Source organism: Mercenaria mercenaria, chromosome 1 (genome assembly GCF_021730395.1).
Source record: "Mercenaria mercenaria strain notata chromosome 1, MADL_Memer_1, whole genome shotgun sequence".
NCBI lineage: Eukaryota > Metazoa > Mollusca > Bivalvia > Venerida > Veneridae > Mercenaria > Mercenaria mercenaria.
This window is the reverse complement of record NC_069361.1, coordinates 4,370,928-4,515,106: the sequence shown is the minus strand read 5'-3', so window position 1 is coordinate 4,515,106 and position 144,179 is coordinate 4,370,928. Positions and strand designations below refer to the sequence as shown.

General features: G+C 35.4%; 3 protein-coding genes across 4 annotated transcripts; 1 reads left to right on the top strand and 2 right to left on the bottom strand.

Moving 5' to 3' along the window:
• The first annotated feature begins 23,224 nt into the window (after nt 1–23,224).
• LOC128555602 (alpha-tectorin-like) lies at nt 23,225–43,407 on the top strand. Its single transcript, XM_053538397.1, has 7 exons — nt 23,225–23,521; nt 29,856–30,071; nt 31,431–31,697; nt 36,467–36,565; nt 37,166–37,316; nt 39,357–39,410; nt 43,272–43,407. The coding sequence occupies exons 2-7, from the start codon at nt 29,886–29,888 to the stop codon at nt 43,319–43,321; spliced, it is 807 nt and encodes a 268-aa protein (XP_053394372.1). The 5' UTR covers nt 23,225–23,521; nt 29,856–29,885; the 3' UTR covers nt 43,322–43,407.
• A 238-nt stretch (nt 43,408–43,645) lies between these two features.
• Nucleotides 43,646–56,388, bottom strand: LOC128548029 (solute carrier organic anion transporter family member 4A1-like). The gene is made up of 14 exons (XM_053522299.1): nt 56,335–56,388; nt 55,660–55,712; nt 54,559–54,731; nt 53,883–54,035; nt 53,263–53,460; nt 52,660–52,756; nt 52,285–52,406; nt 51,350–51,462; nt 50,968–51,106; nt 50,526–50,721; nt 50,048–50,213; nt 49,487–49,674; nt 45,356–45,420; nt 43,646–43,962 (listed from the first exon to the last, which is right to left on the bottom strand). The coding sequence occupies exons 1-14, from the start codon at nt 56,386–56,388 to the stop codon at nt 43,646–43,648; spliced, it is 2,034 nt and encodes a 677-aa protein (XP_053378274.1).
• A 15,048-nt stretch (nt 56,389–71,436) lies between these two features.
• On the bottom strand, nt 71,437–128,095 carry LOC128555596 (solute carrier organic anion transporter family member 4A1-like). Of its 2 annotated transcripts, XM_053538374.1 has the most exons (14): nt 127,948–128,095; nt 96,929–97,033; nt 95,659–95,729; nt 94,492–94,664; nt 93,091–93,234; nt 78,490–78,696; nt 77,967–78,072; nt 77,647–77,768; nt 76,223–76,335; nt 75,534–75,672; nt 75,024–75,219; nt 74,344–74,485; nt 73,916–74,100; nt 71,437–73,698 (listed from the first exon to the last, which is right to left on the bottom strand). In XM_053538374.1, the coding sequence occupies exons 1-14, from the start codon at nt 127,948–127,950 to the stop codon at nt 73,371–73,373; spliced, it is 2,034 nt and encodes a 677-aa protein (XP_053394349.1). In that variant the 5' UTR covers nt 127,951–128,095; the 3' UTR covers nt 71,437–73,370. The 2 variants fall into 2 exon arrangements, with proteins under 2 accessions (XP_053394349.1, XP_053394357.1); XM_053538382.1 differs by lacking the exon at nt 93,091–93,234.
• Between the last annotated feature and the right edge of the window lie 16,084 nt (nt 128,096–144,179).

Here is a 144,179-nt window from a genome sequence, read left to right as displayed (position 1 = left end):
TGGTTTGGATTTCAAATAGTCAGACCAGAGTTATGGTTCTTGACTAAGTTAAAAATACATGTAAAGTGCTTAAAACTTTATATTACATATATCTTAAGATATTTCACCTAGTCATGAAAACCTTTAGGAATATTATTCAGCATGTAAATATATGCAACTGAGATGTTTTTATTTCACTCTGCAAGACAGGAGTTATATGGCCTTTGAATGAGTAAAAAAAAAAGTTACTGTCCCAAGTATCCCAAAATGTAATTAACCTAGAGTTATAAAAATATGAAGATTGTTATATAGGGTGTGAAGTAGCGCATCTGGTGTTCTCTTGGGGATTTCACTCAACAAAACAAGAGATATGGCCCTTAACTTAGTGAAAAATGCACTTAAAGTGCTTTTAAAAGGTTGTGTTGCAAGTATCTTAAGAAATATTTCACCTAGAGTAATATAACAATTTACAGTGACAGGAGTGCTGGCACCTTTGTCCAATTTACAAATTTTAGTTAAGATCTAAAGTTTGTGTCCAAACATATGCAGGACCTCTATTTCCGTGAACAGAAGCATTAGATTAGCGCATGACACATCCTCAGTAGTGGACGCAGACAACTATATTTGAGGCAGTAAGAAAATGCAAATGAAGATGCTAGATGTCTTATCTAGTTTACGATTTATACTACTTTAATTATAAATTGCTTCTGTTTTCCATCTGATGCGCAATTCTTCCGATACTTTTGTCAGCGTTGTTCTATTTATGTTTCAACGAGCATTATGAGTCCTGTCAATAATTGCTGGCCATTTCTTGGACGTGGTTTCAAAATATAATAACGCGCTAGATATCATTCGTCCTCTACCTCTGATTCAAGTGAGGAAGTTGGCAAATACCTGCTGAGAACAGGTTTGTACTGGTACAGAATCCAGGAACACTGGTTAGGTTAGCCCGCCCGCTTAGCTCAGTAGGGATAGCACTGGTCTAGGGATCGCGGGGTCGTGAGTTCGATCCTCGGGTGGGGCATATGTTCTTCGTGACAATTTGATAAAAGACATTGTGTCTGAAATCATTTGTCCTCCACCTCTAATTCGTGTGGGGAAGTTGGCAGTTACTTGCGGAGAAGAGGTTTGTACTGGTATATAATCCAGGAACACTGGTTAGATCAACACCGGTTGCCCGCTGTTAAATGACTGAAATACTGTTGAAAAACGGCGTTTAACTCAAAACAAACAAAAACAAACTTGTGAAATACTGTTAAAAACGGCGTTAAACCCAAAACAAACGAATGTGTAGTACAATTTGGGCATGTATATTAACATTGAGTAAGAAGCATCGAAACTAAAACTAATTTTGGGGTTAGTGAACTTTTGCTGTGGCATGTGCGCACTCGCTTGTACTGCTAAGCGCTTTGCCGTTATTGGTCTGGTATATTGTGGTGATGAATTAGTGCGTATAAATTCTCTCTTTCATATAATTAATTATAATTCGAACTTGTATCCATCCTATGGGAAGGTCAGCTAGTACTGTTCTGAATTTAATTATATTCCTTAATGCAAACTGTCTCATATATTCAGTGTATCTTCTAGCTCCAATAACTTTGAGAGAAAATATAGCTTCTCTGGTCCAAATCAGTTAAAAAGACTAAAATGTCACTATTGATTGTCAGATGAGGCGTCAAGCGTTTCACCCGTTCACGGAGTACCGGGCACACGAATCGTTCACGATGCTTAGCCATATCCAGTTTAAATCGAATGAATTGAAAAGCTATGTTTTACAAATTACAAAATGAAAATACGTCCGCACACAAAATTTGAAGCCAGCACTTTCTGACATGCCAAGAATATGAAATTTGGAATGGTTTTAGTACCTTTTAAGAACAGATTATGTTCCAGATTTGAAGCACTTAGACTTCCGGTTCATGATTTATGGGCAAACAAAGTTTTGGCCAGCCACACTTATTTTAAACAATGTTATTGCTTTGTATCTTAGAAACCTTTTGTATGATTATTTGCAATTTGGCTCCGTTGTACCAAATGTGAACTAATTTGGGCTTCTATTTGAGAGCTGCAGACCTAGACATCTCAGAAATATTATAAAAAATGAATTTCGGGTAATAAATATTGATTCTATGGAAGCGTGAAAGTGCCACCAGACTCTAATATGTTTTACTACGTTACGGTAGCGGAAAAGTTATACAGCATTTCAGCTATTGTCTTGTTTCTTACCAAGTCTGCATATTCTACAATGATCGCATTTTTGTACGAGCATCTCATCTCTGTGATCTTTACATCTGTAATGTTCCTTGTCATGCAGTGTAAGTTCAGTATGTAAAAAGACTTTGTTGTATCATGATTTTAATTTTACACATTATAATGATGATCATGAGACTGAAGTTTCTTTGTGCCATCTTTACTGTAGCTTGCTGAAATAAAAATTCTTCAACAGTAATGTATTCGGTATGGAATACACATTTACATCGAATAAATAAAATTGAAATATGAAGTAAAAGTTCAACATTATCAGATACCATAAATATTGTAACAAAATCTGCCTTTTCTCTCAGATGTCTTCGTTGTGACTTGAACGGTGTTTCTCTTATTCTGTATAAGGTATCGTTTAACTATTTATTTGCTTTTGGTAATTTCTTAGAGTCGTTTAAGCACATCACGAATTTGTTTATGGATATTCATTATTTATTTACGGATAACATAAATTAATTTATTGATATCACTATTTTTGACATCATTAAATGTCTTTATAGATATCTCAAAATGATCTTTGGATATCTTCAATTCGATTATTGGATATCAATGTTATGATACCCGTGAATGATTTATGGATATCATAAAATGAATTTATGATGTCATTAAATAAAATGAAGGATGTCATAAAATCAATCGATTTTGTGATACCACTAAACCGTTTTTAGGATATCATAAAATAATTACAGATATACTGTATTCGATTTAAGGATATGATTAAATGAATTATTGATATCCAGAATATAAATATAAAAACAATTTTGGACATTTTAGATATCTCAAAATCAATTTAATGATATTACCAAATAAGTGAAAATCGTACAATAGTACTATTGTAAATCATAGATAAACGTAATTCAAATTGATGATACTAGTATCATGAAATCAAACACGTTTTGAGATATCCTTAAATAATTTAATGATCATTAAATGTACTTTATGATACCCAAAACATGCGGTTACGGTTCCACGGAGTTTTGCTTTATTTACCTTTACAGGGATCTTGTGGTTACTGTAATGTATGTGTAGGGTATTAGTCTGGCATGGAGTTATTATTCAACATTGTTTGTATTATAGGGACATGATGGAGAATTGGCGCCAGTAAACTAAACTTCCGTGCGGTTATCTTGCAATTGATTGTTCCAGTGCGGACGAAACAACGGCTGATTTTAAATATAACCGAGTACCAAGTTCCAAGAGTCTGACAGATAATACTGCACTATTTACTGAAAGGGTGGCTTGTCTATCTTCGAACTAAGTTCAATAGAAAGGGCAAAACGCATTTCGTCTTTAGGACAGAGAAGGTACATTTCTTTAAAGATATGTTAAACCAAAGTTCATATCTTAAATTCATAGTGTCAATGTAAACTTATAAGTACATGTAACATGTTTGTTTATATAAATACATGTAGTGTGTTTAAAAATAGTATGCAAAGCTAAGAACAGTAAAAATTAGTATTATCCCCGCCCCCCCCCCCCCCCCTCCACGAAAAAGAAACACGCATGTTTTCTTTAAAAATGATAGGTGTTATATATATCATTTAATTTTTAAAAACTGTTCATTTATATATTGATATTTTTTAGTGATATTCGTTCAGTGAGGAATCTTAAATAAACTACTTTTGTGAAAGATGCGCATTGGATATATTGTACAAACATATTAAGAAGAAACAAGTTTAATTCTTTTTTTCTGTGATGATCGCACATGTTTCTTTAATTTTGACAGAGTTTATGCACCCTTCCGCGAATCATCATGTTTCATCTTTCCCAAAATTAATTACAACACAATAAATGTCGATGGAAGTAATATTTTTGAAGTTTGAATCATCCATTTTAGTTAAGAAGAAAACATTAAATGTCACATTAAGTTTTTATCATTTATGGTAGTTACAAGTGAAACCAATTAAAGTAAGAAAAATAAATATAATGAACAATTATGTTGTTTTACAGTATGAAACACTTTAGTTGCAATGTCAAAAATAGCTGCTTTGTTTCATAATAATCACACACCTGTAATAATGAGGCAGTACATAAAAACGATGAGTACATTTAAACAAAAACCTAAGGCGTAGGACGACTGGCTTTCGTACTTATATCAGATTATTTCAAGTCACGTGGGAAAGCTGGTAAGCTTGTTGATTATTATGTTTTAAATTTTAAAGGGTATTTGAACGGTAAAATAAATTATATTTCACTTTGGTAGAGAATGCATTGAAAGAAAAACAAATATTTGTTTCTTAATATGATTCTTAAGGAGTGTATCGTACTCATAAACATAGATTGAGGACAGCCATTTATATGAATATATACTATAATTGCATATAATGCTATTTTCAGATTCAGCGATGGCATACAACATCATAATATATATCTTTATTGCGGTTCTATGTTGCTACGGACATGTAACAGCCGGTGCCAAACCAATTATTGAATCGGCCTTGTTCACGTGCGGATATGCTTTGTTCAAGCCAGAGGAAATCGCCATGTTGTTTCCACCGTCTGATATCAGTATGGTTAATATTCATAACGTCACTTCCGCCGAACGTATTCACCGTAGCAGTTTAAAATCATTTTGTGCGCAAGTGGAAACTTACAGCGCATGCGTTAGGAACAATATTTTCTATTTCCCTTTAGACGAATTAGTAAAACGTTATATGGATCTGGATAATTTGGAAAGATATTTCAAATTCTTTTGTAAAAATAGAAAATTGATAGCTGATCAATTTTACTGTACAAGAATATCAGTGTGGGGAAGAAAATGCCCGTTCGGTGGTGTTTATGGAATTATAGCACAGGTGTCTCGTATGATACGATTCCCAAAGAGCCAAGAGGAATTTTGTACAAACATGAGATATTCAGTTGACTGCAGGGTAAATCACCAGCTGGCACCTTGTCATAGAAAGTTTGCTGATGTTATGGAATGGGTATACAGAGGACTTGTGAGCAACTTCTGTGCGTAGAATTATTAGTTATTTTTTAATTGTTTGTGTATTAAGAGATATGTGGAAAATTTGAATTATGTCGCCTGGATGACAGATTCACATTAACATTAACCAGATTGGTATAGTCTAGAAAACTTGATTCAATATTGTTGCAGGATTTTTCTCATATCACTCTAAAACGATGGAGTCTGCTACACTACACGGCTGGTTGTGTTATAAATTTCAAGTGGAATTTAGATTTGTTAAACTATCACAAAAGCACCTTTATACGGTGGTCACAAAAAATCGTTCCTTGTAGCAGTGGTGTTTTTATTTCTGTATTGTTTCGATGACATGCAAATTATTAACACCTTTCTATTTTTATGTAAATGATATCGCTTCACTTAAACTCTTATTGTTTGCTGATGAATTCAAAAATATAAAGTAGAACTGAAATGAAATAGTCGAGAATGAATATTCAATCAGCAGTCATGTTCGCGTCAATCTAATGCAATGATCAGCGCAGTTCAGTGTCTGAATGAAAGTAAGGTAAGCCTGCCGACAATATTAAAAATACTTCTAGAAGAAATGATATCGTATGTAACTGATCAGTTCAATTAACGTTACATTGCGCGGGTACAAAACATTTGCTAAATGCATATAATTAATGGATAATATGTTCGCGATACAAATGTACCGCCAAAATGACAGAACAGAGCGACCAGAGCCGCTGTGTGGAGAAATTAGCGACTATAACTTGACTGCTTTAATTGTAAAATTGATACAGATCCAGTTAAATACGTCGAAACTCTGTGGAATGTGGCGAGGCTTGTGAGCCGTAGGTTGAATTAGCCGCATCAATGTACAAAAATATAATTTAATTTTATCGAAGAGGTTTTCCGTTGCACCATTCGACCCAGTACATGTAGTTATTGTGCTATTGTGGTATGTTTTAGTACAAATATATAAGGAAAATGATTTCCTGTTTTTATTTAAACAGGGTGTTTTTGTATTTATGAAAACAGTCTCTAATTTAGTGTTCTATATGCAGTAACTTCCATGTATTCTTTTCATATATTTGATCATTTATATTCTGATGTGGGGGGTTCGTTTTGAGGAGGCTGCGCTTTTGGTGCGTGGCACTCCCTGTTTGATATTTTTCTTTGTTTTAATCACACATCAAAGTACGTAACAACATTTTGGGTCATGGTAATTTTCCAACTGTATTTTGTAAAATTATAAAACGTATTAAATGAGGTTACGACCCAAAATTTGAGACACCAAATGTCCAGTGCTCAAAACGTTTACAGTTGGACACTATGCTTCCCTCTTTGATTGTGTCTGACTAAAGAGGGGTGGGGGAGGGACTCATGATAAGTAGTTTTTAAATCCCACCTGGACTGAACTGTTTTGATTTCTGTCTTCTGGCCTGTTTCGTCGGGCCCGTAAGGGTGTTTCTCTCTTGATGCTCTGTTGCTCTGTCTTCTGAAAAGGCATTGAATACATACGTGTTTGGTTCTTAAGGTTTGCTCTTTATATAATTATACAGGAGCATTTTTGTGTTTTACATGCCATGCCTTTTTGTTTCCATTGCGTGTGTTAGAGATTCACCTAACGGGACATCCCCAGCTTTTATTATATTTGACTGGCTTATCATAGTAGGTTGTCCCCCTTGAAAGTTATCCGATAATCAATATTGGTTTCCCTATTGATATTACTTTGAGCAATAGATTATATAGGAAATTTATTTTTAATGATTAATTTCAAATATGTCTTTTCGTTTGTGAATATTTTACCAGATATGACAGAAAACTTCAATTTCTTCTCTTTAATTCAATTTGAAAATATTTATTCTAACTGGACATCTTCTTGCTTCCAATTTTGTTCTAAAAGTATCACCGTCGCTTATATTGAACATATAGTGAAAAACAGTAAACTATTCAATTTCTTTTACTTTAGAGGCAAATAAATCATATTTTCCAAAGCATGACAATTTATTATCACATATGTAGGTATTCATGACTTTATAAACAATACAATAATATAATTTTAAGTGTAATAGGGTAAAGGCTTCTTGCTTCCATTTTACTTCAAAGTGTATCCAGAAATAAAAAACTTGTGGATTTCTTAAAGCTCTGACGTAACTTAAACTGTGTTAGTTTACGGAACTGCATATACCAACAACTGACGTACGATTCAATATAGTCTTTTGAAATAATAACGTTCATAATTGTCTAATTAGTCAAAAAAAACAAAAACAAAAAAAAACTATAAAAAAAAAACGAAAAGAACAGAATAGAACAGAGCTTTGATTTTCCACCAAACTGTTGATGAGAACAATACGAATCAACATAAATTACATAATTTCCGACTGAAAGCTAAATTATCTTTGGAATATTGAAACATTCGACGACAGGAGAAAAACTACTTCAGAGAATAATTTTCTAATGAAATAGTGTAATTTGCAAGTTAGGAGCTCATTGAAAGTTGGTGAGAGGAGGTTGTTGGTGGGGGGGAGTGGGGAGGCGCAGAATGTGTACATTTATTTAAACAAAAGACACAGCATGGTTTCCACGATGTGCAAAGAAAGGGTGAAATTAACAGACGCGCAATATCATGTCTATTTTAGAAAAAAAATTTGGCATGCTTTCCATGAGTTTGCACGGTAAGTTTATCTCTTTAGTACGACCTACATTTTTTGTCACGGTTTTGTTCGTGGAAAGCAAGAAAAACTGCCACCTTTTCAGCTAAAGGCTTTAGTTTACACGATAAATTTGATTTCATGATTGAATTGTATAGTATGTACAAACACATATCTGAATGGCATATTTGATTTATGTATAATCAAGTAACTTAGACACTATTGGCCAGTTTTTCGACTCTAGCACTAAGAAAGGCTCAAACCAGTATTAGTTAAGCCATCGCTCAACCTTGTTTTCTAACGGATTTTTACTAATACTCGGCGGGTATATTTGCGATGTATTAGCTAAAGCTTGGTCACACACTATGAACATGTAGATACAGTCACCGGACCGTTTCGCTGTATTTTTTTTATATATAAAACGTGTTACTTTGGTGACTTACTACTTTCGAAAAATAAATTCTCATAGAAATCATAGAAAAATACAAAGACACATTAAAAGACAAAAGCACTAGCGCCCGTCCATAGAATGAAAAAAAAAATTGCTGGGAAAAATGGTGAATTTATTTCAAGATAAGACTACAAGCATTCCTATATTTGCTCATTGTCTTATTGTTTTCATTATTCCTAAATGTTCCACCTTTCATGTACAAAACACGTGCAATATGCACTTGTAATTAGGAATGCATATATATATATAAATATATGTTCATCTACTTATTTGTGCGTTACATGTACTAATAATTAATTACATGCACTTATATATTTATGCTTGCACGTATATTTTGAAACGTGTACAAACGTAGATAAAATTGAAGAGTTGGATTTGTTACATTTTAAGCTCGACTTTTCGAATAAAAAAAGAGCTTTTGCACTCGCTCCAGCGTCGGCGTCGGCGTCGCTGTTGGTTTAAGTTTCATTTTTATAAAGTAAAACATCTGTAATACGAGCTTTACTGAGATGAAATCTATCCAAAAGTCCAAATCGTCGTACATAACGAAAGGGTTTGATCAGTCCCGTATTATTCCCTCCCTGGAGATTTAAATCCATGTCTAAATATTCCGCCTCCATCTTTTCTTAAACCATCTATGCTCCAGGTTTAAAATAACAATAGAAAGATAAGCTATTGCTGACACCGCTCAAGTAGAAAAATCCAATTGAAGGTTTAACTTTTGTCGAGCCCCGTTATTCACGTGCTGACTAAATCGTTGTAAATATATCCGACACGGCTAAAGTCAGAGCTTAAGTCATTACTTAATAGTTGAAAAAACTGGCCATATAAATAAGTAGACAGGATGAATCAGAGCTAATTGTTTAAAAAATGAGGTAAGGATCTCTATGATACACATTCACCAATGCTGATCAGAAAAAAAAAATCCGAAACTTGATTCATAATTCAGTAGATTCTTTCTTTCTTTGATTTCTATGGAAAACCTTGGATCAGGACCAGTTAATAAAACATGTGTGTGCGTGTTTTAGTAACATGTATGTTTTTTTAAGTTTGTTAATTTAAAATTGCTCGGGTTTTTCTTTGCCATTGCCTGTCAAATATAGTATTGCTTAGTTTATTACTTTATTTTATCATGTTTTAAAGAGTAAACTTCTAGGCATAAAAGTTAAACAAAAGTACCGTTATGTGGACAGGAACAATCAGTCAAAATTGGAATACCTGTATCTTCACACAATTTTTGTTTTTCTCGAGGAAAACTATTATGTATACATGTGTTTGTGGGAAAGCTCGTTTATGAATTTCAGTGTTTGGCGGGATTCAAAGTTTCAAAAGAAAGGAAACTAGAGATGCTTTTGAGAAAAGCGCATGTCTCCCACAACTGCCCCTCTGAAAAATGTTAGTTTCTCTAGATGTTTTAGACGAGTGGATCCAATTAGATGGTCTGGATGAGTGGATCCAATCAGTAATTCAAGGGCCATAAATCAAAAGTGCCTGGGCGGATTTGGCTAGTTATCGAACCTGGGTAAGGTTTTATGGCCAAACACATTTTGTTCAAGTTTGCTGAAGATCGGATGAGAAATGTTCGGCTTAGAGTGGTGTTTTTGCCACTGACCATTCCAGGGCGGTGCCCCTCTGTATTCCTTTGTTTGTTCGTTTTGTCCTCTTGTGTAGGCTTTGTGTGTGTGCGCGTGTATGTGTGTGTGTTCCTTTGTTTGTTCGTTTTGTCCTCGTGTGTTGGCTTTGTGTGTGTGCACGTGTATGTGTATGTGTGTGTGTTTGTGGTGTGCACGTCTGCGTGCTGTAGATTTCGTTTTGAGGAGGCTGCGATTTTGGTACGTGGCATTCCCTGTTTGATATTTGTCTTTGTTTTTAGAGAGTGGACAAGAGTAAACAGACTGATTTTTCCGGTAATTCAAGGGCCGTAACTCTAAAATGCCTGGACCGATTTGGCTAGTTATCGAACTTGGCCGAGGTCTCATGGTCAAACACATTTTATTCAAGTTTGGTGTAGATCGTATGAGAAATGTTCGACTTAGAGTGCGGACAAGAGTAAAAAGGCCGATTTTTCGATATTTCAAGGGCCGTAACTCCAAAATGCCTGGACCGATTTGGCTACTTATCGAACTTGGCCGAGGTCTCATGGTCAAACACATTTTGTTTAAGTTTGGTGAAGATCGGATGAGAAATGTTTGATTAAGAGTGCGGACATGAGTAAAAAGGTCAATTTTTCGATAATTCAAGGGCCATAACTCCAAAATGCCTGGACCGATTTGGCTAGTTATCGAACTTGGCCGAGGTCTCATGGTCAAACACATTTTATTTAAGTTTGGTGAAGATTGGATGAGAAATATTCGAATTAGAGTGCGGACAAGAGTGAAAAGACCGATTTTTGGTAATTCAAGGGCTATAACTCCAAAATGCCTCGACCGATTTGGCTAGTTATCGAACTTGGCCGAGGTCTCATAGTCAAACACATTTTCTGTAAGTTTGGTGAAGATTGGATGAGAAATATTCGAATTAGAGTGCGGACATGAGTAAAAAGACCGATTTTTGGTAATTCAAGGGCCATAACTCCAAAATGCCTGGACCGATTTGGCTAGTTATCGAGCTTGGCCGAGGTCTTATGGTCAAACACATTTTGTTCAAGTTTGGTGAAAATCGGATGAGAAATGTTTGACTTAGAGTGCGGACAAGCTTTGTGACAGACACACACACACAGACCACAGACTGGAGTAAATCAATATGTCTCCAACACCACTGTGTGGTGGGAGACATAATTTATTTAAATGTTTTCATTTTCTGTTACATGACAACACGAATTTCGCAATGTAAGCTAACATAATGTTTTTTTACAGAAATGTTTTATATCTTTACATGAATAATACTTCTATATGAATCTATAAAACAACATGATTTATATCAAAAACTGGCTACATGTTTTGTTGCTTTCTATGGAGTAACATCCGAGCTTAATTTCCGTGTATTACCTAAAGCAAAATATTAGATCAATGCAAAATTCATGACAAAGAATTATCGACTTATGTCATGAATGACACGACTTTAGCTAATGTAAGGGAGGCAATCCAGTTTGAAGGGAATTGCTTTAACTCGGTCAATAATTAAGGGGGAGAATTCTTGCAAATTCTCGTTAAAAGCTGACCATGATTACTTTTATTTACAGTCCCGTGACTTTGGAATATGGTGGGGGTAAGAGTGAGGTTGGGTGCACAGCATAAACCGGTTTAAGATCCCGTGGTGTATTTGCTACTGACCGTTCCAAGGCGGTGCCCCACTGTGTTCCTTTATTTGTTTGTTTTGTCCTCGTGTGTTTGCTTTGTATGTGAGTGTGTGTTAGAAGTGTGCGCATCTGCGTGCTGTGGGTTTCGTTTAGGGGAGGCTGCGTTTTTGGAACGTGACATTCCCTGTTTGATATTCATCCTTCTTTTTGTTGCTTCCAAATGTTCCTGTTACAGATATGGTGATTACAAATCCGCTTTCTGAAGATTCTCCTCGACCTGTGATTTTGGGAGATAATATATTATGTAGTAGAACCAAATTCGCTCTTAAAAGTTTCCACTAGGCCTGTGATTTGTGGAATTAATAACAACTATATCCGCTGTCTGGAAATTCTCAGTGACTGTGGAGAGGAAGGTGTTATATTTTAGCACCTTATCCACTCTCTGCAGAGTGTGCCCGGCCTATGATTGTGGAACAGGATTTATACATCAGCACCAGCAACTATTATTATTTTTACCATTATTACTATCATTATTGTTCTTCTTATTATTATTATCAATATTATTATTATTCATTTACCCTTTGGATAATACTGATAATGCCCGCCCGCTTAGCTCAATAGGGAGAGCGCAGATCCACGGATATGGGGTCGTGAGTTCGAGCCCTGGGCGAGGCGTATATTCTCCGTGACGATTTGATAAAAACATTGGGTCTGAAATCATTCGTCCTCCACCTCAGATTCATGTGGAGAAGTTGGCAGTTACTTAAGGAGAACAAGTTTGTACTGGTACTGAATCCATGAACACTGGTTAGGTTAACTGCCTGCCGTTACATAACAGAAATACTGTTGAAAAACGGCGTTAAACCCAAAACAAAATACTGATAACCTTCTTTTAAAAGCTAATTTCAGAAATATTCGAATTTGCGTTTGCGCAGTTCGGATGGATTATTTCATTCCAGCAGCTCAGTGAAGCTCAGTGAATTTAAACATAATTTGATGATTACGAATGTATCGTTTAATATATAGTTTTCTAAGATCTTCATTACATTTGCAAATGCATGCAAACTGATATTCATCTTCAATATTCTACGAGTGCCACAGCAAGCAGTAACGTTCATTATGAGGTATTCTTTCTCTACCGTACCTTCCGAATTAAATTCTTAAGTCATGTGCAGAAAGTCTTTCCATACCTTATGTTTTTATTTCGATGTAAATGAGATGTGAAACCAAAATTTGTAGTCCTGTTTGGCACCATATAAACTATAGTGTTTGTGCGCCGTAGAACCCAAATAAATAAATAAATTAGTTTAGTGAGATACTTTCTCAGTAAGATAAAATTCATAATTAAATCATGTTTTAAAGTGTTTGGGCGAATACAACACCGAATTATTGTCAATCCCATTATGCCACTCTTGTGAATATGAATCTAATAGATCTACACGCTGTTTAAATACTTGTACGAACAATTCATTTTCCCCGGCGAACGACTGCAAAGAATCCATAATTATTTAGCAAGTCCCTTGCGAATTGTTGTCAATCCCATCATGCCACTCTTGTGAATATGAATCTAATAGATCTACACGCTGTTTAAATACTTGTACGAACAATTCATTTTCCCCGGCGAACGACTGCAAAGAATCCATAATTATTTAGCAAGTCCCTTGTAACCGAGATCCAAAAAAACAAGGATGAATATTCAACAGGAAAAACCGCGTTCTAAAATCGCAGCCTCCCCAAACGTAAACCCAACACGCGCACACGACCAACACACACAAACACAAGGGCAAAAACAGACAAATAAAGGAACACAGTGGGGCACCGCCTTGGAACGGTCAGTGGCAAAACCAACACTGGGGAGCTTAACCGGTTTATGGTGCATCGTACCGCACTCTTACCCCTACCATGTTCCAAAGTCACAGGACAGTGTAAATAAAAGTTATCCCCGTATATTTAGCAAGGATATTGATATATCTCAAAATGATAAGTAAGTTTAATAAATATGATAAAAACCTGTTCAAATACCAACATATATCAAATTAAAGAAAGAGCTGAATACGGTCTGCGTATCACATGAATAAGGGTGTGATTTTTTTCTGTAGAGAAGTGCTTTTTAAAAGCACCTTGTTACAATAGTCGTCTGTATATGAAAAGGTTTCTTGCTTTTGTGACTTATTCAGATTGTATATTAAAATGAGTATTTGTTTGTTTTGATATATTTGTCATAAATTATTTAACTGATTTATTATATATGAATATTTTTCTTTAGTATGGTATGCAAATATTGAACTCAGCTGAAATCTGTTTTATTATATATATGCTATATAATGACTGAATCTCATTACTAAAAAATATAAACGCGTTTAATGACCTCTTCTCATGAACCGCTTCATGAATCTTCATCAAACTACTGCTGTAATTATTCGTCTAAGGATAAACGAAACAAAATTGCAACCCTACGAAACCTTTGCGAAAAATTAAAAGAGAACCATTTAAATTGTTAAAGTGCGGTATTTAGTTTTGCAATTTAAAAAATGTTAGATGAAAGATGAATGTTAGATGAAAAATTCATAAACTTCTTTCCTTATTACAATTTGCCCAATCTGACTAAAGTACTTGATCTTCTAAACGAAGATCTGAGAACGACCCATTCACATTCGTCTTCTGTATATTTTGGATTTCCAATATTGCTATTTTTATTTTCGCAAATCTATTTTTGTTTGAACCAATCAGACAATTTGTTCGAATGTCAAGAGTAAGAAAAATTTCAAGTTTATCCAGGGCTCGAACTCGGGAACTCTCGCTTACAAAGCAAGTGCACTACCGACTGAGCTAACCGGATATCTGACATTTTTCGACATAAAAATTGTTGATATCAAAAACAAAGGCTTTTAAAAGCTTGCAGAATGTTGTAAGTTAGCTTTTGATTGGCTAGCGGAAGGGTTGTCAGAACGAGGCCATCAATAGCTCGTTGTCAGATCCTATGCGTAGCGTAATAGGAGATGTACTTTAGTCAGATTGACAATTTGCCGACCGTCATTTTTAATGATATTTCTTGTTAGCTAACCTGAGCACGAAGTGCTCAAGGTGAGCTTTTGTGATCACCCTGTGTCCGTCGTCCGTCCGTTGAGAACTCATGAGAATTAATCAGAATATTTGTCTTGATGACCTCTAGGTCAGATTCGAATCTGGGTCGGGTGAGGTCAAAAACTAAGTCACCAGGTCAAATCAAAGGAAAAGCTTGTTATTACTTAAAGAGATCAAATTTATGACTGTATCTTCATGAAACTTTGTCAGATTGTTAATCTTGATAATCTTTGAGTCATTTAGGAATATGGGTCATGTGGGATCAAAAACTAGATCACCAGGTCAAATCAAAGGTAAATCTAATTAACACTCTAGATGCCACATTTATGACCATATCCTAATGAAACTTGGTCAGAATGTTAATCTTGATGATCTTTAGGTAAAGATCAAATCTGGGTCAGGTGGGGTCAAAACTAGGTCACCAGGTCAAGTCAAAGGTAAAGCTTGTTAACAGTCTAGAGGCCACATTTATGACTGTATCTTCATGAATGTTAATTTTTATGATCTTTATGTCAAGGTCAAATCTGTGTCATGTGGGGTCAAAAACTAGGTCACTAGGTCAAAGGAAAAGCTAGTTATCAGGGGTTAGAATTAGGTCAGGTGAGCGATTCAGGGCCTTCAGGGCCCTCTTGTCATGGAATTACACGCTGGTTCCATGTGCATCGCCGTATGAATACATCTGCGGATGTTTCTAAATTGATTTTTGTACTTGTAGCATGTCTAAATGTTGAGTTCTGCTGAACCCGGGACTAGAGGTAGCATGCATTTCCACTATCTCCGTGAACAGGCTCAATTAAACGAGCCTGCAACATTTTCGTTTTTGTCGTGTTGAGCGGCCTGTGGAGTTTCCACTTGTTCTATTTCATGGTTATCTTCTGAACAATGAAGATCAACTTGAATGTGTACCATGTCAAACACCGCTTACTATTAAACATATTTTAATCGACTGAGTGGACTTCGCTGCACAGCGCAATACATACTATGATGTTCAATCGTTAAAAAAGTTGTTTCGACAAAATTTTACATTTTTTGAAGCAGACAGGCTTTTATTTTTATTCACATCTTTTGCAATGTTATTATGTTTGCAACTGTTTTTTTTAACACTATATATGTATATACGTTTTTACTTTAACGGCTTTAGATATGCTTTACAATTAACGTTATGAATTCAGCTTTTTCTCGGCGATATATGACCTTTTTGTGTCGGTTCGCCGTAAAACCCAACTCACTCATTCATTATATATTAGACGTAACATTTTTCCTTTATTCCAGCTTTATACAACTTATACCATAAAGTATTTCCTTTTATTGTATTATATACTTTACTAAGGTCAACCATTGCCGCATATAAGCGTTATTATTCAAGTAATGTTGTACCAACGACATTAAAGTAAACAGCGTGTCTACAGTGGAACGTTCTTTACAAAATTCGAACTGCGCATCGGACATGATAGTATATTCGTCACATTATTCTTTTTATGAAGTATAAATGAAAAGTTTTGACCGTAATTCCTCTATAATTGCTGGCTACTCTATTATCATCCTTTTTATATGTAGGGACGATTTCCCCTGTTGTCCAGTTTTCTGGAACAGTATAACATTAAATATGGTCACATATATAATTATGAGGACAAAATATCAAATACTCTCTCAGAATGAAGTCATTTCCACTAGATTCGTTACGCTTGAGTGATTTTATGGCGTCCAGATCTTCTTCGATAGTTATAGGCTTATCCAGTTCCTCCAGAATTTTCTGAAAATACGCGTCGCCGTTTGGCTTGCTCAGTGTTTTGGTATTTATTGATGGGTTCTTATAGGGATCGTCGGTGTAGTGACGTAAAGCTGAGTAGAATTTAATTTTAAATAATAAATATGAAAGTATAATTCATAAATTTACACTTCTCAAAGGTAATGGCGATTGTCTGTTATTATATTATATTATATTATATTATATTATATTATATTATATTATATTATATTAAATGTAATGTACATGCAAAATATAAACAAACAAACATGGGTGTCAACACCCAGTGGTCATCTTAAACAATGGTACAAAGAAAACTTACACATACATGAAAACGCAACAATGTATCAAATATTTATTTGCATATTGGTCTTGAGAAATGATCACACAATGTTTTACAATGCATTACCTGTAATTTGATTTTCAATAATAAATATGAACGTATAATTCATAAGATTACACTTCTCAGATGTAATGGCGATTGTCTTTTATCAGTATCCAATTGACGTACACCAAAGACCTGTAACTAATTTACATGATAATAGAGGACAGGTAAATGTGTAAACAGGTGATGTATTAGTAAATGTGCTACGGCCTACGTCTGACCACTACAGAATAACTACTGACTACTGGTATTTAAATCTTGCTCTTTTGCAAAAAATTATTATAGGAAATGTTTTATATATAAGACTTCTTTCTGTATTTATATGGGGATTTTATAAAGCAGCAACAATATTGGAACCTTCTGTTTTATCAAATTTAACACCTGTGACATACACTCTGAGAAAATGTTGTTCTCAACATTGTCTATTATCTATAACAGTAATGCCTGTAAAATAGATAATTTGCATGAAAATAAAAACAACAGAAACATATATCAGATCGATATGCGCGACTTAAAGTAGGCGATCACGAAGTGAATATATCAGACCGGATAATCTCAAAATACCAACACGAAACAAGTACTGCTAAGCAGTTTGTTGAATAATTGATCTATTGGACTCTACAACTAAATTTACATAAGTTACTACACACATATATATAAGTAACTTACAATGTACGAACTAATGAAGATTTTATAAAGCTACACCACTATCAATGCCGTCACAAATGAATCATTGTTGCACTTGTTATCGCGTGAGTCAACTCAGTATATAATACTGTATAACACATTTCATCTGTTTGAAAAGCTATGTACACTTAGTCCACCGTTTCTTTTATGTAGAAAGAAACGCACCACTAGAACGGGTTGCATTCTAGCCTCTTAACTCGATGTTACTGTGTCCGATAGTCCAAGATTCATACAGAAATATAATGTCATTGTGTTTCAAAATCTCAACAAAATTGTCGCTGTTTCGTGAAAGCATTTACATTTCATGAAGTACTTACCCACAGAGCAGTTTTGCAGTCTACCAGCTGTCACGTGTGGCATGTAAACAAACAGGAAAAGTTGTATACACTGAATATGTGCGTTCTTTTACGCAAGTTCATAAACTGTTGATTCCTTTCAAACTAGTTTCCTATTTACAAATCACTGATTTTAAATAACTAATGTGGTATCTGGATCGTCCTCGCTACTGACAGAGAACATGCCGTGTAATACACGCGAATTCAGTGGACCAGAAGACAAGGATGACTCGCCGTATGTGGTGTCTTTACTTTTGATGGCAATTGGCGGTAATGCCGGTGAATGGTCGTCCACACTTGACAGTTGATACGGGTTAGACATGCTGCCTATATGGTTCCCTTCTCCACTTTCGCCGGATCTCGCGTCTGATTCAGGATCTGTTGAACTGGCGTCTGTGCAGGCAGGATTCCCTTGCAAGCCAGTCTTCAAATAGAAAGCCAGATGCATCTTTCACTCCTGCCCAACTATCGAACAGAGGTGTACTGTATTGGTAATGTGGTTTGTCATCTAGAGGGTATACGCTCTTTACCAAGTCGAAAGAGGCCTGGTACAGATTGCCTTTCACTGCAGAACGCCACATGACTTCAGCCATGTGGACCTCCAATTGCAAAGCTGCCTGCCATTCTTCTGAAGTTGTCTTTGGGGAGGCTGCGTTTTTGGAACATGGCATTCCCTGTTTGATATTTTTGCCTTGTTTTTCTATGCCTCTTCAATACGGTTAGTGTGCACTGACACTATTTCCTCTGTTAAAGCATTCTAATTAACCTTCTTAAACAGTTGACAATATGCACTTCATCCATCAGAATAAATTCTGCTCCCTGGTTCAACATGCCTTTCTATCAATCGAACAAGTGTTTCTTGTCGTCTGTCATAAACTGGATAAAGAATTATGGTGTTGCTACTTCGTTCTAATATGCCAAACACCCACACACGTAGACCCTTGTTTGGATTTCCTCGGTTATATTTAACCTTCCATCCTAAAAGGGATTCGTCTATTTCTACTTCTAGTATAATCTTTGATTTGGTGTTGTGATGGAAATGTCCCTTAAAACAGTTCTCTATTAAAACTTCCCCAGTCAGCAGGGTGCACTTGTAATGTATCCCGGAGAACTTAGAACACTAAAAAAGAGAGAATTGTTCCAAATATTACTTATAAGACCATTATATCTTGAACGGCGAATTTGGTCCTCTCAAAGAAGGAATTCGTTCATATCGCTACCTCGTGGGCCCTGTTACTTGTGCACCTCGATGTAACTCCTGAATGCTTGTCATTCCTCTTAGCAATTAGCAGTTCGTTTTAACTTTGTCACTTTGCGAAAACAGATAATAGAAGTTCCATGGATTTTCAAAATCTTTAAATCCAATAGCATTCACATCATCCATTAGATTCCTAAAATGTCCAGGTATTGGAAAAGATTTGGTAGAAAATGGACAGTGGGCGATTCAATCACAATATATATAGTGACATATAATTTCATGAAATTTGTGTTCGTTATCAATAGACTATACTCTCGTGCTTTATACGCTTGGAACGTAACAAACAGAAGGTACGAGTACCTTGGCGGATTTGTCAGAAGAAATGCAGAATGCACATGACAGGTATGTAATACATATGTTTTCATGTACAATCTAAACTCTGCCTTACACTTCTTGCGCATTCGCAAAACATATATAGCAGGCAAGCGTCTATATGATTCCGATGAGAGAATACAGAGTGACAATACTCGTATAAAAAAAAGTCAGGGAAGATAGTAATTATACAGTACCTTGTTCGGAGCACCTATAACATCACTAACACATATTTCTCAGGAGACTTTGTATACCCTTCTGCTTTCGGGGTACCTTTGTTCTCCACTATCGTCACTTGTCTTCCTTTTTTTCTCTCTCATTTTTTTGACATTTATATTTCCCCCATACACAATTGCAACAAACTGGTTCAAAACCTTACAGATTCTAACTTTCCACTATTCAAGTATTACGTTTTCCATCTAGTTACTTAAATATCCATTATTTAGTCAGCACTCAAAAACACTTGTATTTTCACCTGATCACGTGACACAAAACATGTTGTTTTTAGCTCACCTGTCACGAAGTGACAAGGTGAGCTATTGTGACCGCTTGATGTCCGTCGTCCGTCAACAATTTCTAAAAAAAAAATCTTATTCTTGAAAACCACTGGGCAGAATTACACCATACTTCACAGTAATGATCTTTGTGTGGCCCCCTTTGAAAAAATTTCAAAGAATTGAATTCCATGCAGAACTCTGGTTGCCATGGCAACCGAAAGGAAAAACTTTAAAAATCTTCTTGTCCAAAACCACAGGGCCTAGGGCTTTGATATCTGGTGTGTAGCATCATCTAGTGGTCCTCTACCAAATTTTTTCAAATTATCCCCCTAGGGTCAAATATGGCCCCACCCCGGGGGTCACATGGTTTATATAGACTTAGATAGGGAAAACTTTGAAAATCTTCTTGTACAAAACCATATGGCCTAGGGCTTTGATATTAGGTATGTAGCAATATCTAGTGGTCCTCTACCAAAATTATTAAAATTATCCCCCTAGGATCAAATATGGCCCCGCCCCGGGGGTCCCAAGTTTTACATAGACTTATATAGGAAAAAAAGTTTAAAAATCTTCTTGTCTGAAACCACAACACTTAGACCTTTGATATTTGGTTTGTAGCATTGTCTTATGGTCTTCAACCAAAATTATTCAAATTATACCCCTTGGGTGAAAAGAGGCCCTGCCCTGGGGGTCCCAAGTTTTATATAGACTTGTATAGGAAAAGGCGTTAAAAATCTTCTTGTCTGAAACCATACGACCTAGGCTTTTGATATTTGGTATGGTGCATTGTCTAGTAGTCCTCTACCAAAATTGTTCAAATTATGCCCCTGGGGTTAAAAGAGGCCCGGCCTTGGGCCACTTAGTTATTATGTGAGTTATATAGGAAAAATACTTAAAAAATCATCTGATCCTATTTCCAAGACTGTCTAATTATAATTACCTGATGACCCCAAGTAGTATGATATCACTTGACTTTGACCTTGACCTACTGACCTACTTTCTTGTTTTTTAAGATACAGCCTTGAAATTTTGATGATACACAGTTTTGCGAACAAATCGTAAAACTGAATTTCATTGACCATGAATGTGACCTACTGACTTTCTTAATATTTATCATCAGTTTGACATTTGAAACATGTAGCTCATATTATTCAAGTGAGCGATCCAGGGTCATCATGACCCTCTTGTTTTAATTGTTGCTATTTTTGATTAACAGCTTTAATGTCTCTTTTGGTAAATAGTAGTTACTTACATATTTACTGTTCACCTACTTATTCGGTATGTAATAGTACTTTAATATAAGTATTTTATACATAATGGCGACCCTAATTCTACACAAAAGCCTAGCAAAAAAAGTAAATGGTTCAATGCTTAAATGAAATCGAGAGAAATAAGAAATTACGCTAAACTTACAACTAGAACCTTATACCCAAAAGAAAAGATTTCATATTACTATCGATTCCTTGTCATACTAGATTGTTTTGCCTTGTTTCGGCAACTATCTAGCTGAAAAGACTATTATTTCAAAAACTACACCATGTAAATACATGAAAACAAGTTTGGGACAAATATATTCAAAAATATGTTCATGAGGTATAACAAAGTAGATCTTCATCTGTATAGTAGATTTATATAGTAATATTTTACATAAAACAGGATAAAAATCAAATGCTCGGATAGTTTCTCTTTGTTCCTAATAACATATTTTTCGATTAAAAAGACGTCATTTTAGGGGAAAAAACAACGTTTTCACTGCAGATGATAAAACAAAACAGGCACTATTACGTTGTTTTCGTCTTTGCAACAGGATGACGTACTTCCTGTTTATGGACGTAAAGTTCCCGCGCTTTGTTAATTAATACGCTACTTTACGAAAAAGTGCTATGAGAAAATCTTTTGTTTGAATTTAGTTTTACTATAATTTGATTGAATTTGGCATGCAAGAAAAAGATTCAATCACTGGTGGTAGATGCAGATGGAAATATCCGGCTCTCGGGTAACTGTTTAAGTGGCAGTTCGGCAGAGCATCGTTACCGCCAAAAGCAGTTACCCTCGAGCCGGATATTCACATCTGCACCTACCACTAGTGAAAGAATCTTTATCGTATTTGCAACAAGTACCGATAACACCTACCAGATGTCTGACAAACTTACTTTTGGAGGAAAAAGGGTAAATTCAAAGTATAACTGTTAGAATTTCTTTAAGGATTTTCAGTATACACTCTGGATTCTAGCGAAGTGTACGGGAGCATTATAGTCAGCTCAAGATTGATATATGTAATGCTCGACAGTTAGAAAAGCATAAATGTTTTATGTCCAGATATAACGCTTTAGCAACTTTACATAAGAGTAGTACCAGATAAATCCTGATTTGTGAAAGGTTTTACCTGACATGTTTATTATTTCCTGATACCGAAGAGCGAGGTCTTTTTCGACGGCTCAGTATCAGTATAAGTGTATTACCCCTGTGTGGTACTATCATTCTATCAGCCTATTTATATTGGACGAGGGTACGCACTTCGGTTAGGGACCTATCATCAAACATTTATGCCTCTAAGAAAAAACTGTTGACACAGCTACTTGTAAAAGTTTGTTAAGAACTCGTTTCATACCACCTTGTAAATGACCGAATATTCTTGCCTTTTAATGCCCTATTCGTCGTTTTAAGTTTAATTTCTGTAATTTATAAATTCATGTTTAGTAACGTGAGAAGTTCTATTTAGATTCGTACTGTCTTGTATTCTGTTGGAGAGTCTGCTGTAAAGCACTCTTCAGTATATATACAGTACACGAGAAGAATGCTGTATATAAATTGTTGCATAATAATAATAATAATAATAATAATAATGTATACATGAATTAATAAAAGGTGGTTCAGAATAGTTTTACTTAACTTACAATATATTGTAGCTATCTACCGAATCAATTATTCCAAACACTGAAAAGAAAACGCTAAAAAGTAATCGCTTGACATGAGTCTCGCTGAATGTAAATATGCCTTTATTTAAGATAACTGTGTTTCTATGTATAATAAAACTGCGGAGTTTTGTTCTATAATTTTTTTAACTAAGGGTCTTGTTTTTAAAAATAAAATGAGAAATTTGACAAGAGTGTTTCGTAGTAGTTGCAGTGCTTATTTACGAACCGTCAGAAAAAAAGAAATGAATAGAAAAAATATAATGTTTGTACCTGACAATAAAATACCATTAACAATACCCCTTTATTTAAAAGTAATATATGCCGATAAAGACATTTTCATTCATGTCACATCTCATTTACTTTTACTTTCATCTTTTTTAGCTATTTGATATTTTCCTCACGAGTTATTCATAATAATTTACGATTTATTAAGATTTTAGGTCTGATAAAACATCCATCATGAGATTTGTAAGAATTCCTTACATTTGGGCCTCGAATTCATGCGTTTCAAGTTTTAATGTCTTTGTGAACTTTTATGTATTTGTCAAGTTTAACGAAAGTTGATGTATTCATTATGAATATAAGATGTCGAATTCAAAAATTTCGGAAAAATATACAAAATTCGTGTCATTCAACCGCGGGACATTATTAAAGAATTGTGAATAATATCTTTTGAAAGATGTGGTTTTTGTTTGCAACATACAGCAGTACAATAAATCAGTTTTCTCACCGGAGTGTGTCTTAAAGGTTTATGAGGACAGAGTGCTAATAAAACTGGAAATATTTTCTGGTGCGTTATTGTAACGGTAAGTAGAAATAGACTTTTCAGCTCTTTAGTTATTAAAGAAATCTATACACTCATATGTATGCTCACATTTTTTTAAATGAACGATTACTTTTATGATACATGTTATGTCAAATTCTATGTATATATGTATTTCTCAGTGATAATAATAATGATAATGATGATGATGATGATGATAGTGTTGATGATGATGACGATGGTGATGATACGGAAATGATAATGATAATAATAATAAAAATAATAAAACGGTTTATTATGTTAATCATTCCGATATTGAATGAATGATTTCTTAGTTTTTTCTCGTTTAAGAAATTTCCTTCAGTTGTAAAAAGTAAACATCTAAATGTTTTTACTTTTGAATAAACTATAGTCTGTTTGACCTAATTTTTTACCATTTTTAATTTATTTATATGGCAAAATATCATCGTTAATACCAGCAGGTCAATATCTCTAAACATGTCCTCTCGGAAGAATCTTTCGCAAATATGACCCAATGGTCCAAACTGAGCCTGTGCATGTGCAAAACATTTGGCCTCAATATATCGGTGTTGTCTTTTCAATTTGCAAATTAAAATAAAACAATTTGATTAAAATATTTATAGATCTAGATCTAGCTGTTACATCTTGCCGCTCGACGTCATATTGCGAAATGACATAATTTAACATAATATTTTTGCATAAGAATTTATATTGTTTTGTTTCATTATTCTATCCTCCAAACGATGGGTTATAAAATGATCAAATCCTTTCAGTTAAGGTGGAATGCGCCCCAAATATTTTGCCGAATTTCGTCCTGAAATTTATACTGTACAAAATTCAGGATATATGCCATTGAGTTCCGATTTTATTTTGTTGTTCGAGTTTTTAGCTATTGTATCAGAAACATGGCCCCTAGCCATGTGTGGCAACAATCCCAATAACTCTAGTTTGTGTTCTTGACAGGATTATGCCCCTTGGTGTATCTTCTTTTTAAAGTAGAGGTCTCTTATTGAGATATATATTCATATTACTGTCAAATCGCCGAATAGTGCAGCGCGCTGTTGTAGTCTTTGTTCTCTCAGACGAAATACAATGTTGAAGTCAACCACATGTTTCATAAAGTAAATGTAACGGTTTGGATGGCAATTAAATTCACATGACCGGTATCAGGGTTGAAAAAATCAGGACACACCTCCAGTTATCTCCTTCACTGGGATGTCGGAGTGGCATTGTATATGGATGACTAAACATCTAGTGAGATATCGTCACAAAAAGGTCCTAATTCACCTAGAATAACAGCAAGGAAAAGAAGCAAATTGAGGGCAATACAACTAAATATCTAAGCTTAAAGGAAAACTGTATAAACGATTCAAGAATGAACAGTGTAACAAATTATTTTTGTAACTGATACGCGAGAATTTGTTACATATAATAAAAGCTTTATATATCGGAAACATTTATAAAATGAAGCATATATATACTCATAGAAAGGCCAAAACGACTTTTAAAAAATGGGATGTATGTACGTTTGAGTGCCTAACTGGTTCAGATTATCAATGTTAGTCGTTTTTGAAACCATGGGTTCAGTCACTATAGCCAGTCGTCCATCTTTAGGATGATTTGATCTTAAATAAACTATTTTAGAGTTCATTTGTTTACATTATTTGTCAGTTGCGTTTTAGGAACAGCGATCAGTACACGTATATTTTGGCATACATATTCACTATTATAATAAGCAGGGCGAAAGGGGTTACTTATTGCAATGAGCAAGGTTACTTTATAAGTAAGAGTAATTACATAAGCCTGACCTAACTTGTTCAGGTGAACAATAGGACATGGTTATACCGCAGTTGAGATATGCAGTACAGCTCTATCCATTGACTTAGTCTGTTGTTAACTTTCACCGGTACTTAGTTAAGAAAAACGTCGTTTCAGTTGGACCATATTAATGTTGTCTGCAAGACATGTATTTCTTTTCTTTCTTAGTTACTTCCTTTTTGTATGATAGATCTTGTGTGACACTCTATCTTAAGTGACCATACGTTGATATATATTTCATGATCTTGTAATATAATGCAGATTCTCGGTAATAAGAATGGGTTAGGGGCATTTATTTACCCTTTCACGCTTCTACAGAATCAGCATTTATTACGCTGAAATGTCTGACATCTGAGGCAAGTATACTGACACTTAGAAAACATCAAACGGGCCTTTTGAAGGATTTGACGAAGTTCCAGAAAACTCCTAGTTCAAACATCTTTTTTATTCAATGACAAGCGAAGGATTTTCAAAAAAGTAACCAACTTATTTTCATATTATTTCATAACTGAAAAAATTGGTAGTAGTACAACATTAATGAGTATTCATTGTTCCGCCTACATTCAGGGAGGCCGAGCAACTGCCAAAACAGGGACTGCATACAAGAATCAAGTTTATAACTATCACATTGTGTTTTTTTCTTCTTTTTAATGCAAGCTAACTTTCATAGTTCAAGTTTTACCTTTCTACACCTTTCACTATTTGTTTCATCTCCACGATTTTAATGCAGCATTGACCGGGAAGTGCACTTATTGTTGCTATTCATATGTATCAAAATGTTCTTATTTTATCAGCAGGACATGAATATAAGAAGCGACAGACTCGCCCGCACTCTGAGAGACGTGTTGTTTTAACCATGACGAGAACTGACCTAGATTTTTAACCATATATCAGCAAGAGCGGCCTGTCGCTTCTGACTATTGACAATAAATAACAAATGCTGACTGAATGGGATAAGGCCGTGACTTTTATTATTATAATATCATTACAGAAAATTAATGAAATATCATGGCATATTGTATGAGATAGAAGTATCATGAAATGAAGCATGAAATGATAGATTTCTGTCCAAATTGCATAGAAACAAAATAGGCAACGCTATGATGCTGAAGCTCTAAATTTACGATAAGCACACATGTACTAGAATGCAAAACTGCAAATTGTGCAAGCAAATCCAGCTGCCGAAAATCCGAGGCCAAGATGCTCAACAAATGCTCAACGAATTCTTAACATCATGATAATGGATTTAAAGGAAACAAAAATATGAATCCAGTGCAAGTGCAAGAGAATATATAATTAGAATAAAACTGCCAAATAGATATCATATTTTTGCCATGTTTATGCGGCAATATATCAGCCACGATGGAAAGAAAAGTCACGACTAACAACTAAAAGGCACTGTATACCGGCGTGGCAGTATGTGGCATGACCTGGTGTACTGGCGCTGAAAATATATAACACGGCAGCAGAATTGTTTTTCAAAAAATGTTAGGGTGAGGAGGGTGGGTATTTTCATACACGAAGTGTCGACTTGCCTGCTTAGTTATTTGTGAAGGAATGAACCGGTTTGAAATATAAAAATGATCAAAATGACCACACCCGTGAACTGCTCGTGCGTGAAATTGATTAATCGAGGCACGTTATATTATATTGACTGGATTAGAGTAACAGAAGCAGAAATTATAGCTCTACTGAAAAATAACATAGATTTATTTGTCAAGAGAACATAAATTCCTCTGTTGTTAAATTAAATTCAAATGTAAACCGGAGGTCAATTACCTCTACTGGTCTAAAAATAAACCAGGGTGCGCTTACTATATATAAATGTCGGCAGTGTTTTTTTTTTTAGCTCAACCTGAGCACACAGTGCTCATGGTGAGCTATTGTGATCATGCTGTGTCCGTCGTCCGTGCGTCCGTCAAGTCATCCGTCCGTCGTCAACATTTGTGTTTAAACATCTTTTCCAAAACCAATGAATGGATTTTGATGAAACTTGGCCATGATGTTCCTTGGGTGGTCCTCTACTAAAGTTGTTCAAACGGTTCAACTTGGGTGCACAAAGATAAAAATAGAAAAAAAACTTCAAACGACATCTTCTCCTAAACCGATGGTCTGATTTTGTAGGGATAACGCATGTTTTTTCGTGTTATAACATCTGCAGAATCCCAAGGGATTGGTTGGCACCAGAGCCCGTTAGGGCGAGGGTACCAACGATTCCGAGGGATTCTGAAGATGTTATAACACGAAAAGAATATGCGCTAACGCTATTCTAGCATAAAACGCGTTAAAACAGGAAAATGAATATATTGTCCCTCAACGTCATTGAATTTCCATGAAATGCGCGGTAAAGTCTACGTTGTTTTGTCACGTTGACGTCATTTCATTTTGAATTATCCGTTTTGGGGCCGTAATGCGTTTACACTCTGCCATGGAACGTGCACATATAAAAAGGTGTTATAACAGCACGTGAGCGCGAGAATCTCTCTGTTAACACACGTTTTCTCTCCTGTTAAAACACCCCCGAAAAGTGACAATAACAGCAGTTTTATGCTAGGATTATATAATTTCACACAAATGGTTTTTATGTCACCCTCTACCAAGATTTTTCAAATTATTTTGATTCGTCAAAAAACATGGCCACCAGACGACGCGGTCACTTTTCCATATATGTATATAGTAGAAACTTTAAAAAATCTTCTTGTGTGGAACTACTGGCCCGATTTTAAAATACTTTAACACAAATGGTCCTTGTGTGACCCTCTACAAAGATTGTTCAAATTATTTTGATCCGTCAAAACACATGGCCGCCAGAGGGTGTGGTCATTTTTCTCTATATGCATATAGTTGAAACTATAAAAATCTTCTTGTTTGAAACTGCAAGCCCGATTTTAAAATATTTTTACACAAATGGTTCTTGTGTGACCCTCTACCAAGATTTTCAAATTATTCCGATTCGTCAAAAACATTGCTGCAAGGGTGCGTGGTCACTTTTCTTCTCTGAATCAATATTAGCTAGAGCCTTGATATTTGGCGTGTGATATCAGATTTGTAATGTCTACCATAATTGTTCAAATTATTGCCCTAGGTTCAAAAGTGTGCGTGACATGTATATAATATAGGCTAACATAGAAATAAACCTAACTCTTTACTTCTACAAACATACCTGAATAAAATTTGGAAAGTAGATCCCTCGGAAGCACCGAAAACAAGGCAAACGGTGAAAATTGCAGACTCGGTTTGATTGAGTCTGTTCATGCGCAGTAATGGAAAAAGCAACACTGCCCACGCCCCCTAGCACCGGCTTAAGCAGTATTCAATCTTCAAACCTAAATGAGTTGAAATCAATTATCTCGAAGGACCAGCAAATATAACAACACTGAGATGAAGTCGGGACGACTTTTTATGGCCGCCACACAGCACTTAACACCCGCTGTTGTGAAGTAAATAAAATCTGGAAAGTAGATCCCTCTGAAGCACCGAGAACAAGGCAAACATGAAAATTGCACACTCGGTTTGATTGAGTCTGTTCATGAGCAGTAATGGAAAATGCAACACTGCCCACGCCCCTTGTACACAGGTGAGCGCTTTAGGGTCAATGACCCTCTTGTTTTTATTTTTAAGTTATAGTTGCTTAAATAGAACTGTTAGATTATTATGAGTTAAACCTGCTTATTATATTTTCATTGAATAAGAATGTGTTCTAAAAACTACTCTATAAGTGAGTCGTCAGTTATGTGTTTATAATTACATCCAGATGATTTTGTGTACAAACAATGTTGGCCAAACCTCCCAGGGAAATTCAAATTCAAATCTTAAATTATTTTTTTTCAAAGTCACCTTTGCAAAATAAAACAGAAACGGATATTTAATAAGATATTGTAAAACGTCACTATGTACAAATGTGAAAATAAAAAATATCTTTCTGCTGATTTAAGATAATTTCAAAAGAAGGGTTCTCTGTGTCATTTAGTTTACTTGAGATGAAAAGGGCGTTTTAACTATAAGTCGTTTATAGGTACACCTACTGACATTCTAATGTATTAAGTTTTGCCTTCACTACGCTGCGCTCCGTTTCGGCAAACATAATTGCATTAGAAAGTCAATCAATTATCTATAACCTATACATATACCCTTGCTCCGACACAGACGCCTGAAGGATCCAAGATATGCTGAAAGTCGTGTGACGTCATTTTCTTTGCTGTCAAAAAATTGCCAGGTGTCCTAAGGAAATGGGAGGAAACTGAATTTAATTTCCAACTTCAGATTATGGCCGTTTACTAGAATTTACATTCTGGCACAAATTTATGCATGTATAGTACCGGTAATATGTAAGTGCAATTACCAGTTGTAGATTTTTGCCATTAATCCATTTGCTGGCAACATTTATGGTTAAATATTGGAATAAAAACTTTTCAGAAGAAATACAGAGTAGTAAATAAATATTCAAAAATACACAATGTGGTCTTACTTATATTTTTCCCAACATCACCTGGTTTAGCAAAAACCCTTAACATTTTCAATGTTCTCATTTCTTGTAGATAATTGCGAACCGTCATCTGTGTTGAAAAATGACTCTAACTTTATATACTGCTACGTTTATTCTGGTGTCATTTTGCGGAGTTGTCGCTCTTGATGCCGTAACGTTGTTTCCTCATGATGGCGCCACCTCACTGACCGTCATTGATGATTCTTTGGAAGAGGTTTCTCTGGCTCAGCAGGCTTTCTTCCATGGATCGCCTCGTACAACGATATATGTAAGTCAGTTCCTTTAGGATATATACATACGGAAGTCCCGACGGGACAACTGTGCGTTCTTTTTATCTCTTTCCCATGAGTCAATATCATGTTAACGTTTTATGAAATGTTTTCGCGAAAACCTTTTAAAGTTGGTAGCTCCGAAGGGATAGTGCGATTTCTTTATCTCGTGATCACGAGATATTAACTGAGAGTAACAATTGTTAACAAAGGTTCCTCTATATATTGGAAGATAATTGGAATATAAGAAAGACAATTAACTTAACAAAAATGAAATACGATTGCACTCGACATGCAACTGCAAAGTTAAAACTCAAAAATGATTAAACTGTTAGAAACACACGGGACCAAATATAGTGTTTAGAAATATAGATTCAAAACTAGTTTTCCACCTGTCGTAGAAACTGTTAGCAAATAAGTCGGTTAGTTTTAAAGTTAAAATAACAGTACCACATTCATATTAGATTGCTGTATTTATGATGTATATTCTGCTGTTAGCCTACATTTAGGTGGCATAGTAAAACAAAAAAAGTGTCATGTAATTAATTGAAAACTGCTTATGTGTTCATATCATGATGCATTAAATCATCTTAACAAGCCTGAGATTTATTAACATCCAGCGTTTTATAACCATTTTGATACATAACTTAAACAGTTCTAACATAAGTTCATAAATCCAGCAGATGTACGCGTTTCTGTATTCATATGAATGTCGAATGTATCTGTCTTCATACGAAAGTACTCGCACATTCGCCTAAATTTTACTTATTGTGCATTCCACAGCTGCTATCCTAATGCAGCATACTGCTTTGTCAGATTCTTATAATGCTCTGTCTCCACTTTTTCAAAACGTGAAATTTTTGCATCAGGCGATCTTTACGGCTCCATAGAAAGCACATCATTTGGGAAGATTTCGTACAATTTCCCCTGATTGAATATATCTGCTTTATCAGCATGACTTTGCACACTTCGATGGTAAAATTTATGGTGATATCAACAGCTCGCCTTTGTACATAAGTATTCCTTTTCAGTAAAGATTAAAAAGTAAATAGAAAGATATGCAAGTTTGCTGTTATATCTTCCGATAAGGCATTACAATTTGAACAAATTTTATATAATTTCATTTTCAATTTTTCTGTTTCCATGGCAAAAAAATGTGAATTTATAAAAAGAATGAAAGTGAAAGGTTTACAAATGTACCTACTTCTACATACCTTATGAAGTGTGAGAAGTAGATAATAAATCCATAGCTGAAACAAAAATTAGAATTATGGTAGAAAATAAACGATTCAACTTCATAAAGCAAAAGATAAAATAAGAAGCAGACGAGAGTATGAAATGTGTTCTCTCCATTGTAGATATCAGAAAATGGCATGGTGACGTTTGAGGATGGCTTTTACGGAGGAATCAGTCATCCACTTACCAAACCATGGATTGCTCCATCCGGAGCTGACGTAGTCGGGAACGCAGGAGAGCTGAAGTACGAAACATTTGACACGGCAGGTTCTACAGAGCTTACAAAAGCATCAGATTTAGTGAATGAAGTATATACAACTGACAATTTCCAGGCTTCGTTTGTATTTGTGGTCACATGGTATAATGTCAAGATTGACAATGGAAACAGGGTAAGTTTTGTAAAGCATAATTACATACATAATTTGACAAACATAATTGTTATGTCTCAAGACATAGTGGGGAGACATAATGATTTAGTGCTTTTCGTCTATCTGCCTGTCATTACCAAGCCCAGTTATGCATATCGTTGGCGTTTTCCGGTTCGGTGATGTTCATCGGAGTTATGACCCTTGATTTCTCAAATTGTTTTTGATGTTTTGGCCATTTCTCTAATATTATTTGGCGAATTACTACAAAACCTTGCAGGAGTGATCAGTGCCTAACCTCATTGTGCATACTGTCGTTATATTCCGGTTCAATAATTTTCAGTTCTAGTTGTGCATATCGTCGGTATATTTTTTCCAACAGGATTATCAACCTTGATTCGTCGAATTTTACGATTTTTTGGTCACTTCGCATTCATAATTATAATAACAGGGCAAATTTCACCAAGCCTCACAGGATTGATCAGTGCCAAACCTTATTATGCATGTTATCAGCAAGTTCCTTATCGTTTCAGTGACTTTCATAGGAGTTATGGTCATTCATTTGTCAAGTTTTATAATATTTTGGCATCTTCTTTTACATCATTATACAGTTTTCAACCAACCCTAACAGGAGCTGTAGGTGCCATGTCCGGTTATGCGTATCATTGATGTGTTCCGGTTCAATGATTTTCAGCAAAGTTATGGCCCTTGATTTGTCATATTTTATATTGTTTACGCCACTTGCTGTTTACAGTTAGGCTGAATATTACCAAATCTCACGTGTGAATAATGTGAAGTGTAGTTGTGCATATCATCGTCATGTTCCGATTTTATAATTTTCAGCGGATTAGTAACCCTTGATTTGTCAAATTCTTGGATATCTGTGCTTATACTCCTATGCCAATCTTGACAATATATTTACAGTTAAAGACCTAATATTATTTGCAGACGACCAGGTTCTTTCATAATCGGTGCTTAACGATGTGGATAACTACTGCACACCTTGAGATTTGAAAATTGATACGTCATGAATTAAAACATTGATTTTTAAAAAAGGTTCGAGATCATACGCAGTATACTATGGAAGCCCTGGAGGGACAATTGATTTCCGTACTTCCCACTTCTGACTTCTAACTTTTGCACTTCTCACTTCCAACTTCTTGACTTCCTACTTCTAACTTCCACACTTCTGACTTCTAACTTCCGCGCTTCTTACTTCCAACTTCCTGACTTTCGACTTATGATTTCCAACTTCCACACTTCTTACTTCCGACTTTTTGACTTCTTACTTCCTTCTTCTAACTTTCGCACTTTTAACTTCTAACTTCCGCACTTCTGACTTCCAACTTCCTGACTTCTTACTTCCGACTTCCAACTTCCACACTTCTTACTTCCGACTTCGAAAGAGGGAAAGTTGGAAGTCAGAAGTGCGGAAGTTGGAAGTCGGAAGTCAGGAAGTTAGAAGTCAGAAGTGTGGAAGTTAGAAGTCAGAAGTGCGGAAGTTAGAAGAGGGAATTAATAAGTCAAGAAGTCGTTAGTAAGAAGTGTGGAAGTTGGAAATCAGAAGTCGAAAGTCAGGAAGTTAGAAGTCAGAAGTGCGGAAGTTAGAAAATCAGAAGTACGGAAGTTAGAAGAGGGAAGTAAGAAGTCAAAAGTCGGAAGTAAGAAGTGTCGAAGTTGGAAATCAGAAGTAGAAAGTCAGAAAGTTGGAAGTCAGAAGTGCGGAAGTTAGAAGTCAGAAGTGTGGAAGTTAGAAAAAGGAAGTAGGAAGTCAAGAAGTCGGAAGTAAGAAGTGTGGAAGTTGGAAATCAGAAGTCGAAAGTCAGAAGTGTGGAAGTTAGAAGTCAGAAGTGCGGAAGTTAGAAGTAGGAAGTCAAGAAGTTGGAAGTGAGAAGTGCAAAAGTTAGAAGTGGGAAGTACGGAAATCAATTGTCCCTCCAGGGCTTCCATAGTATACCGCCTGCAACATTAAATTTTCATCTTTGTTGTTTTTTTTTTCTGTTTTATATTTATATAACTTAACTGTATATAGTTGAGACGCACTCACTCTTTTCGAAATGGAATCAGTAAAAAGACTTTCCCAATATGTTTCCTTTGCTTAATATTCCTTTTTTCTTAAGGGGACGCATATTGCTACATTCACAGTTCATACAGCAATGCGGAAGGGGTGCATATTCAAGAAATCGATGGTGGGAAAATAAAAAACATATTCCTAAACTGATATAATACTGACGGACACCTGTAATATTCAGTATTTTGTGGATAAGGATGTGGTACTATGAATGTAATAGGAAAACAGAGGTCTTTGTGAAAGTACATTCAACACAAAATATTAAGCTTTTGTATAAGGAAAATACAGGTTTTTTACAATAACAGTGTTCCAAATAATGTTGAAGGGATGAGATTTTCTCTCTAACACACCAGGTTTGCTTAAACATGTAAAAATTTAACGCCACGTCTGTTCATCTCGGGATGGACGCCATATTTCTCATTGATAAAAAATGTAAACAAAAAAGTCAGAGTGGGATTAGCATTGCAAGGGCATAACATGACATTCTACACAATGAATACCTTAGAACAGATATCTAAGATGCTACACAGGTCAGGCGGGTTAAATGCATAATGTCGATCACTTGAAATTCATCTTGAAAAGGTGGTTAATTTTAGTTTGTTTACATGGTTTTTAATTTTCCCACGACTTCTCGGCGATTCACTGCAAATGTATTACTGCGCCGGACGAAAGGTAACTCTAATAAACAACGGGAGACAACTTAGGTGTAAGCACGTGTACGATTTTTAAAAAAACATGTCGATGATTATAATTTCTTATCAAATAATGAATCCTATTCAGATATTCGTCTTTAATATTAGAAAATTATTAATTTCTGTGGACATTTGTCAAATAATATTACTTACAGTGGACTACTTTGCGCATCAAACTGGTTTCCGCTTCAGTTGTGAGGCACTTCCGTTATACTTTTTGACAACAATAACAAAACACAAAATGAATCAATAAAGTCACTTATAAACCGACTGCTACTTAAATCAGTGTAAGTAAAGTTGTTGTTAGAACATTATACCTGTTCGTTACGTTATGAGATAAAGTTTATCTTGAACTGCATAATCCATTAATTACGTTTAGATGATATTGCATTTACAACTTATTTGACCCCGTTTTTTTACGTGAATGACAGCATTCTCGTGCAACTCGTGCAAACAGAATTATGAAAAGTATGGTGGAGAATTCAAGGACAAATTATAAATGACATTAAAGTGAGGATAACTGTATATTCGTCCAGTTTTGATCATTGACATTCCTGCTGTTTATTATAGTAACTTTTGTGAACAAGATTAGAATGTTGCTTTTGCACATATACACATTGATTGGACCTCTCAACCAAATTTCATACCTTATTTTAGGGATTTTTAAGACAATACAATTCAAAAGTTTTTTGAATGTGATTTGATATTTAAGTGCATGTAGTTCATGAATACCAAGTTAAAAATTAATAATGGCAACATTTCTAGGCCTTTATTGTAAGCCACTAGACTTCTGTAACGATAAATGTTTAATGTATTAAGGGGAATATACTCTTTTAGTTTTGTAATGTGGCATTCCTTGACCACCGTATCTTTTCTTATGCACTACTTTGTAAACAAACTAAATAATGTGTTTTAGCTCACATATGCGAAATGAAAAGCAAGACAGTGAACTTATTTCACATTCTTTCTTTAAATTAGAATCTGTAGGACATTGATAAATGTTTGGACAAAGTGAAGCACTATTATTTTCGCACCAAAAGCCTTAATTGTTGACTTTGAATGTACACAAGAAGTCTTATGTAATTCAACAATAACTTTCTTGTTTCAGTTTTTCTCATTTTTATTTTAGTGAGCAATCCTTTGTGTACTTATAACAGTTGAAACAGTATTCATTTCATTTACCAAAACCTTGTACTTTTTTGCAGGTAAATTTTATAATACCCCACCCACTTTTTTCTAATTTCAAAGTATGCGTCCCCTTAAAACATATAATAACACAGAACTGCCGATTCCTCCGAAATGTAAGTTATTTGGCCTCACTTGTTCAGTTCAGAAATTTGTGACAGGTATCGAATTAAATCTAATAGAAAATACTAGTTAAACAGTAGACAAAAGATGTGTGGAGAATTTGAACGTTTGCCCGCTTTCATGAACTATCTTTGACGCATATTGTTTTTAAGTGATGATAGTAACCTATCTGAGACTTTTTGTTGAGGTTTGCCTAGCTTTCGGCTCCATCCTGGAACCTTCATCAGGGCGGACTGATGTCACGTGACGATAGATGGAGCCGAAAGCTAGGCAAAGCTCAGCAAAAAGTGTCAGATAGGTAATTAGCATTACTTATCTACGAATGGCTGAGACAGGAATCAACCTACATTCCAAACATATTGTTGTTGTTCTCACAGACAGTAGTAAATCTGAAAACAAATGTTGTTGTCTTGTTAAAATCTTGAAACAAAATGCTTTTGGTTATCTTTCACGAAATATGTCTCTTCTGAATATTGAAAATTTATGTGTATACCATATAAATATTTGTAATAGCTACAAACATCAAATGTCGTGTTTCATTCTTGAATAAATTACTACTATAGTATTCGTATTATTCAGTCCACGTTATGTCTGTAGAATACAAACAAAGTATTTTGAAGAAGATTTTCGCTGTGTAACATTCAGGATATTGCAAAATGCATCCCGACCTATTATAAAATTCAAATATGTGGACAAGTAAGAAGTGTTGTTTTTCTTTCTAGGTAAACACGTTCCAGTTGGCACTATCTTCAGACTCGTCAACTAAAAGGACATATGCGATATTTTTGTATGAAAACGAAATCCAATGGTACCCAGAAGAAGTAATTATTTTTTATTAGCAGTACTTATTTTTTCATAAAATACATGGAGGTAAGTTTTTTTACAAAAATAGATTGAGACAACTTGTCATAGTTGATTAGATTTTAAAACATTTTTCAATACAAAATATGAGTTTTTTTTTAAGTCACAGCGACAGTTTTCATATTGCACTGCATACCTTATGATGTCTTTAGGCTAACTCATATGAATGAACGCTAAACCTCAAGCGTGGCCTCGGCTTCTAGGAGTTGAGGGGTTAATAATTTAAAGCTGTCTGAACCCGTCGGCAACTGAAGAATTACAAGAGGTTGATGTTTAGCTACAACTGTACAGTACAGCGTCACATGGATAACGAATAGTATTTTACTTTTTGATAAACAGATGCTTTGCTGCGAAAACAACAATACTACAGTAATGTTAACTGACATTTGTTATGTAACTAACTCAAATTCCTAACTTTTGAATAAATGTTATCTGCTGGGAAACGGCGTTAATAAAATAACGAAATAAAAAAATAAAATAAAAACGCGTACGTTTCATCTTACAGTAGTTGGTAACATGAATTCCTTTTGAGTGAGAAAATTTCATTTTCCTGTCAACAGATTGGTGCAAGTGCTGGAGATAATACGTCCTTTTACCATGTTTGTGACGTGGGTTATAACGGAATAACTTCCTTGAGAAAGAAGTCCAATTCCCAGTGCGGCACCGAAGGTGTTATAGTGTTCCGACTCGACCAGAGTACATGGACTCAAGGTAATTTATAGTTCGCGATTTTCAAAACAAAATCAGTTTTACTTTTATATGCCCCGCTATCATAAGTTATGAAGTATTTTCCTGAATTTCCTTAAAATAATGTTTACTCTTGCGTTACGTCTATTGTCTCCAAATTTGTACATATGTCCTTAAACAAAACACGTCGCTATGCTTTATCTTGTGGAGAGAATTGGTTGCCTTATATTTTCAAATTTCATTCCTTCTATAACAGATATCCAATGGCCAACTTTCTCTAAAAAAATTTATCTGTAGATATTTTCTTTAAATGTATAAAATTAAGCTTGCATTCATAACCAAATGTCATGCAGTAACAGGCTTTTGTTCAAAACATGTTATTTTACATTTATATAAAATATATCGTGTAATTATTCGTTTATATAAACTATGTCGTGTAATTGTTCGTGTTTTTAAATATGAAACTTGAGTGTAATATACGTGTAAAAAATATATAACGGTTATAAATCGTTAGCACTTGGTATTTTTGAAGGTAAAAGAAAGTAAGGCATAGGTAAGAATAAGATAGGTGTTATTTAAGAACTACTCTAATATGCTTGCCTCTGTTAAAGCACTCTTACGCTAGAATGACGTCACATTAACGTGCAATGGCGTCAACGTTTATGTTGCGACCAAGAAAGAGCGCTTCTATATTTCATCTACTGTTTTAGATAAAGGGCATATAAGAATCGAAGTAATTTATAGCACAAGCGTGCTTTAACACTATTTATACACTCGGGTGTGGGCTGCGCCTTCGTGAAATTATTACGCCCGATGTATAATCACCCATCGTGCATAAATAGTGTTAAAGCACTCTTTTGCTATCAATTATTTCTTAAATGTAGTCAACGCTATATTGCATGGTGCTGTGGTTCGTTAAGAGAGTGCCAATGGCCCAGCACCTCTGTCTTCAACTCTCTAGGTTTCTTTCGGGGTTACCTCACCCTTAGTTCCGAGTTAAAACCCTATCCTGGGAACACAGGAGCTATTTGTCCCATAGCTGGGGGTCTGTTCATAGGCATCAGGGCGTGTTCACACACCGGTGGGCCTGGCATGCCACATGTCTGGGGGCAGACCTCCTCCGAGTCCCCTGCAGTTCTGCCTGAGGCCGCAAGGTGCTCATTTACCGTGTGGCGCCATCTGGGAGGCACTGCAAAAGGGCTTGTCTGCAGAGAGGCTATGTACTGGCAGGGAAGACTTACGCACTCGGCTCCTTTTTCACCAGAAGGCTAGCCAGCGGTGGAGGCTGAAAGCGGAGGGTGACAAGCACACAACACACAGCACACCACACTTGACGCATCAGAAACCAATGCTACACTAAATTTCTTAAATAAGTTCCCAGGTGTTGTTTATCGTAGAATAACCCGTCTTTTGAGTTATTATGCGTAAGAATATATCACGAAGGCCGTAGGCCTGAGTGATATATTGTTTCTTATAAGAACGAAAAACTAAAGTTATTCTACGATAAATCACTCTTGGGAAGTTGTTATTTTGATTCTAACACAACATACTAGTATCAACAGTATTAGAAAAAATGGTAACTACTTTTTACGAGTGTGCTACGCACCTGGATCGGATGTCATTGCACGCGAGTGGTTTATTGCAGAATAACCCGAGATAGAATTTGCTCTATATGTATGTAGGTTATTCGCTGGTCTTGTTAGAATAATCAGTCAACATTGAATATTCTATTTCAGGAACTGAAAACGCTGTTGCTAGTTGACAACATGAATTCAGTTAAAAAATTTGCATTTTTCGATATAATTATGGTGTAATTAATCAATCAAACAGACAGCAGTATATGCAAAATATGTCAATTGAATTTTTGAAATTGAAATGATATGAAGAATGTTGTCAGATGCCTGTGTAGCGCCATCTTCTGTCGAAACGATGATATTTCTATTTATTTCAACCATCACGCCTTTACCAATTCTGATATTAAATTAAGATAAATCCATCCATTGACAGGTAAGGATTGATTATCCTGTAATGTTTTTCTAAAATCATTAAAATTATATTTTGCAGATGGTAACATGTGTACTCGAGTGTATAGAGTATTATCGTGCAGAGCAAAACCTGGTATGTTCAAACTCATTAAGATATTACCTTCAAATTAAAAGGTTTTTGATATACTTGATTACTATCTCCTATGCACATAGGCCTAGTTTAGACATCTACTATTGTAACTTAGTTTAACTATTGCGGCATCGAACTGACCCTAGTTACCGGATATGACGTAAAGTTTAGCTATAGGTCAGAGACCACCAATTCAAAGAAGTACGGGACTAAGGTAATTGTAAACCTAGGAAGAAGGTAATGTCTGTCCGTTCGAATTGGTCAGTCATTTTAACAAACCCAAGGAATGAACAGTTTTTTGCAAAGTTGAACATTTTCACTGCATTTGCAGTACTTAGTTTTACACTTTGACTAAATTTGCTACGTTCTGTGTGTACGGAAAATATAATCAAACGATTTTCTCATGCCATGCCAACGCTGTAAACAATGGTTCATCTCATTCACACCAAAAACTTCTTAAAGTATCACTATCAGTATGTTTTCGTCCGATATTTTGGTGGAACTGAGACCGTTCTTGAAAAAAAAATGTGATAAGATATACATTATTCGATTTTTGCAAGGCCGTGCGCGCCATAATGTTATAATGGAAGTCTATGGGAAAACAATTGGTGCTCTCTAACCTAAAGCTTAACTTTCGGATGAACGTGGTTCTTCTAGTTTTAAAATTGCGGAGAAAGGTATGAAAGTGTTAACGGGGCTTAAGAAATGACAGCGTATTCAGTGTCTCGTTAGAATTTTGTTGTACTTTTAATGATATTTAAAGATAGATAGAACACACAGGCCGTTGAGGAATATTCCTTACAAAAATGAAGTGTTAAGAGAAGTTACGGACGTTGACATATTTTTCTGTAACTTATTTTCACCCCCAGCAACAGGCAAAAATACGTTCTAATCCAACAGTGGCAACTCAAATACGCTGGATCAGGTGCGTGTTCAGAAACACTTCACTCATATGATTTGATAATATTTTATTGCATTTAAGATATACAATGGGATTGGGCACAAGTTATATCAACATTATTAAAACCCTCTCCCAGAAAATTAACAAAACAATAGCAACTGCAAGAAAACATATCGTTACAAAATCAAAAGTATACACTGTATAATTTACACACAAAAAAACGGTTGTGTAATTACTGAAAGTAAAGGATTATTTACATTGGGTGTTGACATTTTAGAAAACATCATACTCATATAATAATAAAGTATACAGAACTCTTCAAAAAACGATGCACTTTTTGGAAGATATACGAGTTTTCCTCAAGAGAGAGAGCTTCACAACTGAACAATAACAAATCAAGTGATATATCATACATAGACAAACTTCTGATGAGAGTAAATCTTTCGTCATCATACAAACAACATTCAAAGAAATAATGACAAGCATTTTCACAAGGATTACCACATCTGCAAGATGGATCTTCTTTAATATTAACTCTATATAAATCATAATTTAAACTACTACAATGATGTCTTAAACGTGTATGCCATATGTTACTTTTCCTTTCTCCAGCAGGATAAAATGGAGGTACACCATTTTTAACAGTAATAGAAGTTTTAAAAGAAGATAAAGTAGGTTTGCGTCTACAGTCAATTTCTAAATTATTCCATAGCCAAATTGTAGACGGTATAAAGGATTTATTACTTAATGTCAGTCTGTCATTTGGTAGGATATAATCTTCGCTATTTCTTCAGGGATAAGCAACTGAATCCCTTACTTGACTAGGGAGTAATTCTGTTGAATAGGTGGGTACAAGGTTGTTATGCATCTTATAGAAAGTACAAAAGATAATAGGTAAGGGTTGATTTCTCGGAAGCACAGAGCACCAAAAACACAGCAAAGTTTACGCTTTTTCGTCTAATAGAAAGTGGCTCAAAGCCTGATTCAAAATAAAGTGCTTCTTTACTACAAAATATTGGCAAACCACAATCAATTCTAGCCATTTCTAATTAATCTGATTCTAGTAAGTCACTACCAGCCCATACCTGAAGCATACTCTAAAGCTCTAGAACACTCATGTATAATAGTAGGTGATCAAACTAGGTCATACACAAAAGCAACAAATAATATTTTTTTAATTACATTACAAGTCTAAAAAGAACAGTTTTGACAACTGGCATACAAGTAACTAGATTACTGGCTTTTACGTTTGATAGGCAAGTTCAAAAGCTTAGAAGTTTATACAGCATTTTTTTGTATTTGGACAGCTGTATATGGGGGCTGGTACCCTTACCATACATACTATAGCGGATACGGTTGCCAAGCAGTGAACTAAATACAATAGTGTTATTATAATGGTAGCTAGATCTGGGATGCTGTATTCGGCTCGAGTGGACTTTGACAGATCGGATCTCACGAGGTGCGCAGGGGCCAACTGTGATCCGTTCTTGCAAAATTAACGAGAGCTGTACAAAATTCCAGATCTTGCTACTGTTGTAATGACCCTTTTATTATATACCTCCATTTTTGTTTGTTGTTTTGTTATCGAACGAAATCTTAAATGTTTGTGGATGTTAAAATTGTAATAAGTGAACTTTTTATGTATGATATTTATAGAACTATCAGGTCATGCATATTAAATGAAAGTAGTCCGGCAACATGCTATACAAAAGGTACAATACGGAATTTTTTCTGCCTGGTCATATTTACTTGTGAAATACAAGCCTTATTTTTGACAGAATTTATATACAACGTAGGTATATTATAAAACAAAATATCCAGATCTGTCTTTCTGTCTCTGGCGAATTTGGTAGACAATACATTTTGAAAGTTTAAATGTCTCGATCATGTTAAACATGTTTACATACATGTAGGCGGTAATTATCCGAAGCAATGCAAAAAATCATCATACACCAGCTTGCGACAACTATTCAAAATTTACACAAAACAAAGTGATACAATTTACCTAAATGAGACAATATTCACTTCTATATGGGATTTGATCTCTGTGTAGTTGTACTTTCTGTATACACATTACCTAACTTAGAAATAATTCCTACATCAATGCTGTGTTCACATTTATTGTCAGTTACGATGTGACTTCAATTTAAGTAGCATGTATACATTTGTGATGAAAAAAAAAACGTTATGTAACGGCATTCAAGAAAGGAAATATTCAAGTTTTTTTCTGATTATGTTCCAGCAATGATAAATACCATTACTAAGTGAGTTTGTACCATAAGGACATGTAATTTACCAGAATTTACAGTCATATTAATAATATGATAGGATAAGATATGGGTAACGTATTTTAAATATTCATTACTCAATAAAGCCCCAACACAGTATGCATAAACCTTTCTCTCTTGAAGGTTTTTAAAGTCATATCCTTTAAAGTCTCCCAAGGGAGAGCGGGTCAATTGGTCAATCGGGATTGGATGTTACTTCCTACTAGAAGATAGTAACCGCCATAAGTAGTTTCAGAAAGTCCAAACACTAATGACTGCTTGAATAATTTTTTTAAAAACGTAGTTTCTTAAATAATTTGTAAGTAATTTTGGAACTGGGACAATTGTCAACCTATAACAAAAATACCGAGTGCATATTCACTGGTTCGTCATGTTTCTGACCTAAAATTGTGTCGGTGCGACGTTAAACCCAACAAAATAAATAAATAAATAAATCGTCATGTTTCTTTTCATCTATGTAGCAATTGTTAAAAGTAAACCAGTATCGAACTATAATTGCAAACAAAATAACAAACATTTTTAAACATGTTAAAGATTTCATTATTTCATTTTAATAGTGTTGTACTTTGATACTTTGGGAGTAATTTATCATTTACAATGTGTATGAATATTGAATCTGTAAATGTATTTCTAAATTTTTACTACATATTGTTATTATTATATTGTATATTCCAGGTATTCCTGAAACGAACAGGGATTTGAGATGCAATGCGAATATATCATGATCGAACTAGCTTGTCTGTGTAGTTGTGTCGTCATCAATGTTTATTTCATTTGTCTTTCATTCAAATGTTTTGATACACATAAAGATTTTTCACTAATTTCTGGTGTGAAATGGAATATTATCTGGATAGTCACGTTGCAGTTCAAAAACTGTTTTAGTACAATAAGACAACGCTTCTGTCTTGAAAGATTACCACGGTTGATATATTATGGTCGGCATACATGGTGTTAATGTGTAGAAGCTTTGTAAACATATCTACAATAATGTATAAGCATATGATTAAGCTTAAAGTACCAATAACTGTGTTCATATGTTCAACGACGATTTACATATGCGCCAATCCATGTATAACATTTTCGCACGCCATTGTATCCTTGTTTTCCGTGAGGTCGATGTCATTGTCAGCATCATAGTCAGTTGTTTTGCTGTCAGTGTCCTCTTTGAGAGGTTTGTGCAGTTTGCTGGACGCAAAGAATGTAACTGCACTGAATATTTTCACAGCCACCCACCAAGCAAAAAGACGCCAGCTCATTTCAAACCTATCATAGAACCAACACGAGCCTCTGCTGCCACATATGTCCTGCCACAATGCGCATGCGCTGTCTATAACACTTCCAGTTAAGACAGGCCCAGGTATAGTTCCTTAAAAGCAAAAATCACGTTTGTCATATCTGTATTAAAATTGCATTTCTAGACTGACTTTTTTGCAAGCTAATATTACTTTCATTTTTATCATATTTATTCATTTTATTGTTATTTCAATTTAAACAGCTTTATTGGCATTTAGCTTTTGTTTACTTTGTATCATCTAAGTCAATTAAATTGTATTTTATAGGTAATTCTGCACGTTTGAAAGACATGTTGCTCTGCAATGTAGAATTTTATAAAGCCATACAGTGAAAAGATAGGGTCATGTTTTGTTAACCCAATTTGAAAATATTATCTAGTTATGAGCTTCTATTGGAAAGTCGCCGTAAGACCTATAATTGTGTCGGTGTGACTTCAACCCAACAAGACAAATAAATTAACAATTCACAAAATATTAATTGGTGTTTGATTTTTACATTGTTGCTTACATCATGTTATTATCTTGTGAATTATTTTACACCAAATCTATATATTATCAAAATGAACCTTCAGGAAGACAGTATCGCTGACCCTTTATTACTTAGAAGAGGGATATAATAGGCTTCCGGCAACATTATGCTGCCCGTATAACGGCTACCAGGCATTATCAAAGGTTTTCCTGATAAATGACGTTACGCCGTCACTTCCGGTTAATCAAACGTGCAGAACTATCACCTTAAGGTATGACCACTTCCAAATGTGTTAATATTCCGCTTAAATGTTGTATGCATGCTTCTGAAGAATAAAAAACAATCTACGAATAAATGATTAAAACAGATTTACAAGAGTATATTAAATTAAGAAGGTTTATTGTAGCATTAAGAAGATTATTCTCGAGTATCAGAGGTCCGCCGTGGTTCCCTAGTTGACCAACCTCTGATGGATGAGAATGTAAGAAGCTATGTAGGACAGCATAACGCTCCCTCTCAATATCAGTCTCCTGGGAGCTTTATGCGTAGGTGGTAGCACCATATAACGCTTCGTCCAAATACTGCTTCTGAACCTTATCCGAAAAGGGTGTACATATATTCATAAGCATTTGTGTTTTACATTCAACATGAAGAATGACATCGGTGATGATTCTACTTCATAACCCCCATCATTCTGGATCCAGCTGTACTCTAGTTACTGAACGGAAGCCATTTTCAAGGTTCAGACTCCTATGACATTGACCTTTGATTTACAGATCCCAAAAATAAATGAGGTGTCATCTACTCTATAAACCTAATCCAATCCAAGTTTGAATATTTTGGGCCATGTGGTTCGGAAACCGTTCACTCTACCGACAGACTGACGGACCGGCGGCAGGTGTAAAGTAACATGCCCCCTCTTCTTCGACAGAGGGGTTGAGCATCGTAAAGTTAAAAATGATTTAAATGACATGTGATAGATAATAGAATCAGCTCACCCAAAAGTCTTAGACACACCCATTGAAGCCCAAGACCAAGTGCTCTTAAATCATCTGGTACGCATCTGAAATTTATGACACAGATCTGCATTATAGACTCATTTAATGGCTTGCAAGTCAGTAGTCTAAATTATTGCTCAATGTCTGAAGGACCGAGGACAGTACGCTTGAATATTGATCGATAAGCCATTCAATAAGCGCTTTATTGCATGACATCACAAATAAATTATCATACCTTTTTCTACAGGTTTTGACTAACTCTCAACATAATTTAGTGTTGAACAATGGACCAGTCAAACTGCGCACTGACGATTCATGTATTATGGTATTCTTCAAAAGATCGAAATTTTAAAAGTCATTACGTCCTTAAAATGATATAGTAATTGAGTTCGGGCTAGATCACATTCTACACAATCTATGGTAGGGGGCCTTCGTAGCAGCGTGGTCAAATCAATGACTTTAAATCACATGTCATTCAAGCCCCGTTCGCGTCGTCATGTGCCGAAGCCACCCAACTGGCTTGTGAAAGGCCGGTGTATCTTCCTCTAGACTATTAAATGCTTAAAAATGGCCATATGACCTGTATTATGTCGGTGCGATTTAAAACCCAACAAAAACAAACCAGAACAGCTCGATATAATATTCCATGCGTATTTGGTTACAGACCATTAGTGAAATTAAGCTTTCCGGAACGGAGTTCAGGGGGCAAGGGACAGTAAATTTGAAAATTCCACAAATCGACGCTGATACCAGTGCGAAAACAATCATGAAAAATCCCAGAGAATTTTTGAGCGGATGTATTGCATATACTAAGCATTTTATCACGTGACATTTTCAGCCTGCTTATTCCGTTGTTTCTATTATAAAAACGAGTAAAACGTCGGTTTCAGGACACTAAATGTTCAGGCAAAAATGGCCCAAAATGCACACTAAAATAATGATGGGAAGAAAAGTGCCTCATAACCGTTTACTTTTTGCACAAATTTGAGCTGAATCAGGCTAGGATGGATGGATGACCGTTTCCATTTCGTCTGACTTCCGTTATCTCGGGTAAGGTCGTTTACACGGAGCTAAGAAAATCGATACAAGCATAATTATATTTATTTTACACAATAATTACTCGTACGCAGGAATCCTTAGTTCTATTTTAAAACATCATAAATAACCAGTTGAATATAAATGCCTTTAAAGTACATCTATCGATTTTATTTAGAAAACATACCCGGGCCAAATACGTAATATAACTGGCCGCCATGGAGGCAAACCTTAACTCACAAGCATTAAACGCTTACTTTCCTGGTTAACTGGCTTTTATAGCTCACCTGAACTTATGCTAAACCTTGTTATCAGGGCTACAATGTCAGTACTAAACGAGAAGGCAAAATGAAAGACCTGACCATCCCGTTCTTCAGGATATATTTTTTTGTTATCAACATTATCCTACACTTAGTATTTCGAACTTTTTGACAATATTTTAATCGTGGAAGTGATTAAAGACGCACAAAAAAAGTAAACCTTGAATTTACATTCAAACGGGAAGAAACATGATTTGTTATTTATGTCTTCTTTGCTAAACTTGGTACGTACATTACATAAGTTTTGTTTATCATCTTAAATGAGACATCCCTGATTTTGGCAGTTGCTTTACCTCCATGACTGTGCGTGATCCATGATAGGGGGAACTACGAATTTCCATTAATTTTGTATCTTTTCTAATGTTCAGTTGTTTGGTGGATCAGTTTTCTCTCTAATGTTATTATGTAAAAAGTAAATAATTGTCCCTTTTTTAAATACCATAATTATGCTTTTCATCAATGGTATAATAACCGAAAAAGAAATTTTAGATGCTGTAAAAACTCTCAAAAGGAATAAGTCCCCTGGGGTAGATGAAATTTTAAATGAACAAATTAAATACTCCATTGGTCCGATGTTAAACATTTACAAGAAATTGTTTAATATTGTTTTAGATAAAGGGGTTATTCCAGAAAGCTGGACTAAAGACCATATAAAACCAATATATAAGAATAAGGGATATCCAAAATCACCTGAAAATTATCGCCCAATATCACTTTTGAGTTGTCTCGGAAAACTTTTTACATGTATAATTAATCATAGACTAAAGAAATTTGCAGATAGTTCGAACTTGATACATGAAACGCAAGCAGGCTTTCGCAAGAAATATGCAACCATTGATAACATTTTTATCCTTAAAGGACTAATTGATATCGTACAGTCAAACAGGAAAAAAATTGTTTTGTTGCTTCGTTGACTTCAAACAAGCTTTTGATTCTGTGTGGAGAGTTGGACTTTGGCAAAAATTGAGACAAGAGAACATAAATGGGAAATGTTTTGATGTTATACAAAGTCTTTATAATAACATCAAGTCAAGAGTAATAACCTCTGATGGATGTACACCTTTTTTTGATTGCCTTGTCGGTTTGCGTCAAGGGGAAAATTTGTCACCTTTTTTATTTTCCATTTTCTTGAATGATCTTGAAAGTTTTCTACAAAATAGTGATGTAAATGGAGTTTCTAAAGATATAGATATTGAAGGAGCACATGTTTATTTAAAACTTTTTATTCTACTTTACGCTGAGGACACAGTAATTTTCGGTGAAAGTGAAGAGGATCTTCAAAAAGCCTTAACAAATTCAAAGAATACTGCGATTATTGGAAGTTAAACATAAATGTAAACAAAACTAAAGTCTTTGTTTTCAGTAAAGGCCGTTCAAAATGTAACAGATCATTCTCGATTGGAGAAAATGTTTTGGAAATTGTAAATGAATACAAATATCTAGGTATATATTTTAATAAGAGTGGTTCATTTTATAAATCAAAAATAAATATTGCCGAACAAGCAAATAAAGCAATGTTTGCATTACTAAGAAAGATCAAGTCGTTGGCTCTACCATTTGATCTACAAATTGAACTATTTGAAAAGACAATTAAACCAATTTTATTGTTCGGAAGTGAAATTTGGGGATTTGGAAATGTTGATGTTTTAGAGAAAGTCCAGCTTAAATTTTATAAATATATCTTTAACATGAAAAAGTCTACTTCGTCATACATGGTATATGGAGAAACAGGTGTTTTACCACTCAAAATTGATATTAAAAGTAGAGTTATAGCTTACTGGGCCAGACTTACTGATAATGTAAATAATGAGGACACAACAAAACTTTCATCAAAAGTATATATTGTTTTAGGGGAATTACAATCTAAAAATATAGTGAAGTCACTATGGATAGAAAATGTAAAGCAATATCTATTTGAGGCTGGTTTCTCTGCAATCTGGTATATACAAAGTTTCAACAGTAGTAAATGGCTTATAAAAGCAACGTACCAAAAGCTAAGAGATATGTTTATACAAAACTGGAGATCCGAAATCAGCAATACGTCAGATTCAAATGTCTACAAATATATTAAGAGTAACTTCTCAAGAAGTCCATACATAGATAAACAACTTCTTTATTCATCTAAAAAGTTGTGTCTGTAAAAACAAGAAATCATCGTCTTCCGATTGAACTGGGGCGATGGCAAAATATACCGGCACATGACCGAAAATGTATTTATTGTAGAGATATAGGAGATGAATTTCATTATTTTTTTGTTTGTCCAACATTAGAAACCGAAAGGAAAAAGTATATAGATAATTACTGTAGGTATAGACCAAGTATGTTTAAATTTATCAATTTGTTAACATCTAATAATATGAAGAAACTTGAAAAACTAAGTATTTTCTGTGACAAGATTATGCAACACTTCAAATAAGACTCATTGTTTTTCTTCTTTAGAACTTTGATAACCTTTTTACTCAGACCAGTGTGAAATTGTAAACATGTTATTTATCACTGTAAAATGTTGTACATACTTAAGATGATACATTGATATGTTTCAAGTTTGAAATACGTTTGTACGAATTTATATGCACTTTGTATATTGTCTGTAAAATGTAATATATAGCCGTTTTCCATTATGCATTATGTATATAAATATATGATATCATACTGCTGATGTTTCCCGCTATTGTGGGACTTATGCATTTATTGTAAATAAAATCTTGAAATCTTGAAATCATTGAATGAAATTAATGTTTGAACCTTAAATTAAGATTAAAATAAGCTTTCTTACCGCAATATCGCCATGGACGCTGGTGTCACGGTTGTGAACGTCATCAGCATAGCGATGAAAAGAAGCAAAACGAAAAGGTATATGACGTCACAAGATGAAGAGCATTTGCCAGTAAGTGCTGTTCCAGTCAATCCGGAAGTACTTAACTGTTGTATACTTTCCGACACGCACGTGCAGTTGTTATAAATCTGAACAAGATACGGTAGTTTTAAGCATAATAATGTGCAATGAATGCTTTTAAACGACGAGTTCGCGTCTTGTGCATCAAAATTATTTACAATTTAGAAAACACATGATAAACAACTTTAAAGTATTTGTTTGAATTTGCATCAGTTTCCATATTAAGCTGTGTACCTATTTACAAATGTGTAAAAGTGCTCTAACTTCCGTTTTATTACAAACAATTTATGGATTCCCGCGAAAGAAGACCCACTGTCAGTCGTATGAAAATCAAATATTAAATATGCATCCTTAGACTTTTTCAAAAACGATTCTTAACACATAAATTAGTTAAAGCATATTTCATAAGGCAAACATCAGGATATCAAATATACAACATACCTTGGTAAGATGTTTCGGGTCAATGACGTAATCATAGGTACATCCGGCATGACAAGGAGTAAAATATAGTATACTGTCACTGCCGCAAACAGGCTCAAACTTCTGAGAATCACATTCACAGCCAGTGTTACATGTGGCATCAAGATTTGGTGACACTATGACTTTGCTATTGTGAATACAATATAAATAACTGTACATAACACAATATAAATTCTATTTCATTGTAAAAACACGGTTCAATAACATATGATGTGCAAACCGAACTACATATTCTGGTTTGGGGAAAATAAATGAACCATTAGAAAGAGAGTCAAATAGACTGCTTGTGTTATTCAGTTTTATTTCGTTTTTCTGGTATCATCATAAATTAACTTCAATAGAAACTCTGAACAATGGAACACAGAGGTTCTGTTATTAATGCTAGAGAAGTCTCCTACATTAAATGTTACAAAACAAAAACAAAAATGAAATTTGTTACTTTGTGCCATAGCTTGTCGTGACGCCAGCAAACTCTATCTCTGGACATCCAATGAAGAACCCCGCACCAATAACAATGGCCAGCAGTGACATAAGAACACACAGACGAACCATACCGACCACTCCGAACTTGAACCGCTTTATCAGTACACCTCCGAGAACCATACCACCTGCACCACCTAGTAGAGTTACTGCCCCTGAATATTACAAAAGTAATAACATGGCAATATGTTTGTTTGAAATTAAACGCTGGGCAGAAAAATTCCATGTCAAGTTTACAGAAATATAATTTTAAGAGAATTGTTAAGGTTCTAGTACACATTGTTCGGTGATTTATTTTCGAAGAACTGGTAAAATAACCAATAATACAACAGTGGATGGCTTTCATTATCATAATCGTGATTGTATGTATATATATGTACTATGATAATAAGAAATTATACCCATAATGAAACCGGAGTCTGATGGCAGTATATCAAACTTTTCTTCTAGAATTTTAGGAGCAAAAGCAGCGAGACCACCAATAACCAAGGTTTCCGCGCATGCGCCGAGGATTACCAGCGTATATGTTGGTATACTGACCTGAAACAAGTTTTATGTATTTCAAATGCTGCTTAAATGGTCAAAGGTTTTAACTGCACAACTCTTACTATTTTCAGCAGAATTTCATATGACATGTATAAATACACACTTCATTAATGTATTGGTTAAGATCTTACATAATCTTCGTGGATTTTTTGTTTTGCAAGAAACTACGAATGATTTTGACTATAGAAATGATGTAAACATTCATTGTGCATATCAAAATCATTAACGTATTTATACCAATCTGACGATGGATTTAGGAAATTCAATCAGTTTCTCTGTAATTGTTCTTTTATCTTCTTTTGCTTTCTGGTCTGTGTCTGTCTCTCTGGCTGCTCGTATTTCACTTGTTCCTAATGCAATAAAGTATACAAATCTATCATTTTACAATATTCGAAAGGAGCTATAACACAATGCTAGAAGAGTCATTATATTTCTCCGAGGCCCGAATGTTAGAGCATGTGCCGTTGATTTATACATTTTATGGTACACGAAAAGAGCTATTAAACAGTGTCAGAATTTGTCATTCTGTTTCTCTTAATGGTACTCTTGAATATTTCGACTTGTCTGGTTTCAATACACCCACTTTCATAGAATTGGGTATTATCTAATCACCCCTTGGATATAGTGCCTGCTTTTTAATTTGTCTCTTGTCCCTCTCTAAATTCCAGTGAGTTTAGTTCTGCCCATTGTTTTCCTCGTTTAGAACTTAAACATTATTGTAACTGGGGACCATACACCGCTTTTGTAGAATTGCACTCTGTGTATCATTGAAGGTTTCACGCATACTGTCGTTCGAACACATCTGCAGAGTCTCTAAATGTTTGTTTTTTCATACTTCTAACATGTGAATATGATTAATTGGGTTCAACTCGGGGCTAGAGGACGTAGACGGTAGCATGTATTTCCAAATACTGTCCATCAAACCAACTGAGACTGCAAACATTTTCAATTTTGTGTTGAGCGACTTGTGGAGTTTCCACTTTTTCTATTGTGTACATATATCACAGGTTGTTAACATTTTATTCAAAGGAATGCAAAATTACCGGTTCTAAAAGATTTGAATTTAACCAAAAATGTTGCAGAATTAAGTTTTAGATAAGCAAGTAATTTCGTTTGTGGGTATTCATGGTATTTTGTAATGGTACTGTTCATAGGCTGAATCAAGTATATACCTGGAAGATTTTTCGGATAACCTGCTAGGGGCACCGTAAAGATGAAGAAAAATACGGCGGTGATAATAAACCCAACCCACCAAGCTCCAACCCACCGCGGATCTACGGGGGTCAAGTCAACACTGAAAATACATTGAAATATCATATGAGTTAAGTAGTTCAGGTTAAGACATTCTGGAAATATTCCGTACGTCGTTTTCAAAATTGAAGCGTATCTTATATTTCAGTCAAAGATACTAGGTATAATGCTTACTGTAGTCTTTTTTTGAAAATGTAGATACAAAAAAAAACGTGAAAACAACATATATAAATTAATATTTTATCAATTTCCGTAGTCAACATTGTTTGAGGAATTATTTCTGTTAAAATACTTACTTGTCTACGGTGTTGAAGTCAACATACAGTGTGAGGAATTGTCCACCACCGATATACCCTCCACCTACACCGAGAGCTGTGATCGCGTATATAATACCTGCATGTTAAAATAAAGTTTTACAGGAAGATGCGTACGTGTTTAGACAAGATCTATCTATGAACATAATTCTATAATTATGCTTATGCTATTATTCTACTTGGTTGCCCTCTACGCTTCCAAAGGATATTCTTTTATTAATTCTTAATCTTCGTTTTTACAATTTATAAATAGTTCAGTTGGCATTTGTTTCTTAATCCTACATTTTGTGCAGGTAAAATGTACACTCTACTCATGAAGCATAAATATGTTTTTTGTTGTTACAGAACCTCTAGTGATCACTTATATATGTGGAAAACGTACACTTACTTAGACCCTGACAAAGATACACTTTGCAGGTACAAGCAGCAGAAAGCGTTTTTTTTTTCAATATCATCTTTTAAAACCAAAACAGTGAATGGTCTCATGCGTAGTTTTAAGTTGCCCCGAAAATTGAAAATTCAAGCAGTAAGTGTCCCGCCTATCTATATGGCATTGGTAATGTCCCTAAAAATAAGAAAGCAAACCTAGATGCACGGCCGTAGACTCGGATTTTGCGTTGTCATCCACATATGCCGTCCCCAGTGTAAACATAGGCGTGAAACCTATTCCGTGTATAGCCTGCCCCAGCATAAATAAATACAGGTAAGATGATGATGATGAATCCTGTAAACAGGTGTTCGCACGTGCGGGGTCACACACGTAGCTGATATTAGCCGTCTCTCCTGAAAATGAAACGATTCGGATAAATACGACTAGTGTCTTTCGGGACTATTTTGTATACAAACCCAGTCTTAATGCCCAATGTTTAAGTAAATGCAAGGCTGGGGACGATAACCCGAACATATCCGCATATAATAACTTTTCAGATTTATGCAACAGAACCAATGGAACTATCTGCCTGTAGAAACCGGTCATTTCTTAGGTAACCATGATATTTTATAACGTACATACAGCAACTAAACGTTTTACATTTGCTTTATATAAAAAATTGTATTTTGAGGTTCATCAGGCTTGGTATACATGTACACAAATGTCGAAATTCTGATCGTAATAATTTGTTTTGAAGTTTGTATTGAATAAAGACTTTTATGTTTCCATGATCGAATGTCTAATTTTTTTCTACAGATGATTTGTGATTACTAACCTACAGCTCTGTAATCATACTGATCAGCTATGAAATGTGATAGAGAAAATATCACTGATCCAACGCCCATGATGGCACAACCAACGGCAATCCACTTTGGTCTATGGCCTTTGCTACCGGCATAGCTTACAAACAACACAAACAAAATGGCGCCTGTAATTCAAGTTTAAGTGTATGGATTATATAATGAGTTCGTGGAATTCTGACCGACAGCAACTGAAAATATACAGCTGAAACTCAATACCGCGAACTCGCTTAACACAGCATTCATCTTATCTCGACAACATTTTTAAGTTTTGTCCCGAAACCACGTGCACAAAATATCATTTTAAGCCGAATTTCTGTTATCTCGATCCATTAATTCGAGAAACCGAGTTTCTACTGTATATTTTGTATTATAAAGTGAAACCTGTCAAAATTTATATGCATAATGCTTTTATATTTTTAACAACGCAAAGTAACAAAGGTCTTACACCTTACAAAAACACATAAAGTACACTAATTGAGTGGACAAAGCACATTATTGCATGCTGTCCGATGCTTTACTGATCGTAAAATCTCAAAGTTATCGAGCATTTTATAACACAAAGTTGAAAGTATTTCTGCAATCTATGCCACTTTATAAGTTTATGACTATATTGTTACGATGGTATCAGAAATGTACAACTATATTGACCTATATCTGTTGCGCTGACTATAAGTCCTGACTGTGAACTTGGTAGACTGAACCTCGTCTCCAATGTTGTAAGCACAATATTGACAATCCCATTCACGGCGGCGCCCTCAACAAACCCAAAAAGGCAAAGCCAGACCACAAACCATCGGATAGTATTTATCTTTTGCAGACACCTATTATTACAGATGAATAAACTTACTTTTCTGTACACTATATACAATGTAAATGCTTATTCTGTTTTCTAAAAGAGCATCTTGTATTATGCAAAGAGTAACTTTGTAAATACATTTCTGATGTTTTAATGGTGTAAGTGCATGTGTGCATGCGTGCGTGCATACGTGTTTTTAATTTTGAATGTACCATAATTTCAAATCCTATACACCACCGATCTATTATCAAATACTGAAAAGAACCTTTTATTACAGTAATTGATTCATGACTTCGAACTTATATGTTTAAACTTCTGGAATTGAATAAGTTTACTGGAGTCACTTGTAACCTGGTGGAAACTCGATATCTTCGCACTTATAAAACTCCATTTAAAAAATTTCTCGCGCATCTAAAAAAAGATGTTGATATACATATAAAAAAACTAGTAATATAACATATTGCTATAATATCATTGTATGTACTTTACCATCTCGACAAAATTTAAAAGGTTATAAAAATGCATATAAATGTCTTAAATGTACACACTAGCGAATTTCGGTACAAGGTAAGAACATTATAATTTCTTTGTCGTAACAAATGATATTTGACCATATATCAGTGAAAATTCAATATCCTTATACATGACATTGCTCTTCAAATAAAAACAAAACGTACATCTATGACATCTCGTGACGTTTAAAAATACAGATCGTAAAATAAAGAACATTTAAAAATACAGATCGTGAAATGAATGAAATAATTTGATTTTACTGAAAGTTTTGTCTTAAAATAAAGTCAAATCTATCAAACAATCGCCAGCAGTTTTTTTTAGTGAATTCACTTACAAATTCCTTCTATTTTGGAGGAAAACGTGAATTTTGTTTCATGCTGTCTTCGTTAGCTAGAGCAATTCACAAATTCACCGACTAATTGATAATATAGTAAGTTTACCTTGGAATCAGGGGTCCCCATCCAAATTTTAGCTCTTCTTCCTCGCGACTGACCTAAATTTACAACATATTTTGTCAGATTTTCTAAATTCACAAATATACTGCAAATGTAATATAAACAAATTGGCATTTTGGTTGTATACAGTTTTGACCAAAAGCTATACAATTGTATACGTTTTATGGTAAACAAAGTAGAAAATTATATGTTATTTTGTACATGTACTCATCACAGCGTAACATGCTCGACTGTAAATCCAGAGGTCCGGGGCTCGAATCACGGTCCAGGCACTGGAAGTTTCTGAGATACTCTTGAGTGTCTCCCATCTATAACTAGAGGTCAGTACTTGTTCTTCTCGGGAAAGACGGCTTCGCATGTATCGGTCCTACACACCGGACACGTTAAACCCGGCAGACTATCTATTCACAAAGAGCCAGGCTAAGTTAGCCAGGCATGTCTGTATCTAAAAGATGTCTCTCTCTCTCTCTCTCCCTCTCTCTCTCTCTCTGTTCTGGGTTTCTTTTTCTCGCTCTGTCCCTATGGTCAGACCGCTCTGCGTCTGTACTCATAGAAAATGAACTTGCGCCCTGAGTGGCTGCCTTTGTATGTATGTATTTAAGTGCCTTTGAAAGTGTTTGTCATGATAAATCTGGAAGAGCATAATATATAATCACTTACCCTGTTGCCACCATTCACTTTCCCCATCGATAAGGAAGACTTCTCTGGTTTCATATCCGATTTATTTATCTTGTAAACATATGAATATTCATCAGAAACGATTTAAAACTGAAACGAACTGCCTGACAACTGAACACAAAAGACACGAAAGTGAACATTTGAAAATTGGCTGTTGAACAATGGTTGTGTTTATTGGTATTATGGGTTAGAAAGTTACATTATGGTCACTGTGTCCACATTATTAACACTTGAAATATAATAAAGTAGGAGAAATGCAATAAAGTATGTGTACAAATGCGATGAACCTATGTTTTAATAGATTGAATAATTCGTTAATGGAATCATAACTATAATTATTCCTGTATTAATTAATGTTACATGTAAGAACACTTGTATTCCTAACCAAAGAGTAATAAATGGTTGTTGTTGTTTTTTGTTGTTGTTGTTTTTTTCGTATTAATATAATTTATAACGATGCAAGAAAATTCAGATGACTGGTTCAAAAACTTAAGTGTTTTTGATAAAATAATTTCCCACACATAAATAAAGAAGACAAATTTATATATGTTAACGTACTTAAAATTTTGGAACCATTTTGCCAGCGGATAATTAATGTTTTCAGTGTTCACGCCGAGGTTTGAACGGAAAAGTATCGCAACTCGTACAAAAATGCACGAGATATGACATTATTACATTTTCTAGTGAATTATTGAAATACTGTAATCAAAAACATTATATCTGATATTTTCACAGTAAAAATATCAAACAAAATAGTTTTCGCTGGTAAGATACTATAAAATGGGTAAATTTAACATGTTTAACATTTGATTGTTTTACATGTAAGATCAAAATAATTTTCACTCATGAACACCATACCTTATACTTTTACTAGCGGCTATTTCACTCGTGAAAACACTCCATATGCTGTTCAGTCATGAAAGATATTTGAGCCGAGCCATGAGAAAACCAACATAGTGCGTTTGCGACCAGCATGGTTCCAGACCAGCCTGCGCATCCACACAGTCTGGTCAGGATCCATGCTGTTCGCTTTCAAAGCCTATTGCAATGAGAGAAACCATTAGCGTACAGCATGGATCCTGACCAGACTGCGCGGATGCGCAGGCTGGTCTGGATCGATGCTGGTCGCAAACGCACTATGTTGGTTTTCTCATGGCGCGGCTCAAAATTTTCAATCTTGCACTGAAACAAACAAATACCCTCTATGTTTTCCTTTCAGTCCCCGACATGCACCTTGTAACATCTTTTTCACATCTGGTTATCAATGGAATATTTTTGAAATGCATATGTATTAAAATAGATACGTAAGTTGTAAGACCTTTATTTTTAATTTTACCGAATTATCAACTGTTTCATCGAAAATACGAATTAGTCAACAATATTGTTATCGTAAAAATGTTTTGTGTTGAAAATTGAAACATGTTTATCTATATGTACAAAATAAATACAAACGTGTAATATGCTGAAATATAGACACACTGTTTACTTACTATTTCTGGGTAGATCTTTGTGTTAGACATAATTCCATCAGTTTTATTTCATACTAAATAATAACGAGACGGGCTTGAACATTTAAAATCAGTATGATGGTAATTATGAGTACATACTATTTATGCAATATTGCAGGCGTTACAATATATATTGAGTTATTGCCCTCTATAAAGAAATTTAACAGTTATTGGTACTTGTACACATTTGACCGAAATAGATAACTTATCGCGGTTCAATTGTTACGAAATCAAACCCTTGAAATTCTCAAAATTTAGCCAAATAAAGTGTAAACAAACTGTCGGTGAGTCATTTGATGTTCTTACAAGAAAATGTTAAAGACGTGCAAAGACAGAGAAGTAGAGTTATTCTGGGAAAACTAATGATAAAACTCAGCTGCACTTTTGACCGCATTTCATATCTCGCCTTTATAATAGATACTTTTTTTTGTTGTAAAAAGGAGAACATGTGATGAAGAGTAGCTGTTTAAAATAACTGTTTCAAAGATTGAACTTCAAAGTGAATTAAAAATTCAGGTTGATCTTAAGTTACATATATATATATACACTTCTCACTGCTAAAGGAAGCATTGGTCGAAATAAAAAAATAAATCAAGTGCGCGTTTAAAGCGCTCATAACCGTCTGTGAAATCTATTATAATGTGTCCTTATCCAATGTTTTTCTGCTAAAGCTAAAAACATAAATACCTTTAAATTTTAATTTAATTTAAATTTAAAAACCCAAGTTTGTTCAAAGGGGAAATTTGGTCCCTGAGCTAAAATAGAAATACTTCTTAATGATCGCTAGATCATTATTATTATTATGTAATAGTGGCCCCAGGTTCTTAGCATAACCTCGGACTGACAGACAGCAAGTGATCACAATGGCGTTACACGGACAGACGGACGGATAATCATGAACACACTTGTAGACAGTGGGACACTGGATGTTGGACACTGTTATTAAAGACGAACTAATATATAGTGACTAATATATTTTATTTAGTATATATTCAATTATACTAATATAGAAACTAGCTATTAAATGAATGATAATTATATTGTAAGTCCTAAATTTACTTAAAGAATTATATTTATATTAATTTAATTGAAAATATAATGATATGGCCGAATTTAATGGTCAACGATATTCGTTTATGAGCAGTGGACTAAGTCCAAGTTTAAATGTCAAGGCTAAGCCTTGTTATACTGACCTTAGAGGTGCAGTATTTAACCGACCGATACACTATTGTGTCTCGGTATATATACGGTCAGTGGTAGAACAAAAACAATTGATTGGTTAATCTAAGAAATAAACAAGTTCTTAAACCAATCAAATATGTAAACCAATGAAAATAGAATATAGTTAAATTCTGACCAATGACAAAAGGCGTATTATCTTAACATTAGGTAGAGTTTCCAAAATGGCGACTTCCATACTGAAAATGACAGAAAATTAATAACAAATAAAAGTGGTAAGAATTCTGTCTCATTACATTCCTATCTCCTATGAAAATAAGATTAAGTTGAAAAATTGAAAATTTAAGTAAAATGAATTTCTGAAAAATAGCCTAATAGTCTGAAGTTATACTTAACAAAACCTACTTATTAACTTAAGATTAAACTTAAAACAAGTATTATTAATAGAGTTGTATGCTTAAGCAATATAAACTATACTTAAGCAAAAGTAACCAAAACCTAAATGAAAAATGAATAATAACTGAATTTATAAATTTATACTATTGAAATATATATGTAATTTCAAATTTATATGACCATATTTTTTGATGTATCAATAACAAAAATGAAAAATTCTGACACTAATAAATCCTAACATGATTTTTTTTTGAGACGTCAAATGAGAAATAGCAACCTGAAAAAAATATTTGTCACACAAAACAACAATAATTTTATTTATTCACTCCAATCAAGTTCTAGAAATCTGTCGTAATATAAATCCACAATGTCATTCATTGCCCTATTTCTTCTCTCCTCCGAATCCTTCCTCTTGCGTTCCTCCTTCTCTCGTCTCTCCATCTCCAGCCTCCTCTGTTCCTCCTCTTCCTGTCTCTCTCTCTCGATCCTTGCAGTTGTCTCTCTTTCTTCCGCAGTGGGCAGTCTTGGTTTAATAGTATTCCCACTGGATTTGTAATATGAGTTTAACACTCTGTGTTCTTCGGACAAATGTCTGGCCCCTGCGTGATAAGTATGGCGACGAGCGTCGTACTTCCTCAAGGACACGAATCCACAAAATATACATTTGAAGACTGTTCTGCATGGCTCATGCGTGTTAATCCAATGTTGATTAAACTTTGTATACTTTGTGAAAAACTGTGTACAGCCCGACACTGGACATGTATCCCCGCCAACATTCCATAATGGACGTTCATTGTCTGGTCTCCTCAGCTGAGACTGAGCCATTGGTAGTTCAGCAGATAGTAATTTGTATGGATACTGAAATTAATACAAACATTAGGATTTTGTTTTAACTTTATATTAACTATATTTTAACAAATATTTTATATATATATTTCTATACTAAAAGGCAGGTTCCTAGAATTTTACCTTGTGATAATTTTCATTTGTTTTATTTTATAACCTTAAAGTGTTTTATTATAGACATGTCATTTTATTAAGTTTATCTCAAAGTTGAACTGTTATAAATCTATTTTCAGATTGTATATTTCTTTATAAAATAAGCTATAATAATCAGTTTTTTAGTTCATAATTTAAGGTATATATATATGCTATGCATCTTATATCTTAGTCATTATTTATCCATAACTTATTTATAAATCAATATAAATATAGAGTCACAATTTATTAACTTTATTAACAAAGAAAGACAACTCCACCAGTCTTATAGACTGTTCAGTAATACAATAGTTATCTTTCATGAACATCTCAGTTATCATGAAAACAATATATACTTCATTATTTATGCATGTTAAAGGTCATTTTACACCCAACTTGATGTAATAATGATTCTCCCTATTGTTGGAAGTTAACATTAATATATACAACTTACAATTTCACCAACCCATAACTTAGGTTATACATATATTATATCAGAATAAACAAACATTTACTTAAACAATACTTTAAATTTCATCAATATATATTTACAAAAGAAAGATAAAATACATTTTTATGGCAGAGCACATTTTAAAAGTTTAATATAAGTGTAGCTAACTATTCTACATCTGAATATTAAATGTTGAAAGTAATCAACATAGTGTCATTAAACCCAGTATGTAATTATCAAGTATTAATTACATTTAATTATACTTAAGCCTTTATTAAGGTGAATAAATTTCACGAGGCTTTACTTGTCTGTCTCGCCTTGATCTAGGGGCAAACGGTATACTTTTGTGAGATTCAGGCTGATTGCAGTTTTGAGTTTGAGATTCAGAACTCGAATAAGTACACTCTGACTCACAATTTTCTGTCTGATCAGCAGTAATTTCATCTTGAGGGAAAACAGTCTGTTTCACCCAATTTCGAGGGTATTTTTTCCCTTCAAATATCTTTAAATGATCCACATGTACAAACAGGGGTTTACTAAATTCAGACTTTTGAATTTTGTATGTTAAGTAAGTTATCCTAGATAACACTAGATATGGACCTGTCCAACCCAGTCCCAATTTCTGATTTGCAATGGGAGGGTACCATCTCCAGACCCAATCACCCTCGGAAAATTCTCTAGGTTTTAAACCCCTGTCATAATATCTTTTCTGTCTATTTGCAAACAAATTTAACTGCTCGTAGGCAAAAGAGTAAGACTTTTTCATTGCAGTTTTTACCCATTCTACATATTCAATCGGGCATTCTGTTTCTGGCTGACCTGGCGGTTGACCTACCATTAGATCAATAGGGCTATCTACCTCACGGCCTAACATTAAAAGGTTAGGTGAGCAACCAGTACTACTATGTTGAGTTGCGCGATAGGCTGCCATGATATAACACAGATGGTCATCCCAATCTTTTTGATTTTCTTCAACAGACACAAACATAGACAACATTTGAAGTACAGTCCTATTGGCTCTTTCAATCATTCCGTCCGATTTTGGATTGTATGGACAAGTTCGAGTCTTATCTATACTCAAAAGTTTACAAATTTCAGAGAATAAATGAGATTCGAACTCTCTCCCTTGGTCAGTGTGAATTTGTAATGGGAATCCATACTGTAGAAACACATTTGTAATCAAAATATCAGCAACTGTATAGGCAGTATGATTTGGTACAGCAAATGCCATTTTCCATTTTGTGAAATAACAGCCACAGACAATAATGTACTCATTATTTTGTTTAGTTAAAGGAAGAGGTCCTAAAATGTCTACTGCTATGATTTCCATGGGGCGGGTGGCTCTAATTTGCTTTATTTGAGCTTTCCCTTTACCAGGACCTGGCTTACATTTTGCACACAACTCACACTGGCGTACCCACAGGGCAATATCATTGGACATTCCTGGCCAGTAAAATCTGCGTTTTATGGCTTCAATAGTGCGATCCCGTCCCAGGTGACCTGAATACCTGTGATTATGTAACTGATCAAAAATAAATGACCTGATCTTTTCAGGAGCTACTAATTGTAAAACAGTATTGTCAGAATTATCATAAGACTTATGATACAGTAACATATCCTTGATCTCTAAAACTTCCCATAATTGCCAGAGTTTAATTACATCACTATGTAAATAAAGCAACTGTGATTTTTCAGGTTTATCTGAACATTCTCTTTTAAGCCTGACAATTTCGGAAATAACAACATCCTTAGACTGCATATCAATAAGTTCCTGATTAGACCAATGAAATAGCCAGTTTGGTTCTATGTCTTTTGGTACATCATACTGTTCTTCACTTACATCATTTACACAAGTACAGTGTGTATTTTCATAAGAACTCTGTATTTTCTCATAACAAGTTTGATTTGTATTATCAGGCCGATAATTATCGGGTATTATCTCAGACTTCTTACTCATGGCGTGCATATTAGGTTCTCCGTCCTCACAGCTTAATGTTGACAAATTTTGGCACAAATTTATGTCAAACTGATTTTGAGACGGTTTTGCTTTTGATTCATCATTTAACCTAACATTTTGTGTTTGAGTAGAGCTATTTTCACATTCAGGACAATTTGTTATTTTGCATGGCCTTTTTATCCGGCGCGTAATGCTATCAGCATTTGAATGTTTTAAACCTTCCCTGTATTGAATATCAAATTCATAGATACCCAAGATACTGATCCATCGTGCAAGTAAACCTTCTGGCTCTTTAAATTTCTGCAAATAGGTAAGACTTTTGTGATCTGAACGTATCAGGAATTTTCTACCTAGCAAATAATGTTTATAATGTTGTACAAAATGAACAATTGCCAACAATTCACGTTTTGTTGTACAATAATTTTGCTGGGCTGGATTTAATACTTTACTTCCATAAGCAATTACTCTTTCTTGCCCACTTTGAACTTGCGAAATAATTCCAGAAATAGTATCTGCACTTGCATCAGTATCCAAGATAAATTGACTGCCATTTTCTTCTGGAAATGCTAATACTGGAGGATTGATCAAACAGTTTTTTAGTTTTTCAAAAGCCTCATTTTCAGATTGTTCCCATTTAAATTTTGCTTTCTTGCGTGTGAGTTTTGTCAAAGGTAAGGAAATATCTGCAAAGTTTTTATCATTTTCCGATAATAGCCGCAGATTCCTAGCCATGACAGAATTTCATGTTTATTTGTCGGCGTTGGCCAATCTTTGATACACTGTATCTTTGATGGATCACATGTTATGCCTTTAGCAGAAACTTGATGACCTAAAAACACTATTTTTGTCTGGAAAAGTTTGCATTTAACAGGTTTTAATTTTAAATTTGCCTGTCTAAGTCTAGCTAACACTAAACGCAAATTTTCAAGTGATTCTGAGAAAGATTTGCCAAGAATGCAGACATCATCAAGGTAAACTAGACATTTGTCAAAGCCTAAACCATTAAGAACTGTCTCCATAAGTCGCTGGAAAGATGCAGGCGCATTTTTTAGACCAAATGGCATGACCTTGAAACGAAACTGGCCTTGACCTGGGATCCTGAAACTAGTTTTATGTGCATCAAATTCATTTAACTTCAACTGCCAGTAGCCACTTGCTAAGTCTAATAAATGATAGTAATGACTGTTAGCTAACTGATCTAGTGTTTCATCTATTCTAGGTAAGGGATATGCATCAAAAATGGTAACAGAATTCAAAGCCCTCAGGTCAATACAAAATCTGATTGTGTTATCTTTTTTCCTTACCAAACAAATACCAGAAGCCCATGGAGAATGGCATGGTTCAATGACATCTTGATCTAACATTTTTTCAATTTCTTGATTTACAGATTCTTGTAAATGTATGGGAATTCTCCTAGCCTTGCACTGTACAGGTTTAGCATCACTAGTATTAATAAAATGTTCTGCTAAATTGGTCTGGCCTAATTTTCCATCGGGACCCACAAAAACATCAGAAAAAGAAGTCAGTAAATTTTTCACTTGTGATACTTGATCTTTGCTCAGAATCTTGGGTAACAGACTGAAGTACAGGCTTTAGATGTTCAGGTAATACACTTTCACCTTGCATTTGCTGTTAAGTTTCATTGTCATTATTTTGATAAACTTCAGCTATCTGTGAAACTGAGCCTAGAATTGAATCTGTTTTTAACTTTACAGACAACTGTTCACGTTCATCACAGAAAGAACTGTTTTATTTTCATTGACATCAATCAAAGATCGGCCACAAAAAGTCCTTGGTCAACAAATTTCCGTGTAGGGTCTAAAATATTCAGCCTATCTTTACAGTTTCCATTTATGTAGGCATGTATAGGCATTTCTGACCTAGCCGGAATAGTAACTGTCTCAGCAACTTGTATTTAGCGCATGAAATTGACTGATATTTATGGATTTTTACTTTGCCAACCTTAGTTTTCAGTAAACGTTTCGAGATTTTCAGGCAAACACTGTATTCTTCAAAGAAGTCCATGCCTAAAATACCTATAGTTTTCTTCGATTTCAGCAACTATGAAGTCAAAACAGAAAGTAAGATGTTCAATCTCAAAATTAAGAGTACATTTTCCAGCAATTTTGAGCCTTACACCATTTGCTGTGGAAAGAGGTACACTTACAGACTCTAATTTGGGTTTATTTTCAAGTCTATTATAACAGGTACTTGAAAGTATAGAAACAGGACTTCCAGAATCAATGAGCATTCCACCTTTAACTTGCCCTAGAGCAACTTTTACGTAATAACAGGATGCTTTGTCTTTATTCTGAAGGTCTGAAACCAATTTGTTTTTTTCTTGGCCAAAATTATTTGACGAATTTTCAAAGAAATGTGTATCGACCTTGTCATCAGAATTTAGTAACGTAGAAGTACTTTGTTTATCTGGAGCAGAACGATCTACATTATGACCTTCGCTGATCGGGAGTAATGAACTACATTTTTGACCCCGCCTCGTTTTGATGATGTACTACATTTTGACCGTTACTATTAAAGTGGGTCGCTCAGAGTGCGCTTGATTGTCTAAAGTAGTAGTCGAATCCTGTACCGGAGGAGTAACAACAATTTCCGGATTTTTTTCTGTTCAAAGTTACTTGCTCATTTACAGTACTTGAATAAACTGGTGTTACCGGATTTGTAACTTGACTCAATGGGATCTTATCATTTTCACAAATTTCGGGCGTGCTAACATTTGTAACTTGTTTTACATCCGTATTTTCACATGTTTGTTGACCCCGTCTTTCACTAATACATGTAGGCCTATTTATACTATCGGTGACTGAAGTTTCGGCCACAACCTCAGTCCGATCTAGTTTTCCTGAGCGGAGGCATTTTGTTTTATCTGACAACGACTTTCAACATGCCCTTTCTTGTTACAAAATGTACAGATAATATCCCTAACACCAAAATTCATGTTATTATTTGAGAACTGTGAACCTCTTTGTGATTCATTATGAAACCTAGGCCTGTGCGGGGAACCATACTGTACACCGGGGAATGAGTAATTTGCATTTCCAGTATAATTATAACTTGGATAACCATAAGTAGGGCGTCCATAACGAGATGGGTTATTTTGTCTCTGTAGAGTTGGTCTCTGGCCATAATGCGAATTGTTATTATGCAACACAGACATTTTTTCTGACAGTTTTTGCTCTAACTTTTTGTCAAGTAAAGATGACATCATTGTTGCAAATCTTCTAGAGTGCAATCTGTTTTCATTTTCATTGGCCTAAGGGACGATACTGGCGAAATGACATTTTCTTTTACTGACTGAGTTGTCTCCCTTACTATATCTGCGTCAATCGGTTTTGTAACTTTATCAAGCGACCCTTGTAATGCAGCATATTCCACCGCGGCACTAATTGCTTTGTCTAAAGTGATTGGGTGTAAAAATTGCACATGTTTCTGCAGTTCAAAGTTACCTAAACCATGAATATATTGATCTATGATACAAGACATGACGTCAGTACTAGGCATTAAAGGAAATGCTTTTTGACATATCCTTCGCAATGCGTATCTGTAATCAGAAACAGATATACCCTTACTGCGTTTCCTGTTTCGAAATTCACAACGATATGCCATTCCCGTTCTTGAGGACTAAATCTTTGAGTTAAGGCACGTTTGATTTCAGAATAGTCAGATATTTGAATGGGGCTCAATGACGAAAGTAAACGTTGAGCTTCTCCTCTCAGATTGATAGATAACATACATGCTTTCTGTTGTTCATCCCCATTTATTCCATTGAGCAACTTGCTCAAAGTGTATTATGTAATCGTCCATTCACTGGTAGAACCATCGAACGTATCTGGTTTTATGCCTTTAATCACACTAGGTTGAGCACCAGTAACATTCGTACAAGTATTGGTAACAGGACCACTGGTAGTCATAGGAATATGCGTGTTTATAAAACTTGCTTGGTTTGGCAACGCTTGGGGTACCGAATATGAGACATTTGTTTGCGGAGCATGCACCTGAAAGCCGGTATTTGTATGTTGACCTACGTTTCCAGAGTACATATGGGGCAATGTATGCGATAACGGGCCTTGATAAGTGTTTACTGTAATTGGAGTAGTCATTCTACTTAGATTTGGAACAGTACTAATAGGGGCTGAGATCCCAATGTCACTATGTTGCCTAACAGTCACACGCGGTGCTGCATATGATTGATTTATTGGCGAAAATATGCCTACATTTGGATGACCTCTACTAAGAACATGTGGGGTTGACGTTCCTAGGCGTACATGTTGCTTTTTGTCAGTATTAGACAAAGCAAAGCCGTCACTGGTACGTAATAACCCTTCATTTTTCACATGTGGTGATTGAGCACGATACTGTGGTAATTCCGACCTATGTTGAAAATAATAAACCATTTCAGGTGTAAATTAAACTTCACTCTTTGTTTAATTAATTCTTCTCTAAAAGTTGGAGAGCGTAAAAATGCCTCTTCATCATGTAACATAAGAGATTCATCAGTTACAAAAGTATTTTCAAAGTTTGTTCTGTACCTCTGTGAATCCGACTGTATCCTTGTCCTTGGTGTGAAGGAAATGACCTTACATTAGGACTACGTGTAGGATTTTCAGAAGTCATGTTTCTCGTGCCTGATAAATCATGTACATATACATTTTGTCTATCAAAACTGGTCATGTCCACTATATGAAAATGGTCCGATACCATCGGTAGAATATGAAGTACATGTATTAACACCCTCTGCCATAATCAACACTGTTCTACCTGAACTAAACGAGTATTTTATACACTTATCGTAACTTACGATTAAATTACTGATCAATACACTTTATACTTCAATATTAAAATTTTATTTACCTACATACATTTCAGTTGGTTTTTTATTTATTTATTTGTTTATTTTTTATTTATTTATTTATTTATTTTTTCTCTTTATCTTAATACTATTTTAAGAGACCTATTTTACCCTAGTTTATCGCCTATTTATTGTGCTATTTTACTTTGAAATTGAAACCTTTATTTTATCTTATTTATGAGTCCAACACCCAACTAGCCACTGAACATGTGTGTATATAACTTTTTTGTAATTATAGTCGCGTATTCACGGGCCAAAAATATAGTTTCTGATAACAGAAATGTAATAGAATCTACTCTGTGTAATAGTTTATGCTACGGTCACGGCACCAATGTAATAGTGGCCCCAGGTTCTTAGCATAACCTCGGACTGACAGACAGCAAGTGATCACAATGGCGTTACACGGACAGACGGACGGATAATCATGAACACACTTGTAGACAGTGGGACACTGGATGTTGGACACTGTTATTAAAGACGAACTAATATATAGTGACTAATATATTTATTTAGTATATATTCAATTATACTAATATAGAAACTAGCTATTAAATGAATGATAATTATATTGTAAGTCCTAAATTTACTTAAAGAATTATATTTATATTAATTTAATTGAAAATATAATGATATGGCCGAATTTAATGGTCAACGATATTCGTTATGAGCAGTGGACTAAGTCCAAGTTTAAATGTCAAGGCTAAGCCTTGTTAAAACTGACCTTAGAGGTGCAGTATTTAACCGACCGATACACTATTGTGTCTCGGTATATATACGGTCAGTGGTAGAACAAAAACAATTGATTGGTTAATCTAAGGAATAAACAAGTTCTTAAACCAATCAAATATGTAAACCAATGAAAATAGAATATAGTTAAATTCTGATCAATGACAGAAGGCGTATTATCTTAACATTAGGTAGAGTTTCCAAAATGGCGACTTCCATACTGAAAATGACAGAAAATTAATAACAAATAAAAGTGGTAAGAATTCTGTCCTATTACAATTATTATACCAGATTTATACAGCGCCCTTTTCATGATAAACACGTTCAAAGGCGCTTTACATATAGCAAACGCAGCCACACAGGGCGCGAAATTCATCCTTTACTAGTACAGACACAGAGCGATCTGACCAGAGGGCCAGAGTCAGATAAAGCCCCAAGAACAGACAGAGAGAACAGAGAGAGATACAGGCATGTCCGGCTAACTTAGCCTAGCTCTTTGCGAATAGACAGTCTGGTTCTTAAACGTGCCCAATGTATAGCACCAATACACACGAAGCCGTCTTTTCTGGGAAGAACCAGTACAGGTCTCTTAGTCAGGTGGGAGACACTCAAGAGCATCTCAGAAATTTCCAGTTCCTGGACCAGGATTCGAACCCCGGACTTCTGGATTGGCAGTCAAGCGTGTTACCACTAGACCACCGGCCCATCTGGTGGATCTTCATCAAATTTTGTCTCTAGCAAAATTAAAAAGGTCTCTGTCCATGATATTCAAATGGCAGCTTACCTCGTTTCGAGACCCCTAAAGCTAAAAATAGAAATAACTTTAAACAGCTTGTTATGAGGCGCTCGATTGATCTTCTTCAAACTTGTTCTTAAACTTTCCTGTAAAGTCTCCATTTAAATTTCTCCAATGTGGTTATGGTAGAAGCAATGGGGATCACTTGGTTCCTTTTAGGGGCTACAGGAGCTGAAATAAAAAAAATCTGTAAATGACTCCTCCTAGAACCATATGACAGACTTTCGTTAAGATTAGTTAGAAGCAGCCTTGTAAGGTCCTCCCTTAAAGTTGTTCAAATCGGAGAACTTGTCCTGTTTTATGTTTCATCAATCAGGTGAGAGACTTTAGGCCAATGTGATTCTCCAGTGTGATTTCAGGAACCGCCCTGTTAGCACGTTTTAGGTAACACTAAAATTATGATGTTTATTATGTAAAATAGTCGTGTCTAGAGTAGTTAGACCATGGGAGGGAATTTCTCTGATTAATCATATTTAGGTATAACACAGTATCGTCCCTTCCACCTGAATGACAGACAGTTAGGTGATTGTATAGAAAAAAAATAATAGTGTCTCTACTTCGGAAATTGGATAGTCTTCTCTGTTAATTTTACTATCTTCATTTATCGACACAGTGTCAAAATCACTTACACATAAGGCCACTTAGAAGAAGTGATCATTTATGAGAAAAAACTAAACTTATGCACACACTGTGCATGCAATATTTCGGTTCTTAAACATAACCTTGACATTGGCAACAGACACTTTAGACAGACATATATATAAAGTATAAAAGCTTTAGAAAATCCTTTGGAGGTATACAATACAACACAGGAAAGTTTTAGCTGACTCGGTTTAAATGAATCATTCATATAATCGCTTCTGTAAGGACTTTATTTAGAGCGTATTTACGTTTCCATTTTAACAAGCTGAAATGTTACTGTGACGCTGTTGTCTTAAAATGGAAAGTAAAATCGCATAACAGGTAAAACACTTTGGTGACTGTGTCAATACAGCTATTCATCCGTTACAAAATTTAGAAACAGATAACAAAATTCATAAGGAAGATACAATATCTTATATGGTATTTGAGTACAAACTGCCTTTTTATTTTCCAGATTGTCTCGGACAAATGTACGATAGGCCAACACTTGGTTCAAAGTAGCATAACGCTTTATACCCCAGTCACACATACGGCGCGGATAGCTACGTTTAGCCACGGATAGAAACGTAGTTATCTGTATCGATCCGTACCTGAGCCGTACCTCAAAGTAGTAATCCGTATCAATCCGTATCGACACTTGGTCAAAACGTATTCAAGACGTACTCCAAACTTGCATGTTTCTCCAACTTTTGAACATGCACAAAAATTTGAGCGATCCGTAGCCATTTGAGCGTGTCTTATACCCCAGTCACACATACGGCGCGGATAGCTACGTCTAGCCACGGATAGGAACGTAGTAATCCGTATCGATCCGTACCTGAGCCGTACCTTAACGTAGTAATCCGTATTAATTCGTACCAATCCGTACGGCTCAGGTACGGATCGATACGGTTTACTACGTTTCTATCCGTAGCTAGACGTAGCTATCCGCGCCGTATGTGTGACTGGGGTATTTGTCCAACTTGGTTGAAACTTATTCATCCGTAGTTAAACTTACTAAACGTAGTTATCCGTACTGAAACGTACCTTGCCGTAGTTTGACATGATGTCAAAGATAATCGTAATGAAAATGCTGGCTACACGTGGCCCTATTTATATGAAACTTACCGACCCGCTACTAAACCTTAATGCGAACGTAGTAATGCTTATTGATCCGTAGCTTAACGTAGTTATCCGAGGCTGTCCGTACTTAAGCGTATTTCACCGCAGATCCGTCCACACACTGGGCAAGTTGTCAGGCGCAGTAAAACGTAGTTCAACGTAGTACGCCGTACCTATCCGTACTTAATCGCGTCCTATATCATTTTGTTCCCCGTTTCTCACCAATTTTCCCGTACTAAGACTTACTTATCCGTGTCCAATCCCCCACAGATCATTCCCATCCGCACCGTACCTCAACGCACGGACATATCCGTATGTGTGACTGTAGCTATCGTTGGCCTTTAGTTGGCCTTGTATATTTACATTGCTCATAGTCTGTCAACAGATGAATACAAAAAGATATTGACACGTGAGGTGAGTGAAACGATTTCTTGAATACACTGGAAACATCTTCATATTAAAAACTGTCAGAACATAAACAAATTCAGAATTAAAACATTTATTTTATCATTGTACATGTATTTCGTTAAAGTGTAAATTCTTAATAAAAATATACATTGTTCAAAATACAATAAAACACTTTTGAAGATATTACATATACAATAAAGACAATAATAAGTCAGAACTACATCTCTAAATAATGAAAGGTTACACAAGTACTATATGTTCAATGACATCAACAAAGATAAAAATTAATATGTAAAATTATCATAATTCATTTAATACATGTATATATAAAAGTTATCATTACAGCGCATGACATACATGTATTTGTTAAGCTTATCATAGTGCCGACTAGTAATGTATGGTACATGTATGTGTTAAGCTAACCATATCACTGTTTTGTAATATATGTTCAGTTATACCGATTTTTAAATCATAACTAGTGTACTTCAAACACAAAAAGACCTAACTAAATGATCTAAAATGACTGCTTTACTCTCATTTCCATAGACAAAACAACTAACTGATAAATGTAAGAAATATGAAATCACATGATAAAATGATAAATGACCATTTAAATACATTGTCAGCGATTGCTATAACAGCATATAATTGAGCCGCACCATGAGAAAACCAACGTAGTGCGTTTGCGACCAGCATGGTTCCGGACCAGCCTACGCATCCGTGCAGTCTGGTCAGGATCCATGTTGTTCGCTTTCAAAGCCTACTGCAATCAGAGAAACCGTTAGCGAACAGCATGGATCCTGACCAGACTGCGCGGATGCGCAGGCTGGTCTGGATCCATGCTGGTCACTAACGCACTATGTTGGTTTCCTCATGGCGCGGCTCATATATTATATAAGATTCGTACATTTGCAGGAGTCTTATCCCTAGGCTCAGCGAGTGATTCTCCAGTTAACCTTAACACTGCTTACATACAGATTTCATCCAATGCTAGGTTACAAACATCTTATAAAGTCTTTAGAAGACGCTCATTTTAACAAAATCTAGATTTTTCGACAGGACGGCAGACCACAAAAGAACTCGACGGAAGCGTGGAAGTGCCAACATAGTCATTACGTATAAACGCGTTATTCCGGCCAGTCTCGCCGGGTCGATACTAAAATAGAATTTTTGTTTAAAAACAACGACAAAGACAGACGTTTTTCAATCCCATAAAGTTTTTTTTTTACCTTGCTTTCTCTCTGAGCATTTTTAATTGTACCTAACACCCACATCCCGCATGCTCACATTTCCACCTAGAATGTTTTTGTAAAGCTGAATATTCTTATCAATTCAAAATGATTTCTAGTTTTGCATTTACAATTGATAGATATCGAGATATTTTAGCAATTTCAACCAAAAAAAAAGTTTCAAAACCGCGTGCGTGTGAGTTCATCCTCCACTCTCTATATGTCTTGTTTGCGCAATAGAGGTAATAATAATGTTTCAAGCCTGCGTTTCTAATGAATTTCAAGTATGTACATATATAATTCCTAATAAATGTAAGCCATTAACAAATATAAAACAATAAATCTTATATCAGTAACATGCCTTTAAAGGCAAAGTATATTTACCAAATTCATACTTGTGCTAAAATAAGTCTACCTTGGCAGGGCAACCTGGACTGGAAAATCAAATTTTAAAAATACTTTCAATGAAAATGTAGTTTGCATTATGCCTTGTATGAACACAAATAATATGTAATTGAGCAGAAGTTAAAGATTCAAACAAATCCGTCACATGACCAACAGCCCTTTGCCCCTGCCAAAAGTAAGATATAAATCAACACAATGTCATAATGAGAATTTTTCCTTTGATAAACTTAGTGTTGCTTCCAAATTAAAAATGTATTTGGAGACCAGGCTAAACATCTGATTAGCTGTTTCATTTCTTTGCACAACTACAACAGATCATAGAATAACCTGCACACCAAACCCATTGTTTTTGTCTTTGATCATAGTCCTACGTTCTCAGGTAGCAATTTCTTTCTTCTTTTCATTCTCCAAGTCATATGATGTTCCCTGCACGACAAACTTTTGTGCACAAATTGACGAAATGAAGAACAAAAGACAAGCCACGCCCGAAACAATTACCCACCACAGTAACACACCCACCGAGAGTCCATCTTTACTATAGAGAAGACACACCCCAGAAGAGCCACATAAACCGCCCGACCACATCTTACAGGCGCCATCAATCACTGAGGCAATTAGTACTGGTCCGGGTATCGAACCTAGAAGGCGGAGTAACATCCAGCCAATACCAAGTGCTAAAGGCCGGATCTCATCATCAACACACCTGAAATAACTTTCTCATTTTATTAAAATCATAAACAAAAGTAAAGGACAATCCGTGATTTTCAAAGGAAACGGATAGAAACAAAAACTAACTGAGATGCGGTACTTTTAAATGCTAAACTCTTTGCAAAGAGACATTTTCTTTGAATTGTAATAACATTGATGAAAAAGTGAAAAACGCAAAATAAATGATATACATGAGTGACAGTTGTTCCTACCTGAGTGTAGCCATTGATGATGGCGTAGTTGCTGTTAGCACAGATATCATCATAATAAACAAGCAAGGTGCGAGGATATTCACTTTGGTACAACCATCATCGCATCGGCCTGGTGATGCTTTTGTATCTATGGTAACCGCACTACCTAAACTCTGAGCCACACAGCTACAGTTAGTATATGGTTCCTGCAAAAAATAACAAATTGTTAGTTCATTGAAATGAACGTTGTTCTAAATACACACACACACATAAAAATTATATATATATAATTCTAGCTCTTAGATCTTTAAAATATGACATCCCAAAACTGTTTTTTTTATATATATATATATTTTTTATAAAGTCATCACATGACACAGTACATTTGATCACGTGAAAATATATGTTATACTTTGACAGGTTTTAATAATTATTATTATATTGATTACCATGGGTGCGGCTGGTGGACCAGAGCATCCTGCATGACACGCAGAATAATAAACAATACCATCATCCCCGCAGACTGGGTGAAAACTCATATCTTCACAAGAGCACATAGTGTTACAACCAGCCGTGTACCCGTCTATCATACTGTAAAATGATCTACTAGTACGAATGTACGATGTATGTCTAATATATATGAAAAGGTTAAGCCAAGTTATACGTAACTGTATGTTCTAAAGGGTCAATCAACCAATCAAACTGTCAAATTCGATTGTGAAGCTCAAACTAAATGAACGTAAATGCGAAACATGTAAACACATGTCATTTATAAAATAAATTCTAAATCAATATACAGCTATTACTGTAACTTGCTGCTGCTACTTTCACGCTGAATCCAAATTACGCCTGCTCCTGTCCCAGTAATTCAAACAACAAACCTAGTGCTGTTCATCTTCTCAAAGGCAAACACTGTCGAATGAAATATGTTTGTTGCAGAGAATTTGTTGGAACTGACTAGAAGTTCACTTAACGCATCAGACGCTGTACATGGTGTTTCAATTACCTCCCTCTAGTTTGCATCATTTACGCTGACAATGTGATAAAAGGGATAACAACAAACTCTGCGTTCCTCTGTACATTAAGTATTACCAAACAAAACTAAAAAAGAGAATAAGATCTTTATAACCTTTCGTTTGGATACGTGACCTCTAACCCCGCCAGTTGGGTCTCTGGACAAGCTGCAAGGTACGATATGCCAAGGACACATGCTATGAATGTCGCTACCACATTAAGTCGTAACATACCGACAATTTCTAGATGGAAGATCCTGATGAGCAGTCCACCAAGGAACATACCGACAGACCCGACCAATATTAGTCCACCTTGAAAGTGCAAACAGAATCAAATTTCAGGGAAGATTTATATTTAATTTAAAAGATTTTAAAACACAATAGAAATAGACACTCATCTTCCCTTTAGCCCCTTCTTATACATTGTTACAATATCCACAACAATGCCAGGTTTTGCGGTGTGGCCATGGATGCATTTACTTTACTTGAAGTTTTCAGTGTTTCTGCTACTCTTTTTTATGGTACCTACAATGTAATTCTTTCAAAACGAAAATTTCTGTTTATAGAACTCAATTCTGAAACTAAAAAACGTAACTTAAACAATTTATATCGTTCGATTGGCCTACCTAAAAGAAGGCCGGCTGTGTCAAAGCCCATATTGTACATCTCGGCCAGGTATTTGAAGGCAAATGCGCTCACGCCAAATATGATGAGGGATTCTGCACAACCGCCCAGTGAAATGAAAATGAAGGTTGGGTTCTTCAACTGAAATATAAAATGTTTGCAATGTGTATTACACCTAAAAGTGTTTACTAACAGTTTTAGCAAATAAATTTTAATTTGGCGGTATATCATTGAATTTAAACGAGAATTTAACCGAATGCAAAATCCACAATATTCAGTGCTGGTATTTGTTCATGATTTGGAAAAATAACTTTATTCCACATATTATTTTCTTTACATATTGATCGCAAATTATTTTCATAGAAACAGAAGGGCGATTATTCTCGTGTACGGAATACTCGTGCAATAATCCCAACCCTTTTCGCGAGATTATACGTGCAATCTGACATCCGAACAGTTATAAAAACGTAAACAAAATGGCTCGTGCGGGCACCAGCTAAAACTTTTTTCTCATAGTAAAAAGTTTTTTTTCTCAATTCTGAATTGTTACGACAATAAATATTCATTACATTTAAGGATATTTTAAAGTAAAATAAAAAATTATCTCTTATCGGAAGTCGAATTTCAATTTAATTAACGTGGGCGTGTCTTTCATTAAATGTTTAACATAAGGTTAGATATATTTTCTTACAAGTTTGAAGCAAGCCTTAAAGAACGATAAGGTGATGGTTTTCACCAATGTCCCGCAACTGACATCTTTGTCTTTCATCAGCGCCGCCTCAGCTTCCTCCGCCTTGGTGTTACCTGAAATTTAAATGTGTCAAGACTTTAATCATTAAACTTACTAAGATGTTATATTTCTACGGTGTCCCGTCAGGACCATAGCCTCGGAACAACGGACGTACGCCACTACGATTGTGAAAAGTCGAAACTATTTCGTACGTTCATTAGCAAAACTTTATTTCTTGTTTAACTTAACTACTTTTGAAGACAAAAAGAAGCATCCAGACAAATGCAAATATTGGCATGTCGCATGTAATAAACGTCGGACACAGGTATTGTTTTTTTTTTCCATAATAAACGAAAGCACGACTTAACAGTTTGTATACTGTAAGAATCATCTCAAAAAATCATAGCTAAAAGTTTCAGTCTTTTCTATAGTTACTGCTGACATCCGTGTTAGTTCAAAAATGTGTTTCATCATCTTTAGTAATAATTTCAAAATTCGAAGAGGTATTAACTCGATAAGGGAGAGCGTAGGGGCGAGTGAGGATGTTGTATGCAATGGGATGGCACATGTGGAAATTTATTGGATGCAGTAATTAATTATACTCTTAACGGAAATCTATTTCTTTATTTTGTTTTGTTAAAAAGAAAATAAATGCGTTACAAAACGGGAGTACATTAATACTGTGTAGATACGTATCGTTACTGAGGGAATGAGCGTTGTTTTATGTAGCTGCGTCCTTTTAACACTATCATTAAAATACAGTTATATATAGTATTTCTTCATTCAACCGAGACGATAATGGCGATATTTAAATGAAATACCCCACAGTGACCACAAATAAACATTAAACAGAAATAACTTTTTCAACCCAGGCCTCGTTATTCTTGTACACTTTAAACATTTCAAATAAAGCAGATCCAAACAAAAGAAGAAAACGGTCTGATTTTATCTTATCCGTAATTTTCGAAGGTTAACATTATAAAAATGCAGTATAAATGGCAATAGACAAGAAATTAAACAGGTATTTACGACAAAGATGTTTATCAAACAGTTAGTTAGAACAAATTATTTCAATATGAGGGTTATATACGGTAGGTAATGTCATGCCTTTGGATACTGATATCAATGTCAGATATAAAACGGACATTACTCCGAACATACATCTCAAAATCAACATTTTTAAGCAAAACAACGTTTTTCATATTTCAAAAATCATAAAATAACAAAATATTAAGTTGATATCTTAAGAACATGAAATAAAAATAATGAACGGCAGAAGAACCCTAATTTGGTGAAAATATATAGATTTGACATGCCTCTTTTAAAGACTCGAAACATTCGTCTTGACATACTTGAGTCGGGACAATTAATTTTATATAACTTACTTGGCATATATTTAGGATATCCAAACATTGGAATAGCGACGACAACAAACAAAATAGTAGTGAACACAAATCCCAGCCACCAGGCACCAACCCATCGGGTGTCCATCGCATCAAACCCGAGTCTGAAACGCAACAATGAACTAGTGTATGCAGAGTACTAAGTATACAGAATTTGAACACTGCTTCAGTTGTGATTAGAAAATATATATTTTAGCTATCCATATAACTGTTGTTTACTTTTCCAGAGAAAAAAACATCTGTTTAACGTTACTTTGTAAATCCTAAACATAGCGGCTGAATCACATTGACGTTAAACTTACTTGTCCTGGTTTACCCTGTCGAAGTCCACAAACCAGTTTTGCATGAACTGTCCACCGGCGAAAAATCCACAAGCCACGCCAATTGCAGTAGCTGCGTAGCATATACCTGAAAACAATTAAAGATTTAATGGTTTATTGGCGTGTATACATTTCAGGAACTCATAACTTCTTATAACAAAACTATGCAATTTTTCTTTATCGTGAATGCGGTATTTCCGAATGTTAAGACGATAAGTCAGTGGCGCAGTGGTTAGCAGGTTGGACAACAAGCAAACAATTCGGGTTGGATTCCCGGTTGCGGCTGATATTCTGACTAGTGCTCAGTGCTGGGTAATATACTTAAACTGGTACTGTTTCCAGCAATACTGACCTAGACTGGCGGCTGGGGAGGTAATTATGGCACCTAGGCTCGGCTGGAAATAAGTTGTTTTTTTTCATCCATATTAGGTGGGTACTTTCGTCGACTGCCCACGTTAAAAAAGAAAGTTTACATAAAAGTGTATGTTTATATGTATATGCATACCCACGCATAAAGCGGCTGTCCCTTGACTCGCATTCTCATCGAGGTATACAGTCCCGAGTGTAAACATTGGTGCGAACCCGATACCATGTACTACCTGAGCCAGTGCAAACACACCCACCCATTTCTCGCCCTCGCTGTTACAAGGGGGTGCGCCACCAAGTCCAGCACCTCCACACGTATCCGATGGGCCTGACGGACCACTGGAACCTGAAATTTGAGAAGAGATTTTAATGCAGGATTGTATAGCTATTTCTTATGGCTAATTGTCCTTATTTAAATACGGCTTTGATTTCAAAATGAAAAACTCAAGCTAAAAAGAACTTAAACTCACTTTTTAAAACAATGAATGCACACACTTTCACCTGATGGTGAGTTTATTAGAACTTGTGTCTTCATTGTACTGAAGTAGTGTATTCTTCTAGCATGAGCAGAGGAAATAAGGGCAAGTGTTTCTAGGTACAAGAGTGATGAAAGGCTTCATTATAATCTCCATGAATACTAATATCAGTTAAGTTGTCTGCAGTTCGCAGTTCGCAGTTCGCGTTTCGAATTGCGAACTGCAAACTGGTCTGCAGTTCGCAGTTCGCAGTTCGCGATTCGAATTGCGAACTGAAAACTGGTCTGCAGTTCGCGATTCGAATTGCGAACTGTAAACTGGTCTGCACTTTACGATTCAAATGTCAACGTGCAGTCTAATCTACACTGTCCTGCGCATTGCAGACAAGAATGCATTTCACGGTTGGTCTGCAGTTTGCGTTTCGAATTGCGAACTGCAAACTGGTCTGCAGTTCGCGATTCGTGTTGCAAACTGCAAACTAGTCTGCAGTTTACGATTCAAATTTCAATGTGCAGTCTGATCAACACTGTCCTGCGCATTGCAGACAAGAATGCATTTCACAGTTGGTCTGCAGTTCGCGTTTCGAATTGAGAACTGCAAACTGGTCTGCAGTTCGCGATTCGTGTTGCGAACTGCAAACTAATCTTCAGTTTACGATTCAAATTTCAAAGTGCAGTCTGATCAGCACTGTCCAGCGCATTGCGGACCAGAATGCATTTAATAATTAGTCTGCAGTTCTCATTTTGCGTTTCCAACTGCGAACTGGTCCGCGGTTTGCGTTCCGAATTGCAAACTGCAATCTTGTCTGCTGATTACAATAAAAAATTCAAAGTGCAGTCAGATCAGCACTTTCTTGCGCATTGCAGACAAGAATGCATTTCACAGTTGGTCTATAGTTCGCAGTTTGTGTTTCCAATTGTGAACTGCAAACTGGTCTGTAGTTCGCAGTTCGCGTTTCGAATTGCGAACTGCAAACTGGTCTGCAGTTCGCAGTCCGCGATTCGAATTGCGAACTGCAAACTGGTCTGCAGTTCGCGATTCGAATTGCGAACTGCAAACTCGTCTGCAGTTCGGGATTCGTATTTCGAACTGTAAACTGGGACACAATTTACGATTCAAATTTCAAAGTGCAGTCTGATCAGCACTGTCCAGCGCATTGCGGACAAGAATGCTTTTCATAATTAGTCTGTAGTTCGCATTTCGCGTTTCCAACTGCCAACTGCAAACTGGTCCACAGTTCGCGTTTCAAATTGCAAACTGCAATCTTGTCTGCTGATTACAATAAAAGTTTCAAAGTGCAGTCTGATCAGCACTTTCTTGCGCATTGCAAACAAGAACGCATTTCACAGTTGTTCTATAGTTCGCCGTTTGTGTTTCGAATTGCGAACTGCAAACTGATCTGCAGTTCGCAGTTCGCGTTTCGAATTGCGAACTGCAAACTGGTCTGCAGTTAGCAGTTCGCAGTTCACGATTCGAACTGCGAACTGCAAACTGGTCTGCAGTTCGCGATTCGAATTCGAACTGCAAACTGGTCTGCAGTTCGGGATTTGTATTGCAAACTGTAAACTGGGCTACAATTTACGATTCAAATTTCAAAGTGCAGTCTGATCTACACTGTCCGCGCATTGCGGACAAGAATGCTTTTCATAATTAGTCTGCAGTTTGCATTTCGCGTTTCAAACTGCGATCTGCAAACTGGTCCGCAGTTCGCGTTCCAAATTGCAAACTGCAATCTTGTCTGCTGATTACAATAAAAATTTCAAAGTGCAGTCTGATCAGCACTTTCTTGCGCATTGCAGACAAGAATGCATTTCACAGTTGGTCTATAGTTCGCAGTTTGTGTTTCTTATTGCGATCTGCAAACTGGTCTGCAGTTCGCAGTTCGCGTTTCGAATTGCGAACTGCAAACTGGTCTGCAGTTCGCAGTTCGCGATTCGAATTGCGAACTGCAAACTGGTCTGCAGTTCGCGATTTGAATTCGAACTGCAAACTGCTCTGCAGTTCGGGATTCGTATTGCGAACTGTAAACTGGGCTACAATTTACGAATCAAATTTCAAAGAGCAGTCTGATCAGCACTGTCCAGCGCATTGCGGGCAAAAATGCATTTCATAATTAGTCTGCAGTTCGCATTTCGCGTTTCCAACTGCGAACTGCAAACTGGTCCGCAGTTTGCGTTCCGAATTGCAAACTGCAATCTTGTCGGCTGATTACAATAAAAATTTCAAAGTGCAGTCTGATCAGCACTTTCTTGTGCATTTCACAGTTGGTCTATAGTCCGCAGTTTGTGTTTCGAATTGCGAATTGCAAACTGGTCTGCAGTTCGCAGTTCGCGTTTCGAATTGCGAACTGCAAACTGGTCTGCAGTTCGCAGTTGGCGATTCGAATTGCGAACTGCAAACTGGTCTGCAGTTGGCGATTCGAATTCGAACTGAAACTGGTCTGCAGTTCAAGATTCAAAATGAAAGTGACTTTGAAGGTTACTCTTATATTTTAAAGTAATAGGTCAGTGTTTGCTAAATATAAAATTTTGAGCCGTGCCATGAAAAAATCAACATAGTGGGTTTGCGACCAGCATGGATCCAGACCAGCTTGCGCATCCGCGCAATCAGGTCAGGATCCATGCTGTTCGCTAATGGTTTCTCTAATTGCAGTAGGCTTTAAAGCGAACAGCATGGATCCTGACCAGACTGCGCGGATGCGCAGGCTGGTCTGGATCCATGCTGGTCGCACACCCACTATGTTGGTTTTCTCATGGCACGGCTCATTAATGTTAATGGTCTGCACTTCCTCCCTCTTCATTAGAACTGCAAAGTGCCGGCAAGACTGCGGCACCTAGTTTTCGATTCAAACTACGAACTGCAAACTGGTCTGCAGTTCGCAATTCGTAGTTCATAATTCGAATTGCGAACTGCAAACTGGTCTGCAGTTCGCACTTCACGATTCGAATTGCGAACTGCAAACTGGTCTGCAGTTCAATATTTAAAATGAAAGTATATTGGAACATTACTCTTAGGCCTAGAATTTCGTACTTAGTAAGTTTTTGCTTAAAAGAGGTTATGGTCCCTCAGCCGCAGTCACTTTATCCGAATCGAAATTGTAAACTGTAAGCTGGTCTGACTAAGCGACCTGTACCGGTTCTTCTCCTAAAAGAAGGCTTCTAAAGTGTCATGCACAAGGTATAGCAAAGCACCAGTCTGTCTTTTCACAAAGAGTCTGTATCTAAATACACGATTTCTCTCCATCTGCTCTGAGGGATCTCGCTCTTCATCTGGTGAGATCGTTCGGTGTCAGATTACTTTCGCGACCAGAGTGGCTGCGTTTGTGCTATGTAAAACGCCTTTAAACGGGCTTATCATAAAAAGGACTATATATAAACATGGTATATTAATAATAATTTCAAATTACTCTAATCAGAGTCATATACATTATATGTTTTGTCCTTTCGGAATAGGGTCAGTAAATTGGTAAAAAAAAAAATGTTCGTGGTATATTCGAAATCAGACCATCATAAATGGTACCTAATTTACCCATTTTATTCGCGCACATTCGTGTAGAACGAGTGCTTTAATCAATCACACTTTTGCACTACTGGAATACATTCTACATGGAATGAGACAGTTTACATTTTCATACACCCCACATGGCAAGTTTTGCAGATCGAAACTGGAAGTAAATGTTTATTGTGCGGACTAGAGCAAATATGCGCTATTTTAAGGGTAGCAGACTACAACTGGCAGGCATTTTAATAGGAATATCTAACCCCCATTTTCTTGTTATCATTTGTAACAGAGCTTTTCTGAAAAGTAGTTGTAGGAAAAATTGATGTTCTCTAAAGATACGTAAAGACGGCCTGAAGTTAGCGGTTTTTAATACAATACAAAAAAGGATTAATCACTGGACATTAAACATTCTCTCTGTCATAATGTATATGCAGTTTACAATTAAAATTGTGAATAATGCATTGAACTTTGATTAGCGATCATTTGGAACTGGTAAAAAATGACATTAAAACAAATAAAGGAGACAACTAAATTATTTGACATTTATTGTTTAATGTCCATATATTTTTTAAGAAAATTGCGAGACATATATTCAATCACTTTAGCCCCATTGGATCATTTAAACACTTTGATTGGTTACATTTTGCACAGACAAACAACACAACTCTCTTCTTACGCCCATTTAAGGTATGTTGACCAATCATGCAGGTCTTAGTGCCGAGTGCATAATTGCGACTGCGACAATAAATGTCGTCTTTCCAATTAGTTATGGACAATTTAATTCAAATTACTTATCAATGGCAATCAAAAGTATTAGACACCTGCACATATCAAAGCCCCACTTACATTAAACCAAACAAGATTTATAAAGTAATGTTTCTAAGCCAAGATCAAAGCCCAGGCTCTAGTACTGACCGTTTGCAGATTTCTTATGTCATATTTCATTATAATACCAAGACAATAAAACGGGTCTGTCGATGAGCCATTCCAGCGCTACCTTTGGACATATCCGAAGGCGGCGGCAAGAATGGTGTTAAATGTTGGTATTTTATTAGCAGATGTATGTAATATGCTGGTTTTGCCAGGGACGAGATTATACGGACTTTCTTCTTTATATGACACTATCTATGAATATTTTGTCAAACACTGTCAAAATACGACTGCGTACTTTGCTTGTGTGTGGACTACTTTCGTTAATATTCGTTACTATTTATCAAATTGTTCTGTTTCAGAAAGTTAGAAATAGGTAAAGTTCATGCAAAATTAGCCCGTCTCAGATGCAGTTCATCGCAAAATTAGCCTCTCTCTCTGACTGGACAATCAATACAGGCTTCGACGCAGATATGTCAAGCTTGCATTGACCTGTAGGTTACAATCTGAATATTTTATATGTCAGAAATAATCCAAAGTCAGGTGAGCTATAGTCAGACGTGAGATGAGCATTCTTGAGTGGGCTGACAGTGACTTGAACATTCCGGCTAATTACTTCAATATCCGGGCAAATTCCGTCAAATGAAACAGTTCTTTGATTAATCTTACAATTAATCTTTCGTTGATTTTATTTACAAAGGGCAATATAATTTTTGTTTAAAATTGAAATGATATATACACATGTACTGTAATAGAAATCACACAACGTAAAGCTGAATTATTTTACAGGAACAACGCACTACTGCAAAAGCTGCACAAGATTTTTTTATTTTATTTTTTATATGTCAGTTCATGTGTTTTATGACCTTTTAATAAGTCCTAAATACAATAGAAATGTATTTGAGTTAAAAACATTCCATAAGAAAAAATGTTATAACATCATGACAGTAAACGAGTTGGGATTTAAGCCATTCAAGAGTTACATTAGGCCATACTTGGCTGTAGACGATCCTTATAACGGGTGTAAATGTCTTTACATTGAAACATGTCACAATATATATCAACTGATAAAATAAAGATAAAATAATACAAAGTTTTCACACACAAAAAATAATTCACGCGCTCTGTAAAGAAATACAAACTATAATATTAAAGATATTTCAAAATATTCCTTGCCACACCGACTGGTGAATTAATTGAAGGAATCATAAGAATTCTAAATGATTTTAATTCAGTTTTCTATGAATTTTACTGTATTGCTCGTAAGAGTACATTAACTACTCTGAGCGTAGAAGGAATTTGGCAGTAAAAGGTACTAAGAGAACACCAGTGAATTTCTTTCTCTCATTCTAGCTCTCCTTTATACTCATAAAACAAACCAAGAAAATTGGTCATACAGGACGGATTACACCAAACCGGAAGTGACTACTCAGTGTTACATGTGAAGTAGTCAAAAATGTAGTTCCATGCTATGGATGAAGTCTGGAATAATGAGTGACATGAGGAGGTGACAGTTAAATTTTTGGCTTATTGTGGCAACGTTAAATGTCGCAACGCCGCTAAATGTCGCAACCACCGTTAAATGTCGCAAGGTTGACGTTAAATGTCGCAACCACCGCTAAATGTCGCAAAACCGTCTGCCGCTAAATGTCGCACCTTTAACGTTAAATGTCGCAAAAATTTGCCCACCTTTATATGTCGCAACACCAACGCTAAATGTCGCATTTCCAATTTGACACTATGATTATCAATTCTTTGTGTATATTTACTTTTTTTGAGGGAAGAAAAATTAACAGGTTCATGTAATACGAATATAGTGTTGTTTGTTTGTAGGGGTTGGGTATGGGTGGGGAACGGGGTGAATAACGACACAAAAATCGAAGACACAACATTATGGACAGAATGACTAAAATGCAGTTTTAGCCGTTTTTAAATGCAAATGGAAGCAAGATGCCATTGAATTACTTTAAATATTTTTGTATCATCATTTTTTTTGGTTATAATTTCACGTCATAACAGTGATAAAATTTGTTTCAGAGGAGAAACAGTATTAAATGTCCTTTAAAGTTTAGCGAAAAACGTGTTTTTGCTTGCATTTCATATACTAGGTTACATAGGGAAATACTATGGCTGATTTCAAATGAAATTGGAAGCAAGAAGAAATAGTGTTACATTAATAAAAATACACCAGTGGAAAGATAAGAAAATGAATTTTATGGTGGGAACAGTGATAAAATTAGATATATAAACTGAAAATAAGAATGGTCGAAACAAAATTTAATCCTTCTATATTTCAATGTAAATCATAGGTCTGTCTCTGCGGCGGCTGTTCTCGCACCCCGCTGCGGATGGCTTGATAAGACGCCTAAGAATAAAAAGTTGGGTGTGACACACATCACCAAGATAATTAATAGAAAATATAAATATTTACATTTTTGAAGGGGGGGGGGGGGTGGTGTTGTATGTGTGGGTAGGCGGAAAAGTAAGATAATGAGGGTAATAAGACTAAACCAAACAATTTTAAGAGACTAAAGTAAAATAATATCAAAATTCCCGCTTTACCTGAAAGAATGTACAGAGGGCCACATAGGATATTTCTCGGCCATTGAAGCTTGGATCCATGCTGGTCGCAAACCCACTATGTTGGTTTTCTCATGGCACGGCTCATATTATCTTCTACGTATTAAGAAATCTTAAATGTCCTCGTTTCTTCGAAGACACGTAAGTGCTTGAATCATCAAACAATCATCATGTGAAGCTAAAACTTTATTAAGTGTTCATTGTTTACTAATTACCCTAATTAGTCAAACACTTAAACAGATACTTCATCCTAGTCCACACAATGAAAGACACTTGTTGCACTTCTTAAAGAGTCAAGAGTCACATTAAGAATTGGACTTTACATCCAAAAACACAGTTTTGTGTGGAACCATGTTATCTATTACATATTTTCACTTTAATAACAACAACAGCAATAATAATAGCAACAACAACAGCAACAACAACAACAACGACGACAACAACAATAACAACAACAATAATAATAATAATGATAATGATAATAATAATAATGATGATGATGATGAAAATAATGACGATGATGATGATGATGATGATATCAATAATAAAAGGGTATCTAACACGATATCCAATATGACTGATTTTAATGATGTTTTATGATGTAATGTTTAATTAAATTCTAAAGCCTTTTTAAAGAAAAAATATTAGACACATTCAATCATCTATCAGGGCCTAAAATATGTCATATTTTAGCTTAACACTGTGAAATCACTAATATTCGTGGGGATTAGTTTTCGTGGATTTCGTGGTTGAGTCAATCCGTAAAATTTAATCCAAATGATCCAAATGACCAAGAGAAAATTCCATTCAAAAATGATGATGAAAATAATGATGATGATGATGATGATGATGATAAATTAATAAAAAAAAGGTGTCTAACACGATATCCAATATGACTGATTTTTAATGATATTTAATGAATTATGTTCAAAAGGTGAAATCTACAAATTCATTTCTTCAAGAATTGCAGTTTTGACCCAAACCACGAAATTTCATGCCAACGAAACTAAATGATTTTACATTAGTATCTCATACGGAATATTAACTGCATGCACATTATACAGTGCATGAAGCTTCAGCAAACGGGAAATTCTCATTTTCAGGTAGATACAGTACTGATCTTTAAGCTCAAGGGCATCTAAAAGTTTTCGAGAGCATCGAACTTAGTTTGAAGCTGTGCCTAATCTTGTTTCCACTAGAACAATGAGATACCAAATTTTAAGCTTTACTGCCTATAAAATACGTCTTGATTTCACGTTTGATTATGGTGTTACAAGAAACTCCAAAGGCTATCTTCCTTTTTTCTTAATTTGAACAAGTTCATAATATTTATACAAACAGAAATATACGCATGAAATAGAATGGTTAAAAGCTCTGTATAGAGAAATACGCACATATATATATAGTGAAAATATTGCGCGATTATACGAATAACTGTAATTTGGATTTTGGCAACGTTAAATGTCGCAACGCCGCTAAATGTCGCAACCACCGTTAAATGTCGCAAGGTTGACGTTAAATGTCGCAACCATCGCTAAATGTCGCAAAATCGTCTGCCGCTAAATGTCGCACCTTTAACGTTAAATGTCGCAAAAATTTGCCCACCTTATATGTCGCTACACCAACGCTAAATGTCGCACAGCATAATAAGGTAAGTCTTCACAATTTAGAGATAAGACTGGTTAATGCATGCTTTATTTGGGAAAGGCTGAATTGACCTTTCACTCTAATCTGCACGTTTGCTTTTCAGTGGTTCCGCACCATACATACGTTATATATTTCATATCTTAAGGTTTAAGCACTAACGTGGTACTCGCCACAGTACTAGTTTATTTCAGGTCTAAACTATGTAATTCTATGGAGTCCTGTTTAGCTCATGAGACATTCAGCTCGCGTTCCGTATTGTCGCGCGTTGTATGGCATGTCTTTAGTCGACCTGAATTACGTTACACAACAGGCAGGGGGCCAGAAATTGTTGATGGAGGATGGGAGTGGAGTGGGGGAGTGGGGGGGGGACCAGTTTTAAACAAAAGCGTCACCGGCGACGTGCGGTAGGTATGGGGTTCCTCTGTCCGTATTTGTGGGAAAGTTTTTATATACAGGTATGAAATGTTTGCCTGTGGTGCATTTTTGTCTATTTTTAGGTACCTACTAGAGGGGCACTCCCCTTATTTTAGGTGGTTAGGGTCTTTTCCCATTGACAATTTTGAAAAACAAGTATGGAATGCTGGATTTTAATTGCATTTTTTGTTCAAAATTTCGATGTATGGGAGGGGTTATCCCTGTCATTTTCGAGGGTTCGGGGTCTCTCCCCGGGAAAGTTTGAAAAATATGTATAAAATGGTTGCCTCTGGTGCATTTTTTTTCTTCTTAATTTTAAGGAACTGGAGGGGTACTCACCTCCCCCCCCCCCACACACACACACCCCATTTTAAGGGGTCAACGGTTCTTTCCCCTGGTGAATTTTGAAATATAAGTATAAACGCCTCAGGGGCGTTTTGGGTCTACATTTTGAGAAAATATTATTTCCAAAATAGTTGGGTGCAACTTTGATGAATATAAGTCAATTGTAAGCCAACAAGGGTGGGGTTTGGGTGGGGGGGATCGGCTCGGGCAACAATCCAGGCCTTTTACACAACAGGATGTACAACTACGCGACACGAAGTCTGTGTTTTGTACCAGCTATAGAAAACGAAGATTTTCTATTAATCAGCCATGGGTTCTATTTCTTTGTTTGGAGGTTTACATTTAAAGTCATAAGGTAACTATCAAGCTTCAATGGCCGAGAAATATCCTATGTGGCCCTCTGTACATTCTTTCAGGTAAAGCGGGAATTTTGATATTATCTTACTTTAGTCTCTTAAAATTGTTTGGTTTAGTCTCATTTCCCTCATTATCTTACTTTTCCGCCTACCCACACATACAACCCCCCCCCCCCCCCCCCACTTCAAAAATGTAAATATTTATACTTTCTATTAATTATCTTGGTGATGTGTGTCACACCCAACATTTTATTCTTAGGCGTCTTATCAAGCCATCCGCAGCGGGGTGCGAGAACAGCCGCCGCAGAGACAGACCTATGATTTACATTGAAATATAGAAGGATTAAATTTTGTTTCGACCATTCTTATTTTCAGTTTATATATCTAATTTTATCACTGTTCCCACCATAAAATTCATTTTCTTATCTTTCCACTGGTGTATTTTATTAATGTAACACTATTTCTTCTTGCTTCCAATTTCATTTGAAATCAGCCATAGTATTTCCCTATGTAACCTAGTATATGAAATGCAAGCAAAAACACGTTTTTCGCTAAACTTTAAAGGACATTTAATACTGTTTCTCCTCTGAAACAAATTTTATCACTGTTATGACGTGAAATTATAACAAAAAAAAAATGATGATACAAAAATATTTAAAGTAATTCAATGGCATCTTGCCACCATTTGCATTTAAAAACGGCTAAAACTGCATTTTAGCCATTCTGTCCATAATGTTGTGTCTTCGATTTCTGTGTCGTTATTCACCCCGTTCCCCACCCATACCCTACCCCTACAAACAAAAAACACTATATTTGTATTACATGAACCTGTTAATTTTTCTTCCCTCAAAAAAGTAAATATACACAAAGAATTGATAATCATAGTGTCAAATTGGAAGTGCGACATTTAGCGTTGGTGTTGCGACATATAAAGGTGGGCAAATTTTTGCGACATTTAACGTTAAAGGTGCGACATTTAGCGGCAGACGGTTTTGCGACATTTAGCGGTGGTTGCGACATTTAACGTCAACCTTGCGACATTTAACGGTGGTTGCGACATTTAGCGGCGTTGCGACATTTAACGTTGCCACACTTATGTTTATTGCTTATTGTATTGAGAATAGATCTAGACCATTTTCATTGTAAATTTCCTGGAATAAGTTTTATTCTTTGCGAAAAAATGTCTACCTACGCGTAATTGCTAAACGGCTGTTTTCATGGGGGCATTTTTAGAGGGTGATGTTTCTCAGAACAGATTATTTTTCTTATATACAACATAAAACATGTCAATATTTTTCTATTTTTGATAAGAAGACATGTTATACTAAATGACCATATATGGTTTTCATATCATTGAAATGCTCTAAAGTGCTGAAAATGAGGTCTGACTGTTTTGTTATTAATATGAAATAAATAAGGAATTGAATTGGTAGAATGGAACCTACATGACAAGAATTCACAAAGACTGTACGGGCAAGGATGAAGTGCCTCGGACGTCTCCGTTAATATTCGTAATAACACGTTCATTGCCGAGGATATCCAATTCAATTAAACAGCAGACGATACCGCCAGGGAAAAGTATTAGTTTCCCCGCTATGCGCGGCGCACGTCACTATTAAGTTTAAAGAGCATGAAATGTTACATCCCGTGACAAACATGCTATAACTTCTACATGTTTTCATTGTTTATATTTAAGCTTATCTATATTCGTCACCGGTAATTGATATGGGCGGCTCCTCCATAAAAATGTTACTAAATTCATTGGAAAAAATCCTGCAAGATAGAGAAGCTCCATTTCAAGATTTTTCATTTCTCTTTACTTTTCCAGTTTGCATATCGCATTTGAAAACGTGAACTGAGAACTGCAAACTGCAGACCAACTGTGAAATGCATTCTTGTCTACATTTTGCTGGACAGTGCTGATCAGACTGCACTTTGAAATTTGAATCGTAAACTGCAGCACAGTGTACAGTTCTCAATACGAATCTCGAACTGCAGACCAGTTTTCAGTTCGAATTTGAATCGCGAACTGCAGACCATTTTGCAGTTCGCAATTCGAATAGCGAACTGCGAACTGCGAACTGAGCCATTTGCAGTTCGCAATCGAAGGCGAACTGCGAAAACTTGCAGTTCGCAATCGAAGGCGAACTACGAACTGCGGACCAGTTTGCAGTTCACAATTCGAAACGCAAACTGCGAACTGTAGACCAACTGTGAAATGCATTCTTGTCTGCAGTTCTAATGGAGAGGGAGGAAGTGCAGACTTTTCACATTTATGTTTAGCAAACACTTGCCTATTACTTTAAAGTATAAGAGTAACCTTCAAATTCATTTTCATTTTGAATCTTCAACTGCAGACCAGTTTGCAGTTCGCAATTCCAATCGTGAAATGCGAACTGCAGACCAGTTTGCAGTTCGCAATTCGAATTATGAACTATGAATTGCGAACTGCGAACTGAGAACTGCAGACCAGTTTGCAGTTCGTAGTTCGAATCGAAAACTGGGAGCCGCAGACTTGCCGGCACTTTGCAGTTCTACTGAAGAGGGAGGAAGTGCAGACCATTAACATTAATGAGCCGTGCCATGAGAAAATCAACATAGTGGGTTTGCGACCAGCATGGATCCAGACCAGCTTGCGCATCCGCGCAGTCTGGTCAGGATCCATGCTGTTCACTTTTAAAGCCTACTGCAATTAGAGAAACCATTAGCGAACAGCATGGATCCTGACGAGACTGAGCGGATGCGCAAGCTGGTCTGGGCCCATGCTGGTCGCAAACCCACTATGTTGATTTTCTCATGGCACGGCTCAAAATTTTATATTTAGCAAATACTGACCTATTACTTAAAAGTATGCGAGTAACGTTTAAATATATTTTTATTTTGAATCTTGAACCGCAGACCAGTTTGCAGTTCGCAATTCGAATCACGAACTGCGAACTGCGAACTGCAGACCAGTTTGCAGTTCGCAATTTGAAACACAAACTGAGAACTATAGACCAACTGTGAAATGCATTCTTGTCTGCAATGCGCAAGAAAGTGCTGATCAGACTGCACTTTGAAATTTTTATTGTAATCAGCAGACAAGATTGCAGTTTGCAATTTGGAACGCGAACTGCGGACCAGTTTGCAGTTCGCAGTTGGAAACGCGAAATGCGAACTGCAGACTAATTATGAAAAGCATTCTTGTCCGCAATGCGCTGGACAGTGCTGATCAGACTGCACTTTGAAATTTGAATCGTAAATTGTAGCCCAGTTTACAGTTTGCAATACGAATCCCGAACTGCAGACCAGTTTGCAGTTCGAATTCAAATCGCGAACTGCAGACCAGTTTGCAGTTCGCAATTCGAATCACGAACTGCGAACTGCAGACCAGTTTGCAGTTCGCAATTGGAAACACAACCTGCGAACTATAGACCAACTGTGAAATGCATTCTTGTCTGCAATGCGCAAGAAAGTGCTGATCAGACTGCACTTTGAAATTTTTATTGTAATCAGCAGACAAGATTGCAGTTTGCAATTTGGAACGCGAACTGCGGACCAGTTTGCAGTTCGCAGTTGGAAACGCGAAATGCGAACTGCAGACTAATTATGAAAAGCATTCTTGTCCGCAATGCGCTGGACAGTGCTGATCAGACTGCACTTTGAAATTTGAATTGTAAACTGCAGCCCAGTTTACAGTTCGCAATATGAATCTCAAACTGCAGACCAGTTTGCAGTTCGAATTCGAATCGCGAATTGCAGACCAGTTTGCAGTCCGCAATTCGAAACGCGAACTGCAGACCAACTGTGAAATGCATTCTTGTCTGCATTGCGCAGGACAGTGTTGATCAGACTGCACGTTGACATTTGAATCGTAAAGCGCAGACCAGTTTACAGTTTGCAATTCGAATCGCGAACTGCAGGCCAGTTTGCAGTTCGAATTTCAATCGCGAACTGCAGACCAGTTTGCAGTTCGCAATTCGAAACGCGAAATGCAGACCAACTGTGAAATGCATTCTTGTCTGCAATGCACAGGACAGTGTTGATCAGACTGCACGCTGACATTTGAATCGTAAAGCGCAGACCAGTTTACAGTTTGCAATTCGAATCGCGAACTGCAGACCAGTTTGCAGTTCGCAATTCGAAACGCGAACTGCTAACTTCAGACCAAATGTGAAATGCATTCTTGTCTACAATTTGCCGGGCAGTGCTGATCAGACTGCACACTTTGAAATTTGAATCGTAAACTGCAGACTAGTTTGCAGTTCGCAACACGAATCGCAAACTGCAGACCAGTTTGCAGTTCGCAATTCGAAACGAGAACTGCAGACCAACTGTGAAATGCATTCTTGTCTGCAATGTGCAGGACATTGTTGATCAGACTGCACGTTGACATTTGAATCGTAAAGTGCAGACCACTTTACAGTTCGCAATTCGAATCGCGAACTGCAGACCAGTTTTCAGTTCGCAATTCGAATCGCGAACTGCGAACTGCAGACCAGTTTGCAGTTCGCAATTCGAAACGCGAACTGCGAACTGCGAACTGCAGACCAACTTAACTAAAATACTAACCTTCGTAGTTATACTGTGCGGCTAGATGGGGTATAATGAAAATGAAAGATCCAACTGCCATGACGATAGAGCCGCCAGCGATCCAAAACATTTTGTTGTAACGTCCGCCGACATAACTCACAAACATGATAATGATTAAAGCACCTGCAAGAACATTGGTTATATAATAACAGTTTTCACTTGAAAAGAAATCCAAATTGATTGTGTAAAGAAGAGGTACAAAGTCCTCTCTTAATGTTTTAAATGAGTTTTGCTGTGGGATATGCTCAGTTAAATGTGACAATTACTTGTTGCATTACTAAGATTGCAAGTACATCATGTTATTACAATAGCTATAAATATTTTATGTTTCGGAGATGTTCAGCCAGGATTCCTAGGGAGAATTGCTCGACAAATTAACAGTTCTGTCTCGAGAAAGTAGTACGTCATAAAATTAGCACGATTGCTGGAAAACGCTGAAATGATTAGTGGTCCCATGACATCAGTAATATTAGTCTGTAACTACCAGTAAAACACTCTAAGACAATGTATCGACAAAAAAAAATCCAGTTCGTACGTGTTACGGAGGCTATAGAACTTTTTCTGCATGCATCATTTTCTGGCTCACTATTTTGAGAATTAGAAGTTAAACCGTTCAATATATTGCTTGATGTTGGATGGATTCAATTTGAACATTGTTTCTGGTGTGTAACGTTGCTCTTTATTCCGAACCAGTACTCTGCCAGTGATCTGATTTTACACAGTACTCAGTATGTAACTGGAGTCCATACCAGTACTCTGCAGAAATTGGATTCCGTACCAGTATTCCGCCCGTAACTGGATTCCGTACCAATATCCCGGATGTAACTGGATTCATATACCAGTACTCTGCAAGTAATTTGATTCCGTAGCGGTGCTCGCCATGCAATTGGATTCCATACCATTACTCCGCCAGTAATGAATTCCGGTATTCCGTACCAGTACTCTACAGTAACTGGATCTCGGACCAGTACTCCGCCAGTAACTAGATTCCGCAAATACTGGTAACTCACAATCTATCCACATAAGTAAGAGACGCATGCAAGCGACTTTACGCATTTGGATTTCTTGCATCTTGTATCTCATCTGGGGATTGAACCCGCAGTGACAAAACATTTCCTGTTAATCTAATCCGTCGGAATCCGACTAACAGTAAATTTGGTAACCTTAACATAAATGAGCTGCGCCATGAGAAACCCAACATAGTGCGTTTGCGACCAGATGTTCGCTTTCAAAGCCTATCGCAATTAGAGAAACCGTTAGCGAACAGCAGGGTCCTGACCAGACTGCACGGATAAGCAGGCTGGTCTGGATCCATGCTGGTCGCAAATCCAATATGTTGGTTTTTTCATGACGCGGCTCAAATGTTATGTGGAGGCTTACCTATGTCTTGTGATGCCGGAATGATGGACGACTTGGAGCTAGTAAGCTTGAACTGGCGCTCGATCCCCGGGATGCCGGCGTTTGCAATCCCATTGATAGCAAACCCCTCGAGAAAACAGTAAAGTGTCAACCATAGCACGAGAACTGGTAACTTGTTAAAAATCTGTATGCATCTAAAATATATAACTTCATTACGTCTTCACTAAATACTTATAAATACAGTATACTGGTGAATTGCGCGGAGTAAAAGATTTTAACTAGTTCTACATAATGGGTAAAATTTGGATAAAGAATAAACTTGATATTGAAAAATGTCTTTTATAATAAGATAAAAATATTTCTAGATCATAAAAATCACAACCGTGCGCGGTCACACCACACGTGCAAATATTGCATTTTGTGTTTTTATGACAACAAAACAAACAAACAAATATCCTGTTTATACTCGCAATATTCCATTTGAACAATCGTGACATTTTACTGAAACCTGAACCGCGATGCACGATGTTATGATGATGGAAACGATATGACGCGATTATACGATGATCAAATTTCACGAGATGATAGTTAAAACGCGGCTGCACACGACTGATGAAATCGCGATGATGATGGGGAAACGCGATGGTAGGATGGCGATTGGGAAAACGCGATGGTACGATGGCGATGGGGAAAACGCGATGGTAGGATGATGTAAACGTGATTGCATGGTGGTACGATGATGAAATGCGCCGGTAAGATGGTTAGAATGCGATGGTACGATGAAGATAACGCGAAGTTTCGATGGTGTAAATGCAATGGTACGAAGGTACTATGATGAAAATGCGATATTACACCGACGTTTCCCCATCGCGATTTCATTATCGCATTTTTGCTAACGTATCGTCGTTGTTTCAACATCATGCCATCTCGCCATCGCGCTTTCATCATCGTCTACCATCGTGTATCGCGGTTCAGGATACAATTGTCCAGACGAATGTAATAATATACATAATATACCCCTGTGGAGCGTTTCAAATTACAAATACATAATTATAAGTTTACAAGAGAAAATAAACTGCATCAAAAACGCACACGATGCAAGATTTAAAATGTAGAATTTGTTATTTGAAATTAGATTAAAAAAAATATTTGCACCTGGTTTCAAAACATAAATGTACTTAAACCTACTTAGGCTTGCAAGGTCCGTACCCAAACCGTCTATCAATCTGGATAGGTGTTGTGTCATCTTTGGGAGGGATCTGAAGAAACAAAAACAAAATGTTTTACTTGAAGAGAAACTTGTACAAATGTAAAGAACACTCCCTATTCTTCTTTATCATTTGTCTTTATGTTCACTATTTCATATGTATGATTGTCTGTCCCATGTATTTTTTTGCATTGATGATGGCCGATAAAACTGAAACCTAAAACCTAATTAAGATGTGCATTCGAACGTGCATTCGAACAGTGTATTTTGTTTCAAGCAATATCATGTTTTAATTGTCCACAATGCAGACATTCAATACGCGTTATTCCTTTGAAATGTTTTACGATTTGATTTATACGAATGACAAATGAGATATTAAGCTGCAAGAAATTGTATAATAGCGTCGATATGGCATCATTTTGTCGTGATAGAAGGAGAAAATGTATTTGGTGGCATCGTTAACACCAGAGATGAAATAATCCATCTTGATTATCCGAATTTATGAAGCGGTTTCACGTTAAATAAATGGAATAATTATATCTCTGATTTATATAATAACAGCAGCCATCACATACATCAACATTATCAGTCACGAATTCATATTTGGACACAGACTGTAAGGGAAAAGTGGACGGCCTCGTAGGTTTGTACTTAGAATGTGTATGAACATTAACTCATTCTTTAATGTGTGCATAAAGTGGATTTCAATCGCATTGCCTGAACAAACAGTTAAAGACTTAGATCATAGATACATAGGTAAGAGGTATGACTGTAGTAATGCGCCGGTATTTCTCCGTGGTCGAATGTAGTCCCCGACACTATATAGTTAAAAAAAAAATGGGGTAAAAAAGGCATTTTCATGCTAGGTATTGCTTTTATTTTCAATTTAATCAGTAATAATATCCTTCTAGAGTATTTTAGAAGAGGTCAGATATATGGAAGATGGTTATATGTAGTTTTGTGATGTTGCTTAGTGACAGCTGAGGATGCTGGGAAAGTTTGCGGAAGAATACATTGTTTACAATAGTGATGTCATTCAAAGTTAGCCGGTGCTCTTGCATTATGGTCGACATATTGTTTTTTTTTCTGTGCTTTCAATAGGATTTGGATTATTTTATACAAGGAACATGGTCTGGCAACAAGTGAAAGAAAGAAAAAGTAAAATAAAACACTGTAGACTTTGACAATTTAATATGACTCAAAGAAGAAATGTTTTCAATACGCATGTACATTGACGATAAAAGTCGTTACCTGGCCATTTACGACACTGGCGGAGACGGATGTGACAGCAACATGTATGTCAGCTGTAGAGTTCTGAAATGCCGCATTTTGGATACTTCCATCCATCTTCTCTGCCTGTACACGTAAGATACAAAAATACAAGTAAAATTAGTGTTATAACTAGGCTCTTGGCTTTGATTATCTCCAGTGTTTTGAGAAGACAAAGGACATAATTATACAAATTTGAAAAGCCTCAGGAATTATCTCCTGTGAACAAAACACAGGTTCTGAACACAGACTAATTACATTAGTGTAGTCAAAATCGCGGACCCGTCTTTACTCCACATGAAAACACGAGAAGCTTTAATACAGCAAAACTGAAGATACGCAAAATTAGCGTAGGTTTTAATCAAATAATACTTTAGTTTTCAGTCTCAGTTCCCATGATTGTTCATTAACAGAAGTTCAACAATCTGCAATAGTTAAATACAAATATATATCGTGTTAGTATACTTAAGGTAGTTCTGCGCGTTTGGGTCAAATTTTTTTCTACTATGTAGAATTTGATTAAACTGAATTTTCAAAACTTCAGAATATACCTAGAAAAGTCAGCAAATAAAAAAATAGGGTCGTGTGCTTGAATTTTTGCAAGACTGATTTGAAAAAGGACCTCATGCAATATTTCATAATGGGAAAACATTTCATAACATTTTTGCGAATAGATTTTTTTTTCTACAATGCAGATTTCGATGAAACTTCTCACGGTTGTAAATATTAAAATTACCTATAATTTGGTGTAGTAAAATGTATAGGTCCGTGTGCTTATTTTTTCAGATATTTGACCATGATTTAAGTGAATCGGACATTTCACCTAAATTTTAAGACATTATTTCGAATTTTTTAACGTGCTATATGTTTAAATATCATATTTTGACTTTAGAAAGATAACAGAAGTGCCCTTGTAAAAAATATACTCACAGGTTTTTATTGATTCATAAACTGATTTTCATTTCCTACACTGAATCCAGGATTTATTCTATGTTTCCGGATAAATAACGTTGCCCCATCACTTCCGGTTTTTCAAACGACGTCGTGCAGAACTACCTTAAAGACTAATGGCAAAGGTCGTTTAACGAGGTCATGCTACCCAGGAGACTGAACATAAGAACTTTATGCTTAAGGCCACGGCGTGACTCTCGGTCTTATAAATAGTTGCAAAATTTTCCAACTCTGCAAATGTCAGTTAGACAAAAGTGGAGGTCAAATCCTCTCGTGGACAAAACAACTGCGGTTGATTTCGATCTCTCCCGTTTCAGTAGGACAAAGGAAAACAGCGATTTACAAATAAACATTATTACTTAACTTGACGCCTCTTGTAAGAAATTTGCACTTGAAACCACCCTCCAGCTATAGTGCAATAAAATATAGTGTGGTAAATTTATTCGTGGGTTAATGTTTGCACGAAATCAGTGAAATAAATACGTTTTTGGTAGCAAAATTAATATCGACAAAATGAAAATTGATGGTCAATTCAGAACAAATATTTTCTTGCTAAAACTAATTAAATCAGTAGTTTACAGAATATACTGCCACAGACGCAATATATTTGCATTGTCGTGTTTGAAGCCACATAAAGACTGTAAGCAAATGTATGTTTAACACTGGCACAGGCGGCAAAACGTTTTTATTGATCCTACAGATATGTAAGCAATAAAATACATACTATATATAAGTATGATCGCAGCAATACGGACAGAGCAGAAAAAAGTCCTCTGTTGAGTATTCCGCTTATATAGACTGTTACAAGCTTCATAAATAGCGGTCAAAATGAAAGCAATACAAATGTGACGAACGGAGTTACAAAACCCATCTTATAATATGCACCGACTGATTTATCTCGCTGATTATATAAACCATCCTGGGTTTGTTTTCCCCTTAACCTGTCACTTTAACTTAGATATCTGTTACATAATGTACACGTTTGTGTTATAAATTCTTATGAAGCATCGTTTAATATGAATCAAAATAAAATGAAATAAATTTTTCACCTGCCGGCGTTCCTCTGACATATTAATCCGTATTTTTTTCTTTTGTTTGTTTTTGGTTGTTGTTTTTTTTTTTTTTTTTGCTTTTATATATGCAGTTTAAGATAAATTCGTCCAGTGCAACACTAAGTGATCCTTTAAGGTGTTTAATAAAGATTGGTTTTCACTTTCATGTTAAAATATTTTCATTAAAGAAGCTAGGTTTAAGTGTTTGTAAATGTTGACATAAAATGACCCACAAGCTGAAACGTACACACTGAAGCATTTCGAACTTGACCAGCTGGACAACTGATGCATGGATGACAGAACGTCAATGCGGTATAATAGGCTATAAGTATACATTAAGAGCTGTCAGCTATTTCAGTGGTACACTCAGATCTGTTGATGAATACATATCTACTAATAATTTAAAATAACCTCGCATTCATTATTTGATAATTGATATACTTTAGACTTTTAGTGAATATGTGTATTGTTTTGACAATGATCTAATGTTATCACTTTATTCAAAAATCTAATATGATCCGCAAATATTCTAGAAAATCAATGCTGACCCGTAAAGCACCTTTGACATGTTCTTTTTCTGCTTATTTTGTCCAAATCTTCCGTGTCTAACTAGTTTTTTTTTGCTCGAGCCCGTAGAGCACCTTTGACATGTTCTTTTTCTGCTTTTTTTGTCCGAATGGTCCGTGTGACACTGACTAGTTTTTTTCCGCTCGAGCCAGTAAAGCACCTTTGACAGTATCTATCTATCAAGTGGCTGCTTAATTAATACCTGTAGGTGACCGCTAATGCAGGATGCACTGTATACCTCTATCACAGTTCAACATTAAATGCGTGCAAAAAGCCTCTTTGAATCTTCATTTCATCTTATATCTCATCCCCTTAGCAAATTTTATTTATTGAATTTCTTTTTTTTATATTTTTATTGTCGAAAAATGACGATATGCCTGTCTTTGTATGAAAGAAGAACTGTTTTCATAGAAAACTAATGTCCTTTTCAGCATGACAGCAACATTAGACGGAACTTTGATTGTAGGAAAAATTGTCTGAACATTTTTATATTTAATTTTACTCGTATGAGATAAACCAGGAGCTCCATCAAGTAGAATATTATACATTCACCTCCCAAAAAGTAAGTCCTTTGTTGCACCCGAGACCTTCATTGCAAGAGAGACACATTACAAATGAATCATAAATTAATATTAATACCCGGGGTAGACCACGGAGTGGAAAGAGTAATTTTTTCTTTTAAATAAAAACAGCGCACCAAAGTGTGTTTTTCATATCATATATCCTATTTTCCTTGGGGGAGCCCCCCACCCCCACCCCCACAAACCATCCTATGGAGGAGGGTGGGACACAACCTCCCTAACTAACCACTGTCGGCGCGTTGCCTTTACCATTCAAATTTACCTAACCTATATATACATATTATGTATAATTTTGTCGCTATTGTATATATTCAATGTATTATTGGTCAGTTACAAACTGTTTTAGTACAATTACATAAGAACCTATTAACTTTTCCTGATCACAAATGTGGCACTTAACTTCTTTTACTAGAAAACACATTAGGGTGCCTTTTGTAAGCCATTAATTTCATACGAATTTCATTTACTGTTGGCTTATAGGCCCACTGGGCCGGGTGTTTATTGATATGTCTGAAAATGGCGATAAATAATTATATCAACTATAAATATATCCTTTCCGCGTCCCTAACGTAATAAAACGTATTAGCGTCTGATGGCCCTTTCACGCTTCCGTAGAATCAACAATTATTACACGAACTCCATTTTAAAAATATTTCTGAAATGTCTAGGTTGCCGCTTTCAAATACGGAAATATCTGACATCCGATGAATATATATACTGACATTTTTAGACAACAGCAAAAAAGGACCTTTTGAACGATTTCACGAAGTTCCAAAAATCTCCATATACCCTTGCTCCGGCTACGGACATCTGTGGGATTTAATAAGTATTTTCTAATTGATTTAGTTAAACTAAATCAACACAGAAATGAAGGAAATAATTACAGGTTGTTACATAATTTTTCCTTAAAGATAGGACAATTACAAATGTGGAAGATTCCCGTTTCATTTTTATGCACTTTTTTACGTTTACGGTACCGTAAGTCAGGCTCAACATACGAGGTTGATAAGGTATGCTTTGAGTTATAGAAATAGCGTTACCTTAGTGTTACCTTAACACTGTCGTAAATAACCTCGTAAATTCAGCGATATCGTAAGTTTCGAGTTAGCCACCCATGGTCTGTAGCTTGTACCCGCTCGTATCTTTGCATTTGTTGGGTACTGAGGACAATAGATAACAGTAAATTCTGTTCATCCCGTACAGTAACGGTTTATTGTGTACTGCTTGTCGCTTGTTTGGGTACTTTATAACAAAAGAAATACTGAATAAAGGTCCGTTCAGAAGGACGTCCACACGAGATATCTATTTTTAATAAATGTAAGCCACCAGGTTGGCTTTGTTAACAATTCATGGCTTCATCCAGGTACCAGTTCATGGCTAAAGTTATATCCGAAGACGGCACCCGGGGTCTTCCTCCTAACATTAAACATTGTTAAATACGGGATAGTTCTTTTGAGACAAATATTGCACGTTTGCTTTAATTGATCATCTTATACTAAAAACTTTCTGAACTTTTCATGGTTTACCTTCATAACTTCCATGGCATAAGTACACTTACTTTACTTTCATTGTTCGAATGTTTCTACTTAAGTTTGTCACTTGGGCATTTTGGTTCTTGTGAGACCTATCTATGCGAAATTTCTTCTACAAAAAAAGCTTAAACCGAAGGATGCCCAATATACACAATCATGTGTAAGCAAGATCATATAACATGGTTGTAAAAACCTTTAAAAGTTCAATTGAAAATATACGATATTTGGAATAATCAATATATTAGCGACACCAGTTTTTATGTTCATACTCACTATTCGAGGCCATGTTTAGTGAGATACATCAATGCATAAAAATAAGAAATAACTGGCCTTCCTTTTTTAAAAAATTGATAAGTTACATTTTCAGAATTTATCATTGAAACTTAAGTCATAATTATACCTCTTCTACAATTTGGGGAATCATTTTAGTTGATTTTGCAGTTTGTGTGTTTGGATGAAAACAGGACCCCCATTTTTCTTTTGACGTTGTATATCTGAATACGACCGTTTTAGTATGTATCTTGAGAAATAGGAGTATTTTGGGGTAAACTTTGTATATTTGTCAATACCAAATGATTGTCGGTCATTGTCAGTAATATGTTATCCATGTTTTGATAATATGAAACATTACTATATAGATAAATTTCAATTTAAAGGAAAAACATTTTTACCTTAATTTTTAAATTGATTAAAAATGAAGTTCCAGGATAGATTATAGGAATCTTTCACTGGTTTCGGATAAACAGTTTACCCGAGTGGTGCCGGATATTCCTATCTTTACCCGCTGCCAGTGATTAATTCTTTTTCTTGCATGCCTTATTCTTCCATTTGTAGAAGATATAAGAAAAAAAGAAGTTTTTTAATGCACTATTTTGTTAAAGTAGCGTATGAATTTACGCATTCATTCATAAATTATAGCACGTGAGGTGTAAGATGAGTCTTTTTAGCACTGGAAAAGCACGGGAAAATCCTGCCCGGCATGCAAGAAAGAGCCTGTCTCCTCCTCTTGTATGATTTTGGATCCCTTAAAGTAATTTCATCACGCGGCAAAATTTGGTGCTTTCTTCACAAACGGGAACATATTTGAATGTTTTGTTCCATATTTTATTCGCTACGCGTATCCACCAGTAGGAACATTTTAAGGAGGAACCACACTATAACTTTTTTTCAGAGCCCACGTTATTGACTGGTACCAACAAAAACTGGAAGATATTTCTGATTTAGATCTGTGTATATTTATACGTTTAATGCATCAGTGACGTTTCCATGACGTCGCAAACATGACCACTTCGCGCACTTTTGACGTCAGATATACGGGGACAAAATCTGCCTTGAAATTATTGTACCGGCAATATTTTTTAACGTAAACCTATAAATTATACATGAAATGAAAGCTGACATGAAACTCTAGACGATGATTTACTCGGAATTGCTCTACGTTTTCGCATAATAAAATGAGAGCCAAAAAAGCTAGTTTTCTTTTTACTTAAATTTTCCACAAAAAATAGCTTCGCTCAGCATTAAAAAAAATCCATCCGTAATTTTTTTTTACCAAAATTGAATATGTTTTACACTAATACGTCCTGTAAATATGTAGTAAAAACCAGAAAGTTTTACCGTGCCGTTTTGTGGCTATAAGAACTTTTTAAGCACCACTACAGTAACAGTTTTCGACGCTGAAAAAAATGACGTGAATGTGAAGATATGGCCCTTAAGAATAGGCAAAAAATGTCTGTTTCTGGTAACATGCTAAACAAATAGGGTAGATAGCTAAAGTGCCGCCAGTTTTTATTTACACATTTACAATCAACTATAATAGATTTTTATTTGATGATGATTTAATCGGAATTGCTCTACGTTTTCGCTTAATAAAATGAGAGCCAAAAAACGAGTTTTGTTTTTACTTAATATTTCCACAAAAATAGCTTCGCTCAGCATTAAAAAAATATCCATTCGCAATTTTTTGATTAAAACTGAATATGTTTTACATTAGTATGTTTTCTGAAAAACTGTCAAATTTTAGAAAGTTCTGCGGTGTCGTTTTTAGGTAATTAGCTGTTATGCTTTGATACTAGGTCAACAAGTTTACGTTTTCTCGACGTCACCGTTTCAAATTGTTTTTGAAGAATTGACAAGTTACGCAACGTTCAGATAAACGTGAAATTACATTAGTTATCCCATTTTTTAGTAATTGTGGTAGCTTTTATGGAATGTGTAATCACACAGACGGTAACACTATTATTAGTTAACATACTGCCAGATCCGAATATCTACCGTTCAGACCCGAAATACGGAAATATTATGTTTCTGCGAGGATAAGTACTAATTAAAGAATAGGCTGAGACTATGGCATTCGTTTATAGTGATAAGAATAATTATCACATCAGTGGAAACACTAGTGTAAATTTCCTTTCAGTGACCTCATTATCTGCGTGGTCATATTCGAAGTTATGCAAGGTAATAAACATGTATTATTTGAAACTTCTAACATATACAAAATTATTGCTAATACATTTTCCGCAAAAGAGAGTTATAGACCTGAGCCTTTTTAACAACGCAAATAGTTAACATATTTTATATACTTTGTATAAAGCGTACCATATTTATATAGTAATTTTACAGAAATGACCAAATTTGTCTATAATAGCATAAAATATTACACATTTGTTCAGAGCAAATTGGCCGATCGCGATCACGTGCTTGGTGTGGTCAAAAAGACATGTAGACTCAGATAATAGCGCTAAGTTCTGCACGGATTTCTCGACGTATATTTTACGATTTTTATCGCTTCTTTATTACTAGGTATACAATATATTACTCTAGATATCTTAATGAAAGTTACATTCATTTGTAGAACTATTCAAGAACTCATACCGAAGAATATTCCTCCGGCCACTAATCGATAGCGGTCAGATTTTCTATATAGAAATAAGAAGGGCATGTACACATTTTACTTAATAACAAAATTACTAAAAATAAGAAACCTTAGGTGCAAACATATTACCAAAGTTCAACATTTGATTCATCACAAGGTTTTTTTTAAATTAAATTTTATCTTAATTTTTGATTCGTTCTTCGCATGAAGTTTGATGCCATCATTTCGTCATTTTTTCCCTTCTTTGTTTCCATATAAAATGTGCAAAAATCTCATACATGCGTTTCTTCAAAGCATTTTTTTTTACAAAACCATTGATATGAAAGCTTAGGTGCAAGAACTTTCCTACTCTCATTGAATTTATCTTTTGAAAGATATTTATTTCATTTTTGTGAAATAAAAATTTGATTCGTTCTCAGACGGTTTATTTCCACTAATTTCGAAGAAAAATTAACTTCAGCGCGCAGTTGTTGTTGTAGCGTCATAAGCAATGCCGTGTGAACATGCGGTATTGTGATCAAAAGGTTAATTTTTAGTAAATAAATTCAAGGTCCGCCTTGATCAAATTAAAGCTGGAAAATATGTCCGGAGCATTTTTTGTGTACAAGAATGTTTTTGCAATGTAAATAATATCTGCATTTAAAACAGAATTGAATTTTACTTCAGTAACTTAATGATATAGTTTTGTTTTCGTGAAAATTTTACCTGGTTTCATGATCTTTTCAGTTATCATAAATGTCGTCGTGATTAACTTACTTTCATAAATTATTGTACATGTTCAATTCAAGATAATTTTACATGAAACAAATTTCTATACTGTAATCCCATTGAATGATAATTTATGGAAGTAATAAAATGTTGTATGCATCACGCATAAATCCTTTTTATTGGACCTGTAATAAAACTTGCCAAATACCTCTAAATAAGGAACGTTAAATCAACACAGACGTTTATAACACTGATAAGGCTGTAATTGCGTTTTGAATTCAATACGGGTATTTTTTTTTTTTTGTAATTACAAGGTAAAATTATCAATTTTAGTTAAGTTGGCCTGCAGTTCGCAGTTCGCGTTTCGGATTGCGAACTGCAAACTGGTCTGCAGTTCGCAGTTCGCAGTTCGCGATTCGAATTGCGAACTGCAAACTGGTCTGCAGTTCGCGATTCGAATTGCGAACTGTAAACTGGTCTGCACTTTACGATTCAAATGTCAACGTGCAGTCTGATCAACACTGTCCTGCGCATTGCAGACAAGAATGCATTTCACAGTTGGTCTGCAGTTCGCGTTTCGAATTGCGAACTGCAAACTGGTCTGCAATTCGCGATTCGAATTCGAACTGCAAACTGGTCTGCAGTTTGAGATTCATATTGCGAACTGTAAACTGGGCTGCAGTTTACAATTCAAATTTCAAAGTGCAGTCTGATCAGCACTGTCCAACGCATTGCGGACAAGAATGCATTTCATAATTAGTTTGCAGTTTGCATTTCGCGTTTCCAACTGCGAACAGCAAACTGGTCCGCAGTTCGCGTTCCGAATTGCAAACTGCAATCTTGTCTGCTGATTACAATAAAAATTTCAAAGTGCAGTCTGATCAGCACTTTCTTGCGCATTGCAGACAAGAATGCATTTCACAGTTGGTCTATAGTTCGCAGGTTGTGTTTCCAATTGCGAACTGCAAACTGATCTGCAGTTCGCAGTTCGCGTTTCGAATTGCGAACTGCAAATTGGTCTGCAGTTCGCAGTTCGCAGTTCGCGATTCGAATTGCGAACTGCAAACTGGTCTGCATTTCGCGATTTGAATTCGAACTGCAAACTGGTCTGCAGTTCGGGATTCGTATTGCAAACTGTAAACTGGGCTACAATTTACGATTCAAATTTCAAAGTGCAGTCTGATCAGCTAACTAATACAGATGGATAACTCTAGCTACCCTAAACGGTGTTATTTTATGCTAAAATCTTTAGATAACGTAGGTAGAATCACCTGGGCTACTCAGGTCAAACACTTGTTATTTTTGTATGGTTTGGGTTATGTTTGGGTTTCACATGATGTTGGAAATATTGACTACTTCGTTAGTATTTTTCGTCAAAGACTCATAGATTGTCATAAACAAAACTGGAAAGAGTCTTTCGAAGAATCAAGTAGATGTCACCATTATAAACATTTTAAAACTTTATAAAATACAGAACGTTACCTTACAATAAATTTGCCATTTAAATACAGACTAGCAATGTCAAAATTTCGTTGTTCAAGCCATAAGCTGCATGTTGAAACTGGTAGGCACAACAATACACCTTTTGAATCTCGTATCTTCGTATCTGCCAATTTTGTTATAATAGAAGTAACACTAGTATTGGTGAATGTGAATATCATGCTTTTTCAATGTGAGAAATTTAGTGAGATCCGTAATCAGTATCTTCTTAATTGGTATTCATCTGACAGAAGTATACAAAGTTTTTATAACATACTTAGCTCTGAAAATGAAAAGGTGTTATATCTAACAGCATTGTATCTTGAGAAACTCTTAAATAATGTTTGACCTGTTAAATATGATATTCAGCAGCCTATGTTTATTAGTCGACTGTGTGCTGAACCTATGAATATGTATTTCAACTTATCCGATTGTATATGTATATATTTTGTGGGATCACAACTGTTTATATATTTACTTACTATATATTATGTAGTGTATTTTGGGCCGGAGGCCTAAGTTACATTTCATAAATTTTTGACTTGACTTGACTTGACTGTCCAGCGCATAGCGGACAAGAATGCATTTCATAATTAGTCTGCAGTTCGCATTTCGCGTTTCCAACGGCGAACTGCAAACTTGTCCGAATTGCAAACTGCAATCTTGTCGGCTGATTACAATAAAAATTTCAAAGTGCAGTCTGATCAGCACTTTCTTGCGTATTGCAGACAAGAATGCATTTCACAGTTGGTCTATAGTTCGCCGTTTGTGTTTCAAATTGCGAACTGCAAACTGGTCTGCAGTTCGCGTTTCGAATTGCGAACTGCAAACTGGTCTGCAGTTCGCAGTTCGTGATTCGAATTGCGAACTGCAAACTGGTCTGCAGTTCAAGATTCAAAATAAAAATATATTTTAACGTTACTCTTATACTTTTAAGTAATAGGTCAGTATTTGCTAAATATAAAATTTTGAGCCGTGCCATGAGAAAATCAACATAGTGGGTTTGCGACCAGCATGGATCCAGACCAGCTTGCGCATCCACTCAGTCTGGTCAGGATCCATGCTGTTCGCTAATGGTTTATCCAATTGCAGTAGGCTTTAAAAGTGAACAGCATGGATCCTGACCAGACTGCGCGGATGCGCAAGCTGGTCTGGATCCATGCTGGTCGCAAACCCACTATGTTGATTTTCTCATGGCACGGCTAATTAATGTTAATGGTCTGCACTTCCTCCCTCTTCAGTAGAACTGCAAAGTGCCGGCAAGTCTGCGGCTCCTAGTTTTCGATTCGAACTACGAACTGCAAACTGGTCTGCAGTTCTCAGTTCGCAGTTCGCAATTCGTAGTTCATAATTCGAATTGCGAACTGCAAACTGGTCTGCAGTTCGCAGTTCACGATTGGAATTGCGAACTGCAAACTGGTCTGCAGTTCAAGATTCAAAATGAAAATGAATTTGAAGGTTACTCTTATACTTTAAAGTAATAGGCAAGTGTTTGCTAAACATAAATGTGAAAAGTCTGCACTTCCTCTCCATTAGAACTGCAGACAAGAATGCATTTCACAGTTGGTCCACAGTTCGCAGTTTGCGTTTCTAATTGTGAACTGCAAACTGGTCCGCAGTTCGCCTTTCGAATTGCGAACTGCAAACTGGCCTGCAGTTCGCAGTTCGCGATTCGAATTGCGAGCTGCAAACTGGTCCGCTGTTCGCAGTTCGCGATTCGAATTGCGAACTGCAAACTGGCCTGCAGTTCGCAGTTCGCGATTCGAATTGCGAACTGCAAAATGGTCTGCAGTTCGCGATTCAAATTCGAACTGAAAACTGGTCTGCAGTTCGAGATTCGTATTGAGAACTGTACACTGTGCTGCAGTTTACGATTCAAATTTCAAAGTGCAGTCTGATCAGCACTGTCCAGCAAAATGTAGACAAGAATGCATTTCACAGTTGGTCTGCAGTTTGCAGTTCTCAGTTCACGCTTTCAAATGCGATCTGCAAACTGGAAAAGTAAAGAAGAAATGAAAAATCTTGAAATGGAGCTTCTCTATCTTGCAGGATTTTTTCCAATGAATTTAGTAACATTTTTATGGAGGAGCCGCCCATATCAATTACCGGTGACGAATATAGATAAGCTTAAATATAAACAATGAAAACATGTAGAAGTTATAGCATGTTTGTCACGGGATGTAACATTTCATGCTCTTTAAACTTAATAGTGACGTGCGCCGCGCATAGCGGGGAAACTAATACTTTTCCCTGGCGGTATCGTCTGCTGTTTAATTGAATTGGATATCCTCGGCAATGAACGTGTTATTACGAATATTAACGGAGATGTCCGAGGCACTTCATCCTTGCCCGTACAGTCTTTGTGAATTCTTGTCATGTAGATTACATTCTACCAATTCAATTCCTTATTTATTTCATATTAATAACAAAACATTCAGACCTCATTTTCAGCACTTTAGAGCATTTCAATGATCTGAAAACCATATATGGTCATTTAGTATAACATGTCTTCTTATCAAAAATAGAAAAATATTGACACGTTATGTTGTATATAACAAAAATAATCTGTTCTGAGAAACATCACCCTCTACAAATGCCCCCATGAAAACAGCCGTTTAGCAATTACGCGTAGGTAGACATTTTTCGCAAAGAATAAAACTTATTCCAGGAAATTTACAATCAAAATGGTCTAGATCTATTCTCAAATACAATAAGCAATAAACATAAGCCAAAAATTTAACTGTCACCTCCTCATGTCACTCATTATACCAGACTTCATCGATAGCATGGAACTACATTTTGGACTACTTCACATGTAACACTGAGTAGTCACTTCCGGTTTGGTGTAATCCGTCCTGTATGACCAATCTTCTTGGTTTGTTTTATGAGTATAAAGGAGAGCTAGAATGAGAGAAAGAAATTCACTGGTGTTCTCTTAGTACCTTTTACTGCCAAATTCCTTCTACGCTCAGAGTAATGTACTCTTACGAGCAATACAGTAAAATTCATAGAAAACTAAATTAAAATCATTTAGAATTCTTATGATTACTTCAATTAATTCACCAGTCGGTGTGGCAAGGAATATTTTGAAATATCTTTAATATTGTAGTTTGTATTTCTTTACAGAGCGCGTGATTTTTTTTTTTTTTTTTTTTTTTTTTGTGAAAACTTTGTATTATTTTATCTTTATTTTATCAGTTGATATATGTATTGTGACATGTTTCAATGTAAAGACATTTACACCCATTATAAGGATCGTCTACAGCCAAGTATGGCCTAATGTAACTCTTGAATGGCTTAAAGCCCAACCCATTTACTGTCATGATGTTATAACATTTTTTCTTATGGAATGTTTTTAACTCAAATACATTTCTATTGTATTTAGAACTTATTAAAAGGTCATAAAACACATGAAATAAAAAAATCTTGTGCAGCTTTTGCAGTAGTGCGTTGTTCCTGTAAAATAATTCAGCTTTACATTGTGTGATTTCTATTACAGTACATGTGTGTATATCATTTCAATTGTAAACAAAAATTATATTGCCCTTTGTAAATAAAATCAACGAAAGATTAATTGTAAGATTAATCAAAGAACTGTTTCATTTGACGGAATTTGCCCGGATATTGAAGTAATTAGCCGGAATGTTCAAGTCACTGTCAGCCAACATCCGCGCAGTCTGGTCAGGATCCATGCTGTTCGCTTTTAAAGCCTACTGCAATTAGAGAAACCATTAGCGAACAGCATGGATCCTGCCCTGATTGCGCGGATGCTCAAGCTGGTCTGGATCCATGCTGGTCGCAAACCCACTATGTTGATTTTTTCATGGCACGGCTCAAAATTTTATATTTAGCAAACACTGACCTATTACTTTAAAATATAAGAGTAACCTTCAAATTCACTTTCATTTTGAATCTTGAACTGCAGACCAGTTTCAGTTCGAATTCGAATCACGAACTGCAGAACAGACTAGTTTGCAGTTCGCAATTCGAATCGCGAACTGCGAACTGCGAACTGCAGACCAGTTTGCAGTTCGCAATTCGAAACGCGAACTGCGAACTGCAGACCAGTTTGCAGTTCGCAATTGGAAACACAAACGGCGAACTATAGACCAACTGTGAAATGCATTCTTGTCTGCAATGCGCAAGAAAGTGCTGATCAGACTGCACTTTGAAATTTTTATTGTAATCAGCAGACAAGATTGCAGTTTGCAATTTGAAACGCGAACTGTGGACCAGTTTGCAGTTCGCAGTTGGAAACGCGAAATGCGAACTACAGACTGATTATGAAAAGCATTCTTGTCCGCAATGCGCTGGACAGTGCTGATCAGACTGCACTTTGAAATTTGAATCGTAAATTGTAGCCCAGTTTACAGTTTGCAATACGAATCCCGAACTGCAGACCAGTTTGCAGTTCGAATTCGAATCGCGAACTGCAGACCAGTTTGCAGTTCGCAATTCGAATCGCGAACTGTGAACTGCGAACTGCAGACCAGTTTGCAGTTCGCAATTGGAAACACAAACGGCGAACTATAGACCAACTGTGAAATGCATTCTTGTCTGCAATGCGCAAGAAAGTGCTGATCAGACTGCACTTTGAAATTTTTATTGTAATCTGCAGACAAGATTGCAGTTTGCAATTTGAAACGCGAACTGTGGACCAGTTTGCTGTTCGCAGTTGGAAACGCGAAATGCGAACTACAGACTAATTATGAAAAGCATTCTTGTCCGCAATGCGCTGGACAGTGCTGATCAGACTGCACTTTGAAATTTAAATCGTAAATTGTGTCCCAGTTTACAGGTCGAAATACGAATCCCGAACTGCAGACCAGTTCGCAATTCGAATCGCGAACTGCAGACCAGTTTGCAGTTCGCAATTCAGATCGCGAACTGCTAACTGCGAACTGCAGACCAGTTTGCAGTTCGCAATTCGAAACGCGAACTGCGAACTACAGACCAGTTTGCAGTTCACAATTGGAAACACAAACTGCGAACTATAGACCAACAGTGAAATGCATTCTTGTCTGCAATGCGCAAGAAAGTGCTGATCTGACTGCACTTTGAAATTTTTATTGTAATCAGCAGACAAGATTGCAGTTTGCAATTTGGAACGCGAACCGCGGACCAGTTCGCAGTTGGAAACGCGAAATGAGAACTGCAGACTAATTATTAAATGCACTCTGGTCCGCAATGCGCTGGACAGTGCTGATCAGACTGCACTTTGAAATTTGAATCGTAAACAGCAGATTAGTTTGCAGTTCGCAACATAAGTCGCGAACTGCAGACCAGTTTGCAGTTCGCAATTCCGAAACGCGAACTGCAGACCACTGTGAAATGCATTCTCCTGTGCTGCATGCGCAATGAACAGTGTTGATCAGACTGCACCCCTGAAATTTGAATCTTAAACTGCAGACTAGTTTGCAGTTCGCAACACGAATCGCGAACTGCAGACCAGTTTGCAGTTCGCAATTCGAAACGCGAACTGCAGACCAACCGTGAAATGCATTCTTGTCTGCAATGCGCAGGACAGTGTAGATCAGACTGCACGTTGACATTTGAATCGTAAAGTGCAGACCAGTTTACAGTTTGCAATTCGAATCGCGAACTGCAGACCAGTTTGCAGTTCGCAATTCGAATCGCGAACTGCGAACTGCGAACTGCAGACCAGTTTGCAGTTCGCAATTCGAAACGCGAACTGCGAACTGCAGCAGACCAACTTAACTGATATAAATTATCATGCGATTTTAATCTTTTACATATTTTTTATTTTGCAAACAGTCTTCATATATTGGTGGAATATGTGTAGTTATAAATGAATAATGTCTGCTTGAATACGGCAAAATACCTGTACCACACTGATTGCCTCTATCTTTTTATTTTTTTTTAAATTTTACAAACATACCATAATTTTCGATTCATTAAACTTCCTATTTTGTCTATATGTTAAGAATTACTGGATTGATATACGTGTGATGTTAAACCATTTCAGAATAAAATAATTCAAAACCTACACCTGTGTAATTTTAAATTGTAAACAGCTGTTTAAAAAAAAAACAACAAAATAACTTACGTATGTATTTTTGTGACATAAGAATGGACGTGGTAGTGGCAGCAGGTATAATACATATCAATCAGACAATTTTAAAATATATTCGTCAAAGTTATAAAATCGGATAAAACATGGTTCGATCTTTTTTTTTTTTTTTGTTGGGGGGGGGGGGGGGGGGGGGGTGAAAGGGGGGGGGGTGGTACCTAATGTGTAAAAGACACATATTATACTTAAAGACAGCCTTATTTAAAACAGTGTAAAATCAGATCATATTTCTTAAATATATATGTCAGATTTTATTTTTCAACGACAGCGTATTTTATAGATGGGAGACGCCGTAAAAATATCAATGCTAGTGCTACATAAATATAAAAGGATGTGTCTATGGGTACGAACCTCCTTTTTTCTAGAGATTAAGGGTCATTTACATTTCAGATTTGGTTGAAAATGAAAAAAAAATAAATAAAAGACTTCATCGATATTTGCCTTTAACTTGAATCTAAATGGTTTACAGATAGCAATGTTCAGCCGATTTGTTACATTGTTTTTCGAAAACATGTTAAAATATACATTCTTCTTATATAAGAAAATGTATGAACATAATTTTATATGAAAATATGGTTTTTATTGCTGATAGATATGGTCTATTGATATAAAAATTAATTCAATTATTATAAAATAACATGTTAAAAATGCTATGGTTCAGAAAATTACATATTAAACATTCTTTTGATAAAAATGACTTCTTTTATTTCTATTGAAAAATCCCTTTTCCATAATTTGTAACTCCAGTGATAATTCAAGCTTGTTTAATTATCTTATGAAAAACCTTCTCTTTTATTACACTTGATATTGAAATAAACATCCAGGGGACAATACCCGGAGGCAGTAGATATCGACACCGCAATACCGGTCACCTGTTACCAATATATGTTACCAATACCAAACAGCTGTTGTCTCCCCTGATATCGATTTTCTGCAATATCGGTCATGAGGTCAATTCTTCCTAATGATTTCATAAAGGTATAGCGCAAGGCTCAAACCCGACCCCAAGGGTCGTCCGGGCTCGAACATGGGTGCCATCGATATCGTAACATACCTGCTGCGGCGGGATAAGAATTACCACCTGACGTCGAAGAACATTATCTAACCTTATCATAATCACACTCGCATACAGTCAGTTGAAATCATGCAGGGAAACATGATTAACTTGGGTGTAAACTGAAATATACATTGAAATTTTCACTTCGAAATATTCATAATTTTAACACAGCTACTGCGTTTAATAGATATTTGAACATTAAATTCCCATAAATAGAAATGCATCATTAACACTGAATATTTACATCAGCATTACATAAATTTACACCCGTTTTTGTGTGAATATCAGTGGTTTATTTTGATGCATAATCTATTTCTAAACATGTACACAAATGTTGTGTGTCACGCGCTGAGACAGTTAAGTTGTAATATTTACATCCATCTTTGAAAAATTATTAAAGTTACAAACATGCGTTTATTTACATATACTTTTTTGTATTTTATGAAACATGCTTTATTGTGTTATTTTTTTATCCATTTGTATCGTATGTAATGTAAGTGTACCAATATTTCAGCCTTCTAAAACTTAACATTTTACGACCATTCATATATCTGATAATGGAATCGCATCGTCGGAATCATCATCCGACGGAACTGATATTTCAGAATCAGCATGATAATAAATAAATATTTTCATCATTTTAAGAAAGATCTCTGGCCGACGACATTATTTTACTCTTTTGAAATACAGTATGAACGAAACACAGCGGAGATCGTCTTTTTATTTCATTTACATTACCGCATAGTTACAGACATTTATTTTAACAAGGGAACTAATTATTAGCACAACTAGTAATTATTACATCAAAGAAATAATAGCCAGTATGCAAAGTAATTTTTCTTTTGTCAAGATTGTCAAAAATTAACAAGTACTTATCGCAATCATCATGATCTCGGTGCCGCGACTATACTCATCAATCGCCGTCCTGGGGAGTTCTGATAACACGCGAATAGTCGCATATCGACGCTACAGGGGTAGAAAATATAACGCCTATAGTCGCATTTCAGCCCCAGGGAGTTAAAAAGCAAAAACATTACGAGAATACACTTTATTTTTGTGAAGAAATATTTTACATCAACTAAGGCTCTTAAGCAACACGTTTTGGCGAATATCAATTATTTCTATGGAAATAAATAGTTTTAGGTAAGTTTTGTCCGTCAGTACGATCTGTAGACTTGCTATAGGGATCGTATAACGCTAATCTTGGTCGCATTTTTTTCGAAAAATTCATCAATTTCTTTTTATTATAAAATGCGTTAAGAGTAAGATATCAAACTGAAATTTCTTTTAAAAAGTAGCTGGAAATTTTGTCTAATCGAATATGAAAAACAATTGTCTCTCCGATGAGCACGCCGTCGGGAACATTTGCTGAACTTTGCCATTTTTGGCTTAAAATATTTGCCGTAAAATAAGGAAAAAGTGCTTATAAAATATTTACTTTGGCGAAATAACTGCAAATTAAAACTTGTTTTGACAGAAAATGACAAAATTTGAAAGTTTGTGACAAAAAAGACAACACCTTTTCGTCCGTCTGTACGTAATTTAGGATAAAAGCTGTATTTCCGTACTTTTCCGTACGATAAAAGGCAGAGTTTTTCATTAACTTCACATAATTGTAGAATGTTCCAAACACAAGATATTTTACTGAAATAACTTTTATAAATTATATCTAAACATTGTCTGAGCAGATATGTAATTTGTATATTTTTATCGCCGACGGTTTCGTCGGAGGACCGTCTCAAAATGTATCATTGTTCGTGAAGATATGCATACTTCTTTCATATATTAAATAGAGGGGCTGGCCTTGTCAGAGGAGTCATATCTTCATAACCTGATGTCCGATTTTAATAAATGATACCTTGTGGCGAAGGGCAAGCAAGTACCTAGAGAAAACAGGCCACGTCAGGTTCGAACCCGGTCGACTAGGGGTCAAGGTCATAGGTCAAATTCCGGTAATATTCTCAAAATATGAACTTTTCAGAGCTGTCAAGGCAGTCCTAAAAAATTCAAGCACTACCATCACTGAGTCCAATGACGCCATTGGAGCAATTCTCACGGCTCCCCGGGACGGGCGAGCTTAGTCTTGGCCAGCACCCTACTGCAAATAACAAGTTTGGTCATTTTCTGATACCTGTCCTGAGCTCTGATGGCATCATATGGACTTGTAAGTAGATTAAATGTAAAGCTAAGACATCTACAAACATATTCATATATGGTATAGGTAGGTACCTGGGCTGTAGAGACTCGAACAAATGTCAAAATCTTAGTGTCATTATCAGCTGAAATTCATATGTATGAATTTAATACAATACTATTTCTCCATGTATTACCTCCCCTGACACATATGGCTCACCCAGGTTTTCGAACATGGTCTTAATCCGTAGCCAGGACCCATACCTAGTCGACCATGTATTAAAAGGGTACAAGTTCAGGTCAAAAGGGACCCAACTGGGTTGAAAACCTTCCAGACATGGTCAAAAAAGCCACTTCGAACCTACTTCGTAGCAGTGACATGGCCTTATACCTAATAATAAATATATTACAGTTAATTGTGATTGTGTAAATAAAAACTGGCGGCACTTTAGCTACCTACCCTATGTGTTTAGCATGTTACCAGAAACAAACTTTTTTTGCCTAACCTTAAGGGCCATGTCTCCACATTCACGTCATTTTTTTCAGCGTCGAAAAATGTTACTGTAGTGATGTTTAAAAAGTTCTTATAGCCACAAAACGGCACGGTAAAACTTTCTGTTTTTACTATTATATTTACAGGACGTATTAATGTAAAACATATTCTATTTTGGTAAAAAAAATACGGATGGATATTTTTTAACGCTGAGCGAAGCTATGTTTGTGAAAAAAATTTAAGTAAAAACAAAACTCGTTTTTTGGCTCTCATTTTATTAAGCGAAAACGTAGAGCAATTCCGATTAAATCATCATTAAATAAAAATTTTTTTAGTTGATTGTAAATGTGTAAATAAAAACTGGCGGCACTTTAGCTACCTACCCAATTTGTTTAGCATGTTACCAGAAACAAACTTTTTTTGCCTAACCTTAAGGGCCGTAACTTCACATTCACGTCATTTTTTTCAGCGTCGAAAACTGTTACTGTAGTGATGCTTAAAAATTTCTTATAGCCACAAAACGGCACGGTAAAACTTTCTGGTTTTTACTACATATTTACAGGACGTATTAGTGTAAAACATATTCAATTTTGGTAAAAAAAATTACGGATGGATTTTTTTTAATGCTGAGCGAAGCTATTTTTTGTGGAAAATTTAAGTAAAAAGAAAACTCGTTTTTTGGCTCTCATTTTATTACGCGAAAACGTAGAGCAATTCCGATTAAATCATCGTCTGGAGTTTCATGTCAGCTTTCATTTCATGTATTATTTATGGGTTTACGTCAAAAAATATTGCCGGTACAATAATTTCAAGGCAGATTTTGTCCCCGTATATCTGACGTCAAAAGTGCGCGAAGTGGTCATGTTTGCGACGTCATGGAAACGTCACTGATACATTAAACGTAAAAATACACACAGATCTAAATCAGAAATATCCTCCAGTTTTTGTTGGTACCAGTCAATAACGTGGGCTCTGAAAAAAAGTTATAGTGTGGTTCCTCCTCAAACGTGCGTTAACTGTTGCAAATCCTAAAAGGGTGTCAGTGGAGCAATGTTAGCACGTTTGTTTATAACGCCAGCGGTCCGGGTTCGATTCCCGGTAGAGGTCGTTATCCCGACTAGTTTTCAGTGCTTTGTACTTTACTTAACATTGGAACTGTTCCTCGAAGTGAAGTGAAGTGAAGTGAAGTAAGTGAAGTAAAGTAAGTGAAGTGAAGTAAAATGAAATGAAGTAAGTTAATTGAAGTGGAGTGAAGTAAGTGAAGTGAAGTGAAGTGAAGTGAAGTGAAGTAGGTGAAGTGAAGTGAAGTGAAGTGAAGTAAGTTGTTTAATATAGTGACTTGAATGTGTTATACATATTCAATATACTGTATGATACAAATTCATCAGTAATATTAGGAACACCTGGCCCCATAAGCATATAAGTCACTTTTGAATTAGAAATAGTATATACAACAATGTATACTAATTAATCATATGTAGTAAAAGTACATCAAATTCAATATTTAAACATGGTTTTAACGAAAGACATTGCTGAAATATTCAAAATGAATTTCGTGCAAAATCACATATGTACATTATATTTATATTTAAATGTCATATAACATTAGCTGTTAATTGTTTAATGATTTCCGTCTGTACAAGAAAGTTTTCACAATATAGTTTGCAGTTTTTCTTGTATGTTCTCTTAACAAATAACACAGTTTATATTCTGGGGTTTTCTGTACATACGCACCTAATGCTAATATGTTACCAAATATTTGCTGTCTAATGTGATCGCATTTCACACAGTCTAATTGAAAGTGCATTTCAGTTTCAACATGATTACTCGCACAAAGCCTATCTTTCACTGACTTGCTCACCAATGTAGCGTCTCGTTTCAATTCTCAGAGCGAAACAGTGCCAACATCGAACGTTCATTCTTTTCTAGGTTTAATATACATGGTCTTAGAACTTTTGAGAAATTAGACTTATATATGCTATACACTAGTATTCCACTGTTGAGAAAACAAGGTCACCATTTTGACATTTGTTAAGATTAAATCGATCGCCCATTCTCATTAAATAATCCAAGTGAGTCTGTAATTGGTCTGATTTCACTAGACCAATTACTAGTAGTGTTGCGGTTATTATAGTCCAAAATAAAAACTCTCTGTAGCAGTCTATCATAATTCATTGTAATAAGTTTATTCCAATAACGTAACATGTTTAACCACCTTCTGAACATGTCTGGCAACCATCCGATGTCTTCTGTTATTGCTGCTATTTGGTGTGAACCTATAAACACCTAAACCGTAACGTGCCTCTCTGTTCTGTACATTATTTAGACTTTGATATGCCGTATATCCCCATACACTAGAGCAATAAACTAATACTGGTACAACACAGTAACTGTTGTAGATTTTTTTTTCAAAGGTCCACCCAGGGGCGTAGGGACGGTTTGAGCATTGGGGCGGCGGAGGGGGTGGGTTTGGGAGGGGGTTACCCCCTCCTATGAACGGGGTCCGGGGTGGCCCCGGGAAATTTTTGCATATAGCTAGAGTAAATGGTGCAATCTGGCGACTTCTTGGACTGCTCAGTATCTGTTGAACATACTCGTTTTTTTTTCGAGTTTTCACCCCTATTTACAGTTTACTATGTTTAAACACTGTAATGGCGGTACGATGTTAGATACGGACAATGTCTTGCCAAGGTAAAACCAGTAATGTCTAAGTAGGGGATCGAGCACAAGACCCTGACTTAAAGGGGTAATCCAATCCTTATAGCAATTTAGTCATTAAATGGCATTATAAAGGTAAAACGCAGTTCACTGTTTTCTTTGAACCATTGAGGGTTGAATGAACGGAGTTCAGGGTTCTTTTTACCAAATGATCGATTTGGAAATGCAAAACTGCAAGGCTGATATTGGCCTTTTATATTTTTATGTAGAAGCTGTAATTTAACTAGATCTGTAAAATCTATGAGGATTTTTCTATATTTTATGCGTTGAATTTAATCATTATGATTCACGGGTGCCTTTGATTTTCAAACACAATATGTTTAAGTGTCAAAAATATTTAATTTAATATATTTTATGTAAAGACATCTAAAAATCCCGATTTGCGTTTGTGTTTTACTCAAGATACTTTCCTTTGTCGGCAGAATTTGAGACAAAACATTAATTGCAATTTTGGCAGTAAGCAATTAAAAACGATTAACTTTCATTAATTAAATTAATGTATTGCCTATAATCCGAGTCTGCGGGGCGTGAAAATACAGCGACCTTGTTCGTTGCGGATTATCGATTTTGTACAATACCCTGTCACCAGGGTGATCTAGCAAGGTATGAGCGATATGACAAGATTCTGTGTACATATCAGTCGCCGATGCACTTTATGATAAATGGAAGACCGCTGTATTTATTTTCAATTATATTTTCTAGCCTTTTCAAAAATTTACGAGTTCGGCATTTCGCCGCTCCTCGAAATATTGGGGCGGCGGGCGCCGCCCCTGCCGCCCCCAGCTCCTACGCCCTAGGATTTAAAACCACTAGATATACCTTTTGAATCTATTTTGTTAATTACACCACCCAACGCTCTGTCTGCCGCTTTACCCGGTGCATCAGTGTGCAATATGTAATCTGTTTTCTCACTGAATATAACACCAAGATATTTATAGTCACGTACAGTTTCTAAAGTCATTATTGCCTATATGGTAAACAAAGTCAGTTCTGGTACGCCTCTCTTTGCGGAAATGCATTTATATTTCGAAGTATTGATTAGAACCCTCCACTTCTTGCACCATGTATGAAGAACGTTTTTGAAAGCATTGCCTGTAAGTCGTTGTTCGTTGTTTAAGAAATAGTTCAATTCCTACGCTTCTGAACGATAAACCGTGGTAAATTAGACGATAAACCACTCGAAGGCCTTGATTATTTGTTAAATATATCCTAAACAATGATTTGTCATTGAATAAAATCATTGTTTGAAGTTTAGATGCGAAGGAATTAGGTCTAGATCACGAGGGCGCAGCCCGAGTGATATAATTATACGCATCTAAACGACAAACGATGATTTTATTCATAAGCAAATCACTGTTTGAGACATGTTATTTCGGTTCTTACATGTAATCAAGGATTATTATTTACGTTCTTGACGATATACATCAAATGTGTGCCTTCTTTTCCAGCGCGCCGATAAGCGGTCTTACACTATGACGTAATAATTGTGAAAAATGAATTGTTGAATAACAGTTTTCAGTCTTCTTTGTTTAAGAGGAAAACTAATCGGATTGTGTTAGAATAGAAAAAGTCATCTGCGTAAAGAAGGACTGAGATTTTTGTATTTTCGGCTGCAACACTATTATCAAGAGCTTTACTGTCTGCTTCAATGTCTTTTACGAGCACGGAAAAGAGCGTCGGCGACAACATATTTCCTCGTACAACGCCCGTTTGGCAATGAAACTTTTGCTAATACGTATGCATAACATTGTTTTGGCGTACATTGATTGTGTAGTATACCTTTCCATCAACACCCGTTTTAAGGAGTTTATAAAGGAGCACGTCTCTGTCCATGAAATCAAACGGCTTTCTATGAAGGACGTGTGCACATCATCGTTGTTCTTTACAATAGCGTTTAGTGTATAGACATGGTCCTCACATGATCGGCTTTTTCTGAATCCGTTTTGTTCTTCTGCCAGACAGTCGTTCTCTTCTAAATGTGTAGAAGTCTGCCTGTTTATAAACGAGCTATATAGTTTGCTAATACATGTTCGGAGACTAATACCACGATAGTTTAAGTGCACACTTTTATCCGAGAATAGGATAGATTACCACTTTTCTCCATTCATTATGAGCCCACTGTCAAATATCAGCTGAAAGAGTTTGTGTAACGCATATATCACTGGCGGGAACTTCTAAACAGCATAAGGAATGTTGTCGATGCCTGCTACAGACTTAGATTTGGCAGCCATAACTATAGACAATACCTCCTCTATACAAATCTCTTAATGATATGGCTTAACTGGTCATTTGGCGTGTAAAGCGGGTAAGCTGTATCGAGTTCGATTTTAGTGTTTGTGCAGTTTCGCGCGGTCATAATGTACCTCGTCCAAATCATAACTATTTGGCCTGTTATATAGATTTGAAAAGTCTGATTTCCATCTTTCAAAAATTGTATGATCATCGTATGAAGTATTTCCTTCCTCATCACATACTTGTACACATCTTGTTATCATTCCTTGGACCGAAACTGTTGATTTTATTAAAAAATTCTCGTTGGGATTAGTCGATGGCATACTTTCAATTTCAACAGATAGAGATTGACGAAATGCCCGTTCACATTGTCGTAATATCTTGTCAAACTGGTGTCTGGCAGTAATACATTATATCCGTTTCGCGTTTTTCACCGATCTGGTTCCTTTACATTTAAGAAAAAGAGTTTTTCCCTGTTTTTCCCTAAGTTACTTAAGTCCTCGTTCCAATGCGGCTTCAAGTTTTTCTGGCGTTTCTGTAATCTTTAGTTCACAGTAGGTATCGTATGTTTAATCTTTGATGCCTGTTTGTTTTATTTGTTCTAATTTACCGTTGCTTTATGTGTGTTTGTTAATCATTTATGTATATATATATATATATATATATATATATATATATATATATATATATATATATATATATATATATATATATATATATATATATACACACACACACACACACGCACACGCACACGCACACGCACACACACACACACACACACACACGTACATACACACATACATATATGCACACATACTTACATACATACATATATACACACACATACATACACACATACATACATACACACACACATATACGATAAGGTCAACAGTGCACATGAACGAGTAACTTGGACAGAAAAATGTATTGATATACAAAATAAAAAAATAAAAATGTTGTCATACAAAACGATTGATTTAGAGGCTAGAGGCCGACCAAATAACTTGATATTTTATGGCATAACGGAAAGACTGAACTGTGATGATAAACAAGCAGTGACCGCTTTTATAAGTGAAGAACTCGGATTGTTCCCAACAAATGATAACGGCACTGTGATCGAAAGAGCTCATCGTCTAGGATCACAGAGAAGCCCAAAATACAGAAATAAAATAGATCCAAAACGCCCAATGATTGTACGATTCAGAGACTACATAGACACTGAAATTATTCTGAGCCAAGTGTACAAGCTAAAAGGTACCGCATTCGGGATAGACCACGATTATCCCCAAGAAATCGTTGAGGCAAGAAGGACCCTGTACAATTCAGAACGAGCAAGGGAGGCCCGCATGTCGAGAAAACCCTTTCAAATTAAATACCCTGCAAAACTTTACATCGACGGGCGAATGGAATGTGATATGTTCCCAGACTGGCATGACATATTATCCGAAAGCAGAACACGCGGTTTCGAACCGACAGATGATAGACATGAAAGTAATGATGCAACTAGCGTTGAGGAACTAGTGTATAGTTGCCAGCACCGACCCTCTACAAATGATGAAGTTTTTCGGAAAACGGCCCCTACGCAAAAGTTAACAATAAATACCCCAGTTCAAAGCGGTGAAAATGTAAACAATAACAGTAGTAAATCAGGTGTCAAGTCACGTGACAATACTCCCACGTCATTACATGATAAATCACATGAAACGGCCGTGAAACAGCCTTTTAAAATACCTACACGAGGAAGAAGTTTATCGAGGACGAGAAATACTAATTCATCAAAATCTGGAACAGCAAATTCCAGCAAGGAATCAAATAACAAACAAACTACCTCATCGGCTAGTAAACCGAGAAGTAGGTCAGTATCTAAAAATAGAACATCGGAAAATCCAACATCAGACAATACACAAATAGATAACAGTGCTACTTAGGACAGACAGGAGAAAAGTGAAACTGAAATTCGGTTTGCATTGCTAAATGTGCAAGGCTTGATAGGACGTCGATATAATAAACTCAATTTTCCAGAACTTACTGAAGTTTTTGAAAATAATGAAGTAATTCTTTTAAATGAGACTTGGTTAACTGATAAATATGATTGTAGTGTTTGTGGATTTCATTATTATAAATTAGATAGAAATTGAACCATAAAAATGCAAAAAGAGACAGTGGTGGTCTCATAATATATATAACAAATAAAATTAAGCAAAAAGTTTCATTACTCAAAACTACGGATGACAATCTTTTATGGATTAAATTTGATAAAACATTATTTGAAAGACAATTAAGTAAGGATGTTTTGTTATGTTTGTGTTACAATATACCTGTAGGCAGTAGTAGAGAGCTTTATAATGACCAAAATATTTTTGACTCAATTGTTGACGACATGCTATTTTTTCAAACTGAATTAAATGCAGAATGTGATTTTTTAATAGCCGGGGACATGAATGCTAGGGTAGGGCAACTGAAAGACTTTGTGGAAGATGAATACTTATTTCATTTAGACATTTTGCCACCAGACTATACAACAGATATAGAATTACCAAGAAAGTCATTAGATTTATCTGTCAATGAGAATGGAAGACATCTTCTAAATTTCTGCAAACTTACCGGGCTGAGAATTATGAATGGGCGAATAGGAAAAGATAAAAATGTCGGAAATTTCACTTGTATAAAACATGCAGGCAGTAGCATTGTTGATTATGTATTATGTAAAACTGATTTAATGAAAATTTTCAATTCATTCAAAGTAAAAGAGGCAAATATTTTATCAGACCATTGTATAATAAATTTTTCACTAAAAACTGTGATGGAAAGTGAGGCAACAATAGAAAATGAAAATACAAATAATAATAATGAAGATATTCAGTTTGTTTATAAATGGAATAACGACAAAAAGGAAGAATTTCTGAACTGTCTAAATAATGTAACAAGCCAACAAAATGTTCAAGAGCTATGTGACGATTTGGAAATTATTGAAAATTCAGATGAAGTAGAATCAAATTTAAATCAATTTAATGTAATATTCAATAGTATATGTAGTCCATTTTTTCGTAAGAATATTAACAAAAATTATTTAGAAAAGGAAACCTCAAATAAATCATGGTATGACAATGAATGTAAGCAAAAACAAAAACAGTTATTTAATTTTTGAATACACATAGAGTCGAAAAAAATGAAAACTGTTACAGTAGAATCAGTATGGTTAAAGCTAGAACGGAATATAAAACTATATTAAGAAGTAAAAAATTCAATTACGATAAGAATCAAACAGATAAATTAGAGAAATTACGTTATAAAAATGCAAGAGAATATTGGAAGTTACTAAAAAGTATGGTTACACATGAAGAAACAATAAATATAACAGGGGATACTTTCGCAGCTTACTTTAAAACAATCAATAATCCTGAGTCAATGTTGTTCCAGCCTGACGAGGATACAATTTATTTTAATGAACACATTGTTAAAGGTGAATTTCAATGTATGTTCAGTGAACTAGACATAGAAATAACTGATACTGAGATCTTTGAAGCATGTAAAGAACTGAACAATAACAGGGCAGGCGGCCCAGACTATTTTATTAATGAATTTTTCAAATATGGCAATGTATATATTATCAAATACTTGAAAAATCTTTTCAACAAATTGTTAAATATAGGCTATTTTCCTAATCAATGGTCTGAAGGGTTTATCATACCATTGTATAAAAAAGGCGACAAATGTCTCCCAGAAAATTACAGGGGAATAACTCTTTTAAGCACATTAGGAAAACTGTTCACCATGGTACTAAATAAAAGATTAAACAAATGGGCTGAATACTATCAAGTGTATGTAGAAGCACAGGCAGGTTTTAGAGAAAACATGGGAACAGTTGACAATATCTTTATCTTGCACGGGTTAATAAATCATATGCTAAATGAAAATAAAAAAGTAATAGTATGTTTTGTAGATTTTACAAAGGCCAGAGAAAATATTTGGTTGAAACTGATCAAACTAGGAGTAAGAGGAAAATTTTAAAATGTATTAAGATCCATGTACACAAATGTAAAATCAAGAATAAAGACACAAAATTCACTAAGTGAAAGTTTCATATGCACCCTAGGAGTACGTCAAGGAGATTGTCTTTCTCCTTTTCTATTTTCCATTTATTTGAACGATTTAGAGGACACTTTCATGTTAAAAGGGTTTAAAGGAATATGTATAGGAATGTTTAAACTTTTTATTCTATTATATGCAGATGACATAGTACTGTTTTCTGAAAATATTAACGAATTGCAAGAAGGCTTAAAAATTCTTAAAGACTACTGTGATAAATGGAAGCTCGTTGTTAATGTTAGGAAAACCAAAATCATGATTTTTCAAAAAGGAGGTAGGATAGAAAGAGGATTAACAATATTATATGATGACATAGAAATAGAAATTATTAAAAAATTTACGTATTTAGGGATAGTGTTTACTACAGGTGGCTCATTTTCGGAAACATATGAAGCACTGTCAGGACAGGCATTAAAAGCAATTTTTAAACTTAAAAGCTATATACAAAAATTCACTGACCTTACTGTTAAACACATACTTGACCTTTTCGATAAACTGATTGCACCTATATTAAATTATGGAAGTGAAGTTTGGGGGATAAATGACTCTAGAAAAATAGAAAATATACAATTACACTTTTGCAAGAATCTTTTAGGCGTTAAACTACAAACACAGAACAACTTTATATATGGTGAGCTTGGCAGGATGCCACTCAAATATATCAGAATTGTCAGAGTTATAAAATACTGGTTAAAATAATTATAAGTGACAATAAAAAGTACATTAAACAAATCTATAATATGATGGTTGAAGACATTGGAAAAAAACCAACTAAGAAGAACAATTGGGCAAAATCTGTTAAACGCACATTAGAGAATTTAGGATTTTACTATGTCTGGTTATTTCAAGGTGTAGGAAATGAAACTCTTTTTATTTGCGAACTCAAACAAAAACTAAAGGATATGTTCAGTCAAGACTGGAATGCAGAATTAAGTTATTCAACACGTGCCTCGACTTACAAATTGTTTTCAGAATTTAGTTATAAGCTCTATCTAGATACAATAAATATAAAAAAATTTAGATATGCTTTGACAAGGTTAAGAGTTTCCGCACACAGATTAGCAATTGAAACAGGACGATGGCATAAACCTAGAAAAATTGAAAGAAATGAAAGGAAATGCTTATACTGTAATAAATTAGAAGATGAATTTCATTTCTTATTAGAATGCACACTTTTTACGGAGCTTAGAATTCAGTATATACATAAATATTTTTGGAAAAGACCTAATATTCCAAAATTTGTTGACTTGTTGTCATCAGAAAGTCCGATAATAGTAAACAAATTATCAATATATACCTTTAAAGCGTTTGAGAAAAGAAATGCAATATTTTATTAATCACTTTTCTCCGTCTGTACCAGTTTTACACTGCATATTTAAGGTATTAGGTCACTAATAGTAATGTTTACAAAATGGCCTTTGCTTGGTATATTCTGAAAGGTAACTGTGTTTTGCACTATTTTGCAAATTTTAAACAATTTTTACCGTGCCGTTTTTAAAAATTTTTGAATAACTTATGGTATCTCCTCAAGCTCAAGTAGAGACAAATTTCAAAGTGATAGCCACTATCCAAAACGTTTGCAGAGAACTCATTTTACCATTAATTTCAATAGAAGAAACATCAAACTATTGGTAAACAATTGTAAAACACAATATATAAATGTCAATATCATTTTTTCTATGGTGCCTCAAGTAAACGGATTTAATGAGACAGAATTCATACTTCAACATTGAAAAAATAAGGTCGAATGATGTGTTTCTGTTTTGAATTTTGCTTACTCCATTTAAAAATAACCATAGGGAAGACGTAAAACCTACCTAAATTTCTTCCACAATATATAATCTAAGAATGAAAGCAAAATAGAGAACTTTCACCGTGCGTAACTCAATATTTTTAAAGATTTGTAACTCTACCCCTTCTGTTTAAATAGTAAATTTTCTTTGAACACCAAGAAATTGCTTATAAGATTAATCTTTTTCCATTTTTGTACAAAACATCAATAATAAGTATTGAAAGAAGTAAACACTTACTAGTAAAAAAGGAAAATTAGGGAAAAAAAATTTGGTCCCAGTAGGACTTGAACCTACGCCCCCTAAGAATTGCAGTAAAAGTAGGTTTATGGTAGGAATTGAATACTCTTCAAAAAGGAGGTTCTCTATTAGTGATCTAATACCTTAAACTAAAGCTCATCTTATACTTAAAATAATGACTTCCTGTTACTCTTGGCCATTATCTATTTTATCCCCAAAAATTTGATTAACCATCTCGTTCATAATTATATATTACTTAATACTGTCAATAGACCCAGTACATAAACGGACACCCAAATACCGGAATGGAGCTCACAAATCTTTAATAATTATCACATCAGCCCATGCTGCTGACAACCAGCATAAAGTGAGAATAAGTACATAAAATGTATTATAGATATGTTTACCATGACTGACAATCTGTGCAGGACAAATAGCTTATTTTCACAAATTTAAATCCAGTTTAACATTAACACGGAAGTAACTTCGCACACTGTATCGTAAATTAGTCAAATGTCGTAAAGTAGGACATTCTTGACATAACTGAATACGAATACCATAAGTAGTAAGCGTTGTCGTCATTATTATCATTATTAGCTAGATGTCAATTTAAACCACTGGTGTTTTTCATGCACTGATACTATATTTGCACTCTAATATTTACATGATATCAATTTATACCACTGATGTTTTTCATGTATGTATATTAGGTTTGCATTTATTTACATGACGTCAATGTACAGGTATATCACTGATGTTCTCATGTATTTATATTATGTTTGCATTTATCTACATGTTGTAAACTCATGGGCATATTGCCTTCTGTTTGAATAAACTATCATATCAAAAAAAAAAATCATATACACATACATATATACATGTACTGCTGTGAGAGGATGAGTTCTGTGGAGGTTGTTATTCTTACTGGACAATTGTCCTTGCTTTCTTGTTGTTGTTGTTCCTGTATACCTAACTTTGGACATAGATCTCATTTCAGTAATGATTATTCTTAAAATGTCAGCTGGTTACCTGTTTGTAAAGGTGGAAAGATTATATTTTGTCATATCTTTTAGATTAAAAACATCATGTCCCGTGATTATGTCATTTTATCATCGTTCAGTTGTGTGTTACCTTACTTCTCATAAGTGCACAACAAGATCTAGTGAAGAAGCATTCTTATCTTTCCTACGGTGAAAGATTTTTGCAAAACTTCTTTTCAATAAGTGTAGTATTCGGAATAACGTTCCTTTATATGCAAGAAAGATTTCTAATCTTTCAAAATTCAAAAATGCAATTAAAGACCACATTATGCTAAATTCTGATCTGTGACGTTATTATATTTGATTGCTATTAGTCAATGATTTCACTTTTGCTATGCCCAAGAACAGTCACAGTTGTTGATTGGTTATTACATTTTCGAAGAAAACAGTATTGAAGTTTGAACTTCTGACTGTGACCTTGACCTATGAGTTAGGATTTAGGGTGTTGCGTTAGACACGTTGACTTATTATGGGACATATTTGTGCCAAGTAATATCAAACCCCTTAACAGGTGCCAAGGCTATTGTCCTTACAGGAAAAAATATACTGACCTTTGACCTGCAAGTGTGTTAGACTTAATGGTAGAAACCAATAACTGACAGACACAAAACTTTTGTTTTTCAATTTAAAAACTTAACATATTTGATAAGTTTAAGGACAACGTCATGAGTAGATCTAATTGCTCTTTCATTACAATTTCATTCTACCTTTCATAAAATGGCTTATCCCGTCATCTGTTTTGATATTCATTTTGATAAGACAAGTCAGTGGGCACTATCAGGAAACTAAACTTTATTACACCGATTGTTCAGTCAACTAGATGTAATCTTGCCAACTGTAAGTATGACAAAAAGAAGCAGTGTTCTAACTTTAGAAAGCACACTGTGCTATTTGTAGGTCTTATGTAATGTCTGATTGGAAGCGAACTATCCATAGGGCAAATCAAGTGGCCTTGACCAGTTGATGTCTATATATTTTCCTCCTTAATTTATTTTTTATTTCCTCCTTAATTTATTTTTTCCTGTTTCTTTTTTTTATAACACTAAACTGTATTCGGAGATGTGTAATAACTAAATAGAATATAATGCCTGTCTGAAATATTAATCATTTAATTTATAGGGTACAGACATTGGTTACAGCTAGACCAGGAAGGTATGTGCAATCGAGTTGAAAGAAAATAAAAACCCTTTGCACAGTGTTAAACCAGGGCTTCTACCTATGGTATAAAAACGTTAACAGTTGTTGTTTTCTGATTTCAAGTCACAGTAAATGACGCAACCAATCTATTTTATAAAAAGAAAAACATTTCTGGACTATTGCAGTTAGTACATGATATGACTTCTTAGATTTTGAAACGAAGCGAAAGATAATGGCGAACCGACAAACATACTTATATATGTTAGTCTTTCTGATCGCATCATTAAATTGTGGAGCTATATTTGCACTGAGCTGTCAGTACGTTCAACGCAACAGTTTCCTGTGTGAAAATTATATACCAAAAGATTTACCACGATCAATCGATAATGTTGAAATTGTTCACATAGTACCAAACACAAAGGTTTATATCACCAATGCTAGTTTCCAGGGAAACGGATGGTCAGAAGTGAAACGTCTTCAGATAGCGACTGCAGAAAGGAACGGATCTTATATACCATGGTTGAATCTTTACAACAATACATTCAGCAATATGCATTCCTTGAAGTACCTGCGTTTACATGCTCCAGGGCTTACAACAATTGAAGAGAGTGCATTCAAAGGCCTAGGTAACTTATATGAATTTGATTTTCCAGGATGCGAAAGAACGTCAATGTTTTATCAATTGAGGGTTTTAAAACACATGGAATCAATGCCGAATTTGAAAGTATTAAAGATTGACAACATGAATACTTATGTGAAACATCCGACAGTCTTGACATCCTTCGGTAAAGAATTCTTTGAAGCCCTGTCATGGAGAAAAATAACGGAATTGCACGTAAGAAATACAACAATAACCACTCTAGATTTAACAGCATGCTATAAGATTTGTGACACTATTCGAGTTTACGATTTTTCATTTTCGAGTATTTCAAATTTTAACAGATCATCAACAGTGTGCAGCTCTCTGGAAACTCTTCTCCTAAAAAACGTTAAACTGCCGATTCGTATGCCTCGCCTTCATTATAAAAACTTTCATTTAAAAATGCCAATATTTCCAATATTTCAGAAATTGTATTATTTCGGGAATATCAAAATACTGAATATGGACAGTTACTTCACAGAAATTTCTACTGTTTTCAATTCTACTTTCAATATTATCAGCAAAACTTTTCAGCTTAAAGAGATTTCGATTCAAAATAACTTGTTACAATATCTTGACGTCGTACTAAAAACAGATGCACTGTTAAATTTAGAAAAACTTGAAGTACAAGGAAATGTTGTCCAATATCTTAACGGATAATCATTCAGCAGTACACCCTCATTAAAAGTGTCAAATATGTCCAATAACCAGTTCAGCATCATGCAACAGTTTAATACATCATACTTCGAGAAAATGTTGTGCCATCTTAGGAAATTGCAAATTCTTGACCTCTCCGATAATGGCCTAACTTATATTCCAAGAAAATCGTTTAGTTGCAATGTTCACCTGAAAGAATTATACATCAGGAGCAACAATATTGAACAAATTGCGCTGAATTCAAGTTTTTCTCTGTCACTTGTAGATTTAAGAAATAACGCGATCAGTCAATTAAATAAAATGAGCCGCGACTGGTTCGATGAATATTTTGATTTTCATGCCAACCGATCGAAATTTAATGTGAAAATTGATGGAAACCCGTTTCAGTGTGTATGTAAGTATCAAAGATTTTTACGATGGTTCGTACAATCACCTCTAATCAAGAATTCTTCCGAGAGAATTGTCTGTTTTAATCACGGAAAAGATCGAATTTCACTTCCGCTGATAGAAGACTTAAATGAAACCTGTGAACGTCCAATAATACTTAGAAACATTGCAGTTGCTTCGTCAGTAGGATCTTTTATTTTAATCTCAGTAACAACATCTGTTCTCGTTGCATTCTGGCGCCGCAGAAAACGCATTGAGCGAAAACGTACACTAGAAAAAATCATCGCTCAGATTCAGGACGGAACATATCGTTTTCAGTTTCCAGTATTCCTGTCCTACAGCAATGAAAATGCCGATTTTGTCATGGCATATATCTATCCGGTTCTTGCTGATCAACTAAGACAGGTGTGTGGTACACCAAGGGATCTGGTATGTTTCGGTGACCGCCATTTTACACCAGGATGCAGCATATATGAAGAAATCTTAAGATGTCTTGAACATAGTGCAGTTGTAATCAATGTTGTTTCAAATGAATTTTGTCAGAGCGCGTATTGTAAAAATGAACTGGAGCAAGCTCACGGAATGGACAAGCCAATTTTATTGTTGTTTATAGAAGAGGCCGATGAAAACGAAATGACGCCGCTAATGAGAGAATACACGAATCAACTTGCGATTAATAGACCGTGAAATTATAATTGTACCAAGCTGGGAGAAGATCTGTAAATCTGTTCTTGATATATTGCCTCGGTAATCAGAACGGGCAACATTATGTCCTGGTTATTATGTATGAAACACTTCCTTTTGACATAAATCTCGGTTATCTTGTCATGTCGCTGCATTAATTTCGCTACCACAAGGAAAAGTTAGCTTTATTGTCATGTACTAATCCCGCAAATGTCTGTGTCTAGGAAGTAAAAGAATGTAAAGTAATAACTCTGATCAACCTGGTTTTTGTGAATCTTACTGAAAAATATCTTTCGTTTATTTGTTCGATATATATTTTAAACTAGACTTTAAATACGCAACACATTTTGACTTTCTGCCAGTTGTTTAAAAAATATTTATTTAAATAACCTGTGGCTTATAATTTCTTTATCTGATTTCTAATTTTGAAATGATTTATGCGTGAAAATGGACTTCTAAATTTAGGGCTTATATCACGGTTTCCGGTCTATGATGTATTCGATGCGATCTATGCAATCAATAATAATAAATTGTCGCGTTTCTGCTGACTATCTGTCCATAAAATTAGTTTTCTCTTGAATAGATTAGACATTAGTAAGGTCGTTCGTCACTAAAGACAGTAATTTAAGAACACTGAACAGAACTTGTAACAGTATCATATTCTAGATACATTTTTTAAGTTCAAAAGGAAACAACGGGTTATTTTTGTAAGATAATTTCAAAATATTTTATAACGATTTTATTCCATTTTATTCCACAGGTACCCGTCCAGTCCTGGCACTATTTTTGTCACTATCTGTTTACGTTGTTATTCACACAGTTCAAATGAATAAGCGGATCGCTTTAATCATCCGTAATCCACACGCGTCTATTGAATCTTATGAAAGCAAACACACTTTTAGTTTGATACTGTTAAGGTATAGAACTATTTTATTCCAACGGAGTTTCGAAATCACAGGAGAGATCAAAAAATCAAATAAGGATTTTTTTCGTTTATGTATTTTTTGGAGCTGAAGTGTGTGTGTGTGGGGGGGGGGGGGGGGGGGGGACAGTGAGCATTTGCACTAGCCGGTATTTCTTCAACAACCGTCCCCAAATGAAAGCAACAACAACAACAACAAAAAAACCCATCATATTTGTAAGGATAAGAAATTTCGTCTAGTTTGCTTATTAACACTGAGACTCAAGTGTAAGCCAAAGACCTCTGCTTAAGGTTGTGTTGTTATCGGTTTTGATAAGGAGCCTAAAATAGGTAAATCATTATCTTTTAAAAGATGAATTTCATTTTTAGGGAGAATCTTGATTCTTTTTCCCACAGAAGTACATATTTATTCATTTAGCAAAGCTGGTCAGGAGTTATTTCTGTTTTCTGATGGTTGCGTCAATTTACTATAGAAAGATTTATGACCGCACATAAACACCTCTAAAGCTGAAATTGTATTGTAGTTGCATTGATTAAACTACATGTATACAAAAACATCTCTAATAGACGGAGCACTGGTCTTTTCCCAGGAATGAGTTTTCGGTAAATTGTATGTCTATGAAAATGGCTGAAATATCGTTGACATCTAGAAGTAAACCGAAAGAACACTTAAAACTAGAAAATTTGGTGCAGACTTTCGTTGATTAATCTGATGAACATGAACAGCCCATTATCGAGTTGTGAACATTCCAACCTTGTTACGTTTAATACATTTAAAATGTGACTGTTACTCGGACCAAATATTCAAGACGCAATATTCAAGACGACGTTTTGTGATTGATCATGGTATTTTTGTGTTAGTTTGCTGTTAGATAACCTGTATATTGTATATATTTTTATTTTGTACTTTCACGGAATAGGGTTGGTCATATTGGCTATACTTCGGATTAAATTTTGTTTCATATTGCCCCACAAAGAAGCATGGGCCCATTGATTCATTTTCTTAACTTACGAACCCGTTGAAACATGATATATGATTATTGATTCACTGTAATTTTTCTAAAGGTCATTAAACTTAGTTCGAATTTCAAAGTCACACGGTTGCCTTAATTTGGGAAACGATTTGCAACCGCTAACTGAAGAATGCGTTTTTCTTTTACAATGTGTCAGCAGATGAGTCTTGCATATCTGTGTTTTACATAGACGATTTTACATCAGCGTCTTTTCATATTGGATTTATTAAACGAGTTGAATAAAATAATTCAAAAAGGGGAAATAAGATAACTTATTTTGTAAGTACCTGCATGTTGAAAATACTAATTTTGTTTGTTTTAGAACACTTAAAAATTGCCTAACATTGCTTTATTACTACATTAAAGATTATAGAATATATACTGTTTTCTTTTCTCTTATAACCATGTTTGAAATGAGTTTGTCACAGAAGTGGTTAACTGCTACCTATATAAAGAATATCCAAGCCTCCTAGTGAAACCCCTATTCCAGAATACAACAGTCTTTTCCATGACAATTTTTTAGACAAAGCCCCCAGGGCAGATAGAAAACGTTTTAGATACTGACGTGTCCGGCTAACTTAGCTTATCTCTTTGCAAATAGACAGTCTGGTTCTTTAACGTGCCCGATGTATAGCACCGATACACGCTATGCCATCTTTCCTGGGAAGAACAAGTACAGGCCTCTAGTTAGGTGGGAGAAACTCAAGAGCATCTCAGAAATTTCAAGTGCATGGACCGGGATTCGAAGCCCGGACGTCTGGATTGACAGTCAAGCGTGTTACCACTAGACCACTGGCCCACCTGTGTACGTCTAGCAGACGCATGAATACTTAGGGGTCACCGACTTCTATTTTTTTTGCAATATAATATAGCTTATAGGGTTACGTGTCAGTTACCACGCAAAATTAATAGCTTTTATTATTATTATTATTATTATTATTATTTACCAGATTTTTATAGCGTTCTTTTCATCTATAAAATACACGATAAAAAGCATTATCTGGAAAATATGTAATTCTGAGCAATTCTTTTTATTTAAACTATTTTTAAACAGTCATTTTTGCCAAAATATATTTTATGAGTCTTTCGCACCATATAATGAATGTAGTTATATTGAAATATGCCGCACCATGAGTAAAACAAAAGAGTGCATTTGCGACCAGCATGGATCCAGACCAGCCTGCGCACCCACGTAGTCTGGTCAGGATCCATATTGTTCACTAACGGTTTGAGAAAACCAGCAGAGTGCATTTGCGACCAGCATGAATCCAGACCATGCTGCTGCATTCGGGCAGTCATGTCAGGATCTATGCTGTTCGTTAAAGGTGGATAATCAGATTTTGGCTAAATAACGGATTTGTTTTAAACTTTAACATCTGATCATTTACACTCATTTATGTTCAGTTAGCGCTTTATACAAGTTAGGTTTTCACTGGAGATATTTTTAATAATTGGTTTTCCTATTGCAGTTGCCCAACCAAGATCGAGTTATTTTATCATAAGTATAAATGTGATAAACATACTTTACCTAAGAAAATGTATAACTAACCGATATATTGTATTATATTCGTAAAATAATTGCATTAACAATTACATATATAGATTGAATTCATTAGAAATGCAAGTTTGAAAAATTATTATTACCTCCCTTTGCCTATCTTGGTTGCGCAACCAAGATAGAATGGAAAAAAATGAAATTCAGAAGCTACATGCAATTTAAAACCCACCTTTTGATTCAGATTGTTAAATATTTGGTATATCTATCCAATGCGAATGTAAAACTCGGAATTATATGGAAATAAAAAGAAATACCAAGCATTTTAAATATTTTCATATTAAAGGGGAGTAATTACATTTTTTTATGAAAATCAATAAAGTATACATTTCTAACAGGGATCTAACTCTAAGTAATGGGTGTTTTTGTTTTTTAAATAAATCTATAACAGAATATACAAAAAGTAAAAAATGTCACTAAATTTTGCTTAAATGTGATTGACCACCTTTAACGGTTTCTCTAATTGTATTAGGCTTTGTAAGCGAACAGTATGGATCCTTACCAGACTGAGCGGATGCGCAGGCTGGTCTGGAACAATGATGGTCGCAAATGCACTATGTTGGTTTTCTCATGGTGTGGCTCAAACGTAATGCAGAACGGTGGCAACTTACCTCGGGTTCAAGGTTCCTTATTACGACCATGTTCAAATAAAACAAATTGGACAGTTTGATTTTATAATACCTATTTTCTGTTTCAGTTGATATTTTTAACTTATACACTACAACTATTCTATAAAATTGTTGAAATTTCAGTTGAAAATAGTGATTTCATGTTTCCCTGGAACCAAATTCCAAAAGCTATATATCTAAATGTAAAATTGAAATTTTACCGATATTTGTGTAGGCATTCAGGTCAATGAAACGCTGTTTAACGTCCATTAGCTTACCTTTAAAAAAAGATATTTACATTCTTCAAGGATTTGAAGATTTTTGCTAGTATACATAAAGTAATTTCTTCAAAGTGGTGATTTCGAATAATAAGCAGGTATTTGTTTCAAAATCGAGAGTCGGGAAGCATGTTATTCATATTACTCAGCGTAACTATATATTAAACATGTGTTTATTTTTTATTACATGTTTGTATATGTTTTGAGAGAAAATCTGTAATGTGTATTTCGAGTCTCCTTGAAGTGTCTTTTCCATTTAAAAAGTTCGGTGTAGAAATTCGAAATACACTTTTTTCAATATTATGGACCCTTGGCTTATAAATGCATTTTACTTTTTAATAATGTAAATTTGGATTTTAAACGGTAATATAAATTATCAAGATTTGTAACTTCATATCCGTAATTTAAATTTTTACTTAAATGTTGTTATTGTGGCTAAAGCTGCGTGTGTATTTTGACAAGAACAGTAATATTTAGGCTAGTTACCATAATATACAGAAATATGTCAGCATTCGTTTAACTTATTGTCGAACGAAGTTTCCCAGGACGAGAAGTGGCGAATAATCATAGCAGGTACGCCCATGGCTATTGATGATAGCCGCTCATCATTCTGCTATGACATTTGTACCTGTTATACAGGGGAGAATCTTCTCAAACAACTTGTTGAGCGCACAAACTGTTATATATGTTTGAAACTCGTAATCTGAAGATTATTCTTCAAGCAAGATGTTTGAAATATTCGGATAGAAAATCCGGTTGCACTGTAATTGCTTTAATGCAGATTCACATCTATCGAGCAAAATGCCTTTATGTGGTCAATTAGCCATCAGTAATACACTTTCTATTACAAACCGGAAGACGGCCGCAATGGCACGATAATATATCAGATCCAATAAGCACGAGTTCCATCATTGGCATGTACCAAAGGCGGGTCCAGCAAAGCTGTGGGATCGGGGCCCGGGTATACACTAACTTTGATGAAAATCCAAAGAGCGATCCATGGAAAGAAACTGTTTAATATTCAGTTTAGCCGAATTAAGGTTAAACTCTTTACTCGGCAAAAATGACTCCCCATGTACATCATACCTTCACGTGACCAGGGAATTCTGGGTCAGGTATATAAACGCCCGTCCCGCCAGATTCCAATCTTTTCGATTCTGAGTCCACTGAACGACGTAGAGTCATTGATACTTTAAACAAAAATTTTAGTTTAAAAACTTCTTAAGACTTAGAATCTGTTATTCTCTTTCCAAGCAACAATAGATAGATCTATTAAATAAGATGTTGCTGTTATAAATTTGTTACTTTTTACTGATCTAAAATGCGATTTAAGCAGGTTTTAAATACGACTACGGGGGAGCACATGTGAAATATTGTAGATTAATAACCTTGTCTGTCAAATTTTAGATGATCACATATAATCGATGATTAAAAAAATGTTGCATAAGTCTTAATCATGATGTAAACTTGCGCACCTCCTATTTTTCATCTGGCTCCGCCCTCTATTTTTAGAGATATGGCCCCTGAAATAATCAAAGATGCACATTTTCACCTTGTAAGTAAGTAAGTACGTAAAGACTTTATTTTCTGTGGATTACACATTTGGCATATTTACCAATTTACAGTATGGTCCACAACATACATGTATATACAAAATATAAAATAAATATTATCAACATAAGTCAATAATTACAATTATGTCTTTTGACCAAAAAAAAGTGCTGAAAAGTAGAAAATTGAAATAGGTAAACACATGTATATATAAATATGAATAAAAACAAAGTATACAAACTTAAATGCCTGAACAGATGAAGATATGATATTTCATCTGCTGTAGAGTGCTAAGAATTATGTAGATAGAGTTTTTCTAGGATACATAGTTTTATTCATTACTAAAATGCCATTTGAGATACTCTTGTTTGAATTTTTCCAAGGTGTCAGCTGATCTTATATGATTAGGGATATCATTCCAAATGACAGACCCTGAGTAATACAATGATTTTCGAAAAAAATCCTTTTTAGGTTTTGGTACAAGAAGTTCATTATTATCATTTGATCTAAGAGCATAAATTGATGAAATTTTGTGTTTGAATTTAGATGTAAGATATTCTGGACACTGATTGTTTAAAGCTTTGTACACCATGATAGCTTTCTTGTATTTTATTCTGTCTGGGAATTTCATCCACTTAAGTTGTTTAAACAGATCTGAGGATGGGGCAATATAGTCTTGGTCTAAAATTATTCTTGCTGCTCGTTCATTGTGACACGTCTAGCTCAAAAAGTATTTCATATAGATTCATGAAACCTTGTATGAGTCTTAATCATGATGTAAACTTGCGCACTCCTATTTTTCATTTGGGTCTGCCCCCTATTTTTAGAGTTTATGGCCCCCTGAAATAGTCAAAAATGCACATTTTCACCTTGTGACACACCTAACTCAAAAAGCATCTAATATAAATGGTATAAACTTGCATAAGTCTTTATCATGAAATAAAGTTGCACATCTCTTATTTTCTTGGCTGGCTCTACCTCCTATTTTTAAAGTTATGGCCCCTGAAGTTGTAACAAAATGCACATTTTTACCTAATTATGTGCCCAGCTCCAAACTTTGATGTTAATTCATGAAACCTTGCTTGAGTCTTTATCATGATGTGACCTTACACACTTGGCATTCTTCTTGAGAATCTTAGTGCTAATTACAGACCTATAGCCCTTGAAATAGCCAAAATAGTGGATTTTTTGTTTGTGATGCTCATAGCTCAAAAAGTATATGGCCTAGAATAACTAATCCTCTTCATTAAATGTTTGTTGAGACTATACCCCATTAAGACTGCAAACATTTGAATTATTGCTCCTTATTTGTGACAAATGTACCATGAGGGGGGGGGGGGGGGGGGGCACACCCTGTGTCCTACAGACACATCCTAGTTTAGATCCTGTCCCGTGATTATGACATTTTATCATCGTTCAGTTGTGTGTTACCTTACTTCTCATAAATGCACAACAAGATCTAGTGACAAATGTTTGCAAAACTTCTTTTCAATAAGTGTAGTATTCGGAATAACGTCCCTTTATATGTAAGAAAGAAGAAAGATTTCTAATCTTTCGAAATTCAAAAATGCAATTAAAGACCACATTATGCTAAATTCTTTATTCTTTATTAATCAATGATTTCACTTTTGCTATGCACAACAAAAGTCCTGCTTTGTCATACTGTCAAACGTATTGCAAGTAATTCTTCTAACACACAATCACAGTTGATTGGTTATTACATCTACGAAGAAAACAGTATTGAAGTTTGAAGTTCTGACTGTGACCTTGACCTTTGAGTTAGGATTTAGGGTGTTGCGTTAGACACGTTGCCTGATTATAGGACATATTTGTGCCAAGTAATATCACACCCCTTAATAGGTGCCAAGGCTATTGTCCTTACAGGGAAAAAAAACTATTGACCTTTGACCTGCAAGTGTGTTAGACTTAATGGTAGAAACCAATAACTGACAGACACAAAACTTTTGTTTTTCAATTCAAAAACTTAACATATTTGATAAGTTTCAGGAGAACGTCATAAGCAGATCTAATTGCTTTTTCGTATCGGGAGCCTTACTTTCATGTATAATTTCATTCTTACCTTCATAAAATGGCTTATCCCGTCATCTGTTTTGGTATTCATTTTGATAACACAAGTTAGTGGGCACTATCAGGAAACTAAACTTTATTACAGCGATTGTTCAGTCAATTATATGTAATCTTGCCAACTGTAAGTATGACAAAAAGAAGCAGCGTTCTATATTTAGGAAGCTCACTGTGCTATTTGTAGGTCTTATGTTAGCCCGCCCGCTTAGATCAGTAGGTAAGAGCTTTAGTCTACGGATCTCAGGGTCGCGAGTTCGATCCTCGGGCGGGGCGTATGTTCTCCGTGACTATTTGATAAACGACATTGTGTCTGAAATCATTAGTCCTCCACCTCTGATTGATGTGGGAAAGTTGGCAGTTACTTGCGGAGAACATGTTTGTACTGGTACAGAATCCAGGAACACTGGTTAGGTTAACTGCCCGCCGTTACATGACTGAAATACTGTTGAAAAACGGCGTTAAACCCAAAACAAACAAACAAGAAACTTATGTAATATCTGATTGGAAGCGAACTATCCATAGGGCAAAACAGGTAGCCTTGACCAGTTGATGTCTATATATTTTCCTCCTTAATTTAATTTTTATTTCCTCCTTTATTTATTTTTTCCTGTTTTATAACACTACACTGTATTCAGAGATGTGTAATAACCAAAAAGAATATAATGCCTGTCTGAATTTTATTGTTGTTAGAATAGAAAGAATCCACGCGTATTTTACTTTTTTTATAAACGACATAGTTAAACGTTAAAACTAGATTCACTACGATTAAACAAACTTTACTTCAGTTAATCATTCAATTTATAGGGTACAAACAGTGGTTACAGCTGGACTACGAAGGTATGTGCAATCGAGTTGAAGGGAAAAACCCCTTTGCACAGTGTCAAGATCTAGGCTTTAAACCAGGGGCTCTACCTATGGTATAAAAACGTTAACAGTTGTTGTTCTCTGATTTCAAGTCACCGTAAATGACGAAACCTATCTATTTTATAAAAAGTAAAACATTTCTGGACTATTGCAGTTAGTACATGATATGACTTGTTAGATTTGAAACGAAGCGAAAGATAATGGCGAACCGACAAACATACTTATATATGTTAGTCTTTCTGATCGCATCATTAAATTGTGGAGCTATATTTGCACTGAGCTGTCAGTACGTTCAACGCAACAGTTTCCTGTGTGAAAATTATATACCAAAAGATTTACCACGATCAATCGATAATGTTGAAATTGTTCACATAGTACCAAACACAAAGGTTAATATCACCAATGCTAGTTTCCAGGGAAACGGATGGTCAGAAGTGAAACGTCTTCAGATAGCGACTGCAGAAAGGAACGGATCTTATATACCATGGTTGAATCTTTACAACAATACATTCAGCAATATGCATTCCTTGAAGTACCTTCTTTTATTTGCTCCAGGGCTTACAAAAATTGAAGAGAGCGCATTCAAAGGTCTAGGTAACTTATATGAATTTGATTTTCCAGGATGCGAAAGAACGTCAATGTTTTATCTTTTGAGGGTTTTAAAACACGTGGAATCAATGCCGAATTTGAAAGTATTAAAGATTGACAACATGAATACTTATTTGAAACATCCGACAGTCTTGACATCCTTCGGTAAAGAATTCTTTGAAGCCCTGTCATGGAGAAAAATAATGGAATTGCACGTAAGAAATACAACTATAACCACTCTAGATTTAACAGCAAGCTATAATATTTGTGACACTGTTCGAGTTTACGATTTTTCATTTTCGAGTATTTCAAATTTTAACAGATCATCAACAGTGTGCAGCTTTCTGGAAACTCTTCTCCTAAAAAGCGTTAAAATTCCGTTTCGTAAAGCTATGCCTCGCCTTCATTTTAAAAACTTTCATTTAAAAATGCCAATATTTCCAATGTTTAAGAGATTGTATTATTTCGGGAATATCAAAATACTGAATATGGACAGTTACTTCACCGAAATTTCTAATGTTTTCAATTCTACTTTCAATATTATCAGCAAAACTTTTCAGCTTAAAGAGATTTCGATTCAAAATAACTTGTTACAATATCTTGACGTCGTACTAAAAACAGATGCACTGTTAAATTTAGAAAAACTTGAAGTACAAGGAAATGTTATTCAATATCTTAATGGAGAGTCATTCAAAAGTACACCCTCATTAAAAGTGTTGAATATGTCCAATAACCAGTTCAGCATCATGCAACAGTTTAATACATCACACTTCGAGAAGATGTTGTGTCATCTAAGCGAATTGCAATTTCTGGACCTCTCCGATAATGGCCTAACATATATTCCAAGAAACTCGTTTAGTTGCAATGTTCACCTGAAAGAATTATACATCAGGGGCAATACTATTGAACAAATCGTGCTGAATTCAAGTTTTTCTCTGTCACTTGTAGATTTAAGAAATAACGCGATCAGTCAATTAAATAAAATGAGCCGCGACTGGATCGATGAATATTTTGATTTTCATGCCAACCGATCGAAATTTAATGTTAAAGTTGATGGAAACCCGTTTCAGTGTGTATGTAGGTATCAAAGATTTTTATGATGGTTCGTACAATCACCTCTAATCGAGAATTCCTTCGGGAGCATTGTCTGTTTTAATCACGGGAAAGATCGAATTTCACTTCCGCTGATAGAAGACTTAAATGAAACATGTGAACGTCCAATAATACTTAGAAACATTGCAATTGCTTCGTCAGTAGGATCTTTTATTTTAGTCTCAGTAACAACAACTGTTCTCGTTGCATACTGGCGCCGCAGAAAACGCCTTGAGCGAAAACGCACAATAGAAGAAATCATTGCTCAGATTCAGGACGATACATATCGTTTTCAGTTTCCAGTATTCCTGTCCTACAGCAATGAAAATGCCGATTTTGTCATGGCATATATCTATCCGATTCTTGTTGATCAACTACGACAGGTGTGTGATACACCAAGGGATTTGGTATGTTTCGGCGACCGCCATTTTACACCAGGACGCAGCATATATGAAGAAATCTTAAGATGTCTTGAAAATAGTGCAGTTGTAATCAATGTTGTTTCAAATGAATTTTGTCAGAGCGCATATTGTAAAAACGAACTCGAGCAAGCTTACGGAATGGACAAGCCAATTTTATTGTTGTTTATAGAAGAGGCCGATGAAAACGAAATGACGCCGCTAATGAGAGAATTGTTCAGAAAATATACTCGAATCAACATGCGTTTAATGGACGGGGAAATTAAAATTGTACCAAGCTGGGAGAAGATTTGTAAATCTGTTCTTGATATTTTGCCTCGGTAATCAGAACGAGCAAGTTTATGTCCTTGTTATTATGTATGAACACTTCCCTTTCACATAACTCTTGGTTATCTTGTCATGTCGCTGCATTAATTTCGCTACCACAAGGAAAAGTTAGCTTTATTGACATGTACTAATCCCACAAATGTCTGTGTCTAGGAAGTAAAAGAATGTAAAGTAATAACTCTGATCAACCTGGTTTTTGTGAATCTTATTGATAAAATTATTCGTTCATTTGTTCGATATATATTTTAAACTAAACTCAGCAACTTTAAATACGCAACACATTTTGACTTTCTTCCAATTGTTTAAAAGATTATTTATTTAAATAACTTGTGGCTTATAATTTCTTTATCTGATGTCTAATTTTGAAATGGTTTATGCGTGGAAATGGACTCTAAATTTAGGGCTTATATCACGATTTCCGGTCTATGATGTATTCGATGTGATCTATGCGATCAATAACAATAAATTGTCGCGTTTCTGCTGACATTTTTTCCATCAGTTTTCTCTTGAATAGAGTAGACATTAGTAAGGTCGTTCGTCACTAAATTACTACAATCTAAGAACACTGAACAGAACTTGTAACAGTATCATATTCTAGATACATTTTTTAAGTTCAAAAGGAAACAACGGGTTATTTTTGTAAGATAATTTCAAAATATTTTATAATGATTTTAGTCCATTTTATTCCACAGGTGCCTGTCCAGTCCTGGCACTATTTTTTCACCATCAAACACTAATTTTTACGTTGTTATTCACACAGTTAAAAAAAAACAACAATAAGCGGGTCGCTTT

Bases quoted from the DNA above. Each gene is read 5' to 3' on its own strand.
- LOC128555602 (XM_053538397.1), top strand. From the start codon at position 29,886: ATGACTCTAACTTTATATACTGCTACGTTTATTCTGGTGTCATTTTGC. The intron at 36,566-37,165 runs GTAATTATTTTT...TCCTGTCAACAG, and splicing joins TCCAATGGTACCCAGAAGAA to ATTGGTGCAAGTGCTGGAGA. The intron at 39,411-43,271 runs GTATGTTCAAAC...TGTATATTCCAG, and splicing joins ATCGTGCAGAGCAAAACCTG to GTATTCCTGAAACGAACAGG.
- LOC128548029 (XM_053522299.1), bottom strand. From the start codon at position 56,388: ATGAAACCAGAGAAGTCTTCCTTATCGATGGGGAAAGTGAATGGTGGC. The intron at 52,757-53,262 runs GTTTGCTTTCTT...TTTAACATGCAG, and splicing joins GTCTACGGCCGTGCATCTAG to GTATTATATACGCGATCACA. The intron at 43,963-45,355 runs GTGAGCTGATTC...TTTGCTTTTAAG, and splicing joins GGTGTGTCTAAGACTTTTGG to GAACTATACCTGGGCCTGTC.
- LOC128555596 (XM_053538374.1), bottom strand. The intron at 75,673-76,222 runs GTAAGAAAATAT...TTTATATTTCAG, and splicing joins TTAAGGCTTGCTTCAAACTT to TTGAAGAACCCAACCTTCAT. The intron at 74,101-74,343 runs GTAATCAATATA...TATTTTTTGCAG, and splicing joins GTCCACCAGCCGCACCCATG to GAACCATATACTAACTGTAG.